The sequence below is a fragment of the Zalophus californianus genome, chromosome 3 (assembly GCF_009762305.2).
Source record: "Zalophus californianus isolate mZalCal1 chromosome 3, mZalCal1.pri.v2, whole genome shotgun sequence".
Classification (NCBI taxonomy): domain Eukaryota; kingdom Metazoa; phylum Chordata; class Mammalia; order Carnivora; family Otariidae; genus Zalophus; species Zalophus californianus.
This window is the reverse complement of record NC_045597.1, coordinates 165,482,673-165,587,409: the sequence shown is the minus strand read 5'-3', so window position 1 is coordinate 165,587,409 and position 104,737 is coordinate 165,482,673. Positions and strand designations below refer to the sequence as shown.

The 104,737-nt window shown below is 40.5% G+C and overlaps 2 protein-coding genes across 15 annotated transcripts; one reads left to right on the top strand and one right to left on the bottom strand.

Annotated features, from left to right (window-relative positions):
- Positions 1-2,153: 2,153 nt before the first annotated feature.
- Positions 2,154-28,134, bottom strand: LOC113919938. Of its 10 annotated transcripts, none has more exons than XM_027589956.2 (4): positions 27,124-27,225; positions 22,471-22,629; positions 14,548-14,682; positions 9,942-10,386 (listed from the first exon to the last, which is right to left on the bottom strand). In XM_027589956.2, exons 3-4 carry the CDS (start codon positions 14,622-14,624, stop codon positions 10,074-10,076), a joined length of 390 nt encoding a protein of 129 aa, XP_027445757.2. In that variant the 5' UTR covers positions 14,625-14,682; positions 22,471-22,629; positions 27,124-27,225; the 3' UTR covers positions 9,942-10,073. The 10 variants fall into 10 exon arrangements, 4 of the variants coding, with proteins under 4 accessions (XP_027445757.2, XP_027445756.2, XP_027445759.2 ...); XM_027589955.2 differs by lacking the exon at positions 27,124-27,225 and adding an exon at positions 26,669-26,804; XR_003519172.1 differs by lacking the exons at positions 9,942-10,386; positions 14,548-14,682 and adding an exon at positions 2,154-2,580 and having other exon boundaries at positions 26,669-27,275.
- Positions 27,240-92,988, top strand: INO80D (INO80 complex subunit D). 5 transcript variants are annotated; one of them, XM_027589946.2, is made up of 11 exons: positions 27,240-27,295; positions 44,272-44,364; positions 44,470-44,716; positions 49,631-50,388; positions 56,815-56,923; positions 65,765-65,989; positions 71,554-71,663; positions 73,234-73,367; positions 77,858-78,075; positions 78,772-78,929; positions 81,020-92,988. In XM_027589946.2, the coding sequence occupies exons 3-11, from the start codon at positions 44,499-44,501 to the stop codon at positions 82,183-82,185; spliced, it is 3,096 nt and encodes a 1,031-aa protein (XP_027445747.1). In that variant the 5' UTR covers positions 27,240-27,295; positions 44,272-44,364; positions 44,470-44,498; the 3' UTR covers positions 82,186-92,988. The 5 variants fall into 5 exon arrangements, with proteins under 5 accessions (XP_027445747.1, XP_027445745.1, XP_027445746.1 ...); XM_027589944.2 differs by lacking the exon at positions 27,240-27,295 and adding an exon at positions 27,312-27,445; XM_027589945.2 differs by lacking the exon at positions 27,240-27,295 and adding an exon at positions 27,781-27,907.
- The last annotated feature ends 11,749 nt before the right edge of the window (positions 92,989-104,737 follow it).

The following is a 104,737-nucleotide window of genomic DNA, read 5'->3' as shown; positions in this document are numbered from 1 at the left end:
GCCCTGAAAACTTCATTTCTTGAAGATTTTACTTTTAAATAATCTCTACACCCAACATGGGGCTCAAACTCAATCCTGAGATCAAGAGTCCCATGCTCCACTGACTGAGCCAGCCAGGTGCCCCCCCATCAAAATTTTAAATGCTCATTTTTTATTATTTATTTATTTATTTATTTTTAAATGCTCATTTTTTAGACCAAACAATTCCACTTCCAGGAATTTATCCTAAAGATGACCAGCATGAATTTGCAAAGACTTGAGTAGAATATACATTCACATTGGTCATCAAATAAAACAAAAAATTTTAATGTCTGCCAATAGAGGACATAAAATAGTTTTGGTATAAAATACACAAATGTTTAAAAGCATGAGCTAGATCTCCACTTGCTGTTATGGAAAGAGCTCCAAGATAAATTAAAAACATTAATTTATTTTATTTTATTATTTTTTAAAGATTTTATTTATTTATTTGACAGAGAGAGACACAGCGAGAGAGGGAACACAAGCGGGGGTGGGGAGCAGGAGAGGGAGAAGCAGGCTTCCCGCTGAGCAGGGAGCCCGATGCCGGGCTCGATCTCAGGACCCTGGGATCATGACCTGAGCCGAAGGCAGACGCTTAACGACTGAGCTACCCAGGCGCCATTTTTTTTAAAGATTTCATTTATTTATTAGAGAGTGAGAGAGCACAAGCAGGGGAGGCAGCAGGCAGAAGGAGAGGGAGAGGAAGAAGCAGGCTCCCCGATGAGTGGGGAGCCCAATGGGGGGCTCGATCCCAGGACTCTGGGATCATGACCTGAGCCAAAGGCAGATGCCCAACCAACTGAGCCACCCAGGTGCCCCCATTAAGAACATTAAGATGCAATAATATGTATTTGTATCTATATATATGTTTACCTATGTGTGAAAAGTATTTCAGCAGATAAAAAAAAATTTGTGGTTCCCTCTGGGTAGTTCAGCTAAATCGAGTATAAAAAAGAGGATTTTACAGGGGCGCCTGGATGGCTCAGTCGTTAAGCGACTGCCTTGGGCTCAGGTCCTGATCCCAGGGTCCTGGGATAGAGCCCCGCATCGGGCTCCCTGCTCCGCGGGAAGCCCGCTTCTCCCTCTCCCACTCCCCCTGCTTGTGTTCCCTCTCTCGCTGTGTCTCTCTCTGTCAAATAAATAAATAAAATCTTAAAAAAAGAGAAGGATTTTACAACTCTATCATTTGAACATTTGAGTTTCTACAGCAAGAATATTTTGCTTTTATAATTTTTAAACACATTGTTTAAATGAAGATTATGTAAGTTAATGAAAACTAAAAATAGGACACAAAATTCTGTGCATGTCATGTGTGGTGGGCAGCTTTTAAGATGGCCGGCATGATCCTTGCCTGCTGGGATTCATCCCCTGTCTTTGTGAGCTGAACTTCCTGATTCCTTTGTAAATCATTAGGGATGTCCCTGCTGGGTTTTAAGACTGACTTCCATCTTGGGCACTCTCTGATTCTCTCCCTCTCAGATCACCACCCGCCATGTTGTGAGGACACATAAGCAGCCTCTGAGAAGGCCCAGGTGGTGAGGAAGAGGCCTGCCTTACGGCAACCATGGGAGTGATCTGAATCCCTTGGCCCCCAGTTGCATGGGGGTGTCTCATACCGATACACTTCTAGATTCCCGACACACACAAACTGAGATACTAAATGTTTGTTGTTTCTAGCCACTAAGTTTTGGGTTATTATGCAACAATGGATAACTAATATGCTGTAATTATAACAGCAAAAGCATATGTCAGGATAACCCACATACAATGACAGATCCATGTAGGAATACAAAGGCCTGACCTTCTAGACCCACGGGGGGACAACTCTGAAGGGCTGTCTTAGCTCCTCAAGCTCTCCGTGAGGTTGGCTGAGATTGTCATTGGGCCTGCAATTGCAGCTTAGCTTTCCCTCTGCCCATTCCTGCGTTCTTTCCCTCCCTTACAGTGTTGACCTCCAGGGAACTCATTAATAAATGTTCTGTACACTAAACTCTTCTCAGAGTCCACTACCTGGGGAATCCACTCTGTGATTGCCATCCGGAATATCTCTGTATCCTAGATAGCTGCTCCAAATATCACTGTCCCAGCTAGCAAGACGTGCATAAGAGAGAGGAAGCAGAGGACAAGCTCTAAACATTTTATTGACATGACTTTGAAACTGCATCATTTCTCCTCAAATATCACAGGTAAGACTTACAGCCACATTCACCTGCAAGAGAAGAGGCTGGGAAATGTAACTTCTAGTCATATACCCAACTAAAACAGAGATTCTAAGAGAAGTGTTCTAGTTATTTTTTTTGCTATGTAACAAACTACCCCAAAACTTAATGGTGTAAAACAACAACCATCTTATTATGCTCATGAGATGATGCCATGAGTGCAAAATACAGAAAGGGCACAGCAGAGATGGGAGTGACTCATCTCTGTTCTGTAAGGCAGGAACCTCAGCTGGATGGCTGGAATACTGGAGGTTGACTCAAACAGCTGGGGCCTGGAGCAGCTCCGATGAGAAGACCCAGTTCCCAGATAGCATCTTCATTCATATGTTTGGCTCTTGGGCTGGAATGGTAGAAAGACAGGCTCAGAGGGGATTATCTTCCAGAGCATTTACTTGTGGCCTATTCCACAGGAAAGTCTCAGGACAATTGTACTTGTAGAGTGTTCAGGGCTCCAAGAGCAAGACCAAGGAGGAAGGTTTTTATGATTTAACCTTGGAAATTATATAGCATCACTTCCATTGTCCTTTACTGATCAAGCCAATCTGGTCAGAGGGAGGAAATTATACATCCCATGGGAGGAGGAATTCAGATTCAAAGGGAGGAAACATACATCCCATGGGAGGAGTGTCAAAGAATTAAAACCACCGCAAGGGTAGATATTGGGGGTCAATTAGTTCCTACCATAGGCCCTGTATCTGTACCACAGCAATGAAGAAGGAGACACAGAGAGAAAAAAAGACCATTAGCAGCTATAAAATGAAGTTTCTTTTTACTGATTTATTTTTTTAATTATTTTAAAAATTATTATATATGAATATATTATTATTACTGTTTTTTTATAGAGAAGGGGGGAGAGAAGAGAGCAAGAATGAGAGAGTGTGGAGGGGGAGAGTGAGAGAGAGAATATATATACATGTTTTTAAGAGAGAGAGAAAGGCAGCAGGAGAGGGAGAGAGAAAATCCCAAGCAGGCTTCACGCCCAGCATGGAGCCCAACCTTGGGGCTCGATCTCACAACCCTGAGATCATGACCTGAGCTGAAATCAAGAGTTGGATGCTTAACTGACTGAGCCACCCAGGCAGCCCAGATGAAATTTCTATAATATACCAATTAATCTGTAACTATTTTCTAATTACCACATACACAGCTCCACTGCTTTTGTATCCAGTATAGAGTTGCTCAGTCCCTTATCATATATAGGATAGAGTTGAGGTCCTTCCTTCGGGCTCAGATTCTTTAAGCTTTTAAATATAACTCAAGAACCTTGGCATATGGAACTGAAATGTTCTTTGTGGGATTAAGGCTTATTTATAGGAGGAATGAGTCTCTGTTAGGTTTCTTACAGATTGTCCAGCCTGGGTTGCTATAGATTGGGTAACTACTAGGTCCAAACAAAGTAGTGTTCTTCAAGTAACATATTTAGTATCATAGTTTGAGTACCATAGTGGGACCCAACCTAGTTCTCCAGGGTCTTCCATTCCATTTCCACTATATAGGATTTACTATATTATTCAGCAGGATAAGTAACCTCCCTGCCAAACAATGTACTGTACATTATTAACATAAATTTATTTTCTGAAAAAAAGAAAGGTTTGGGGGGCACCTGGGTGGTTCTGTCAGTCGAGCGTCTGCCTTCGGCTCAGGTCATGATCCCAGGGTCCTGGGTTTGAGCCCCCCATCGGGCTCCCTGCTCGGCGGGAAGCCTGCTTCTCCCTCTCCCACTCCCCCTGCTTGTGCTCTCTCTCTGACAAATAAATAAACAAAATCTTAAGAAAAGAAAGGTTTTTAATCACAAGGGAAAACTCGACAGGAACTGAGCCTACTGGGATCTTTAAACTCTTACAAGACTTTGGGATTTCCTCATGTTCCTAGGGGTAGGGTGACCATGCCCCATTACTCTAGTAGAACAGAAGTATCCACTTGGCTGCTGGGAAGTCCTGGAATAATGTTGGAAATCTAAAAGGAGCAGTGAAGCATGACTAAATTTCATTAATCTCAATTTCCCCTGTCAAGAAGAATAAAGGCCACAATTTTTTTTCTTTTTGCCTGTTTTTTTTTAAGATTTTATTTTTTTATTTGACAGGGAGAGAGAGGCAGCGAGAGAGGGAACACAAGCAGGGGGAGTGGGAGAGGGAGAAGCAGTCTCCCTGCTGAGCACCCTCTGTTTCTTTTTTAAGACTAGAAGCAATCTGGGGGCGCCTGGGTGGCTCAGTCAGTTGAGCATCTGCCTTCAGCTCAGGTCATGATCCCAGGGTCCTGGAATCGAGTCCTGCATCGGGCTCCCTGCTGAGCAGGGAGCCTGCTTCTCCCTCTCCCTCTGCCTGCCATGCCCCCTGCTTGTGCTCTCTCTGTCAAAAAAATAAATAATAATCTTTTTTTAAAGATTTTATTTATTTATTCATGAGAGACAGAGGGGGAGAGAGAGGGAGGGGGAGAGAGAGAGAGAAGCAGAGGGAGAAGCAGGCTTCCAAGGAGCAGGGAGCCTGATGCGGGACTCGATCCCCAGACCCTGGGCATGACCTGAGCCGAAGGCAGACGCTTAACCATCTGAGCCACCCAGGTGCCCCAATAAATAATCTTAAAAAAAAAAAAAAAGACTAGAAGCAACCTGGTCTTTATCTGAAGTGCAACATTATGTGGATAAAGTTAAATAATAGGATAACATATGCTTTCCTGTAGCTTCCCAAACCCCAAACTACAATTCCCATAAAGCATGAAGTGGAAATGTATTGTTTGCTTAGTAGCAGGAACTAAATAGGATGGGGCTTGTTTTGTACCCGCAAACCCGGAGGGAATGAGGAGGGAAGGGTAGTGTATCCCTGGGCAGCAGCATTCCCTTGGGAAATTGGGATTATTCCTCAGTAACTCCTATGTATTTCCTCACTCTGTGACCTATGCCCTCTCCTTGTTTATTCACTTTACTAGCCAAATGTGTGTGTCCATCTCTCTAAACCTTTTGTTCCATAGGAGATGTGTTCCTTACTCCTTTTACTCTCACTATCTGTAGTGTTCTACCTAGTATTTCCCTCTCACATATTCCCACTCATACGTGAGGTACATTTTCTACTAGTTCAAATTTATCATTGTCCTCCCATGGACTCTGTACCTCTCCTTCACTGTGACTCAGTACACAAAATGTGTTGCTCTTTGGTACAACTAGGACAATTTTCATCCAAAACCGGAATATTAGGACAAATATCTTGTAAGGGAATGGTTTTAGGAACGTGTGGTGCCCTGTATAAATCAACTGATGATCAGAAAAGAGATACCTAATCATTTTTAATAATATATTTGAGTCTTGAGAATCCATATCTTATCCCACTGTGAACGTTTTGATTGGAATTGGCTCTTCCATTCATGTTTTATGGTTTAATTCATTAAGTCCCTGTACAAGAAAAGCAGTTTTAAGAAGGAAAATGAAAAACACCCTAAGAAGGTAGGAAACCTTTCTGCTAGGTGAACCACCAAAGAGATTATTAGGAGCTTGTATGCTTTTAACAGCCACCTGCTAATATCCTTAATAGCTTTATGATTAAGGCTACTAGGCAAAGGCTGTGCCACTTCAGTTGTATTCCCGGGGCAGTACCCAACATGCTCTCTTGTATATATACTTTTTAAGATTTTATTTATTTATTTGAGAGAGAGAGCACGAGCAGGGGGAGTTGCAGAGGAGCAGGAGAAGCAGGCTCTCCACTGAGCAGGGAGCCCGACATGGGGCTCCATCCCAGGACCCTGGGATTGTGACCTGATTTGAAGACAGACACTTAAGCGACTGAGCCACCCAGGCTCCCCACGCTCTATATATTTGAACATTCTGATGTTAACTCAAGTTATGCCTGATCCTCAAGCTTGAGTAGAACAAGTCAACTGCTCATCCTTGGGAATAACAGATAATTTTTCCCAGGCACCAAGATATTATGATGAGGACACTGGGCAAGCTTTTCCTAAATCCCTTTCCTTTCCCTCTGTGAGTACCTCTCTCCCAGAGAGCTCCATTGACTCACTCTCTGACTCAGCGTGATTAACACAATAAACGGTTGAGAAATTATTGTCTCTGCTAAGAGTTTCTGATGCAGGAAAGCACATGGATGCAGTTAGTGACCAAAAAGATACCAGAGCTCAATTTCCTATAGGGCCCATAATTCTTTTCCTGACCGCACTCACAAAGCTAATGCATCACACTCCATGGGCTCCAAAGCCTTTCACCTTCCTTCCCCAAAACCCCCAAATGCTTTTTCTACCAGAGTTCAAAGAATTTGCTCTTTGTTCTTCAATATATATGCACCAAGTTTAGCCGAGTTAAGTTTAGCCAAATTTTTTCTTGGGCATTGGAGGGAGGGAGACAAACTGGGTTGGCAGAGATTGCTTTCTGGTTAAATACGGTAAGTACCTAGAGCGCTCTATTTAAAATAGTTGCCTAGTGTTCCACTTACCTCTACCAAAATTTATCCCAATTCCCTATCAATAATGGTAACTAGGGGCGCCTGGGTGGCTCAGTTGTTAAGCGTCTGCCTTCGGCTCAGGTCATGATCCCAGGGTCCTGGGATCGAGTCCCACATCGGGCTCCCTGCTCCGCGGGAAGCCTGCTTCTCCCTCTCCCACTCCCCCTGCTTGTGTTCCCTCTCTCACTGTGTCTCTGTCAAATAAATAAATAAAATCTTTAAAAAAAAATAATGATAACTAAACTGTACTGAGCATATACTATGGATTAGGCACAGTTCTAAATATCATAGCCCAATGAAATAAATTCTATTATTAACTCCACTTTACAGGTGGGTAAACCAAAAGCACAGGAAAGTAGTTTGTTCATGGTCACACAGCTAGTAAATTGTCGAGATGGGATTTGAATCCAGGCAATTCTTGTTTGTTTTTTTTTGTTAAAGATTTTATTTTTTTGAGAGAGAGCGAGCATGAGCAGGGACAGGGGCAGAGGCAGAGGGAGAAGCAGACTCCCTGAGGAGCAGGGAGCTGGCCGTGGGACTCCAACCCAGGACCCTGGGATCACAATCTGAGCCCAAGGCAGACGCTTAACCGACTGAGCCACCCAAGCACCCCGAATCCAGGCAATTCTTAACCACAATGCTGTACTGCTTCCCTATTGATGGGATATATAGGCCTTTCTCTAGATTCCTCTAGATTTTTTTTTATTACAGATAATGCAGTAATGAATACCCTTGTACATAAATATCTGCATACTTTTCTAAGTATATCAATAAGGACAAATTCTTTGATAAGACATTATGGGGTCAAAGAGCAGCACATTTTTATTCGAACAGAAAAAGTTTCTTCTCCAAATTTATCATTTGTTTTGGGGAGGCAGCATTTTATCAGAGGCAACAAGCCGTCCTCTTGCTATATTTAGAATTTTAGTAGCAAAAGTACTAGAAAGTCATCTTAGTCCTTTTTTTCCTGAGGGAGTAATTAACTCAGTGGGTCTTTCCTCACATCCTTTCTGATATTTGATTAAGAGTGCAGACAGGTAAACTGCAAGGCAAAGAGCCCTAGACTAGGGCCTGGATCATGGTAGTTCAATGATTGAATTAAATGACTAGGTCTTAGTTTTTTTTTTTAATCTGTAAAAGGAGGCTATTACTACCTACTTTATCTACCACCTGTAGGTTTAGAGACACAACTATGAATGTATACATTGTTCGTATGTATCATTAGGAACACTTGTAGGGGCACCTGGGTGGCTCAGTCAGTTAATCGTCTGCCTTTGACTCAGGTCATGATCCCAGGCTCCTCGCTCCTCACTGGGCTCCCTCCTCAGCGGGGAGCCTGCTTCTCCCTCTCCTCCCTTTCTCTCTCTCAAATAAATAAATAAAATCTAAAAAAAAAAACAAAACAACAAAAAAAACACAAACCACTTGTAATAGAGGGATACCCATTTAGGAACCAGGGAAAGAACTAGGGGGCCCAATAGGGAATTGAGATCTGGTATCTTTTGGTCACTAAATACGTACATGTGCTTTACTCATACATGTGCATCAGAAACTCTGGTTGAGACAATAATTTCTCAAGCACTTATTGTGTGGAGACCATCTGTATAAGTCTTAGTATACTTTCAACAGGTAGCCTCAATATAAATATTTTATGAATAAATTAATGAACAAAGTTTTCAAGGCTGCTCATCAGTTTTCCAAAGCTAAGATTAATATCCTCTCTCTCAAAAAAAAAGATAATTTTTAGCACTTTGTCTTTCCCCTAAATAATGAATATCTATGTCTTCTTTAGAATTACGTACATAATATGGCTTAAGGTCTTAAAATTTGATTTTGGGTAAACTAAAAGCAAATCACCCAGAGCAGAGTGTGAAGTTATCTAGTTTGTCAAATGCTGAGTAACTGCCTCTCTATTAATTTGGAAAATACAGAAATGTAGAAAAATAATCCATTTATTGATTAGTAACCCTTATGCTGTGTAATTTATTGGTCCTTCCAGATATTATCTTCTATTTCTTTAAAGTTATTGATAGACACTGTTATTTGTTTTTTTTTAAGATTTTATTTATTTATTCATGAGCGACAGGGGGGGGGAGAGAGAGAGAGAGAGAGAGAGAGAGAGAGAGAGAGAGAAGCAGGTTCCCAAGGAGCAGGGAGCCCAAAGCAGGACTTGATCCCAGGACCCTGGGATCATGACCTGAGCCGAAGGCAGACGCTTAACCATCTGAGCCACCCAGGCGCCCGACACTGTTATTTGTGAATCACTTCCAAGTGATTAGCAATTTAGTAGAAATTAGTCATATGTAGTCATATATATGCTGACAAAAACTTTCAAATTATATTTTAGATGATGTAGTATTTTATTGGACTATATGTCACATTTCATAAATTTTATCTATTTATTCCAAAACTTTCAATTATCTTGAATAATGCCCCTTCTTGTTGAATATACCCATATTTCTTTTTTTTTAAGATTTTATTTATTTATTCATGACAGACAGAGAGAGAGAGAGAGAGAGAGAGAGAAGCAGAGGGAGAAGCAGGCTCCCAAAGAGCAGGGAGCCCAATGCGGGACTCGAGCCCAGGACCCTGGGATCATGACCTGAGCCGAAGGCAGACGCTTAACCATCTGAGCCACCCAGGCACCCGAGTATACCCATATTTCAAAGACTTACACAAATGTGGCTATAAATTGAATCCATTTTCCCCCTTTCCAACACATATACATATTTATGTGTGTGTTAGAAAAAAATATATATAACATATATATGTTAGAAAAAATATATATATATATTTTAAGTAATCTCTATGCCCAAATGGGGCTCGAACTCATGACCCTGAGATCAAGAGCCACATGCTCTACTGACTGAGCCAGTCAGATGCCCCTAGATTCATATATTTTTTAAACTTGGTTGGGAAATATCTACAAACTTCAACATGAAAATATTTTAGTCTTGGGTATCCTGGAATAGAAAAACATTCTATGAATGACACATGTACATACTCAAATGTAGAAATAAACATGAAAAACATTCCTTCTGATTAGATGTGAAAAGAATATATATATATATTTTTAGATTTTATTTATTTATTTATTTATTTGAGAGAGAGAGAGAGAATGAGATAGAAAGCACGAGAGGGAAGAGGGTCAGAGGGAGAAGCAGACTTCCTGCTGAGCAGGGAGCCCCATGTGGGACTCGATCCTGGGACTCCAGGATCATGACCCGAGCCGAAGGCAGTCGCTTAACCAACTGAGCCACCCAGGCGCCCCGAATAGAATATATTTTTAAGAATCTATCACTAGGCAGCCAAAATTTATCTACTGACGAGTTTCCCTTCAGGATTTTTCCAAGAACTGGGAAAATCCTGCTGTTTTAGTCCGTTTGGGTTGCTATAACAAAACACCACAAACCAGGCAGCTTATATGCGCCTTTATTTTTGACAGCTCCAGAGCCTGGAACTCCACCATCAGGGTGCCGTCGTGGTCAAGGAACTCCACCACCAGGGTGCCGTCGTGGTCAAGGAACTCCACCACCAGGGTGCCGTCGTGGTCAAGGAACTCCACCACCAGGGTGCCGTCGTGGTCAAGGAACTCCACCATCAGGGTGCCGTCGTGGTCAAGGAACTCCACCATCAGGGTGCCGTCGTGGTCAGCTTCTGGCGGAGGCCCTTTCCAGGTTGTACGCTGCCATCTCTTACTGTGCCTCACAAGATAGAAGGGAGTAGGCAGCTCCTGCGGTCCCTTTCATAAAAGCGCTAATCCCATTCATGAAAGCCCCATCCTCATGACCTAAGCACCTCCCAAAGCTCCTACCTCCTAAAATCATCACACTGGGCATGAGGATGTCAACATATGAATTTTGAAGGGGACACAGACATTCAAATCATAACAAATACCTCAATCGACAGCAGTCCTCCTCAGTTATGGGAAAGTAATTGCCGATGGCAAAACAGATACTAGTGTATAGTTCTGCCTTATTCTGAGTCATGCTATCAAAGAGACAATGAACTCAATGATGAACCTAAGTTGGCCAGGTCCCAGGTTCTAGTTGATGAATGTGCACCTTTACTAAGTCTTTGCAGTACTGAGGCTGTTCCTAAAATTTCTGTTCATTGTGCACATCACAATCCATTGAGATTATAATTTTTTAAAAAGATTTTATTTATTTATTTGACAGAGAGAGACAGCGAGAGCAGGAACACAAGCAGGGGGAGTGGGAGAGGGAGAAGCAGGCTTCCCGCGGAGCAGGGAGCCCGATGTGGGACTCGATCCCAGGACCCGGGGATCATGACCTGAGCCGAAGGCAGACACTTGACGACTGAGCCACCCAGGCGCCCGAGATTATAATTTTTTAACTTTATTCCAAATTTGGGAAAAATGATCAAGTTATGAGAAGGATTTGGGGCAATCATTATATCCAACACTACTTACTGAGTGGCAACACCATGTGATAATGTACACACTGACTTGTGTGTTAAGGGAGAAAGTTCTGGAATCAATTCTCCAGATTTAAATCCTGGCTCTATCACTTACCAGCTATGTCATCTTATTACTATTACCAGTTGAAATGGGGATAATGATAATAACACCTGCCTCTTAGAGTTCACTAAATATGTGTAAAGCCCTAAGCATGAATAAGTGCTTAGTGTTAGTTGTTATTTTCTCCTTTAAAAAGAAAGATTGAAAATGTCCATATGTATTAGGCTAAATATATTCATGTGGTAGATTGAATAATAGCCCCCAAATATGTCCATGTCTTAATTCCCTGAACATGTGAATATGGTACCCTACATGGCAAAACAGATTTTGTAGATACGATTAAGTTAAGGGTCTTGAGTTGGGGAGAGTATTCTGGATTATCTGGGTGGGGACAATGTAATCAGAAGGACTGTAATAAGGGTGAGGCAGGAGGGCAAGGATCAGAGATTAGAAGACACTGTGCTGCTGGTCTTAAAGATGTAGGAGGGGATCATGAGTCAAGGAATACAGGTAGTAGCTTCTAGAAGCTGGAAAAGGCAAGGGAACAACCTATCCCCTGGAGCCTCCAGAGCAATGCAACCCTGCGGATTGCTTAATTTCAGCCCAGTAGAACCCATTTCAGACTTCTGACTTGTGGAACTCTAAGATAATAAACTGTGTTAAGTCACTAAATTTGTGGCACTTTGTTAGGACAGCAAGTTCCTATTAATACCTGCACCTAACCTATGGAGACACTAATTTGAAGTCAATACAAACAGAACTTTACTTCTAGTTCTCTTGGATTACAACTGGAGTTATCCTTGGAAAAGTGATTTATTCTAGGTTTGGAGTAGGAAAAAAGATAAGATGAATCCAGGGCATCTTTTGATATCAGAAAGTGAAGAGGTGCTCAAAATGGATTGGGGGTATATCAAGAGGGTATAGACGCTAACCTGAAAAGGCTACCAATGGCTAAAGTTGGAACAAGTTGAACAACAAAATAATGATGGATTATAACTCCCCAAATAAAATATGTATTCTCGAGTCCACAATGAAATAAATAAATACATAAATACATACATACTTGGAGAATGGACAATTCCACTGAAGAATGTTAAAATTAATATGGGAAAGGGGTGCCTGGGTGGCTCAGTTGGTAAAGCGTCTGCCTTTAGCTCAGGTCATGACCTCGGGGTCCTGGGATGGAGCCCCAGTCTGGGTCCCTGCTCAGCAGGGAGTCTGCTTCTCTTTCTCCCTCTGCCTCTCCCCACGATTCATGTTCTCTCTCTCTTTCTCAAATAAATAAAATCATTAAAAAAATTAATATGGGAAATTTTGAGGAGAAGCAGACTATTTGCATAGTTCAAAGTATGTCTCCCACGATACTTTGTAATTACAAGTGGAAATACAGTAACTCTGCAGTGGAGAAACCCAGAAGACACCAGCTTAACCAAGTAATCAAGATTAATAATCACTAGCGTGGCAAGCAGAATTCTAAGATGCCTGCTTACTCCCTTTGTCCTCTTTACCTTTGTTTTTTGTTTTTTTTCAAAAAATATTTTATTTATTTATGTGACAGAGAGAGAGAAGGAGAGCACAAGCAGGGGCAGTGGCAGAGGGAGAAGCAGGCTCCCCACTGAGCAAGGAGCCCGAGGCAGGGCTCGATCCCAGCACTCTGGGATCATGACCTGAGCCGAAGGCAGACACTTAACCGACTGAGCCACCCAGGCGTCCCATAAGAACCTTCTACACCTGGGCCTAGAAGTCACAGACTCGAGGTGTGAGAGGGATTGTCTGGGAGGTTTTCCTGCTGCCCTTATAGATGGATGTGCCATCAATTAGAACTGGAGAGGGGCCTCTTGGAAGTGAGAGTGATCCCTGGCTGCCAAACGGCCAGAAAACAGTTCAGTCCTATAACTGAGAAACTGAATTCTGCCAACAGGCTGAGTGAGCTGGCAAGAGGACTACAAGTTCCAAATGCAAATGCAGCCCAGCAACACCTTGATTTCACCCTTGTGAGACCCTGAGCAGAGAGCCAGCCATACTTTGCCTGGACTTCTCACCTCTAGAAACCAAGAGATAATAAATGGGTGGTGTTATGGTGCTGGCTCTGCGGTGATTTACTCCAGCAGCAGAAGAAAACTATACAACTAGCCCTAACACATCTCAACATCATGCCCCCTGATAGGATGCCCTGAAAAGGACACATCCCGTCTGAGATTTTCTTGCCAAAACTACATTACCTCATCTAATCATGAGAAAACATAAGAGAAACCCAAATTGGGAGACATTCTACAAAATGACTAACCAGTACTCTTCATAAAGGTTGAGGTCATGAAAGAGGAGAGACTTGAGTGTCGGCAGTGGGAAAAGGACATTAGCGGTAAGCAGATGAAATCTGAATAAAGTCTGAAGTTTAGTTAACGACAACGAAAAATACAACAAAACACTTGGAGCTATTTCCCTCTAGAATTGGGCTAGTCTATGGAACTGTAAGCAATTTACTTGCCTAGAACTTGGTTTTTCTAATTATTAGGTAACACGAAAAGCACATTCTATTTTCCTTTAAGATAGCTCAATTTTGGAAGAGTTGGTATGTTTTGGAAGACTTAGTATGCTTCGGTATTATAATGATTTTGATGCAGTGTTACAGATTAATGAAAGAATTTTTTTTTTTTAGGAGAGAGGGTGCATGCACAGGAGTGGTGGGGGAAGGGCAGAGGGAGAGGGAGAGAATCTTAGGCAGGTTCCATGCTCAGCACAGAACCCGACATGGGGCTGTTATCTCACACCTTGAGATCATGACCTGAGCCGAAATCAAGAGTTGGACGCTTAACCAACTGAGCCACCCAGGTGCCCCTAAACCAAATACTATTAATGGATATCATCCAAAAATGAAAATCTGGACAACTTGGTACATTGTGGAGGCTTTTTGTAGTTGCTGCTTTGCTGTTTGCTTTTTTCTTTTACTTCAAATTAAGGAGTTGGCCTAAACAACAAATACACAAAATCCCCTTTTGTAGTTTAAAAGAATGAACATTTCAGAAATTTTCTGGACTCAAGTCAGGATAAAGAGAGGGAAGCAAAAGAGAATTCAGTAACACACCGTTCAAACAGTTTGATTTAGAAAAGATAGAAACCCTCTTCCAATAGAAGAAAAAAAAACGGACAAAAGGCCCGCATGGAGTATTTACATGAGCTTTCTAAGAATGGTACCATGAGTTTCTTTCCCTATAATTTTTTTGTTAGCTTTATTTCAGAGAGATGGACATATATGGTAGGGAATGAATGATAATTTATCACATCATCAGTGATTACTGTATAACATTCTCTAACTTTGCTGCTCATACATTTTAGGTAAATAATTCTTTCCTCCTTCCTCCACAGACAGAAACATAATGCTTACCATTTCGAGCTCAAGACTGGCTTAACGGCCTCTGAGGTTAATGTTAACATCATTCTGGACAGAGTAACAGGAAGCATCTGGGTATCTTACCACAAACTGAGATGATCCATTCTTTCGCCATATGAAGTATAAATTCTGTTGGTATTAAATTACTTAATTGCTTCTGCTTTATACATTAATATCTTAAAACATTCAGATATGTAGAACATCATAAAACCTCTGGGAAAACGAAAATGATTTATGACTATGTAAATATTTACTTTGTTCTTCCCAGTTGGTCAATATTTATTCTTTTTTCCCCATTTACTTATTTTTATTTTTATTTTATTTATTTATTTATTTTTTTAAAGATTTTATTTATTTATTTGAGAGAGAGAGAATGAGAGATAGAGAGCACGAGAGGGAGGAGGGTCAGAGGGAGAGGCAGGCTCCCTGCCGAGCAGGAAGCCCGACGTGGGACTCGATCCCGGGACTCCAGGATCATGACCTGAGCTGAAGGCAGTCGCCCAACCGACTGAGCCACCCAGGCGCCCCTCCATTTATTTATTTTTAAAGTTTTTATTTTAATTCCAGTTAGTTAACATACAGTGTATTATTAGTCTCAGGTGTGCAATGTAGTGATCCGTCACTTCCGTACGACACCCAGTGCTCATCACAAGTGCCCTCCCTAATACCCATCACCTGTTTCACCCATTCCCCTCATCCCCCTCCCCATGAAAGCTATTCTTGCGAATCTTTTGTTTTTATGTTCTAGAACCATCTATGGCTACAGCAAAACTCAGGGAATAATGTCAATTAACAGCTGCCAAGTTACCTAGAGGAGCAGATGGTATAATTGATTATGTCCTACAAAATGGGGGAAAGGAATACTTAAAGGTATTTTCTCAAATATGCCACAGAGTTTCCACACAAAAAGCTGTAACAAAAACCATATTTTTCTCCTCTTGTATGTTTGTTTTTACTTCAGGTGATTCTCTTATATTGTATTTTTTACTTTTTAACCTGTAGAGTTTTCTTTTTTAAGAGAGAAAATATTTATTTGAGAGAGCGAGAGAGAGTGAGGGAGAGAGGGCAAGCATGAGTGGGGAGCGGGGTGCAGAGGGAGAGGGAGAAGAAGACTCCCTGCTGAGCAAGGAGCCCAACATGGGGCTCGATCCCAGGACTCTGGGATCACGACCTGAGCCTAAAGCAGATGCTTAACCAACTGTGCCATGCAGGTGCCCCCCGTAGTCATTTAAAAATAGAGTGTGCATACACTTTAAGTGATTTTAGCAATAAAGAATGTACAACAGAAATAAGCTAAGAGAAAAAAGTAGCATACTTAGCACCACTCCCAGATTTTTTAGCTAGACTATAATATGGACAATTGGAATATAATCCTCAAGAGACTGGCATAGTTAGAATTGTACAGATATTATTTTATTAATCACCTTGGACTCTTAGTGAGATTGACAGAAAGTCCACATTTGCTTCCTCAGAACCCTTCTCATTTAACCCATAGAATAGCCATATCTTTTTTTTTTAAAGATTTTATTTATTTATTTGAGAGAGAGTGAAAGAGAGAGATCACAGAGAGGGAGAAGCAGACTCGCCGCAGAGTGGAGAGCCCCATGTGGGGCTTGATCCCAGGACCCCGAGATCATGACCTGAGCTGGAGGCAGACGGTTAACCCACTGAGCCACCCAAGTGCCCCAAATAGCTGTATCTTAATTATACAATTGTCTCAAAGACATTGAACTGGTTAAGAATTCAAAATCTCAAATATTCATTAAAATAATAAATATGGTGCATTTATTATGGCAGGCACTGTTCTAGATGCTTAGTGAACAAAATAGGTTTTAAAAAAAGAAAAGGAGGGGCGCCTGGTTGGCTCAGTTGGTAAACCATCTGACTCTTGATATCAAGGTCATGAGTTTAAGCCCCATGTTGGGTGTGGAATCTAGTTCAAAAAAAAATTAAAATTAAAAATATTTTTTTGAAATTTTTTAAAAAGGAAAAAATCCTAGCTTTCACGGAATATATATATATATATATATATATATATATATATATATATGTATTATTTAAGTAGGCTCCATGCCCAGTGTGGAGCCCAGTATAGGGCTTGAGCCACCCAGGCGCTACAGAACTTACATTTTTTAAAGTGGGATCTGTATAAAATAAAACATCTCTAAAACAATAATTCTTGGGCGCCTGGGTGGCTCAGTTGGTTAAGCAACTGCCTTCAGCTCAGGTCATGATCCTGGAGTCCCGGAATCGAGTCCCGCATCGGGCTCCCTGCTCTGCGGGGAGTCTGCTTCTCCCTCTGACCCTCTTCCCTCTCGTGCTCTCTATCTCTCATTCTCTCTCTCTCTCAAATAAATAATAAAATAAAATCTTTAAAAAAAATAAAACAATAATTCTTTTCTCTCTTGCCAGATGGAAGCCACTTGAGGGCAGGGGTTACTGTTTCCCCAATATCCTAACTGCAATGCCTGGCACACTGTAAGCGATTCATAGGTATTCCTTGAATAATTAAATAGCGGAAGACCCTTTTTGCTTAAGTACAAATAATGGTTTTTTTATTGCCTGTTTTATCTGTTCGAACTTTTCAGCTTGGTTTTCAAAGTTCTCTTAATTGGGCCCTACCCTACTTCTTTATTTTCCACTATTTTTCAGCATACACCTTGTCATACTACAGAGAAGACATACTCCTGCTTTACCTCATGCCACTTCCTTTGCCCCAGATAAGTTAAAAACCTTCTCCATATAGAGTCAACAAACACTGATCTAGGATCTTCTATGTGCCAGGACTGTGCTAGAGGTTTCCATGTATCTTCTTGACTCTACACGAGCACTTCTCACAGGTTCTTGGAAGGAGCTAAAGAGGCTCTGAGTTCCGAGAGCAGCCCAGGGTCACTCAGCGATCCAGGTGGGCCTGGACAACAACCCAAAGCAGCTTAACTCCTTGCTCTGCCCCTTCAGTTCCCTACTATGAGCCCTTGCTTGTCCTCCAGGGTTTCCCTGACCTTACTTACAGCTAGACTGTAAGCTCCCTGTGCTCAACTGGGTACTATATTTTACTTCCCCACAGAGCCTGAGTGCCATGCCCAGCAAGCACTCAATAAATACTTCTTTATTTTTTTTTAAAGATTTTATTTATTTATTTGAAAGAGCGAGAATGAGTGAGTGAGTGAGAGAGAGAGAGAGAGAGAGAGAGAGAAAGCGCACATGACAGGGGGGGGAGGGTCAGAGGGAGAAGCAGACTCCCTGCTGAGCAGGGAGCCCGATGCGGGACTCGAGCCCGGGACTCCAGGATCATGACCTGAGCCGAAGGCAGTTGCTTAACCAACTGAGCCACCCAGGCGCCCTCAATAAATACTTCTAATTGAAGGAAGGCAACCAATTTGGGCTGAGGCTCCTATTTTCAACTGTTACGAGTTAATCTTTGCAATAAATTCCATCTTTTTTTCTTTTAAAGATTTTATTTCTAAGTAATCTGTACATCCAAGGTAGAACTTGAACTCCCAACCCTGAGATCATGAGTCACATGCTCTACTGAATGAGCCGGCCAGGTGCCCCACAAATTCCATCTTCTGAATTAAGTTTTATACTGTCAGAACTTGCTGTTGTGAAAAAATACTTTTAGTCTTAAAACACCTCACCTGAGATTTTAGTATCTTTGACTTACTGGTAAACAATTTAATGTTCAGCTGATCTACTTCCTTCATTGCCTTTAATCACAACCCTGTTCAGTCTATTTTCCAAGCACAGGAGTCCTAGCGTTTCCAGGTTTTCTTTCATTCTTTGACCACACAATGGCCTCTTCACATCTTTGAGGTATGACAAGGTAAACTTGCGTTTTCATGAGATAACCTATCCAGCATCATGTGTTCTCATGAGCCAACAGATTTGCCCTCAACACGTTTAGCTTGGCCAGCAGTTGAGAAAAAAGTAAGAAACTTAGTATTTTTAAGCCCAGCGGTCTCAAGTTCCTCTCGGGCTCCACCTCTCCCTACTGCCTTCAACCAGGCCAGTTCAGACCTTTATCCTATGCCTCAACTGTAAAGCCAAAGAGAGGACAGGGCCTGTCTGGTTTACTCCTTTACCACCGCAGGACCCTACAAATTTCAGCCTGATAATATGTAGTAGGAGCTCTTCAACTTCTTGTCCCGATCCACCATAAAGATACATACATGTGTTTGTAAACGAAGAGAACTGTTTCATGAAATAAACTTTGACCACAATGACTCTGGTTATTTTCTCTTTTATAGTGTTCTATTCTTTTTCGTAGGTCATTAGCTGCTGAGTTGATGTCTTTTTTTTTTTAAAGATTTTATTCATTTATTCATGAGAGACAGAGAGAGAGAGAGAGAGAGAGAGAGAGAGGCAGAGGCAGAAGGGAGAAGCAGGCTCCCCGCGGAGCTGGGAGCCCAATGTGGGACTCGATCCCAGGACCCTGGGATCATGACCTGAGCTGAAGGCAGACACTTAACCGACTGAACCACCCAGGTGTCCCTGCTGAGTTGATGTCTTAAGTTCCCTGTTTCAAACACAAAATGCCACAGAACTGAGGTCAGTTCTCTGGGCAGGGTATCACCTAGTACCCTGTACAAGAAGACCCCTGTGATCATTAGAGCCAAGTGCTAGGGAAATGCCTAGCTAGCAGTCTGGCACATAGCAGAGTGAATACATTGAATACACGCTCGTGGTTTTGTGTTGGCTGAGGCTGTTCTTACAGTGAAAATATATAGTTTGATGACATGTTTTAAAATTAATTTTCATTTAATCAGAAGTACTAATAACTTCAATCAGAGAAATCTCACACAAATCTTCCAAGGAAATTGTAAATAGGTAAATAGGGTTTTAATTAATATGGTATTTGTTCAATACTTTGGAAATCGATTCTAGAGCAAGGCCCCTCTTCAGTTTTCTAATTAAAGTCCGACTTTGATTCCAGTCACTTTCTATGAATTCAGAGAAAAGAAAAGAAATAGAAATGTTCAGTTATGGAGTGGCTGTTAAGTTTCAGATAGTATACCATGTATGGTCCTATAAATCATCTTATTCAAGCAGTGGTCTTAAGAATGAGGGCATTGAGGCTTGAAGAGTCTAGGGAACTTGCCCATTTGTATAGCTAGTAAATATTAGCTATAGGATTCACACATGGTTTTCTAAACCCCACTTGAACCTAACACTGTATTTGCATTTTAAAACAATTAACTAATACCTGTCTGATAAAACAGTTGGAAATGTTATACATGTCAAACATTTCTTTTGTGGGATGGCTCTTTTTGAAGATATTTCATAATCTGGGGCATCTGGGTGGTGCAGTTGGTTGGGCTTCCGACTCTTGGTTTCAGCTCAGGTTGTGATCTCATGGGTTGTGAGACTGAGCCCTGCATTGGACTCCAGGCTCAGCGTGGAGTCGGCCGAAGAGTCTCTCTCCCGCTCCCTGTCCCTGCCCGCCAAGGGCTCTCTCTCAAATAAAATAAATAAATCTTAAAAAAAAAATCATAATCATTCTTATGCTTCCTTGTCAGAAAAATCTTTCTTCAATACCTCATACTGAAACTTAAATGCATTTCTCATTCTTTAGAATGGCTAATGAAAGAGGGCTTAACTGGTCATAATATTCTCCTGCTGTGCATTCTGTGTGTACTCTTCCTGTACCCCATTTTATGTTTAACACCTTAATTGAGTCTGAAGGACACCAAAATCTCAGCTAAACTTAATATTCTTTATTGCAGACTGTCAACTATCTGGATATTCAAAACTACCTGAAGGGGCGCCCATCTGGCTCAGTCGGTAAAGCATGCAACTCTTGATCTTGGGGTTGTAAATTCAAGCTCCATGATGGGTGTAGAGATTCCTTAAAAATAAAATCTTAAAAAAAAAAACTATCTGGAAAAAATTAATGGACTGTTTCTGTTTTAATGTAGATATTTGGTATGCCATAATCTTAATCTCCTTTCATCTTTTTCTGTGTTGAGGTCAATTTGTGACTAGTGCTGCTAAGCCCACTGTCTTGGTAGTGTTTCAAAACAAAACAAAAACAAAACAGTCCTCCCTGACCTTGAGCCATACTGCCTGTAAGGTGTTTATTGGCAAGCAACCAAAAAGGGCAGCTTTACATAGCACTTACTATGTGCTGGAGACCCTGACTTGGGCCTTTCCTGCACTATGCCACTTAATCCTTACAACAATACAGTAAGCTAGGTACTATTATTACTCTCATTTTGACAAATGAAACAGAGGTTAAAGAGCTTGCCAGGATCACACTACCAAGGAAAGTAGTAAAGCCAAGTTCCTAAACCAGATGGCCTTGACTGGAGATCGAGCTCCTAATCACTTCACGTTCTTTTGCACAAGAGGAACACATGCGGAAACAAACAAACAAACAAAACCCCCCAAAAACCTAGAAAACAACTCAGGGCATTAAAGTAAGAATAAGGTCACCGTAGACTCAGGCTGGCACCGCAAAGCTTCAGGGACAAGATTTTGAGCAAGGCATCAAAGCAGAGTGGGAATGAGGGCATCAAGACAAAAAAATGGTGGGGCGCCTGGGTGGCTCAGTTGTTAAGCGTCTGCCTTCGGCTCAGGTCATGATCCCAGGGTCCTGGGATCGAGCCCTACATCGGGCTCCCTGCTCGGCGGGAAGCCTGCTTCTCCCTCTCCCACTCTCCCTGCTTGTGTTCCTTCTCTCGCTGTGTCCCTCTCTGTCAAATAAATAAATAAAATCTTAAAAAAAAAAAAGACAAAAATGGCCATGACTTGCTGTGTGGGGCGAAAAACAGCATCAGCCTAATAGAAGAATGAAGTTGGATCATTTTTAGTAGAATCTTATTGACTTCTATCCCCTCATTTCTTTCTCTTTCTGGTTTTCCTTAATAAAACAAAATGCAAATACCTACTTGTAAGCTCACATAAGCACCCAGACATGTGTAAAACAGAAACACCAATGCATAGAGTTAAGGTAAAAAGTATAATTTTTGGTTACTGAGGTCTTCCCTCCTGGTGTACAACTGGCCTTGCCCTTTTATAATTTGATAATCTTCCTCACCTGAATTTGAATCAAACTATTTGAATTTTTTTTAAGATTTTATTTATTTGACGGAGACAGTGACAAAGGGAACACAAGCAGGGGGAGTGGGAGAGGGAGAAGCAGGCTTCCCACTCTGAGCAGGGAGTCTGATGCGGGGCTCATGACTGAGCCACCCAGGCACCCCTATTTGATTTACGTTAATGGTAACTCCTTACTGGGGCGCCTTGGGTGGCGCAGTCGAAGTGACTGACTCTTGGTTTCTGCTCAGGTTGTGATCTCATGGGTGGTGAGATGGAGCCCTGCGTGGGGCCCTGCACTCAGCAGGGAGTCTGCTTCAGATTCTCTCCCCTGCTGTCCCCCCCCAACTTGCTCTCGCTCTAAAATAAATAAATGTTTTTAAGACAACAGTAACTCCTTACTTTAACTGAATGAATTTCCTCCTTTTTCCTACACTCACTACTGAATTCTGGCTGCCTATAACAAATATATGGCAAAGACGTTACAGTACAAGAAGTCCAAGCTTATTAATGAACATGTTCTGGAACATCACTGTTGATTAGCTGTTTGGAACCTGGAATTTATTTTCCCATGGAAATAGTGGTTAAGTTCCCAGTGGGTCTACAAAAAGCTCGTTGCACCAGGAATGTAGCAGAAATGAACACTGTGATCTTTGTGTTGGCCTTTGCCTGTTATTCTGAGGGCTCTATGGATTTCTCTTCCTACTACAATGTTTTAGCTAAACCACCACTTTTGGGACAGTTTTTCATTACAAATTATAGAAAAGGCTGACAATCACTTATAATTCTACTTAAATCCAATCATTAATACTGCTTTTGGGTGTTTCTTTTTATTAATCATTACTTAAACTACAACTTCGGTTAGACAGTTGTTTTCCTTACTGTAGGTTGGTAGTCCACAGAACATCCCCAGAAGGCCGACAGCCGAAGCTAGGTTACATTCTTCTGCCGAAAGCATAAGGCAGTTAAATGGCACTAGGGACACGTCTCATCCCTGCTGCTGCCAGTGACCAACGGGTTCCTGGAGGATATCTTTTGGCCCTTATGGGGATTTAAAAAAAAAGAAAAGACAAGAAGAAGACTTTCTTGGTTTCTGGCATGGCATCAGGTAGGAATTCCCAGGTCTCAGTGTCCCTGGGTTAGGTATTAGAATGCGTAGACGCCCTGATCATGTGTGTTTTGACTACAGCTGAATCTATATTACAGAAATTTCATACTCAAATAATCTAAAACCATGACCTGGATGTCTGCCAAATACGCTTGTCTCAGAAACATTTTCTTGCAGGGCATGGTAACCACGATAAAAACCGAATCCTTGTTTTAGATAGAAACATTACCAACAAATGTTTCCAAAATAGAAATGCATAAAGTGAAAAAAAATTGTGTCTATGGCCATCATAATAGTGTGGTTTTTAAAACTTTCAGGCTCTGTACACACAGCCTACTTCTACCTTTTCACCTCCTTGGGAGTTTTTACACTGGCTAGGGACTCCTAACATGACTTTAGAGTCTGTCTTTGGAAATGTATAATTAGGGAAGGTTTATACCCATACCCTTATCCCCCCTAGAAAACCCCATGTATAATCTGTATAACCATGTCTGCCGTCAGTGTCTTTTTTAAACACTCAATTCTGTCAGCAAACATTTGCCAACAAAGGCATGGGTTTATTGCTTAAAGACATCAAATATATTAAACACACATAAATCTTTCATTTTAAATCCACACAATCAATGAGTGAGACCTTTTAATGATATAGGTGGTATTTTCTTAATAACGTCACGTTAAGTGTTCATAATGAGATAGTTAATTTTTACAAAGTTAAAATAACACCAAAATAAGATCGATTAAAGATTCTAATATAGCAAAAATATTAAATCAAACACTTCCTATTTCAACTAAAGGCCAAACTGCTTGTGAAATTAAGGCACAGTAACAGAATAAGACACCACTGCTTCCCAAGTATCATTTTGGTAAAACTCTGGCATTCATGGCTGCAGGTCACTGTCATCCATTAACTAGATCTTTATAAAATAGCGTAACTTTTCAACCATAGGTAGCATTTCTAATTATGCTAGTACTTTACAACATACACTGTTCATTTTTTTCTCTCTCAATCACAGTGCTATTTCATTGACAACTTTCATTCCTCAAAATAACAGATAGACTTAGTTACTAGATCTCACAAAGGTGAAATAGGCCACTCACTGGTTGTCACCAATGAAGAGGGCTCCAATTGCTGGCCACTCAAAATTTGGTTTTGGCAGAGCATATGGCAGGGATTTAGCATTTCCAGATACAGAACATAGAGCTGTGGTGGGCACCTCAGAAATTCTAGAGCACAAGGAGAATTTGAAATCTTTTTAGAAAGTTTTAAGGCCAAGAAGGTCTACACCCCTTGAAAGCATAGACAGTTATCCTAACTGTATTTAAATAAAGAAGGAAGAGAGAAAGGAAGGAAAAAAAACCCTGTTTGGAGCTTTTGGGGGTATTACATGACAGCACATATATAGTGTCCAGCAAGGTTACCAAAATGCAGTAGAGGCTCAATATTAGCCAAATTTCAGTTTTGGGAATTTTGGGGGGCAAAAAGAGGGTTATTTAAGATTAATTATGTCAGTTTGTTGTTTTTTAAAAAAAAAGATTTTAGGGGCACCCGGGTGGCTCAGTCGTTAAGCGTCTGCCTTCGGCCCGGGTCATGATCCCAGGGTCCTGGGATTGAGCCCCGCATTGGGCTCCCGCTCAGCAGGAAACCTGCTTCTCCCTCTCCCACTCCCTCTGCTTGCGTTCCCTCTCTCACTGTGTCTCTTTCTGTCAAATAAATAAAATCTTTAAAAAAAAAAAAAAGGGAAGTCTGAAGCGGGCTGGATCCCAGGACCTTGAGATCATGACCTGAGCCAAAGGCAGACACTTAACTGACTGAGCCACCCAGGCGCCCCAATTATGTCAGTAGTTTTGTTACCACCTGCAGCTTCTAGGAATTATGGAGACACAGCACCTAATATGAGTTCAATTATCAACCTAAATAGTGACCAATCAAATTCACCAATATTGCAAACGTAGTGAGAGTTCTTTCTTGGTTAGGCTGTAATTCCCCGTCTGGGTTATTTAGCTCAGCTGGTGGTTAAACATCTTGGATTATAGCTACGTACAAGTAAGTCAAGCTTTATAAAGAGAAAGACATTGAAATACTAAGACTATGCATCATATCCCATATCCCTAGCATGCAAATAAGTTTGCAGGACACAAGAGGGATTGCATAAAAGGGTGCAGTCAGCTTAAAGTGAACACATCTTAATTTCTTGAAAAATGCAAAGCATACCTATAAGGTCATATCATATATAAGAACAAGTTCAAAACACGTTTTTCAAGTCCACTTGGGTTCCATGTTAAGGGAAGTAATTTCCTTGTTATGACCAATGTGTTTGATCTCCCAAAGTTTTTTAAAAACTTGTAAATAGAACACAATTTCACAGTTGAGGTTTCCAAGATGATCAGAATCAGTTAATTTTACTTTAATTACTTTATTTTTTTTTAAGATTTTATTTATTTGAGAGTTAGAGGGCAAGTGAGAGAATATAAGCAGGGGGGAGCAGCAGAGGGAGAGGGTACTGTATTCAAATTTAGATAATAAAGATGGGGGTCAACATGAAAATATTAAGTATCTGATATATGCATTATCGGAACTCACGTTAACAGTATGGGAATTTCTAAATTTGGAAGCTCAAAGAAAGAGACATTTTTAAGTGGAGTCCTCAGTTATTTCTAAGTGCTCTGCAATACATTTTAAATTAAAGAAATTAAATATTGGGACACCTGGGTGGCTCAGTTGGTTAAGCGACTGCCTTCAGCTCAGGTCATGATCCTGGAGTCCCAGGATCGAGTCCCGCATTGGGCTCTCTGCTCAGCAGGGAGTCTGCTTCTCCCTCTGCCCCTCCCCCCTCTCATCTCGCTCTCTCAAATAAATAAATAAAATCTTAAAAAAAAAGAAATTAAATATTCTGCTGATTCAAGGCACTAATATTACAAATCCATTCCCACTAGGTTAGCCAACATATGTCAGAAAAATAACTTTTTAGTTCAAGATTCAATTCATCATTCCCTGTAGAACATACAAAAAGATCCCCTGGTCATTTTCTGGTATTCTCCTCTTCGCAAAAATAGAAAAACATCTCTGTAATTTACTCTCCTCCAATAAGCGTTCTGTGGGAATTGCTGCAAGGGGGGTGGCACGCTTCTCTCACCTCTGTGCTTCCTCAGCTTTGTGTAACTTTGATCCCACTCATCTAGTAAGCTTTGCTCATTAAAAAAAGTAGACCCGTGACATCCACTGCAACATATTAAAAGTAATTTACAGAGGCGGGCAGCACATTGGAAGTTATGAACTAACAACACAGCAACTCTAACAAAAACACACATTTTTCCATTCTGTGACACAGAAAGTGGGCAGCAACACGTGAAAGGCACCAAAGAGTTAAAGCATCTAATTAGAAAAGCCAGTTATCTGGGTATAATAAGCAAAGTTTCTTAATAAGCAGTTTTAAAGAAAATCTAAAGCTGTCTTTCAAATCTCTTTCCAGTTTTACAGTAACCTTTCTTCCTGGGGAGACCCTAACAGAATTATTTCCAGGAATCTGGTCAGTTATACCTAAGTTGTATTTAACCTCCCAGGGATCTCTGCCTTTATTTGCACTGTGAAAAATAAACAGCTGTATCATGCCTTTCTGGACAGTCAATAGGTTTTATTTACATTGCTTTGAGAAAAAGAGACAAAAGACATCCCTTTACAATTGTCTTTCAGCAATCTCACTTTTGAGGGCAATATATAATCCCCATTTTTACATAGAAGGCACCCTGTAAACACACCTGTAAAAACATATAAATAGACAAATGGACATAAAGTGGCTATGAAGTCTCTTGAAGTACAAATTTATAAACTGACCACCAGACACAGAACTTGGACCTGCAATGGTGAAAAACCATGATTAAACTGAAGGAAAAAAAAAGAAAAAAGAAAAGAAAATACCACTGCCCCCGACATGGGAAAAAAAAATTAAATAGAAAATAGAAAACAATAATCACCGGAAAACCTGTGTCTTGTAAAGATTTCTTTCCATCAGAAGATGCAGAAACATTTTTCCCCGTGGAGCAACTGAAAACGTTTCTCAAGCGCCCCCAGTTTCTTCCCTGCTTTTTTCCCCCAGGCGCCGGTGTAGACGGCCGGTGTGGACTTTTTTCCAGAGATGAGAAGTAGAAGTGTGTACTTTATCGGGAGCGGGTGCACTTTTCCCCCCGGCCCCCCTTTCCTCTGCCTCCAAGATGGTAGGAAAGTTGTCGTTTCGGAGGGCAGAGGAGCGGCTCTCTGGTGTTATGTCCTCGCAGTGCCTGTAGTGGTGCTATAGGAGGCTGCTGCCTCTTCTTGTGCAGCCCCGGCAGCCCTGCCTTCTTGGCTGGAGAGTATATTCAGGGATTTCCCCTTAATAATCACCGACCCTGGGAGCACTTTTTAGTTTCCAAAATAAAAATATGATCCTCACCCCTCTTGCTTGACAGGGAAAGGCTCTCGCCGGAGCCCAGGGGGGAGCAGTAACAGCGGCAGCCGAGCTTCCGAGTCCATTGCCAGCGCCTCTCACTCTGATCTGTCAGCCCGGCCGAGGGAAAAGGGGGGAAGGAGGAAAAAAAAAAAAAAAAAAAAAAAGCAGCTGAAAGGTAAGCAGAGGCGGCCCCAGGCCCGGCCCACATCCCCGGGCTCCCGTAGGGCGGCGGGCAGGGCCGCGCAGGCAGGGCGGGCGGCGAGCGCGCTTACGTGAGGCCGGGGATTCGCCGGCCCGCGTCAGGCCCCGGGCAGAGAATGAAAGGGTGAGAGGGGCCGGCGCCGGGGTGGCGGGGGCTGGGGGCCGCGGGGCCTGGGGGCGCCCACGGGCGGCGGCGGCGTGCCGGCGGGCAGGCGGGCGGGCAGGCGGGGGTCCAGCCGGGGCTCGAGCCGGGCGAGCGGCGCGGCCTGCGCGGGCCGGGGTGGGGGTGTGGGCCGGGGCGGGGGGTGGGGGGGAGCCGGCTAGGCCTCGGGCCGGCGGGCCCCGCGGTGGCCGCGCCCTGCCCCGGCACCCCGGGCCTCCCCGCGCCCCTCCGCCTACCCCGGGGCCTCCGGGCGGGACGGCGGCGCTGCGGGGCCGAATCGTGCGCCGGCCGGGAGGCCCCCCCGCGGGGCGGCAGGCCCGGGTTGCCGGGACAGGGGCGTCAGGGCCTAGGAGTGGGGAATGGGCACCCGCCCACCCCTTCCCCCTGGTCTCTCGCAGACGCCCCCCACCTCCCTCGATTCCGGTAATCGTTGAATTTATTTATCCCCCTCTGCGCTCCGGGCGGCCAGGCCGGGGCGGGGCGGGCGGCCTGGCGGGCGTGGGGTGGGGTGGAGGGGCGGTGAGGAGTCAGGTGCAGCCGCGGCCCGGAAAGTTTCCTTTTAGGCCCGAATTGGGGGTTGCCCTCCTTTCGGGGAGCCCTGGTCCTAGCGCCCGCGACCCCCGAGGGCGTGGGGGAGAGCACTCGGCTATTTTGCAACTCTTTGCCAGTTCCTGTCCATTGAAGGTACTCCGCCCCTGTACCCCTCGCCCGCGCCCCACCCCACTCCCCGGCGAGCCCTTCCTGGGCTGCAAACTCCAGCCGGTTCCCCCCGGAGCCCCCACAGGCTGGGAGAGGGCCTTCTCTGCCCGTTTGGAAAAGTTTTCCAGGGATTTTTCTTAGCTTATTAGTTAGTGACTGGGCTCTTGCTGTGAGAAAGGAGGAGGTAAATTCAGGTGGTATTTCTACCGGGTAGACTTTCCTAATCGCCTTTTTAGCCCTTACTCCAGAAACCGGGGGTGTTCATTTCAGATTAAGCACTCCCCTCCTTTCCTCCCGGACTCCTTTGGGTCTCAAGCCCCCCTTTTCTGGACGGTCCCCGCAGAGGGAAAGACGTAGGGAGACTGTCATTAGAGGGGGCTGGATTTCTGGAGCAGCCCCCAGACGTAGGAGTTTCCTGCCCTATTTGGTCAGTGTCTGGTAAATCAGACACATGAACAGAACCCAAGGGGGAGACCCTACTTGTCAGAACGCTTGGAAGCATTAAAAATTAGTAGGAGGAGGGAGTGGAGGTAGGCAGGGCAGCTCCTGAAACAAGGTATGCAGTTTAAGGACGAGTAGTTTATTTATTTCCGACGGTAACTATTTGGATTTATGTGATATTCTTACGTTCGACCCTGGAGATAGAAAAATGGGGATTTTAAGGAAACTTGTTATTGCCACAACTCGGAAGGGTCGGTGGAAGAGCCCTCAGGGAACTGAACATAGCTGACACAGTGTGGTTTTGGTAATTTTTTTTTTCTATGTTTAAACGGATTTAATTTTAGCTTTATTTTGGTGCCATGAGCTTTGAAAGTTGCAAAAGAAAAAAAAAAGTCAGAAACTTAAATTTCCAAATCTAGATTTCCTGGTTTTCAGGGATGGGATGTTTCCTGTGGTTACACTTAACCTCCTTCTGGTTGTTCTTTGGTATGGAAGTGGAAATGTTAATGTCCCCTGCCCCCCACGACCAGCCCCTGGTGTGGGCAAGGTTGGAGGTTATTTTTCCTCTTTCGATTGTTCCTCCCCCTCCCCTTCTTTTTTTAGTGGACCTCGGGCATTATGTGCTGTGTATGTGCGCGTGTCCTGCCTGGTATCAGGCTGTAGTTCACTGGCAGAGGTGTTCCACATTCTGACCACACACCCCTCCCCAGAGCACTGTTACCTAGTGAAAGGCTACCACTTGCAGAGCAGTAGATAACCCATGACTTACTTGGTCTGACTTCTGTCAGGCGTGGAAGTGAGACTCCTTCTGTGATTCTTACTAAGTGTGGCTTCTTTTCCTTTTGTCTGCCTAAAATAAAACTCCTTCTGTTTCTCCACAATGATAGATACCCAGCCAGCTAGCATTTTACTTAAGGAAAGCTTGATATTTGAGGTTGTATGGATTTCATACAAAAATGCAAATTGCATTTAATGGTTGTTTAACTTTATTGATGAATTGAAATTGCGTATTGACTCAGATATTTTCATAGACTTGTGTAGCCAGAATTGTTACTTCTATTATAGCTTGCCCTTATTTTTAGAGCATGTTGGATGGAAGAAATCATTCAGTGAGTCTCTTTTCCTAGAACATATTAGGATTTAAAAAGATCTCTTTGCCCCGTAATTTGATATCTTTAAGGTATATTGTCGACTTTACATATTTCTAAGCTTTCAAAAGCCTTATATGTACAAATCCTTAAAGTTTTCTACTTTTCCCCTTCTTGTCCCAAACCTACATAAATTTCCTAATCTAATCACCTCGTGGGCTACTTTATTATTCCCGAGGGAATGGAGGCTTTGATATTTTTCAAAGTTACATTTTATTTGAAACTAATAAGACTTTCAGGGCAAATAATTGAATTAACTTTAAATTGCGAAGGTAATGTATTTTTCACTATTAAATATTTACTTTCAAAAGTAGATGTTTATTTTAATTTGTTAAGTCTGCAGTAATCACATTTCCTCTGAAACATTATATAAGGAAATTTGTATACTCCCACCCCAGCTATTTTCCTCAGCAAATCATTTTAGAGAAACAAAATACTATTTTAGAGAAATGAAATTTTAGTTTATATGGATTTTAAAATTTCAAAGTCAGAGCACTGAAAATTAAACATGACATTTCAAAAATGCTGATCCATTCATTCTTACCTGAGATATTCCCCAAGGGTTCACAGCTCTCACTATCCAGGTTTGGAACAGTAGTTATGAATAATGAGAGGTCATTTATATCTGAATACAGTTAGCAATATTGTCAGACACGTAACACCCCATTTCTCCCCCCACACACCTGGTGACTTGTAAACAATAGATGAATAGGTGATACTGGGTTGGAGGCAGCCAATTGTGCCCAAAGCAGATACTCTGCTGCTTATACAATGGAGTCACATTTAAGTCCTTGTATCTTATGCTAATGCCATCCTGCTTTGCAAAACAAACAGCAGTGGAGTCTCCTTCCCACTCCCTTCAGGTATGGGTCTGTCCCAGAGTCCTCACAGTCCTGGCTGATTTTAGAGATAATGCTTCTGGCTCTTTTGAGACACTTGCAGAGATAACTATTGACTAAAGCTTAAAGTTAAAAACCGTAGGCCTCTATCTTTTCCCACCTTCACTTACTATGCCAGGCTTCTTAGTTCTGATTCTTTCCCAGAATGTGGTTTGTTTTTGAACAGCTTCTCGGTTAAATTTTACTTGTCGCGTGGTATCCTGCAGTCAGACACATTTGGACTGGGCTTTGGGTTCCGATCCCAGCTCTTCCATGGGGTGGGTTCCTTAATCATTGGTTTCTTTATCTGTAAAATGGAAATACAACATTTTCTGATGTAAGGATTAGATGAGATAGCCCCTGTGCTTGGCTCTTAGTCGGTCCCCATCTATTCCCCTAACCCACCTTAACCTTTTTTTTATTAAAACCATTTAAATACCACCTCTCTTATTGGCTTGTTTGCTTTTTTTCTGACTAAAAGTTATACGTGCTCGTTTTCATCCCACTCAGACCTATTTTTCACACTCAGGAGGTAACTAACCGCTGTTAACATTTTTTGTTGTGTTTTCTCTCCTTGTGTGATTGCGTGTACATGGAACTTAATCTTAGGATCTTCCATTTAACAGCGTTGTGTAGTTTTGTGTTGGCTAAGCACTTGCGCTCTGACGTCAAACTGGCCTCGAATCTCATGTGACTGGGACGCATTGTGTAATTTCATTAAGTCTCAGTTTCTTCATCTGTGGAAAGGGTGATAATAATACCTTTTCCATAGGGTTGCCGTGGCCATTAAATGAGGAATCGCACATAGTTTCTAGAATGGTGCCTGGTGCATGACTTTTATATAATATTTTCCTCTAAAGATTTTTACTATTCTGGATGTGAGATTTTTTTCAATGTGAATAAGTTCTTGGCTCTGCAGATATTACTAATACTAGTAAGTATTTGAGTACAGATAGAATAGTATAATTACCTTCATGGGGCAAATAACTGTTTTTGTGCCAGTAAAAAATTGGCAGTGTGTTCTAGAAGTCTCAGCAGCTCGATGGTGGTCTAGCTGTTGAATTCTGTGAGTTGGCAGATGTAAAGGATTGGTAAGTGCACCAGCGGGCGAAGAAAGTGGGTTTACTTCTAGTTGCTCCTTTGAGGTTCTTGCAGTTCTCGGCCTGCTTGGGTGGGTGCTGCAGAGCTTTGAGGAAGGCCTAGTCTGATTTTGGTGGGCTTACCTTGGGAGGGTGGGATGTTTACCTGAGGCATGATGGGAGTTGCCAGAACCAGTGTCGTTTCATTCACTTTACCGGATTAGCTTCCTCTTGGTCACTGTGGCCTCGTTATACAAAGAAACATTCTCTGCCCTTGAGGAGTTTTTAGTCTAGTGGGGGGAAAAAAAAAAGGCTGACATTCACCACATTGAATGATAAGAGAGAGATTAGCCTGGAGGAAGAAAACCTATTTATTCTGGCCTTGGGGTAAGCCTTAAAGAGAAGAAGGACTTTCCAGGATTTCTAGACTTTAAGGGTTTCTGCCCTAAGCGAATGGGAGGAGTTAGAAAGGCATTCCAAGAGGTGGGACCTGCTTCTATGAATAAATGCCTGAGGACAAAAGAGTATTCTGTGTTGCAAATTGTAGGAGTAGTAGGAATAGGAATAAATAGTGGGAGGGGGAGCGGTCTTCCTGGCCCGGTCCTAAGGAGTTTACGTGGTGGGCTTGGGAGTTTGGATTCCTTTTCCGTTCCTACGCAGACCCTGAAGGCCTTTGGCCAAGTAAATTATTTACGTTTTAGAGGATCCGAGTTGTACAGAGTGGAGTGAAGGAGGGCAAGACTGGAACAGGCCAGTGAGGCAGCTGCAAAGAAGAGATGGAAGGTTGGAACTGAGGCCTTGGCATTGACAGTGGAGATGGAGAGAAGTCAGTGGAGAGACTGCTCACCGAGGTAAAGTGGTCCGCATAGGCGGGCCCGACGTAGATTGGGGGGTCATCCGCACGGGGATGACAGCTGAGGCTGTAGAAGCAGAAACATTTGGCTTAGTCTGGTTCTTAATCTTCTGGGGGAATCTGATGAACTCTGTGGATTCTTCTCCCAGAAGAATGCATTTATGCATGTTTACAGTTCGTGCATGTGGCTTGAAACTTGGGATCATAACCTGTAGTCTGGGAGGAGATGTAGAGAGGAAGGTCAAATGAAAGGCTGTAGAAATGTTTTGTTTGATTCATTTTTTGTGTGTTTGTGACTTTTTCACTGCCATTTCATAGATGAGGAAATAGATTTACTTGCTCAAGTTGAGTCAGGCATCTTTATTTTACATTTTAATGGGCTACTAACATTTTGTGGGAAAACCTGGATTTCTACCTTTTGAAAAGTCGCTAAGATTTAGAAACCTTGGGTCTGCATTTTTTTTCCCTTTTTTCATTTTTTTCATTTTTTTTTTTTTTTAATCACGACAACTTGCTGGAGCTGGTTTGAGTGAGCCCCTTTTAGATGAGCAAAGTTTGCCCGTTTGTCCCTGGCCCGCCCGTGTGGCACATTTAGGCATTTCATCTTGCATCCCTACAAACTAAGAAGAAAATCTTGGGGAATATTGACATTTAAGTGTGGGACCAAGAAAAAGGAAGCCACTGAGCTGCCAGAAAGGAGAGATTTTCAAGAAGAAGTGGTCAACAGTGTCAAATGCTGCAGAGAGGTTAGATAAGGATGGAAAAGTGTATGTGAAATTTAGCAACAAAGAGACCCTTCGTTTCAGATTCGTAGAACAAAAGAACTTTGAGGACTATAGCTGGAACTTTGAGGACTAGAGTTATAACTGAGTTTTTCTAATGGTCCTACAATATAGGGTTTCTGTAACTATCGAGAGTGAGCGTGGCATGGATAGGAACACAGCATTTGTTGTAAAGGATTGCTTCATGGAACTCATAAGTGCTGTAACCAGATCAAGCACTGCTCCTTAGTATTTTCCATCACAAGAATATCAGTATATAGATGCTGTATAGAAGGTAAAACATATTTTTAACATTGGATTCTTAATATAGATTATAGGAAACAATTCTTAGTGGATTCTGTTACCCTAGCCCCAAGAAGGTGGGAGGGCCTGACTTAATGAAGAATTACCCTGTACCATTCAGAAAAGCACTAGCAGCTGCAGAGTGCATTTTAGCCCTGCAGATTCTAGATTAAAATGATAATACCAATAAACTACTACTTACTGCTTCTAATAGTAGTTAAGATTAAGTGATTACTATGTGCTGGGTACCGTGCTAAGTACGGTTCATGAAATACCTAATTTAATTCTCCTAAACGACTCAGTGAGGTACATGGCTGTTATAGCCCTCTCTTTACATATGAGAAAACTGGAACCTAAATAATTTGCCCAAGGTCACACACCTAGTAATTAGCAGAACCAGATTGGAGCACCATCTCTGATACCTGCTAGAGCCAGAGTGCTCTCAACTGCTACATAAACTATCCTTAAATGAATCAGCTAAGGAACTCAACTAGTGTAAAGGCCATTTTTAATTTAAATTCATTATGCAGACTTATTTGTGCAGTGCTGTTTAAGCATAGATATTCAGTAACCACTTATTTGGTTTAAAATATTTTCTTTTGAACTTTAATTATGCTGAGTATTATTTATGTTTTGAGATGATAGACAATTTTTCCCCCTGATCTTTTTCTTCAGATCACATCAGTGGGCAGATTTTCATCACTTCCGAGTCTAATTTTACCACTTTTCACATTGATATGTGGGATGTTAGTTTTTTGTTTTTGTTTTTTAGTGAGTACACGCAACTGTTTAGTATCTCATTACCTTTTTTGGCTCCATGAAGTTGAATTAAAACTTCAACAAAAGCTTAAAATGGGGAGAAAAGTTTTTTAAAACCTGAAAGTATATGACTCTGGGATAAGGAAATGTTTTTTTCATTGTATTAAATATATTAGAAAGCTAACATTCTGGGAATTTAGGTGCTGATTTAAAAAAATTGTAAGGTATGTTGTTGGTCTAGCTCTTAAAAGGGGGTAGAATATAAAATTACAGATAGCAATTAGGGGAAAATGCTGTGGCAGTGAAATGAACATGCTTCTGAAACACGAGACTCGAAAGAACAGTAATGACATACAGAGTTTCCACATGGATGTGGTACATGGCAGTCCCAAAGAGAATAATGTTCATATTTTGGTCAGATTGGTTTATGTGTTGCTGTGGGGAGACTGAAAGGGCCATAGGTTGCTTTTGTCAAAAGCTTGTCTTTTCTCCCTGCTAATGTCTTATTCCTCTATATTTGTAAAGAAGAAACTATGGAAAGAAAACATTTTATTTTCTAATTAAGCTCAGCATAGAGTATGAAGGAAGGTTGTTTTTTTTTTTAAGATTTTATTCACTCATTTGAGAGAGAGAGCATAAGCAGGAGGAGAGGGAGAAGCAGGCTTCCCGCTGGGCAGGCGCCCCTAAGAAGGTGTTTTTAAGATTTTACACCTAACCATTATTTCCTGCTCTTGAATTCCAGTATATGGATATGTTTGCCATGAAAATATTCATTCTGTGAGACTGTTCTCAGTAATGATTACTTTTGCCTTTTGGTAATAAATAAGGGTGTATATTCTGCTGCTCTAAGAAGTGCTTAATTACTTGCATTCTCTTCTTTAAGGGAGCATAGATCCACTTGTATTCCAAACAAGTTATTTCCACAGCTGAAGGTAATATCTACAGTTGATGTTAATAAATTGAGTATGGTTGGGATTTTTTTCTTCTTTTTTGAAGCGATACTGATCATGTGTTAAAAAAGTAGAGCTTAGGGTATAGCTTTTCTTCATGGATTAGACCATGCAATAGTGTATTAATATTAGGGTCTGTAAGAATTTGATTAAGATCATGTGAACTTTATATATCTTTTTATTTTATTTATTAAAAGATTTTATTTATTTGAGAGGGGGAGAGAGCAAGCGAAAGCAAAGAGCAGGGGGAGGGAGAAGCGGAATCCCTGCTGAGCAGGGATCCAGATTTGGCGATTCGGGGCTCCATCCCAGGATGCTGGGATCATGACCTGAGCCTTTTTTTTTTTTTAAAGATTTTATTTATTTATTTGACAGAGAGAGAGACAGCGAGAGCAGGAACACAAGCAGGGGGAGTGGGAGAGGGAGAAGCAGGCTTCCCGCAGAGCAGGGAGCCCGATGCGGGGCTCGATCCCAGGACCCTGGGATCATGACCTGAGCCGAAGGCAGACGCTTAACGACTGAGCCACCCAGGCGCCCATGACCTGAGCCTAAAGGAGCCGCTTAACTGACTGAGCCACCCAGGCACCCCAATATATCTTTTTTTTTTTAAGATTTTATTTATCTGAGAAAAGAGCATGAGCAGGGGGAGGGGCAGAGGGAGAGGGAGAAGCAGACTCCCCACTGAGTGGGTAGCCCAACATGGGACTCGATCCCAGGACCCTGAGATCATGACCTGAGAGGAAAGCAGACACTTAACCAACTGAGCCACCCAGGTGCCCCTCCTCTTTATATCTTACAACAAATGTTAAGGAGTGAGGGCTATGTGAACTTCACCTTTGGAGTTGGGGTAAAGAACTTCAGTTGTAGGCGGCTGCATGTAAAAAATGAAAAAAAGTAGGCTTTTTTTCCTGAGATCTGCCGTATGCTTTTGTTAATGATTTCTTTAGTTAAAAAGAAAAACCTACAAATGTAGAGAAGACCAGATGAATAGTTGTTTCCAGTTCATAGACGAAGTGATTTTGATATTAAATAATACTCATTTAGTAGGAAGTTCAATTTTGAAGCATGAGGGCCGTTTTCCTTCAGCATTTGTTTTTTAATGGCATACAAAGTGAGTCTGAATACATTAGAGGATTGGAAATACTAAGTATGAAGATTAAATTGAGCCTTTTTTTTTTTTTTAGAGAGAGAGAGTTTTTTTTTTTTGAGAGAGAGAGAGAGAACACGAGGGGGGCAGAGGGAAAAGGAGAGAGAGAATCTTAAGCAGGCTCCACGCCTAGCACAGAGCCCTATGCGGGGCTTGATCTCAACAACTCTGAGATCATGACCGAGCTGAAATCAAGAGTCAGCCACTAAACTGACTGAGCCACCAGGCACCCCTAAATTGAGCATTTAAAAGAGGGATTTGAAAATGAAGTGTTGATTGTTCAAAAGGAAGATGGAAAGCATGATACACAGTTGGCTTTTAGTAGGATTTTAAAATACTAAAAATCAAAGAAATGGGAAGAAAAAATTAATCACAGGTAGATAGGAAAAAATTAAGGTTCAATAGAAGTTGTTTATAAGATGTTGAAATTAAACCTCTTTTTATAATGTCATAGAGGTGATTAGTGAGAATTTTGGCGCCTTGTGGCAAATACTGAAGGAGGGCAGTTGGGTAGATTAATGAATTCTTCGAGTTAGAAAGAAGTTGAATAGGCAGATTTTAATGCATTCTTTTATTTAAGATTTTATTTATTTATTTATTAGCGAAGAGAGAGAGGGAGAGAGCGCGGGAGCATGGTGGGGCGGGGCGGAGGGATAAGCGCACTTGCTGAGCAGGAAGCTGGCTGGATGCCCCAGGATCAGGACCTGAGCTAAAGGCAGTTGCTTAACCAACTGAGCCACCCAGGCGCCCCTGCATTCTTGAGTATTTTTTAAACATTATTTGCCGAATAGACATTGGGTGCAACATTATATGACATCTATTTGATGTTCATGAGATGTTCTGGAATATTCAAAAACCTTCATGTTTCTAAATCACACTTTCTCTTGCTGAATGACTGTGGCTATTAGAAATTATTGTATAGACTATCTGAAGTCCCGATTTAGTGATTTTTAAAAAAATTATTTAATGATCCCTGGGTGAATCTTTGTTTTAGGTAGACCACCAGGAATTAAGAGTTACTGTCACAGAAGCTGTTGATGTAAGTGGCTGTATTTGTTGAGCACCTGTTAACTTCTGGGCACTGTGCTAGGCCCTGGGATGTAGTGATGAACAGAAAATTGTTCGTCCCTTTGGGAACTTTATTTTTTAGGTGGGAAGACAACAGAAGAATAAGCAGTTATAGAATGTGATGATTGCCAAAACAGGGAAATGCATGGAGCACGTAACTAACTCAGCCTTTGGGAATCTGCATGTGGCCATGACTAAGCTGGGTCCTGAAGCATTGGCCTCCAGCTGGCCAGAGGTGGGGGGCACACAGAGAGGGAAGATGTCTACTGCTCTGGGCAGAGGGAGCAGCCTTTAGATCTGATGAGACTAGAGGAGCCTGGGTGCTCAGAGCTGTGGGTGAGGTCCTCCAGCTGTGCACTTCCTTTTGAACGCATCTCATCTTAGAGACTGTATCTTCTAAGGTGAAAATTGTCTTTTTTTTAATTTAAGTTTTTATTTTAATTCCAGTTAACACAAAGTGTTATATTAGTTAAAAATTGTGTCTTTTGCCGTTATATTTTCCACAGCTTCTGAGAAAATGATGGGCTTTTCACAAGTGTTTAATAAATACTTGCCATTAAAGCTAGAGTCATGTGGATTTCACATAGTGAAATGAATTGAGTCAAGTTTATTAGCTTTTTTAATAGCATATTGATTCTTTAAAAATAGATTACAAAAGTAATGTGTTTATTATGAAAAATCATATTTTGGTTTTATTTTGGTATATTTTATTATACAGAATTTTAAAATATATTTCGGGTTAATGACAGTGGAGTACTGACATCTTCTCTCTAAACCAACTAGAAATAATAAGGAGCATGAGAAACAGAAAAGCAGCTCATTCTTTGATAACTAACAAAATCTTGTAACCAGAATTTGTGAATTAGTGCCGGTAAGTGCAGTGAAAATTGAACCAAAGCAGAAGGATGACAGGAGAGCATGAACTCAGGCAAAGTGAGGGCGCAGCCTTCTGCCAAGTGGCTGACCACCATGGGAACAAAACCAATAAGCTGCATATGTGGAATGACAAAGTTGGTATGTACATTGGGCTCCCTGAGTGGCAAGAGGTGAGGCTGAATTACGGACTGTGCAGTCATACTATTTTTTTCAAGAAGTTTAGAGTGGAGGAGAAACCGGCGGCAAGCAGCCTTACAGCTGCCAATCTTGGTCAACTGAAGAGGAATAAAGCCTACATTATCATCCCCTGAAAATCTATGGCATGTGGGCCTCTGTGAGTTGGGGAGGCGAGTTCAGCATTGAGTTGAGCTTCAAGGGAAGAGTGTTATTGATAATCATTTTCAGAAACAGCACAGCAGGTGAAAATTATGAACAGAGTTCCCTATGGCGGGAGGTGGCATGTGAAGTTGAGGGTGAGATATAGCTCCTCTGAGGCAGGAGTCTAAAGATGAGACACAAAAGCTCAAGAAATCAATGAGATGACAACAGGAAGAGATAAGAGTGACCTGATGGAACCAGGTTACAAAATAAAAGATTCTAGTCGTTATGGAAATGAAGGTCACTTTCAAAGCAGCAGATACACACTCTAGCTGGGAATCCTGGAGGTAAGCTTGAGAGATATGAGCAATCCAAAATGGAAAAGAGTAAAAATTTAGAAAGACTAGAGAGTAGTAGATATGAAACAGTGAATTTAGCATACCAGTAATTGATATCCCTGCCATATAGAATCATTGAAGCAGAAAGAATTTGTCAAGACGTTAAGAGTTTCCCACAATAAAAGACCTGACATTTTAGAATGGTTTCTAGTCTTTAAATGTAAAGACTATTATTGGGTCAAAATGGAAAAAAAAAGAAAAATCAAGCCCCCTATAAAATAAGAGGCTGGCCTTACAGGCTTTTCCATTCTGTCACACATGGAAAAACACAGTCACTAGATAAAAAAATATGACCCACGAATTTTACGTCCAGGAAAGCTATAGTTTAATATCAATTGACACATGTTTCCAAACAGAAAAACTAGGGGGCTTAGTTCTCATTAAGTCAGCCGTGCAGGTCAGGGGAGGGTGGGGGACAGGGCTGGAGAAGGGAGGATATTATAAACTTTTGAATCAAGAGATGAGTTGAAACCTGAGTTAAAAGGATTAGTGATTAGCATTAAATAAATTTAAATGTAGAACTAATATTAATATTGTGGCAATGTAGAAATACAAGGGAAAAATTCAGAGTTGGGGATTGGGTAGATGGTTACAAAAATGAAAATTTTTCTCATCATTCATAACATGAGATCAATCATAATAATGCCAAGTGCAGCTGACCCTTGAACAACGTGGTTTGAACTGTGCAGGTCCAAGCTGGATTTTTTTTCTATAAATACAGTACTGTAAATGTATTTTCCTTATGATTTTCTTAAGCTTACTTTATTATAAGAATATAGTATGTAAGATGTATACATGAGAAATATGTATTAATCAACTCTTTATATTATCAGTAAAGCTTCTCGTCAACAGTAGGCTCTTAGTACGTAAGTAAGATCAAAAGTTATACTTGGTTTTTTGACCAAGTAGGGTGTTGGTGCACCGAATTCCTGCATTGTTCAAGGGTCAACTATATACTAATTTTCTTAATGTGGAGTAAAGAGATGTTATCTAAAGGACATAGACTATAAATCTTCCAAGAAAACAGACTATATAGTGAAATATGTAATAAAAAGTAAAAGGATTAAAAAGATAAAATTATGACAAACTATTTGTCATATAAACAAATACAAAATTATAAATTGGGTAAACTAATTTCTTAGAAGAAAGTGACAGATTGGAGCAAAAAAGTTAAATCCATTAAGAGAGGCATCTGAAAAGGGACCAGCAAGTAATATTTTAGTAAGTTTATTGTATATTTACTTACTTAGTGAATTTTTTAGGTGTGGTGACCATCCAGTCTCTTTTGCAAGTACTCCGCTCTACTGACAACGGTGTGAAAGCAGCCATAGATAACATGTAAATGAATGAACAGGACAGTCTTCCAATAAAACTATTTACAAAAACAGGTAGTGGACCACATTTGTCCTGAAAGCCAGTTTGCTGACCCATGATCAGAAGACTTTTAAAGTAAAAGGTTGGGGCGCCTGGGCGGTTCAGTCGTTCAGCGTCTGCCTTGGCTCAGGTCATGATCCCAGGGTCCTGGGATCGAGCCCCACATGGGACTCTCTGCTTGGCGGGAAGTCTTGCTTCTCCTTCTCCCACTCCCCCTGCTTGTGTTCCCTCTCTCGCTGTGTCTCTCTCTGTCAAATAAATAAAATCTTTAAAAAAAAAAATGAAAAAGTAAAAAAAGTAAAAGGTTAATAGCATGATACATGGAATAACAACATACCCTGGAAACATTGTTTTTCAAGCATACCTATTAGACCCCAAAGAAAGTATCAGTCAAATCCAAAAAGCAGAGATAGATGCAGATTATGCTCTATTCTTAACTAGAACTAAAGCGAAAGAAAGTATAAAACTTTGCCGTCTGAGAAAATTAACCCTTGGGCCAAAGGAAAAATTGAAAACTCAAGTCCAGATTAACTAGAAAGTACTGATAATCAAAATTCTGTGTTAGTACCTCTGGGATATGACTAAAGCAGTACTCCGAGGAAGATTTATAAATAAAAGTAGACTACTAAGCAAGAAAAGAATGAGATAGTAAAATAGTCCAGCCCAAGAAGTTACTAAAAAAAAAAAAAAACCCACAAAAAATGGAAAGAAAGTAGAAAGAAGATACTAGCAAATATAAAAGCAGAAATTGATGAATTTAGAAAACATACATGGAGGTACTAATAAATCCAAGAGATTTGGCTTTTTTACTTACTTGTATTTTTGAAGATGTTGGTAATAATATTAAGCAGACAAACTGTTGAGCCTAGTCATGAACAAAAGGAGAACTTAGAAATGTCACCTGTGTATGAACGCACACAGAATATGAGAATGAATCACAGGTACTTAGGAAATTAAATGTAAGTGGACATATTGCTAAATTGTGTGCAGGTAAATTTCAAAACCGGGTGTACAAAAAAGCACTGTGAGGCCCAGGCAACCTTCTAAGGAACATTATAACTGCAGTGCTTTTTAACTTGTTCCAGAATATAGAAAAAGGGAAAGGTTTTCTAAGTTATTTTTTGAAATATTATTTTGATACCAGATTCTGAAAAAATATTAAAAACCCTAAGCTCTAGACCATTTTCAAATTACAAAAATCCTAAAAAATTAGCAAATGTAATTTAGCAAAGAGAATAATACACAGTGACCAAGTTCTCATTATGAAGTATCAGGAAATACTAAATACATCAGTACTGGGAAATACTAAATGCCTTGTTTTTAACAGTACAAAAGAGAAACATGATTTTCTCTCAAGCCGAAAAAGAATTTGGTAAAATTAACCATCAACTCTGAGTTGTTCTTGTTTTTTAAAGAAACAACTCTTAATAAAACAGGAATTACTTGATATTTAACATAACAGGAAATAAATTTTATGGTAAAAGCTTGCGTTATTCCTACCATTGACTGTAAGCAATTCTCATTTAACAGGAATAACAGTGGTCCCCATTATTATTAACATTATTCCAGCAGTTCTGGCCAATTCAAATAGGGGGAAAAATGATGTATAAAAATTGGAAAGCAGTCATCAGTCTAGATACATCACATGTGATTGTAGATCCAGAATATGTCTTAAAAGTGAAGGTTGTCCTTCATGTCCCTCCCGTTCCTGCCCCCAGTCTTTCTATGACTTATAAAATATTCTCATACAGATAGATATATTGGCTACTTTTTTCACTTACATCCAGTGTATTTTTTTCATACAGAAGTTCATACAGGTTTACTTGAACTAGTTTACGAAATATTTAATATTGACCAGGTGGATGAGCAAGCCAAAGAGAGTATAAAAATGAAACAGCATGGGGCGTCAGGGTGGCTCAGTCGGTTAAGTGTCCGACTCTTGATTTTGGCTCAGGTTATGATCTCTCAGGGTTGTGAGATCCAAGTCCCATGTCAGGCTCTGTGCTGGGCATGGAGCTCCCCCCCCTTAAGATTCTCCCCCTTCCCCTCTCTCTCCGTCTCTAAAAAAAAGAACAAAGAAAAAAAAAGCGTGGGTTTGCTTTGAAATATTTCCTGTCCTTGAACATCTAGACCTTTAGGGCAGTTGAATTTTTAATACAACTTTTTCTCCTTGTATCCTAATAAAGTAAAAAGGGAAAGCTCTTATTTTTGTGTTTTGTAAGATTTTATTTATTTGTCAAAGAGAGAGAGCACAAGCAGGGGGAGCGGCAGGCAGATGGAGAAGCAGGCTCCCTGTTGAGCAAGGGGCCCAAATGCAGGACTCGATTCCAGGACCCTAGGATCATGACCTGAGCCGAAGGCAGACGCTTAACCGACTGAACCACTCAGCCGTCCCGAAAGCTCTTATTTTTGATTTACATTGATTATCTAATTAGGTTTACTCAGTAATGAATGTGATTTTTATTAACTAAGCTAATACTTCAGTTGTTTTTTCTGCTACAGTGAAGTACTCAAGGACAATAGAAATTCTGTATCACCAACAGGTAGAATGTAAGTAATAAGAAGCATTGACGTTTTTTAATAACCTCATTTGTTCGGTGCTTAACATGCACTAGGCAAGGTAGTTGTTGTGTTGCATGCTTTGTATCACTGGATCCTTAGAGCAACCTGATGATAACATAGCTACTGTCATTAGCCCCACTTTACAGATGATAAAACTGAGGCTGTATTATTTATTCAAGGTAACACTAAGTGACAGATGGCAAACGTGTCTTCTGACTCCTTTAAGCAGATACGTGTCTTGACGTTGATGGGTGTGAGGAATTTCATACCCAGTTTGGTAAAGAAGAGCGTATTCTGGAGTTTGTCTGTAGTTAGTATCCAAGCTATTCTGTCAGCCCATCTGGATGAGTTGTAGATTCTGGAGAAAGTGGGTTAAACCACAGGGTCCCACTACACCCTGACTTGACACATCTAGCTTTCACTGTAGACTGTCTGATGTTATACTATGGAAATGTTACTGCTGGCCATTCTGTGTGCAGAGAAGTAGTGGGTGTTACGTGGTTTCTTCCTTCCATTTGTTACTAAAACTCCAAACATTTCTTAAGTCCTGATTCTTACCCTCTTTAGGGTAATTGGCTGCAGCATGTGGTATATAGCCGTGCCCTGGATGCTGGAAGTGTAGTTAGGTGACTAGTCTTTGGGCTCAAGAAGTTTACATTTTGGGTGGGATAAATGTGGGGAAATAATTACAGGGAAAATGACTTCTAGAACAGGAATTTGCCCCCCCTTTTGTATTTCATAGAAACATTTGTTGCAAATGGCCAAATATTTTGTCAACATATCAAAATGTCAAATTTCTGAGGGACGTTTTAAGTCTGTAAGTTCATTCCATTGGTATTGTGAAGAGATTTGTGTTCTGAAAATAGATGTAGCATTCAACCACCAGTAATGACGTACAAAGACCTGCCGCCTTACATTTGTTTGAAAGAGCCCCGCTGCTTTGAGGCACTTAAAAGAACTTCCCCAGAGTAAAAGTTACTTCGTTCAATTTGGAGGGGGGAGGTAACTTGGTGTTTTATAATGTCTCTTACTATTTTAATTTCATATTGGGATGATGGATTACAAAGGAGAATCCATCCTGTTAGGAAGGGTGATATCCTAGTGTTTGACTTCCCAGGTAAGCAAGCTTTTCTCATTTCTATTTGTTAACTAGGCCTTTTGATATTTTTGTAGACAATCTGCTTCATCTTGATTCTGCAGCATTCCAAACTGTGGTATCCTTGGGGTTCTCTTAACATTGCAATGGTGCAGAAGATTTAAAATCAGGTATGGCTGTGGGGCCAGAAGTCCCTCAGTGAAATTCTCAACTTAAATCTGCCTTATACTCTCTGATTTATCATTTGGGTTTCTTTTTTTGTGGTGGTCTTTTAGCTGATGTTCACAAGGAATAGAGTCACGTGATGTATGAAGGGAAACATATACACTTCTCTGAGGTTGACAATAAGCCCTTGTGCTCATATAGCCCCAAACTGTGCAAGCAGCGGCGACTCAACGGGTACGCTTTCTGTATCAGACACGTTCTGGAGGACAAGACTGCCCCCTTCAAGCAATGTGAATATGTGGCCAAGTATAACAGCCAACGCTGCACCAACCCCATCCCCAAATCAGAGGATCGTAGGTAAGAGCTAATTATGGGAATCCATCTTTGATTTCATTCGTAGACCTGGAATTTTCTTTTTCTTCTTTTTTTTCTTTTTTTAAGTGCGGTGAGTTTAAGCATTGAGTTCTGGGATAATCTAAGTAAACCTTGGAATCTATTCTAAAGACAAGAGATGGCAGTTTTTAGAAAATGGAGAAGTGGGGAATTATTTGAAAAGTGTGTTTGGTTTTTTGTTTTTTTTTTAATTGGTTTAATAGACTTTAAAAGAAATTTTTCCTCAAAATCGTCGCTTGTGTTTGGTTTGCAGTGTTTTATAAAGTAGTTCCTGATTATGATAGAAATCTGCTTAAACAAGAGAAATTATAGGAACTATTTAGGTGTTGTAATTAATGGTAATGATTTTGGAAATTTTTAATCTGTGCTTGAAAGGTAGCAAAGGGTATGTATTTAATGAAAATGAAGTATTCAAAAGAATGATTACTTGAATTATTGAGAAGATGTACTTTGTCTCAGACTTCTAAGCAGTGTTTGGCATTGTTCTGTAATCTTGCCTTTTGGTTAAAAGAGTTCCATATAAAGTATGGTTAACATAATTGAGAAATGTTATGTTTACAGTAAGAGTAGGCTTTATCATTAGGATTATGAATTTTTACTTGGCTGAATTAAAAAACATGGAGGTGTTTTTAGAGAAAGAGTCTTATGATAGTTACTCATCTTTCATAGTCTCAGGAAAATTCAGACTATTTCATATATAATCTCTTTTTCATTTTTTTCTTCGGTTCTCCAGAAACCATGTGGGCATTGTTGGATATTACAGAGAGATGCATAATTATTATTTTTTTTTTTAAAGATTTTATTTATTTATTTGAGAGAGAGAGAATGAGAGACAGAGAGCGAAGAGGGTCAGAGGGAGAGGCAGACTCCCTGCTGAGCAGGGAGCCCGATGTGGGACTCGATCCCGGGACTCCAGGATCATGACCTGATCCGAAGGCAGTCGCTTAACCAACTGAGCCACCCAGGTGCCCCGAGATGCATAATTATTCCCCCAAAGTTTCAAATACTGTTATCTTTAGGTAGAAAATGTGAACTTTTTACTTTAATCTTTAAAATATGTATATACAGCCTTCATCCTTGTACCTGTGCATAAACAGATGTCACCTGCATAAATTGGTTGAAAAGATGTCATGTTTTGTGTATGTCATGGTGAGCAATTTTACACTTTTATGGTGAAATAAATAATTTGTGTTGATAGAGCTCCCACCAAAATGAGTATAGCATCATGTGGTGATTTGGGAATACTTCCTTGGAATTTCTAATGCGCACTTAAAGCTTCACATTACAATACCTGAAAGAAGCAGCTGCTCAGTGAGGCAAGGAATAAAATTTTAATCTCAGTTGAGAAAGGGACCACTCACTGTACCTGACTAAAAATATCTGTCCAGCTTCTAGCAGACTTACCATGCCCGTTTCTTAACCCCTGGCCTTCTTTAACTTGAAGAATTGATGAACTTGGGTTCATTTTTTTACTCCAAGCTCCACTATAAACACATCTATAATTTGTCCTTTTTTTTGAAGTTCATTTATTTTATTTTTAAAGATTTTATTTATTCATTCGAGACACAGAGATAGAGAGCATGAGCAGGGGGAGAGGCAGAGGGAGAGGGAGAAGCAGGCTCCCTGCTGAGCCAGGAGCCAGACGTGGGGCTCGATCCCAGGCTGGGATCACGACCTGAGCTAAAGGCAGACGGTTAACCATCTGAGCCACCCAGGCGCCCTAAAGTTTGTTTATTTAAGTAATCTCTACACCCAACATGGGGCTCAAATTCATGACCCTGAGATCAACAGTCGCATGCTCCTCCGTCTGAGCCAGCCAGGCACCCCTGTAATTTTGTCTTAAATTCAGTTTACCACATTTGCAATTGTCCACCTTGGATTTTTTTTTTTTCCATTTCAGCGGAAGCAAGTACTATGTTAATAGCTAGCAGCGAGAAGTAAAACAAGAGTTGCTCTGCATTTCTCCAGAATATTAATTCTCTGAATCATAGGTCTTCACCTTGATATTCAAAGTAGTTTCCTCTTTTTAGAACAAGAAAAGAAGGGGAAGGACTTGTGTGGCTGTATCAAAAGAAACTACGCTTAAGTACTAAGTTACATAAATCTTTCCAAATTGGTTCAAACCAATGCAAATGGTAATATTTTTATTATTTGTAGGGTTGCTTGGAGATAGATTAAGTAGACATCAGTAGGAGGTAATATTCTTATGTTGCCTCAGGAAATCCAGGTTGAATTGATATAAGGTCTAAGGGATATATAAATATTGATAGTTAATAACTACACTATATGACATAATGTAGAAAAGATTGATATTCTTTTGAAAATAAGCTTTCATTATTAATGCAGTTATTCTTTGGACACTTAGGAATTTGAGATGGTTTTATGTATTATAGAAAACAAACTCCCAATGACTTTTAATTGATAAAATTATCTGGTGGTCAGCTGAAGGAAGCTTCTTAGTATCTGGTGTCTAACTTCTGGTATGTATTAAAAATGCTAACTTAAGGGATTCTTACCTCTTTGAAATAGAATAGTGTTATGTTCAGTAGGAATACTGGTATAATTAAAAAGTAAAGTTCATTTTCTAATGTACTTGTACAGTGGGAGGCTAAGGCTTATTACTGTAGCCTTGGTTTCTCAGAGATAAGTGGTTTTATTAAATTGGTTATTTTATATAATTTAAATTTGTTCTAATTTTATATATTTTTTAGTAGTGATTTGTCAAGAAGTTTTTTGTTTCCTGTATGTTTACCATTTTCCTAGACAGCTTAATTAAGATATAATTCACATCTGATACAGTTCTCTCATTTGAAGTGTATAATTCTGTATTTTTTAGTACAACTTTCATCACAGTTTAATTTACAACATTTTCGTCCCTTCAAAAGAACCCATTAGCGGTCACTCCCCTATATAGTTATTCAATTCATATTTGCATACTTCTTTTAAACACTGATCATAATGAAGTAAGCTGTTGTAATTCTAGCTATGAAAATTCTTCCCTTCTAGAAGAGGAAGTGTTTTACAAGTTCAGACTCTGTGTGGTAATGCTGACAGAGTAGCTGGAGCAGGAGTTGAGGGTGAGGTTGCAGGAGGGCTGGACGTGCAGATTAGCCTCTGCCCTGTTACGTGAGGTGGCACGGGGCAGGCTCAGTTACCTGTTCAGGCTGCTCATGTGTAATGAGCAGAAAAATTTCATTTCCAAATTTAAAAACTATCCCACCTCATTTCTACCCTGCTAATCCTTTTGTTAATTTAAAAATGACTTGAAAACAACAACAAAAATCATGCAGTTATCCCTGAAACTTTTTCCATTTTGGCCACAGCTTTATAAATCTATTCTGTTTAAGGTCTGTGTGAGACCTAACCTAAACCTGTTAGGTGTGTATGTGCAAGTGTGTGTGTGCGCGCGCGCTCACACACACACACACACACACACACACAGTGTAGATTCTCTTTACTGTCCAGAAAGCTTTTTCTTAATAGTCCTATTAAAATGGAGGCGTGTCTTTGAGAGATTTATTTCTCAGACAAACCAACAAAACCATGTCTCTTGATGATTTGGTGAATCTGTATTTTTAACAGTTACTTAAAAATTTGTCTGATACGGCCCAGTGAGTTTCAAGATTGACATTAATTACTTTATTGCCATTTTTACCTAAACTGTGTTCTCCACAAGTTCGCTACAATAAAAATAGATGCCCTTTTCAAGTAAGTTTGGGAAACCCTGCCAGATGGGTACATTGCCACCTTGAAGTGCAATGTACGTTATCATACAAAATGCTTTGAGAAGTTGTTCAGCAGAAACAAACAACAAAATCATTGTCTAATTCTGTTGAAGCCAGCATTTTTCAAATTTATTTAAGCATGGAGTACTCTTTTTTTTTTTTATGGCATACTTGCTAACCTTCTGAACTGCATGAGGAATCCCAGTCTGGGAAACACTACTTTACTACTGGTTAAAAGCCTCTGTAAGTTTTCAGTGTGGTTTCTGGGAACAACATGTATTCTTCTTTCTTACTGAGTAGAAGGATGCTGTCCTTTTTAGTATTTTTTAAAATACCATTTACATTACAAAAGTAACCTCATTGCTGAAGACTATGGAGAGTCTCCTGAGCTTAGATTCTTCGTTGGAGTCTCAGCTCTATCGGTTTCCAGAGTGGAGGGGGGGGTTGGGGCAAGTTATTTAATTTTTATCAAGTTTAGCTTCCTCATCTGTATAAAGGGCATTATTTTAGTACCTACTGCAGGTATAAATGTACTTCTCTGGCTGTTGAGGAACTCATTTCATCTGTAATCCCTCTAACTGTTAGTTTTATTATTTTACTTTCTCCTTCCCTTCTGTATTCTTTATTTCTCTCTCTCTCGATCTGTGTGTGTATGTGTGTGTAGAATACACTGTAGACACTTGGTATTTTTAGGGATTATGTCATAAGATCTTTGTGAATCTACGAATACTTGAATGACATTGGAATATATATAGATAAATAGATACGATTTTTTTTCCTCTCCATAACAGAGTTTTTAGAGATCCTTTAGACTTGATGAGTTCTTTTTGTGCTGTGAATACAAAATAACAAAGCAGAGTGAGAAGCCATAGCTGGATGGTCATCCAGGGCCACTCAGTGTTGGAATGACTCACTTCTCTCTGGCAGCCTCTGCACACACACAACTCACCTATTTGCTTCAGGAAAATTGCAGACTTTGAGGCGTGCTTGAGAGTAGTAGAGGTTGTTTATGTTAAATCCATGAATGCCAAGAGTTCCTATAGTCATGCATTTTTAATATATTAGGTAGGATTCACATTTTATACTATGTAGTTTTATATTCAACTTCTCTTAGTGTATATCATAATCATTTCCCCGTGTGTGTTTTTTAAAGGTACTGCAACAGCCACTTGCAGGTACTTGGCTTTATCCCGAAAAAAGAGAGGAAGAAAAAGAATGATCCTATAGATGAGGTGAAGGTCAGGCACCAGATGGATACCATGGCCTTTAGCCTGACGGTGCCCCCGTTGGCCTTGAAGATGCCCAACGGGCTGGATGGAATGTCCCTCTCTCCACCTGGGGCTAGGGTCCCTCTCCACTACCTGGAAACCGAGTTGGAAGACCCATTCGCTTTCAACGAGGAAGATGATGACCTAAAGAAAGGGGCAACTGTGAGAAAGAAGTTGCAGAGCAAGTTGGCCCAGAATCGGCAGCGCCAGAGAGAGACGGAGATTTTAAAAGTCCGACAAGAGCACTTTAGTCCCCCTCCTGCGCCTTCACAGCAGCAGGCCCCGCCGCAGCTCTCCCACCTGTCACCTTTAGCCTCGTCCTTGAAACCTCCAGCTCCACCGCCACCGTCACCGCAGGGTGTAGTCTGCAAGTCCCCTCCACCTCCGAGCACCAGCCTACCAATGCAGGGAGTGGCCCCCACCACACACACTATAGCACAAGCGAGGCAGTTGCCCCACAAGAGGCCGCTGCCCCTCCTGCCATCCAGTAGGGCTCCAGCCACGGACCCGCCCAGGACTGACCGGGTCCTGATGAAAGCCACAGCCTTCTCTCCACACTTCTCCTGTATAAGTCGCCTGCACAGACTGGTGAAACTGTGCACCCAGAAACATCAGTTGGACACTGATCTGTTTCCCCATTTAGGTGAGTTCTCTCATTTCCCGGACTGTAACACAGCGTGCCCTTGCAGGGGAGGCTCAGTGTTCAGACCTGCTGCATCTGTGATGCTGGTGGCAGGGCCCTGGGATGCGGGGGGTTCAGTGCAAGACTGTGTGTTTAGGGGGGCCTTCGTCAAGGAAATAGGCTAGTGGAGGGGATGATCCTTGGTAGACAGGATATGGAAGTAGGAGTCGGCAAATTTGGAATGGCAGTCACAGTTTCTCGTTTGTGGTAGCAACAGCGGTATCGAAAGGCAGTTGTGTTGGGTTCTCTGCCTCTGTGAGCTCAGCACCTGTGTCTGATGAAGTTTTCGACATGTCTTATCGTAGGACTTTGGAATAATGATAGCATTGTTAATATCTGCTGACAGTTAAAAAAAAAAAGCAAAAAACCTTGTAAAAAAAAATTCCCATAGTGATGCCTGTTCATGATTTAAAAGTGAAAAACTACAGGTGAAACTTGAATGTAGTGAAATGTCTTTCCTTCATTGCTTCTGAATTTTCTTGCTCAAGAAAATCTCTCTGATCCCAAGTTCATACAGGTGTTTTATATATTCTTATTGATAATTCGATTGTTCTGTGTTTGATTATTTAAAACCTTTAATTCATTTGGAATATATTCTTAAATATGGTGTGAGCTGTGATTCTAACTTGAGGAAAAATCATTTGCATGATGTGATAGTAATAGAAGGATAGGAAAAGGATGGGACCCAGAGGAAGAAGAAATACAAGTGGTTAGTAAACCAGTGAAAACCTCAGTCCCCATAGCAGGTGTGGAAATGCAAATCAAAGTAACAGTTTCTGTCAGATTGGCAAAAACTATATCCACTGTTGATGAGGCTTCTACATTGCTGGTGAATAATGTGACCGTGTTTACAAATTAAAAGAGTGTATATATAGCCAGCAAACTCACTTTTGGGACTCTATTCCTATGGGTGAAAAAAATATCAGAATGTTAGGATATGTGTTCAAGGATGTTTATTGCAGTGTTGCTTGCAGTATTAAAAATCCTCAAACAGGGGCGCCTGGGTGGCGCAGTCGGTTAAGGGACTGCCTTCGGCTCAGGTCATGACCCTGGAGTCCCGGGATCGAGTCCCGCATCGGGCTCCCTGCTCAGCGGGGAGTCTGCTTCTCCCTCTGACCCTCTCCCCTCTCATGTGCTCTCTCTCTCTCTCTCTCTCTCTCTCTCATTCTCACTCTCTCAGATAAATAAATCTTTAAAAAAAAAAAATCCTCAAACAACCTTTATAACTAGATGTGCCTATTTTATATTAGCAAGTAGAAAAAAATCTGGGGGTATTGTATTACCCCATTTGTAAAAATAAAGTAAATTAACAAGGGGCATCAGTGTATCTGTTGATTAAGCATATGGACAGATAGATGTTTGCCTATTGAGGTATAAGCATGGGTCTTTAATGTGTGAATGGTTATATACTACCAGGCTGTTAACACTGTCAAGGGGAGGACAGAATTGGATAGGATGTGTTTTTACGGAGATGGGAATGGCATCTCTTCTTATATTAGAGTTTTATATTGTTTCACCTGTTACTAAGCCATGTATGACTTTTGGTAATTAAAACAACTAATAATACTTAAAGAAAAGATATATAAAAAAAATAAAACACCCAAACCTTATTAATACCCATTTGTTAATGCCTTGGTATATTTCAGATCTGTAAAATTGGGTTCCTGCTGTACATACAGTTTTATAACCTGTTTTAAAATTTTTCACAAGGTACTATGAAGGTAGTAATTTTTCATATACCGTATAATTTGTCACAGCTGAATTCTTTCTCTAATTTAGGTTGTTTCCAGTTTATATTATTATAAAGTGTAGCTGTATATCCTCATAGTAAAATAATTACTGTCACATCTCTAATTTTTCCTTCAGATTCCTAGAAGCAGAATTGCTGATTCCAAGCTTTTGCATTTTTTTTAAAAAGCTTTTTGATACATGTCAAATTTTCCTTCAGAACTATTTTGTTACATTGCCCTTCTTTCAGCAGGGTATGAGATGACAGTTTCTCTCCATCTTTACAGTACTGGATATTGGTTATTATTGTGCCTTTGCAAATTTGATAGAAAATTTGCTTTAATTTGCGTAACTTAGATCAGTGTTTCTCAAATTTTAGGCCTTAAGAATCCCTTTACACCTAAAAATGATTGAGGACACTGTAGAGCCTTTATGTATGTGAGTCACATTTGTTGATATTTACTGAATTAGAAGTTAAAACTGAGAAATTTTTAAAATGTTAATGCATTTTTAAAGATAACACCACATGTTAACATGTTCTTTTTATGAAATAGCTATGTTTTCCCAAAAGAAAAGAAATATAATGAGAAGAGCAGCATTATTTTACATTGTTTTGTAAATCTTAATGTGTAGTTTGCTGGAAGACAGATTCTCCTGTCTGCTTCTGCATTCAGTCATGATATGTGGTTTTGATTAATATGTGAAAATATGGCTTACACGTTTGGAGTTGGAAAAGGGAAGAATATTTTACTAGCTTTTTAAAAATAATTGCGGATATTCTTATTTGATCCTATACCAAAAATTGACAAATGGTAGTTTCTTAAAGATTAGTTGCAGTGTGAAACCTGAAACCATATCAAGGAATTTTGCAAACCATTACATTAAAATCCATTGATCTGCTTTGCACTTTGAAGGGATCTTTTTACCCATGCGTGATTTTGTAACATCTATATTGGTCGTTTGGAAAATATTGGTTTACCTAGTTAAACATATATCCCAAATGTGGACATATTTCATTATACCAAATTTAAAAATAATACTCTCGTGGGATGCCAGAGTGGCTCAATCAGTTAAACATCCAACTCTTGATCTCATCTTAAGTCTTGATCCCAGGGTCGTGAGCTCAAGCCCCGTGTTGGGCTCCACACTAGGTGTTCAGCCTACTTCAAAACAAAACAAAATCACATTCTTTAATATTACCACCAATCTCATCAGAAAAGTCTGTTAGAAAGTTGTCATAGACTCAGTGATGACTTCAAGTTTAAAAAAAAAAAATCAAGCTTTCAAGGGAAAACCTGAATTTCATTGTTGGCAACAAGCCCTGTCCATTGTTTTCCTTGAGGTGACAGTTTTCACTGTGTTGATTTTAGAAAAAAATGACTGTCAGATATCCAAGTCTTAGTAACCACAGTTTGTTGGTCACTCCTTCAAATAAAAATGGTGTCGAGTGAAAAAAAAAAGCAACTCGTTGAGGTCACAGTTAACACCAGGTGCTGCAAGGGCTTTTCCTCAAGACAGCCACCATACGTTTACGGTGTGCAGCGCAGGGGCTTTCTGACTCTACGTGGAGTCGCAGACACTGGTGTAAAGACGCATAGTCAAGAACTAAGATTTAATAAACAGTCTTTACCTATACCGGGCTTTGTCACAGATATTTTTTTTTTTTTAAGATTTTATTTTGATAAAATCTTCATTTGTCGGAGAGAGGGAAGGAATGTGCACGCGCAAGCGGGGGGAAGCGGCAGGCATAGGGAGAAGCAGGCTCCCCACTGAAGCACGGGACTTGATCCCAGCATACTGGGATCGGGCCTCGAGCCGAAGGCAGACGCTTAACTATTAAGCCACCCAGGCGCCCCAGGGATATTCTCAAAACTGTTATTTATTTATTTATTTAACTGCACATTGTGGTGTGAAACACAGGATGACTGCTCGTATAGTTTGGTCCCACCACTCTGATTGATGCTGAGGCGCCAGCAGATTGACCCACCATGGTTTGTTTTTTGTTTTTTATCATCAGTGCAAATGCCAACACGGTGAAAAAAGCAAATAATGTCTTCTTATTTTGAAGATAGTGTTGACCTAAGGAACTCCCTAAGGAGGGTTTCAGGGACCCCTGGGGATCTGTGGACCATTCTCTAAGTGAGAACTGCTGTTTTGAGATAGTAATTGTAGCTTTGAGTATTTGTTCATATGCTTTTTGGATGTTTGTATTTCTTATTTACGTTTTGAATTTTTTCACTCATTTTTGTTGAAGGGCTTCTTTTTTTTATTGATTTGGTATGATCTTTTTATACATATTTCATGTTTGTTGCAAAGCCTCTCCCATTTGTTATTTGCTTTTAAATATCTATGATATAATTATTTTGGAATTTAGGAGTTAAAATTGTTGATGTGTTCAATTTTTTTAGAATTTTTTTCCTTTTGAATCAGGCTTTTTGTTTTGCTTTATTTTGTTTCTTACTTGTTTGGGCTCTAAGAGTATGTAATATATTCACCCATATTTTCTTTTGGTCCTTTTATTGTTTGATTTATTTACATTGTAGTCCTCTGTTTGGAATTCATTAGGTATTAGTTTCAAGGCAAAATCTAACTTTATTTCTTCCCAAATGTTTGCCTCTTATTCCACAATGTACCTGTGTCATCTACTAAATATTTATTTATACTTTTTTGTATTTATGGATGCTGGTAATTTTTTTAGCTTTTGAAACAAACTATGTTGTGTTAGAGGCTGGTTTTTTGTCATTTTGCACAGAATGAGACTTTACAGAAAAAGTATTGTCCTTTTTTTTTAACGATTTTTATTTATTCATTTGAGAGAGAGGGAGAGAGCGAGTAAGAGCACAAGCAGGGCAGAAGGTTAGAGGGAGAGGAAGAAGCAGGCTCCCCGCTGAGCAGGGTGCCCCACGCAGGGCTCCATCCCAGGACCCCATCCCAGGGCCCTGGGATCATGACCTGAGTCGAAGGCAGACACTTAACCAACTAAATGACCCACGCACCCCCTCCCTTTTATTTTTTTTATTTTTTTTAAATCAAGCATATTAGGGTCCTAGGTTTTCAAAACAAAGGTTACTTTGGAGAAGCCAGAAATTGTAATGCACTGTTATGACCAAGTATAGTCTGCATTCATATCAGCAAAGAATAAGAAAAATGCAATCTTGTAATCAGCTTTTACAGTCTCGTCTGGCCTGGTTATCTCAGTTAGTTATATTAAAACTAGTGATAATGAAGCCAAGATCAAAGGTTTGCTTTATTGGACAGTTAATTTCACAAGAGAAACACCTCCATCTTAGTTTTTACAACTTAGATCTTGACTTTTTCAGAGAAGATATAGGTGACTTAGTAGAAATTATTATGAATTATACAAAAACAATAAAAGATAATTCATGTCCTCACTTTGAAGATACCTTAAGTGTCACTTTGTGTTTGAAAGACTTCGCCTTTCAGTATCCTATCCTGAAGCTAATGCTATTGTGATTACTTGTTTTTTACTTTTTTTAATCACTAATTATTTTAACTTTTTTTTTTTTTAAGTAACTTACTTTTTAAGGTGACCTAACATTTGGATAGTCATCTTGGAACTAAATTTGAGGTTTCTTTATGCCAGTGGTGATGTGTTACTTAATTTTAAGCATTTATAATTTGCATTTCGATTAACCTTTTCTTAATTTCCCTATTTGGCACATGTAAACTTACTTAAATTATAGAAGCAACCTCTGAGGTCCTTTCTAACATAACTGTCTAATGAAGATGGTCTTCTGAGTTTTGAGGGTCTCAAGAAGGAAGACCTAATACTAGTTATCAAGGTACCCAATTCAAGTCTCATAGCGGTATGAGTATATTTAAAGTTATGCATGTTAGACTCTGCAACGTCAGTATTTATCGAGACCTTTCCAAGATACAAAACTTCTAAAAAGGTAAAACCTTTATGTTGGAAGCTAATAATTATCCAGTCATTAAAATTAGTAGTGTTTAACAAAATAAGTAAGCATTGTTCATCCTGTATTTCTCTATTGTCCCCTCTAAACTTGTTTTTCAGAATGCCACAGAATGTGGCAGCTATTGTTTAAAAGAATTAAAAGAAAGCCCAAGCTGCATTAGAAATAGAATATTGCCCTCTTACCCTTTCCTCTTCCTGCAGAGGGTTAAGAGCCAGGGCCAGGGCTCTGCCTGGTGGATGGAGTCCTTTTCCTCCGGAGGGGTTGGGAAAGGGGATGAAGTGTCTGCCTTTGACAGTTTGTCCTAGGGCCCTTCTTTGTGGAAGTGTAGAGTGAATCCACCAGTGCATTTTGACTTCTTTCTTACCTGAACATACATTAGCCTTGTTTTATGTTTTTCTGACGTGATGTATGATGTTTAATGTATGACGTTTTGGTGGGGGGAAGGACTGGAACTCTCTGCTTATGTTTCTGGTCCATTTGTGAAGTGTGACGAAGAAGTTCATCCTTGGAATATAGTTTTTTTTTGTTACAGTGTCATTATTTTAAACCTGAGTGTATGTCATACGTCATTATTAATACTTTTGTCGGAATAGAGAGGCATTTATTCATACAGTGATAGTATGTGCTATAGGTTTTGGGTTATGCATTTTTGGTAGCTTTTTTTCTAAATTTTAAATAAAACATTTTTTTTTAACATGCTGTATCTTCTCACATGTCCCAGGTTTGGACTGGTCCGAAGAGAGCGGGGAGGAGCTAGAGGACTCAGAGCAGGCCTCGCCATACCAGGTGGCATGGTCCATCCGAGAAACGCTCAGATATGAAAGACACACGTAAGTCTTCCTTTTTGTTTTGATTCTTCAGTTACCCCTGTAATGGCCTGATGTTTCACTCTGTATGCTAATGTTCTTTTATCTCATTGGATCTAGTTTTATTGTAATGGAGGTAAAAGAGATTCCACTTGGGAGGAAATGTACTATATAAAGCTTTTCAGTTTTCTTGGTAAATTTGTTTCTGTACCCTTCCCATTTATCACTGAAGGAACCACTTGGAATAGAATTCAGAATGAAAACGAACCTTCGAGATTACCTAGTCCCATCCCCTCTTTTTACAGAAGAGGAGACCAAGGCCCAGGCAGGCTAAGGAACTGGCCTGAGGTCCCAGGGCTTCTCAGAGTCCTGCTGCCTGACTTCTGGATCCTCTTTGGCCTGATCCCTACAGAAGCTGGGAACAGCTTATTTCAGCTCTGTCTTCTACAAGATTGATCCATTTTTAATCTTCCTTAAGCACTGAGTATTTCTAATGTGCTAAAATGGTTTTCAAGATAATCTCATTAGGGGTTCTTGGTATCTGCCTTATCAGAAAGCTGTAGATTGATGAATGCACAGGACAGTGAGAAAGCTCTTTCTGTTTCAGGGGACTGCTTTAGGGATTCACTTAGTACAGTGGGGCCATTCCGAGATAGATCCCTGTCTGTGGAGCCAAAAGATGGCTCTCAGACTCAGCTAATTTTTTTCTTTTTTTTTAAGTATTGTGGTTTGAATAGATATTTGACAAAATAGAGGGGAGACCAGCTATCTGCCCCAGGCCAACTCCTAGACTCTCACAGTAGCATTGTATGGACATATATTCTCTAGAACCTGGTTTTTTGGTTTATAGGCTTAAAATATGATTTGTTAGTGTACCCAGAGGTGATTAGGCTCAGGGAACTGATTCTCTAGAGAGTAATGTATAAACCAAAATGCCAGTTTATTTTTTATTTTTTTTTAAAGATTTTATTTATTTGAGTGAGAGAGAATGAGAGAGAGAGCACGAGAGGGAAGAGGGTCAGAGGGAGAAGCAGACTCCCTGCCATGCAGGGAGCCCGATGCGGGACTCGATCCCAGGACCCTGGGATCATGACCTGAGCCAAAGGCAGTCGCTTAACCAACTGAGCCACCCAGGCGCCCACCAAAATGCCAGTTTAAAGTGAGAAATAATCATTGGGCGCCTGGGTGGCTCAGTTGGTTAAGCGACTGCCTTCAGCTCAGGTCATGATCCTGGAGTCCCGGGATCGAGTCCCGCATCGGGCTCCCTGCATGGCAGGGAGTCTGCTTCTCCCTCTGACCCTACCCCGCCTTGGGCTCTCTTTCTCTCACTCTCTCTCTTCTCTCAAATAAATAAAATAAAATCTTTAAAAAAAAAATAAAGTGAGAAATAATCATTAAATAGTACAAATGTTCACTAAGCAAAACTACATGGGGAGCTTATTTGGGCCTGGAAGGAGAGTTAGTTGGATTTATTAATGGCCAGTTGTCCTGGCCTCCCCAATCTCCTAGATAGGATTGGAGAATGCTATAGTTTTCTTCTCTCTCCAAGGTTCCATTTTATGTATCATTCAAGACTGCTTCCTTACCATTAGCATATTCTTTTCTTCAGATAAAGTACAGTTGAACTTAACACTCTGACAGGAATGGATAGTATCAGTCATGCTTTCTCAGGTGGATGTTCATGTCAGCTTAACTTGATTTGGGATATTTTGAGGTAATTTTACAAATTGCTGTAAATGAGGTAGCATAAGTAAATGCTTAAGCACAATACCTGGTACCTGGGCAATGAATGATAAATGATAGTGAAGATTCCTGTTAGAATTCTCAGATTCTTTTGGAAGAAAAACTGGTAGTAGTCTGATCATCATTCTGTGCTGCCCGTCCACCTGCTTTCCCACAAACCTGCTTTTCATGAGTTTTCTTGCTAAACCAGGATTATGCTTGAAGAAATTTTAGGGACAAAGTTTGGCCTTTTTTTTTTTTTTTTTTTTTTTAAGTAAGCTTTATGCCCTGCAAGGGACTTGAATTCACGACTCAGAGATCAAGAGTCACATATTCTACTGACTGAGCCACCCAGGTACCCCTGGCCTTGTTTTGGGAAAGATTTCTTGATTACTTAGTTTAGCTGTACGTGCATGTGCTGAAGGAGATCTCGCAGGCTCTTACTTATATCTCAAGAGCAGAAATAAGTTGGTATCTTAAATGTATTTTTTTCTTAAGATTTTATTTATTCATGAGAGACAGAGAGGCAGAGGGAAAAGCATGCTCCCCGTGGAGCAGGGAGCCAGATGCAGGGCTTGATCCCAGGACCCCAGGACCACGACCCAAGCCAAAGGCAGATGCCCAACCTACTGAGTCACCCAGGCGCCCCTTAAATGTATTATTAACAGTAATTACTCCTAGTAACTCCTTTTCATATTTTCTTTTTTTTTTTTAAGATTTTATTTATTTATTTGACAGAGAGAGACAGAGAGAGACACAAGCAGGGGGAGCGGGAGAGGGAGAAGCAGGCTTCCCAAGGAGCAGGGAGCCCCATGTGGGGCCCGATCCCAGGACCCTGGGATCATGACCTGAGCTGAAGGCAGACACTTAACTGACTGAGCCACCCAGGCGCCCCCCAGTTCTTAATTTTAATAAGTACAATTTATTGCTCTTTTTCTTTATGGGTAATGTATTTGTGACCCATTTAAGAAATCATTACCCCACAGCTTCACAGTCATGAAGTTATCCTCTAATACTATTTTCTAGGAGCTTTATTGTTTTCCTGACAATCTTTGTGGAAATTTATTTTTGTATAATTTGTATATAATGTGAGGTGCAGTGTTAAGGATCATTTTTTTGTGTGGATCTTCTGTTTAACCAACACTATTGAAAACACTGTTGATCTTGCATTGGAACCCTTGGCATGTATGTGTATGTCTCTTTGTTCATTTTCAGTTCTTTTTCATTGGTCTTTTTCAAGAACAAGCTTTTAGTTTCATTGATTCTCTTTTAGCTTTATTTCATTGCTTTCTGTTCTTATCTCTATTATTTCCTTCTATTATGTTCTTCTATTCTTTCCCTCTTTGTTTTGGATACCATTTGTTTGTCTTTTTCAGGTTTTTAAGGTGATAGCTTAAACCTTGTTTTCTGACAGACACTTGATGCTATACATTTCCCTCTATGTATGTTATAATCCCTGTAATACATTGCTATTGTTTAAGCAGTTATCTTTTAAGGCGATTTAAAAGAAAAATAATCTTTTGTATTTACCCACATGATTTCTAGGGTTTTTTTCTTTGAATAGTTCCATATTTCCATCTGATGTTATTTTCTTTCTGTATGAATGGTTCACTTTAACATTTCTTATAGTGCCGCTCTTCTGATGATGAATTCTTTTAGCTTTTATGTCTGAAGAATTTTATCGAGGTATAACTGACTATGCCTTTTTGGCTTGCGAGGGGGAGGAGTGCAGAGGAAGAGGGAGCCTGGTGTGGAGACTCGATCTCACAACCCTGAGATTATGACCTGAGCTGAAATCAACGGTTGGATGCTTAACTGACTGAGCCACCCAGGCACCCCATGCCTTTTTTTTTTTTTTAATTGAAGTATAATCAACACACAATGTTGCATTAGTTTCAGGTATATAACACAGTGATTTGGCAAGTCTGTATGTTATGCTCTGTTCACCAGAAGTGTAGCTCCCATCTGTCACCATACAACCCTAATACCATTGACTATATTCGCTATGCTGTACCTTTTATTCCCATGACTTACTGCTTAACTGGAAGTCTGTACCCTCTGTCTCTACCCCATTTTGCCCATCTCTCTACCCCCAACCCCTCTGGCAACCGCCAGTTTGTCCTCTGTGTTTATGGGTCTGTTTCTGCTTTGTTTTGTTTTTTTTTAGATTCCACATATAAGTGAAATCATATGGTATTTATCTTCTCTGACTTACTTCCCTTAGTATAATACCCTCTAGGTCCATCCGTGTTTTAAGGATGTATGCCTTCATTTTTGAAAGATATTTTTGCTGGCATAAAATCCTAGGTTGGCAGTTTTTCTTTGCGTACTTAAGGATGTTGCTCACATGTCTTGCATTATTTCCAATGAGAAGTCAGCCGTCCTTCACATAATTGGTCCAAGGAACATGATGTATCTTTTTTTTTCTCTGTTAAGATTTTCCTCTTTATCAGTAGTTTTAAACCGTTTGTGTAGTTCATTTTCTTTATGTTTCTTGTGCTTGGGGTTCGTTGACTTTTTGGATCTGTAAGTTTATAATTTTCCTGAAATTTAGAAAAAATTTGCCCTAGTTTTCTTCAATTATTTTTCTTCCCCCTTCTATTTGAGAGACTTAGTTTACACATATTTTAGGCTGCTTGAAATTATCCCACAGCTTATTGATGTTCCATTCACTTTTTTTCCTCTCTGTGTTTCAGTTTGGAAAGTTCCTATTGCTGTCTTCAGGTTACTTAATCTTTTGTGGCATGTAACCAGCCATCAATCCCATTCAGTCTGTTTTTCATGTTAGATATTGTATTTTTCATCTCTCGAAGTTTGTTTTGGGTCTTCTAAATTATTGTCCATGTCTCTCCTTGACGTGATCATGATTACCTTCTCAAAAATGTGAAATATGGTTGTAATAACTGTTCTTTGATTCTTGGTTTACTAATTATGTCATCTGTATCATTTCTAGATCTGTTTCTATTGATTTTTTTCTCCTTATGGGTCCTAGTTTCCTGTTTCTTTGAATGTCTGATAATTTTTTATTAGATGCCAGGCTTGGTTAATTTTACTTACCTTGATTCTGGTATTTTGTCTTCCTTTAAGAGCTTTGTCTGGGGACAGTGTTACTTAGAAACAGCTTTTGAGGCTTGCTTTTTAAACTTCGTGAAATGGAGCCATGGCAGCCTTTAATTGAGGGCTCACTTTACCCCCATTAGTGAGGCAGTCTGCTCCTGAGTGGTCGGTCTACCCAGTGCCCCGCAGATTGCACGTTTTTCCCCTTGGGTGGTAGGAACACAAACTACGCCTGCCCTGTGTGAGCTGCTGGAACTTGTTTGGCCTTCTCTTTTCAGATTCTTTTTGGGTATTCTTGCACACCCTTGCACTGATCAGTACTCAAGTGAAAAACTGAGAGGAACCCTCTGTAGATCTTCAGAGTGCTTCTGTCTGTGCACCTCTCTGCTCCCCAGTACTCTGTCCTAATTCCAGCATTTCTGGGTTAGTTATATGTGGATGAGCACGCCAAATAAATATCTTGTCTCTGCAATATAATTGTGAGGTATGGGCTAGAGAACAGACTTGTATCTTCATTATTTAAGTGATGTTGAAGTTATGAAAATGAAGGAGAATTTTCATACATGATGTGAGGATTGGGAAGAGAAAGAAGAAAGAAGAAAATGAGGAAAATAACAGGAGGAAGCAAGGGAATAGAAAGTTTGAAGATGAAAGGAAAAGAAGAATAAAGTGGTTTTTTGCAGAAGAGAGGTCTAGTAAGATCAGATTGAAAAATAATTGTTGCATTCCTACATTAATTAACCCAGATTGGATATTTCTTTTTTATATGCTGCTAGATTCAACTTACCAATATTTTTTGCCTCTGAGATCATTAATAAGATTTTCCTATAATTTTCCTTTTGTCATATTGTCCTTGTTAATAAGTTTTTGGTATCAAATTTAGGTTAGCTTTATTAAAAGAATATTCCCTTAGGGCACCTGGGTGGCTCAGTCGGTTAATTGTCAGACTTTTGATTACGGCTCAAGTCATGATGTTGGGGTCATGGGATTGAGCCCTGCCTTGGGCTCCATGCTCAGTGTGGAGTCAGCTGGAGATTCTCCCTTTGCCCCTCCCCCTGCTTGTGTGCTTGATCTCTCTCTAAAATAAATAAATAAAATCTTAAAAAAAAAAAGAGAATATTCTCCTCTTTCCTGATATCTGGAATATTTTGTGTGTGATTGGAATTATTATTATTATTATTATTATTTATTATTGCTAGAGCTCATGGTAAAACTGTTTAGGCCAGGAGTTTTTTGCATGTGTGTATTTAATAAGTGATTTAATTTTAGTTAATGGATATAGGTTACTAGATGGATATAGGTTATTATCTAATAATAATACCTGTACTTATATTGTGATTTCAGATAGGTCATTTCTTTTCATTCCCTTCACAACTTTGGTTGCTGGGTGAGCCAGCTCTTTGATTTCACAGGTGAGGAAAGCCACATACTGAGAATGCAGAAGGTGGCTGGCCTGTCTCTGCTGGTAAATGATGGCCGCTGGCCTTTCTGTTCCCGGAATGACACTCTTCCTCCCTCCACAGCCAGGTGTGAAACAAGGGTTAGAACATCTTGGAAGTGGGAGGCATGTTGGAGATTTTCTGGTTAAGGACCATGCTGGGGATGGCCTGTGGACCTGTGCAGGTCTTGCAAACTACTTGTTAACTGGCCCACAACAAGATTAGCATGAAACTTCTGATAAGCTTTGAAAATTTTTATCGTAATGATGGAGCATGCCTCAACATCCAGGTGCATCTGTCCATTCATTGTCAACTTGAGAACTGCTGAGCTGCTCTGTCCTCCCCGCCATAATAGTCTTTTCAGATAACAGCTTTGGCAAGTGATTATCTACCTGAGCTTCACTCTCCCTTTAAGACTTGCAGTTTCTCCTCTCTTTCTTTTTTCTATTAATAGCCCTTGCATACTCCTCGTTATGCAAGTTCAAAGTCATTGAGTCATTATTGACTTTCTTATCCTTCATATCCAGTCACCAAATTGAGTTAATTCTTTTGTGATAATGGCCCTTACAGGTCTCGTTCTATTATCTCCGTGGCCTTTTACTTACAGGCCCTCCCCTGTCCTTCAGTTGCTAGTTGTTGGCTATGAAATCTGTATTCCTTCCCTCGCTGTGCTCCTGCTTATCGTTTCCAACAGTTTTTCCCACTGCTGCCTTTGATACCTCATCTGTACTTTACATTCTTTACGTCTGAAATGGAATTTATTTCCTGCCCCAGATCTGCTTGTGTTCCTCTTCCCTGGTCTTCGCTGTTGGAAGGGGGCCGCGTGACTGTTGTCGCTCGCATCCTCCCATCCCAGTTGACAGAGGTCTGCCTTTTATGCGTGCAGGATGCCTTTCCTTTCCTGCAGTCCCGCTGCCGCCGTCCTGGTGTGGGTTCTTGTTACCTGTTACCTGGAGTGTTTTAATAATTTCCTCCCTGCCCTCTGCCCTGCCTCTTCCCATTTCTGCCTACCGACGGTGTAACCTTTCTCATGCACAGCTCTATTATTGTTGCCTATTTTCTTCAAACTCTACAAGGTTCTTCACTGCCAGTAGAATCTAGTCTTTAGGTTTAGAAAGTTGGCCTTACCCACCGTACTCCCCCGTGTATGCCACGTCTTCGCCAAAGTGAGCTACTTAGTACTTGCTGTTCTCTTTCCTGTTCCTCTCTGAAGCCTGACTTGTATTCCTTTATCCTTGTGAGGAACCCTTTTTTTTTTTCTCCTCAAATTCTACCCTTTCTTCACGGTTCAGTTCTGTTGGCATCTCTTCTGTGAAGCCTCTCATCCAGCAATCTTGCTAGTGAACTTTAATAGCACTTTAGCCATATCTAGACCTCTCTATGTTCTCTGCCTCACATTGAAGATATTTATAGTACCTACCGGCTCGACTAGAACTCCCGAATGAAAACCTGCTATGGGACTTCAGAGAACAAATCAAAATAAAGATTCCTGGGCCCCATTCCATGGAAATTCTGGTTCAGTAGAGCTAGGGTAGGTCTTGGGATCTCAAATTGTGAAAAACTCCTAGATTTTTCTAATTGAAGGCCAGATACTTGAATCATTGATCAGCCTGCCCCAAGGTTTTAGTTACTGATTTGATTGTCTTTTGAGTTGTTTAACTTTGGGGATGTGTTTATCTTGTCTAAACTGCATTGCAAACTGCTTAAATTATTTTCTCCTTTGTAGGACTCAACGTAATAGACATAGCAAATGTTGAATGTTAAATAAATGAAGAAATTGAAGTAAGATCCTTCAATTGGTGATAATGGCCTACTATAGTAGCTAGTATTTGTAGTAGCTACTATACTGAAGAGAACATGTTTCTTAGGAATTATTTCTTAGACCAGAAATTTGCAAAGTAGAGATTCCTGGCTGGCTAAGTCTGTTAAAGTGTCTGCCTTTGGCTCAGGTCATGATCCTGGAGTCCTGGGATCAAGCTCAGTGGGGAGTATGCTTCTCCCTCTCCCTCTGCCCTTCCCCCCCTACTCGTGTTCTCTCTCGCTTGCTCTGCTTTCTCTCTCGAATTTTTTTAAAAACCTTTTTAAAAAAAGGATATCTCCTGTGTTAAAAGAAAATAGTAAAAAATACTGTAGAATGATTGTGACCCCTACAATTAACATTCTGTAAGTGCTTAGCGAGGGGAGTGAAAACCAGTACATCTAAAAGGGCAGGTCTTTGATAAGGCACTGTTGGAATTCACTGCTCTATTTCTGGTATGACCTATCTTTTATGAAATTATGCTTAGTGTTTCCTCATAACTGCCATGTCATTTACTCAGTCGTTTTAGTTAAGCAAAGGTAAAGAAACCGTTTTCTTCCCGAGAACCTCTAGTCACTTAAAATTTAGAAGACCCAGATGCATTGTGTCTAACTCTGACATGCTGAGAAGGTGAAGCATCTGAAAGCACTGGGTGGCGTCTGCTGCCTTATTTATTGTCGAAATATTGTACTTACTTTCAGCTCTACTGGAATTCTCTAATTTTGTGAAGTACATGCTCACCTGCCCCAAATGTGGACCCTTGTGCATCCGAGTAGCTCCTTGACCCACTTTGCCCACTCTAAACCGAGCCTAACGTTTAATCAGCTTCTCCCTTTGTGCACTTTCCAGGTCAGACGACGATGATACGGAGAGTAGGAGCTCCAGGGTGACCCAACTTTGCACTTACTTTCAGCAGAAATATAAGCACCTCTGCCGCCTGGAGCGGGCAGAATCTCGTCAAAAGAAATGCCGGCACACGTTTAGGAAAGCTTTGCTGCAGGCGGCCAGTCGAGAACCGGAGTGTGCTGGTCAGTTGATGCAGGAACTGCAGAGAGCTGCCTGCAGCCGAAGCAGGTGAGAGCCCCGGGCAGCCACCTGGTCCTCAGCCACCTGTCTCTCTTTTGTCTGTGTTTTGACAGGATAGTTGTGGCACAGTGGGCAGTGGGCATTTAAGCCTGAAATATTTAAGCGTTGCATTGTGCTTTTGTTGCTCAGATAAAGTTTTGCATCATCGCCACGAGCTGTCTAAAAGCATTGCTGTTGGTTTGCCAGAGCTTGACTAGAATTTACACCGTGAAGTATTTGAGAATGCTACCTGCCTTAAAAAAAAAAAAAAAAACAAAAACCAGTGCTTAGAAATTTCATGTATTTAAAAGTGATATTTACCGTTTTTTTTTACTACAGAAATAGTATTTTACATTTTTTACTTAATATTTTTGTAAAAATTTTCTTTCCAAAGTATTTTCTGTTGATATTTCCATTATCCCGCATATTAGGTCTTCAGAATACTTTATTACATTACATTTCTTTGGGGGGAAAAAATCTTTTCTTTTTATATTATAGTCCAGGTATTTGCTTATTGTAAATTTGAAAAACATAGGAAAGGGCGGGGGGGATTTCCATAATATCACCATGCACAGAACAGAGAATGAGCACTATGAACATTCTCATTGTCCTTGTAGTCTATTTGCTTTGTGTGGTGTGCGTGTGCACACGTGTGTGCGTATGAAATCTCCCCTGAGCCATGTATTTGTATTAAAGCAAAATTGAGATCATCCCATATGTATATTTTATTTCCTACTTTTTTTCTGTGGAACATTGGATTATGACCATTTTCTCATGACACTAATTCTTTAAAACATGGCTTTTAATGACTTTGTAAATGGATGTCAGTCCTTGGACTTTTTCTGGTTTTTGTATGTATTTAAGTAAAACTGGGTCTATATTTAAGAGCTATGTGTCCAATTTTTTTCCCTTAAAAATACATCGTTGCCATTCCCCTATGTTCTTAAAAATTGTTTTGAAATTATGGTTTATAATGTGTACGTACTGTTTTATTGACGGAAAGTCCATAAATTGGACATGTAGAAGTTACCTGATATTTCAGTGAAGAAATTGTGGTGTTAATTATCATTTCCGAAATTAGTTTAGATGGTGAAAACTTACCATAATTACTTATTTAGGTTATATACCTTTTAAAAATACTAGTTTAAGTGACGCCTGGGTGGCTCAGTTGGTTAAGCGTCTGCCTTTGGCTCAGATCATAATCCCAGGATCCTGGGATCGAGCCCCACATTGGGCTCTCTGCTCAGCAGGGCATCTGCTTCTCCCTCTGCCCCTCCTCTGCTTGTGCACTCTCTCTCTCTCTCTCAAATAAATAAGATCTTTTCTAGCTTAATTGAATTAAAATTTTCCAAAATAATCTTCATATTTAATAAAGGAAATAAGTTTCAAATTTAGAAGGCATAGTTTTTTTTTGCTTGTTTTTAAGATTTTATTTATTTGAGAGAGAGAGAGAGGGAGAGTGAGAGGACAAACGGAGACGAGGGGCAGAGGGAGAGGGAGAAGCAGGCTCTCTGCTGAGCAGGGAGTCCAATGCAGGGCTGGATCCCAGGACCCCGAGATCATGACCTGAGCCAAAGGCCGGTGCTTAACTGGCAGAAACACCCAGGTGCCCCGGAAGGCATAGTTTTTTATGGAGTTTATTATTTCACAATTTTTAGTTACTATTTTTTTCAGATAACAACATTGAAATACACACACATTTTTATAAGTTTATATAACAAAATATTAGCAGTGGCTATCTCTAGAGGATGGGATTATTGATAAATTAAGGTTTAAAAAAATTCGTATTATGTATATTCTATTTTTTCTATAGTGATCATGAGTCACTGAGGAAAAGAGTTTAAAATAAAACTAAAAAAAAAAAAAAAAAAAAAAAACAAACTTTTTGGGCGCCTGGGTGGCTCAGTTGGTTAAGCGACTGCCTTCGGCTCAGGTCATGATCCTGGAGTCCCGGGTTCGAGTCCCACATGGGGCTCCCTGCTCAGCAGGGAGTCTGCTTCTCCCTCTGACCCTCTTCCCTCTCGTGCTCTCTCATTCTCTCTCTCTCAAATAAATAAATAAAATCTTTAAAAAAAAATAACCTTTTGCTTTATAGCTTGATCATATTTTTTTGCATACCCATGTATTTTTTGAAATTTCATTTTACTTAATATATTTTGGTTTTTGTTATATTTGTTATTAAAAAAATAACCAATTTTTCAATTGCATATAACAGAAAGATAGTGTGCCCATGAGAATTTTCTGCTGCTTGGGATATTTAGAGTTGTTTGAAACTTTGTATGTGTGTCTAATACACCCACATTAATGACTGCTGCCTGCAGCATATTACCTCACTCTTAGAGCCCCGACTCCTGTGTAGGGGGGGAAGGTAGGGTCTGTTCTAGAACATCCTTTAAGTCTTACTTACTCAGAGACTTAACTTTTCTCAGAGAAACATTCCCAGGTTCCACTGTTAGGTCCCCCGATTATGTATGTGTATTGTGCTCCATACTCTGCTTCATTGTGGAATTGTATACTAATATTTCTGTCAGGCTAGAAAGTCTCTCTCTCTTTTTTTTTAAGATTTTATTTATTTATTTATTTATTTATAAAGATTTTATTTATTTATTCATGAGAGACAGACAGAGAGAGAGAGAGAGGGGCAGAGGGAGAAGCAGGCTCCCAAGGAGCAGGGAGCCCGATGCGGGACTCGATCCCAGGACCCTGGGATCATGACCTGAGCCGAAGGCAGACGCTTAACCATCTGAGCCACCCAGGCGCCCTAAGATTTTATTTATTTTGAGGGGCACCTGGGTGACTCAGATGGTTAAGCGTCTGCCTTCGGCTCAGGTCATGATCCTGGAGTCTTGGGATCGAGTCCCGCATCGGGCTCCCTGCTCAGCGGGGAGTCTGCTTCTCCCTCTGACCCTCCTCCCTCTCATGTGCTCTCTATCTCTCATTCTCCCTCTCTCTCTCAAATAAATAAATAAAAATCTTTAAAAAAAAAGATTTTATTTATTTTGAGATCCAGAGCACAAGCAGGTGGGGTTGGGCAGAGGGAGGAGAAGCAGACTTCCTGCTGAGCAGGGAGCCTGACACAGGGTTGGATCCCAGGACCCTGAGATCATGACCTGAGGCAAAGGCAGACACTTAACCGATAGATCCACCCAGGCGCCCCAAGCTAGACAGTCATTTTTATGAGGGCAGGAACAATGTACATTTTGTTCATAAATCTCCGGTATTGATGAACGAATGGATAGAATTAAACAAGTGAAGAGACGTCTGTTCTCTATTTGTTGAAAGAATTCACTTGGTTTGACATAGGTTTTAAAATAATGATATCTAACATTTACATTAGATAATGCTTTCAAGTGTACAATTTCAATGGAGACTTTAGTTTTGTCCAGCAATGAAGCAATCTATATGTGTAGAGTGTTATATACATTGAATCTAGTATATTATTATGACCTTGTCAAAGATGTAAGGATTGTACTCTGACAATTCGGTATTTGTGTAGAAAACTGTATTTATCTATGATTTTTAACTGGCAGAATCAACCCCCACCTTTTTTTTTCAAAACATTTCCCAAACCACCATTAGTGATTTTTTTTAAATTTCGTGATAATTAAATACTACTAAACAAATACCAAGATGAACTTTAATATACAGTCCTCATTTATTTGATGTCATTTGTTTATGTCACTCATGATGAGTAAAAAGTTTATTGCTCAGTGCCTCACTGATAATCATTTAACAATGAGCCATAATCAGTTGTTGGTGATTGGTAGTTTACTACTTTACATTATATTTTAGGCTCACAAAAATCAGCTGTCATTTGGATAATACCCACTATTTGATGTTTTTGCTTTCAAAGACTAGTTCCACAAGAAACATTTAAAAAGTTGCTTTTAAATGTTTCAGAGGTTAAAACTTCAATGGCTGCCTTTTAATATAGGTATCCTTTAACATATAGTTTGGATCTAAACTGAGTAACATTATTCTTTCTCATCTAATAGCTTTGTCATATATATTGGTGAATATATGGAATAAACCACTGAAATAGCTTAACTATGTAGACTCAAGTATCTTGTAGCCGACAATCCTACAGAGACTAGTGTTTGTATAGAAACTTTATTGTAAAAGGGGGATCTAATAATACAAAACGGAAGCTTGTAGTAGGTGTTTTCACATTAAAAACATCAAAATGTTTTGGTAATTCTCCGTTTGTTTTGTTGGGATTATTCGGATAATACAAATCTAACATCAGGCATTTTTACCTTAATTATCTAGGGACGTATTGAAATTTTGACTTTGAATTTATTTTACTGTTTAAGAGATAGATGGATGAGTTGGAACGTATCAGCAATTTTACAAAATGAAACCGGGCCCTTCGAAGTCTAGGATAAAGGAAAACGAGGGAATGTGTGGGACTCGAGGCTTGGTAAATGGCTGAGCAGATTCTCGGAGTGTTCCACAAAAATAATCCATTCAGTAGAGAGAATTGCTTTCTATTTAAATTTAGACCAACAGAATTACGGTAAGCTGCCGAAATAGTACAGCTTCATTGATTTGAAATTGTCTATCCTTTTTACAGACCTAAGTTAATGGCCCGCTTCTCCACTCTTGTGATTCTGACACATCTTGCAGCACCTTAATTAAAGCAGCTTCGATGGCAACACCTGGTTCTCTATTTGCATGGACTGTTTATAGGAAAGTTAGAGTAGAAATTTTACTGAGATTTTCTGTAAATTCATATGTAATTTGGGTTCTGTATGATCTTCTAATTAGTATAAATCATTCTATTGAAGTCCTTAGACTTAGAAACAATTTAAAAGAGATTTTATTTTTAATCCGTGATGTGTGATTCAGTATATTATGTAGATTCTTTTTCTACTCTCAGATAGGTGTAAAGTCCTACCAGTTTGTGATGCTTCAGAGAAGCAAATTACACAGGACAGTTTTTGTACTTCTAAGAACTTGAATATTATTTATTTTTACTTTTTAATGTTTGTTTAAAACTATGGAAACATCCACAAAATAATAAAATGAATACTTACAGAGAGAGTGGGAAGTGGCAAATTGGGATAAGGGTAGGTAGAAAGGAGACTCTTTTAAATTTTACTTATTTAAAATCTCTTTCTTTGTTTTGGGTTTTTTTTTTTTTAAAGATTTTATTTATTTATTTGTGTGTGTGTGTGAGAGAGAGAGAGCACAAGCAGAGGGAGAAGCAGACTCCCCGCCAATCCAGGAGTCCAGTGCAGGAGGGACTTGATCCCAGGACTCTGGGATCATGACCTGAGCTGAAGGCAGACGCTTAACCCACTGAGCCACCCAGGTGTCCCAAAAGGAACCAAAATATCACTTAAAAAGAAAAAACAGGCATAGTTGAAATCAATTATAATACAATTACTTGTTTTGGCAGTAGATTGCGGAAATACTGGAACTGGTCATTGTACCTGATCGTTACCTTTTATTTAAAGAATGTAGAAAGGTGAAATGTTGGTGTTACAACCTGCCAGCCTAGTGTTGAAAAGTTGCCCTGGATCTTTAAAACATTTTTTATAGAAATTAATGTTGTCTCTTTGCTTTCTTAGCATAAGCCGGACCAAGTTGAGGGAGGCGGAGCCAGCAGTGTGCAGTGGAACCGTGAAGGGTGAACGGTGCCCTAACAAAGCCCTTCCATTCACCAGACATTGTTTCCAGCGTATCCTCTTAACTGAATTGAGTGTGCATCGAAAAGTATTAACTCATTCGGGGCTAGTATTTCATTCTTAAGTCAAGTGGATGACTTTTGAAATCCTAACTATTTCATGTTTATAATTTTTATATAACTTCATTTTCATGATGTCTTCTAAATAATTTTTTTTCTGCTTCTATCATCGTGATTGTCTATTCAAGAATTATATCAGAATCTGCAAAATTGATAGCAAGTAGCAGATTCTTCTGGTGGCCGTGACTTAATTAAAAGAAATCTGGTTCTTGCGTGGTTCTGCGTAGCTTCTAGGAAGCAACTGTAACACTCATTGATGGAGAAGTCAGATCATATTATTCAAAAACTGATTTTGGTTAAGAGTTTTACAGTGTGCCTTTTGCTCTGGGAATAATTTGCTATTTGTATTGAGCATAGTGCTGATTTGAAATGAAAGAAAGATAAACATCACTGACTAGGAAAGAAGATACATTAAGACAGAATATACTTGAGGAAAACCTGGGTAAAGGGCTTCAGGCTGGTTATGAAATCTTATTACTCTCACTTTTATTAAACATTTAAAATTGAGTAGCATTTAAAAAATTAATACAGTAGCAATTACTTGCTCTTCTTTATTATCTTTGACTTTTTGCCCTCCTTTCTGTTCCTGGCATTAAATTTCCACAACTTTTTCAGCAGCACTTTCTATGCAGTAAAGGTTTTATAAATAGCTTTAACTATTAAGAGTATAAAGGAAAAACAGAAAGGTACTTCCTTGATAGGTATGAAGTACGAGTTCAGGAAATGTCGCTAGGGGCTAAAAGTTTGGACATTTAAAAATGTTGCTGAAATAAAGCTGATGTTCCACGTTTAATGGTACAGTTTTGATCAAAAAGTAATTCTTCATAAGTTCTAAGTGAGAGTTTTGTGTTGGAAATGGGAAATGAAAAATCAAATTTGGATAGATGAGTTTTTATAATTATATCTTAAAATTTTTATTCTTCTTGATGTGGATTATATGTGAAAATTTTCCTTAAAAGAAAGTGCTTTTTTCTAACCATTGTAGTGGGACTTCTAGGAGTTTTAGTGTGTTAAGAAGGAAACGACCCTGCTTTTTCTAAATAACAAAAATCAGAATGTCCATAAAGGAGACTTCTATTGGGAGACCTTTAGCAAAATAGACTCCTTTAGAAGTATCTTCTGATAAATTCAGCAATTATCATTTCCCATTATCAGTATTTGGCTTGGTTTTTCAGCTTTTATAGATAAGAAAATTTATTAGTAAATAAGGGAAGAAGCAGATTTTTTTTCTTAAAGACTAATGTATTTAGAGAGAATGCATGCGTGCATGTGGTGAGGGAGGGGGCGAAGGAGAGAGAATCTCAAGCAGACTCCCCACTGAGCATAGATCCCCATACGGGGCTTGATCCCATGACCCTGAGACCACAACCTGAGCCGAAACCAAGAGTTGGGCCCTTAACCAACTGTGCCCCCAAGGCGGTCTAGAAGCAGACTTCATATAAAAATTGAAAACTTAAATAATTTGAGTTTCAGTGCATTATATTCCTAACTTTGAAAACTACAGATATCCTCTTGAATCGCTCTCAGCAGCTTTTCTCAAGTTGCACGGCCAAGTTTGCAGACGGACAGCAGTGCTCTGTGCCCGTGTTCGACATTACACACCAGACCCCTCTGTGTGAAGAACATGCCAAAAAAATGGTGAGTTCACATTTTATTTTCTGCAGCAGAGACTTTCAAACGGACACCAATCCACAGTAGAAAGTATCTGTTGACTTAGTACAAACTATATGTGTGTGTAAATATATAAATATGCATATAAATATTAATATAATATTAATATATATAGATATATGTGCTGGTCATGATCCACAATTAATTTCATAGCTAATTTAAAAAAAACTATTCTAGAAGGTATTTAGTAGTTACTTACATATGGTTATTTTGTTTATTATCTACCCCTATTCTATACCTCCCTTCTCCTTAAGGTACATTTTCTTGTACTTAACAGATTTTTCAAGCTTTCTTTGCCCCATTTCTTTAGATTTTTGCTTTTTTATATACAATTCTGTGAATGTCTTAGATATTTGATGAAATTTTAGCCACGAGCCAATTTTTTCTGTAATTAAGTGCATTTTTATTGTTTTTACCCAGATACTTGGCTGAGTTCAGCTCTTTGCTAGGTAGTATGCAAGGTATATGTATTAAAAAGCTGAATAAGACCAATCTTTCCCTCTGTAAGCATTTTGTAGTTCTAAGGGTGCACCAGGGTAACGGCACGGCCATTGGACCAGGACTTAATAGTATAAGGCTGTGATCCTGGTGTTACCACCAGCAAAATGTGTAACAAGGACTGTTTTAAGTAAAAAATCCCAGCTGAGTACAGCAAACATTTGTAGCCATCAGTCCACAGTGAGAGGCTCACACTGGATGAGAAAAACCATACAAATCTCTTGGCTCTATGTTCAAACGTTCTTGAATCCAAGCGTGTAGTACCAGCTTGGCTGCTACCATTCTAGCCTCCGTTGTTCTCACCTTTGCCTGGATGACTCTAATAGTCTCCTAATTGGTCCCCCTTCCTCTAGCCGTTCCCCCTACCCCCAGACGTATTGTTCACATAGCAGCTAGAGTAGGCTGTGTGGGCTCCACTCCCTTTGAGTTCATGTGCTGTAAAATTCACTCCTTTTGCTCCTGACAATACACCCAGTCCTGTAACCACCGACGTAATCAAGATACGCCATTAACCCCCCACATTCTCTTGTGTTATCCCCGCCCCCCCGCAGTCTACCCCTCCCTCTGTCTCCACTGAAGTCTTCCTGCCCCTACAATTTTACATTTTCCAGAATGTCTTATAATTGGAATCCTACAGTATGTGGCCATGAGAGCAGGCCTTTGAGAATATACATGTGATCGTTTTAGTTTCCTGGTCAGAACCTTCCAGTGGCTTTCCATCACATCCTGAATCAAATCCAAGATTCTCACCCTGGCCTATGAGACTTGCTGATCTGGTCTTTGCAGTCTCTCTAGCTGCACATAACATAGTACCCCCTTCACTTTCGGAGTTCTAGCAACATCAGCCTTCTTGCTGCTGCTTCAGCACTTGGAAACTTGCTCCCACCTCATGGGCTTTGTGATTGTCCCTTTTCCTCCATTTCTGCATGCCTCACTCCTTCATTCAGGTTTCCGATCAGATGTCACTTCATCAAAGAAATCTTCCACCTCCTCTCCACCCCTGTCATTTTTTATCCTCATACTCTACCTGGTTTTTCTTCCTAACAGTGATATCAGCCTAATGCTATATTATCTATTAATTAGTTTGTTTATTGCCAGTATCCCTCTACTAGAATGTCAATTTGACAAAGGCAGGAACATTTTTTTGTTCATTGCTATATCCCCAGTGCTTAGAACAAAAATGCTCAGTAAGTCATTGTTGAATAACAGTTGGGCACATGGCTGGGAAAGTTGAAATTTGGAATTAGGTTCAACCACTGGACAGAACAGCCATTGGTAGAAGCAACTCAAGCTACAGGAAGTCCAGGCTGATGCACAGAACTTGGTATTCGATGAGTATCAACCCATACGACAGATGGTAAGTTAGTAAATGCAGTGTCCTGGCACGTAAGTAGAAGGAGACAGCGAGCAAGTTGGGAGTGAATAGTGTAGGCAATGGACAGATGGCATGAGGAAAGCCTCTAGGGCCTGGAGGCACCAGTGCTCTGGAGGAGCGCTGTGGGGGACTATCAAGAGCCTGCAGGGCCTCAGGCGGGGGGCAGTTCTGTGTGGAGTACCTGGCACATGACCAACAACATTGTTGGGCTACAAGGCATAAGCTTAGGAGGACAAGACACACACCTAGAACCAGAAGTAGGTGGTACCAGAGTGTCTTACAAGTAGGACATGTAGATCTTGGGCTAGATAAACTTTCTCCTGCCTAACATCCACACTAGTCCTAGGGGGAGAGTCTGGGATGGCTGCCCAGCACCCTGGTAGGTACTGGTGGTTGCTCACTGTTTGTTGAATTAAATAGCTGATAATAATAAAAGTACACCTCAAGTATTGAGCCAAAGAACTACAGACGCTGGGAAGCAGCCTTTCTTTTTTTGCTTGTTTGTTTCATGAATTTGTACATTTGTGACTTGAGTCTGTAATATAGATCCAAGTATTCGGCTAGTATTAAACTTCTTTTGAATCTCCTGAATTGATAATTTAATTTTATTCTTTCTTGTCTTGAATTTGTTTGCTAGTATTAATAACTAGTTTTAGTTATTAGTTTTCAAATATTTTGTACTCATTTTATGTACTTAGTTATGAGTTATTAATGAATTCACTAAAAGGTGACATCAGTTGTAAAAACCACGATTGTTTTATATACCACCAAGAAATTTAAAAAATGGGGCACAGTGCATTTCTTACCACTTACAGTTTCTGTTTTATATTTATCAAAATAGCTTCTTTAGACTTAATCAGGCATAGATTTTTATCTTTTCTGATGCTCCTGGTTTCCGCTGAATTACTTGATGCAGGAAAGGCAGTGTTTTCTATGTACATCAACTGTAACACAGTTTCGTCTACTTTGTGGTTGTGTTCCTTTCTCATTTGGTGGTTGCTTTACAAAAAAGAAAGGAATTGTGGTCAGATCTTTAATAATGAGTATTTGCTTCACTAATGACAGTTGGATACGCTGCTTCTCTTTGTGCTTCCGCACACTCAGCTTTTCCTCTTCATGTAAAACCAATAATGCACATCCCTCGACTCAAAACAGCAACAGTACCAAGAACATATGCACATATATAGGCAGCGCCAACTATCGTGACCATCACCGGGCCAACAGCAATTGTAAGATGCCATTATTGTAAAATGGACCTCAGTTACAGAGACACTACAATGTGTGTCTTGGAACTAATGAAACGCAGTATTCAGATTGAAGGGTGGCCGCTGAAGAAGGCTGGTTATTACTTGGTCAATTTCTTGTTCTTCCTGGCTGGTTCTTCCTCTCTCTGCTCACGTGATTAGAACAGTTTTACAACACTGAAGTCCCATGGTCTCTCTTTACCTGTCTCCCTGGCCTGTGTCAATGACTGGACAGACTTTTACTGTATCATGATTTCTGAGGCTACATCTCCACCCCATTCTTTATCCCTTATACCGTTTTCTCCTATCTCCTGGGACATCTTCGTACCTCAAATTGTGAGCCAAACTGAATTCCTTAACTTTTCTTCTGAATCCTTACTCTGCTCTGTACCAACTAATGATATCATCTAACAGCCAACCCTAGAAACCCTAGAAGCGTCTTCGACTGCTCTCTTACCTTCATTCTCACCACATCCAAGGAGCTGTCAAATCTTGAGAATTCTGTCCCTACAGGGCCTTGCTTTTCCATTCCCACTCACATCGCCTTAGTCGTTTGCCTTGTATTGACTGTTGGAGTGGCCCTCTGATTGGAAATAATGCCTCCCTCCACTTACCTTTTGTCTGTCCCTTTACCTTGCTACCAGCCTAGTTACTCCTTTCAAAACATGTCAAATTGTGTTAATCCTTTCATCAAAAATCATTTCACGTTGCCTATAAGATGAAGTTGAAAATCCTTAACAGGGTATTCGAAGTCATATATGATCTGGTCCTAAACTTTACAGCTTACTTTCACATTCCATCCTCCATACGCCACACCCCAAGCACCAGTCATACCTGGTTTTTTGCTGTTCTTTTTGTCTTGTTTGTGCCATTTCCTTTTAATCATGCAAAACTACAAATAATTGGTTTTCCTTTCGTACACCCATAGAAGGTCACTATTACCCCCTTTTTTCTGTACTGTATTTATGTACACTTGTATTCATGGTTTTCCTATGGAAGAGTAAGTTTGAGAGTGCGATTACATTTCATTCATTATATTTTTACACTACAGCACCTATCCCAATGTCTTTTTTTTCCCCTCCCCGTCCCTTCTACCCACCTGCACCTCCCCCTTGGCCTGCCATGGTCTCACAGTGTGGGATGAACTGTGTGTATATATTGAATTGATTTGAATTAAATTAAAAAATGAATTGTTTATTCGTTTATTGCTATGCATAGTTGGAGGTATGCAGTATGCTTTAGGCATTCCATAGAATGTTACGAGATACATTTTTTTCAGGTAGCTGTTAGGTTTTTCCTAAACAGTCTAGTTTAAAAGTACCCATTTATTCATTCCGAAGGATAATTTCTTGAGAGGAGATAGCTCCCGTAAAGTTCAGCACCAGCAGCAGAGGAAACCCAGGAAAAAAACCAAGCCTCCTGCACTTACCAAAAAACACAAGAAGAAGAGAAGGCGTGGACCTCGTCGACCCCAAAAACCCATTCCCCCTGCAGTACCCCAAGGGAACCTCAGCATGCCCACCAGCGTCTCACTGCCAGTGGAGGCTGCTCAGATCCGGTCAGTGACGGTGCCAAAGCTTACATTTCCTTTCTGTGTTCGATGGTTCTCACAACATCTAGCTTACGTTCTTCTCTAGCATTGTGGCTGGCCTCCAGAAGCCATTTTGATAAATTAGCCTAGGCTTTGTAGATTTCAGTGTAATTTTTACTAAATATTTGACTGAGTGAGATCTGAAATAAAGCTTTTGGTAATAACACAGAAAGCAGATGCCGAAATTGAGAATTTGTCTACTCAGATTTTTCTGTTTCAACAGAAATATTCCGTCAGAATTCTAATGCATTACTAATTTTGGCAGGGGTTAGCATTTTCACCAGATGAATGAGGCTTCTGTTTCAGCTAAGCATCTCTATTTTATCTGTTTATGTCATTTTAAAAAATTATTATTTCGACTAGATTTGAAATTTACTAAAAAGTATGAAGACATAGTGCACAAAACTAATTCATTCTACTAATTTGAAGTTAGAAGTACCATCTCAAAATGGTTGCCTTCATTAATACCTGGTTAAAAGCTGCAGAAATGTGTGACTGGATGGCGAGGTCTTCCTTTTGCTTTCACATTTCCTTCTCTGAAAGCAGGAAAAGGAGACAGTTTGAGTTAGGATTTCCCATCTTCCTGTTTGATGAACTTGTCTTGGGGACACTGGTGTGAAGGGAAAAGGGGAGTGGTGGGGCCAACCATGTCTTCTTCCCTAGGAGCCCGTCCACGCCGGAGCTGAGTGCTGATGAGTTGCCGGATGACATTGCCAATGAGATCACTGACATTCCACATGACTTGGAATTGAACCAGGAGGACTTTTCAGACGTCCTGCCACGGCTACCTGATGACTTACAAGATTTTGATTTTTTTGAAGGTGTGGTCAACATTTTGATTCAAGACTTTTTTTTTTAATGAGTTTTTAAAAAGGGAAATTGTGTTTTTGAGATGTGTTTGAAGTACCCCTCCTCACAGATAGAAAATGCAGCACCGCTATAGCTATTTTCCCGTTCCAGAAGGCAAGGGCTGTGTGGTTTTTCTCACCATACTGTAGGCTTAGTAGATTGATCATTCAGTTGTTAGGTTTTTAACTTTGTTGCTTCAAAAATGAGTCATTTTACTTCATTTTTCAACAAAAACTTTTTTTTTTAAGATTTTATTTATTTGTCAGAGAAATAGGGGAGCCCAGGGGGAGCAGGAGGCAGAGGGAGAAGCAGGCCTCCCGCTGAGCAGGGAGCCCGATGCGGGGCTCGATCCCAGAACCTTGGGATCATGACCTGAGCCAAAGGCAGACGCTTAACGACTGGGCCAACCAGGTGTCCCAACAGAAACATTTTAAACTTGAGTTAATTGGAGCCTTTTAGAACTTGTCCTAATCTTAATACCTGTACGTCAGTTGAAGTGCATTTTTCCAAAACTAAGTTTGCTTAATCCCACCAGTTCTCTGGTGCTTTCAGGGGAAAGCTTTTATATTCTTAGAATGTTTCTTTCCCCATTAAAAACTGGGTATTTTTGTGGTGATTAGTCAAGTTCCCCACTATAGAGTTTTTTTTTTTTTTTTTTTTTAAGATTTTATTTATTTGACAGCGCAAGCAGGCAGAGCAGCGGGCAGAAGGAGAAGCAGCCTCTCTGCAGAGCAAGGAGCCCGATGCAGGACTTGAACCCAGGACCCTGGGATCATGACCTGAACCACCCAGGCATCCCTAGATTTTTTATATTGGAAATGAAATCAGCAGCGACCCATGGGCTTCCATCTTACGAAAATTAGTTAGAACGAGAGGAGCAGGATTAGCAGGTCACACAAAAGCATTTTAAAAGATAACGTCTGAGTGGAGGGGAGTGCGGGGTGCTCACATGCAAGCACGAGTCGCTCTATTCCAGTCTTGTGCAGCCGCCCTCCAGCTGGAGGAAGGAGTTCAAGAGCAGAAGAACCAAGGGGGGACTCCTACACAGCTTTTTGTCTGCAGTCTGCACCAATATGATATGTTTCCTATTTTAATGATTTTAACATAAGTTTACGTAAAACCATACGTGTAGTTAGACTGGTCACCATGCTTTTTAAGTTGGTATTGCTTAGAATCCTTAAGAATTTAATGCTCTGATGAGTTGGGTTTAGGGAGTGCTGTGAATAAACTGAAGATGTGATGCAGGTTCCAGGACAGCTCGACCTCTCTATGGATTCATATTCACTCTTTCGTTCCAATCCAGTCCTTGGAAGATTCTCTATTTCACAGGGATTCTCTTTAAATAGAATATTCGTTTGGTTTGGTTTTAAAGATTTACTTATTTATTAGCGAGCACTCACGTGTGGGGGAGGGGCAGAGGGAGAGAATCTCAGACTCCCCGCTGAGCGTGAAGCCCCACCTGGGGCTTGATCCCACGACCCTGAGATGATAACCGGAACTGAAATCAAGAGTCTGACGCTTAACCAACTGAGCCACACAGGCGCCCGTGGTTTGTTGTTGTTGTTGTTGTTGTTTTGTTGTTTTTTTTTTAAGGTTTTATTTATTTGAGAGGGAGAGAGTGCATGCCCATGGGTGAGGGAGAGGGAGAAGCAGATTATTTGCCGAGCAGGGAGACTGACGTGGGACTCGATCCCAGACCCTGGGATCATGAGCAGAGCTGAAGGCAGATGCTTAACTGACTGAGCCACCCAGGCGCCCATTTTTTTTTTTTAAAGATTTATTTATTTATTTGAGAGAGAGAGCGTGTGTGTGGGGGGGAGGGGCAGAGGGAGAGAGAAACTTTTAAGAAGACTTGGACACTCAGCATGGAGCCCGACTTGGGGCTCTATCTCACAAACCTGAGATCATGACCTGAGCTAAATCAAGAGTCAGAGCTCAACTGACTGAGCCACCCAGGTGCCCCTTTAATAGAATATTGTTAAAAAGTAATTCAGATGTATGGTTCTGTGGTATGGCACCAGTAAAAGCTCTGCTGATTCTTGATGGCTTTTGTTTTCCTCAGGAAAGAATGGAGACCTCCTTCCAACTACCGAAGAGGCCGAGGAACTTGAACGGGCCTTGCAGGCTGTAACTTCTCTTGAGTGCCTGAGTACCATTGGGGTACTTACCCAGTCAGATGGTGTGCCAGTCCAGGAGTTGTCAGATAGAGGAATAGGGGTGTTCTCCACAGGTACTGGAGCTTCAGGAATTCAGTCCTTGAGCCGAGAAGTTAACACGGACCTAGGGGAGCTATTGAATGGGCGCATAGTACATGATAATTTTTCTAGTCTAGAGCTGGATGAGAACCTGCTCCGTTCTGCTACCTTGTCTAACCCACCTACACCCCTGGCAGGGCAGATCCAGGGGCAGTTCTCTGCCCCAGCCAACGTTGGCCTTACTTCTGCCACTCTGATCAGCCAGAGTGCACTTGGGGAGAGAGCCTTCCCAGGACAGTTTCATGGACTACATGATGGCAGCCATGCCTCCCAGAGGCCACATCCTGCCCAGCTGCTGAGCAAGGCAGATGACCTAATCACCTCACGACAGCAATACAGCAGTGATCATTCACACTCCTCGCCCCATGGAAGCCATTATGATAGTGAGCACGTGCCGTCTCCCTATAGTGACCATATCACCTCTCCCCACACAACATCTTATTCTGGTGATAATATGGCAGCTACCTTTTCAGCAGAGATGCCCATCATGGCGCAGCACTTGCTCCCAACCCAACTCGAGGTGCCACTTGGAGGAGTCGTAAACCCCAGAACTCACTGGGGCAATCTCCCTGTCAACCTTGGAGATCCCTCTCCATTTAGCAACCTTCTCGGCGCAGATGGACATCTTCTTTCCACTTCCCTATCCACACCACCCACCACGTCGAACTCAGAGACCACACAGCCTGCCTTCGCCACCGTGACCCCCAGCAGCTCCAGTGTGCTTCCGGGGTTACCGCAGACCAGCTTCAGTGGCATGGGGCCTTCTGCTGAACTCATGGCCTCCACCTCTCCCAAGCAGCAACTCCCTCAGTTCAGCGCAGCCTTCGGCCACCAGCTGAGTTCTCACAGTGGCATTCCTAAGGACCTGCAGCCCAGCCACAGCTCGATAGCCCCTCCTACAGGCTTCACAGTAACAGGTGCCACAGCTACAAGTACCAATAATGCATCTTCTCCCTTTACCTCCCCTAACTGAGCGTGTCTGTGTGTTTGCAGGCAGGTGGGGAACCTGGTGTTTTCTATCTTTGTTTCCTGTTTAGCATCCCTTTCCCCCTTTTCCTAAAGATTTTAAAAATAACAGATGGGGACTAAAGGGGAACTCCCTTTCCCAGTTCAGCAAGCAAGCCTGCGGCGGACCTTGCTTCAGTGTTCACGCGTGCTCCTTCGCACTGGTGCTCATTCCCTCCTGGCGGGTTCTCTCTACCCCGATGGTTTCCTTAGTGGCTCAGCACAGTGACTGGCTAGAGTTGATTTTTAGCAGCAAGTCCTAGAAGTGGAAGATACCTCAGATTACCAGTGCCCTTTACTATTTCCTAGTGTTCAGATCAATGCTTTCCATTCTATGACCAGGTCTTTATGGAGGTGGTTCTAGATAGAATGGTCCTATTCATTGAGTTCCTGTGTAAGTGGTAGCAGGTGGTGCATAGCGGGCAGATCGAGGCTCTGCCTTAGCACCAACTGCTAGACACCACATGAGGCCAGGATTCCATCCCTAATTGTGATCATGTTCAATTAAAAAGAAAAAAATTAGTCTTTTGACCGCCTTTGTGTATGTGTACGCCCATGTGTGTGTGTGTGTGCAGGGCAGGAAGCAGCTGTCCCGTTGCTGTTGTTGTTGTTGTTGTTGTTGTTTTACTATTTTTTTTCTCCTAACTAGTTTAAGGCTCTGACTTCTCCTTTCCCACATCTCAGAACCCTCATCAGGTTGGTCATTCTTTCCCCCTGAATTAGCGAAGTCTCCGCGCACAGAGGGTGGTGGGCTGATGATGCGAATTGCACAAGCCCGTTTTGCTCGGTGATCCAAGAACGCAGAAAGCCGAATTCACGTCAGGGCCATGGGGACGCCACAGAAAGCTTGCGTGGAGTGACTGCAGGGTTCCTGAGATTCTGAGGTCCAGTGGTTACTTTGCCTTTTTAGACGTGCATTTTGTTTCTGCATCCCTCTCATGGAATACGTTCACGAGATGTAATTATAAAAAGACCATATTTTGATGTGAAAAGCAGGATAGGTCAGCTAGATTTGGAAAGATGGGATCTCTGAACTCCTTGATCCGTCTTTTACTTTTGACTTTTTCATGTTTACAGTAGTGATTCTTCGGTAAGATTTGTAAAATGTTGAGGACACTTGTAGAATCAATGTACCAGTTGTGAAGTGATATGTAATATCTGAAGGATACACATTTTAAAGTTTCTTTCAAAGCAGAATATGGAAATTAGACATAAATTGTACCCACCCTTTGGTACTTTTAAAATAATTGAAGTACTTAGGTTTAAGTTTGGGGAAATTTTTTTTTTTTTAAAGTACCAGGATTTTAGGGTTAAAAATCATATTGGGTAGTTTAGTGAGTTGGTGACTATGAAATAAATCTATGAGGTTTCTTTTTACCTGCCTTCTCCCCGGCCCCCTCCCCAAGGGTGGAACTAGATTCTAAAGGCATCTGTGCTCTGCTTTTGCTGAGAAGTTTCACTGTCCCCTGAGATACCATTGGCTATTTATACCTGAGTCTAGTCTAATTTACATATATATATTTTAAAAGATGAGTAGAAAGAACATATCTATTAATGATGTGATATAATTCATTTGTCAGGGAATATTTGATCTTAATTCCTTTTCAATAGGTAAAGATTTGGATGTATTTTCCTACTTCCTATATGTATTCTCTTTATGCCATGCTAATTCTAACCAGTCCCTTCTTTTGAAAGCTTTTCTTTCTCTGCTTTTTAAAGGAATGATGGTGATCAGCAGGCATTATGCAGATACACGTGCCTGAGATTATGGAGGGGAAATGTCACATGACTGTATGAAATCATTATATGCCCTATTTTGTATTTATTGAAGTTTTCTTTTTGTGGGCCAAAAATACATTTGTAATATATTTAGGTTTTTTTTTAATCATGATAATTGATTGGAAGATTTATTTTTTAATAGCTTTGCCTTTTTTGCAGATTGAAAAATTTCTAAATTATAAATTGTGTCACAAAGCAAAATTATATTTGGTATCACCATAAATTTCTATTCTGAATGGTGAGGACAGATCATTTGAGCATCTCTCACCTGTGAACCTATGTTAGGAAGCTTTTTTATTTTAATGTACTGTAATGAAATGATGATGAGTAGTTACCTCTGCTCAAAAGTATCACTTCATTTGTTCTGCTCTTTCACTTCCCCTTCTAATTACCCCTAGATAACTGTCTGTTCCCAGCAGTCGCTCTAGTCTCCATCGTGTGCTCATCCCAGGTTGTAGCAGCACACCAGCTGTCTTATCTACCAGCCCCCTCTGACAGCAAAGGGAAAGTCCTGGGCAGTCGGTTTGAACTTCTCTGGCTCTTCATCCCTCGTGGTAGCTGCTTAAAATTCTTCAGTTATCAAAACTGAGTTTGCAGTAAGTTGCACATTTTCTTGTTTGCAATTTTCTGTTTTACGTGCATTGAAAAGCCCTTTCCTGCTTTCTAGTAAGGAGGCATAAAATGATCAGGAATGTTGCCAGTTTCAGCTTCACACCAAAAACTTTGAGTCAGTTCATTTTTGTTTAGATGCCCACAGGGATAGCTGAAAAAGGGGCGCCCGTAGGAAGTACCAGTGTAGGTTTGAGGAATTAGCAAACAAAAACAAAACAAAACAAAAAACCAACAAATTTGTCCTCTCATTTCGTCTCCTTCAAAACCAACATCCAAGCTTGCAGTTTGCTTTGCTCTTGCGGCTTCTTGTGAGTCCCTTTTCGGAAGAGAGAAGAACATCTGTGAACCCAGAGATAACCCGGTAGGTTTTTCTTTTAGCTAATGCAGAGCAATTCTAGTCTGTTAGTAGTAGGTTTGCTGTTCATGTGTAGAGAAAGGAACGAAGTGTCTTTTACTCCAGAAATACGAAAATTTGTGTCATTCAAATAGCACTTACGCTATCAGAAGGCAATACTGGAATCAAAAGCAAATTTTATGTAAGGTCCTAATTAGGTGGAAACCAGCTTTTTTTTTTTTTTTTTGGAAACTCATGAGAAATGGTGGCAGAGAAGTTCACTCTATTTCTGCAGTTCTTTGGGACCATTTATAAAGGCCAGTTAGATTGTGTTAATGTGATTTATTTACAAAGTTGCTGCAGTTCATGGATACATTCTGTACTGGGAGAATCTGAATTCCATTCTAAGGAATGATACTCACTGGCTGTGATCTTATAGCATCGAAGAAAAGATGTGTTTTCTCTCCTTTACTCTCTCTACGTAAGTGTTAATATTATTTTAATTAAAGTACTTAAGACATTGTTTTTTCCTCTGTAAAAATGGCTTAGTAATTTGCACATCTGCGTAGGTTATGTAGTTAGTAAACAATTCACAATAGTAAATAGCAATTACACTTAACCCACCAAATGACAGACTATGCAATGGAAAAATTTTGTAATTATCGTCACATAGCTTATAAGGTGAAGGATTTTTTTTTCCCCTCTCTAGTAGCCTACCATGTGAGATAGAACTGCTTTATAAATGACTTCCTGAGCAATTTCATGCTGGCAGGCACTGCGGTGTGTCTGAGGACCCTCCACGAAAAGATTATAATTTAATGAGAAGCAAATAGTAGGTATGGAGATAAAGTTGGAAAATGTGGGGTGTTTTTTCCCCCCTTTTCCTTAAAATTGTAGTTACCGTCTTGAGTGGCGTCAGGCTAAAGAAAGCTAATACTTTATCTTTGCCAAATAATTATTTATAAGATTTATTTCTTCAACAAGCCCAGTCTCTCAACTGCAAGCTAAGAATCCTCACTTTCTGTGACTAACACTAAAGCTTTTCCTTATCAGAGCTCATTTGTAGTCCTTCATCACAACCCAGAGGCAAAGACAGTGCTTTGATTTGGAAGGAAACAGTGTCTGTGATCCATGCCCAATCTGTAAGCTTTCTTCTTATGTGAAAGAATTTATATTTCTGTTGACCTGTACCATTCAGTTTTGTTTTGTTTTGTTTTAAGTAGGCTCCACACCCAGTGTGGGGCTTGAACTCACAACCCTGAGATCAAGAGTCACATGCTCTACCGACTGAGCCAGTCACATACCCCTGTACCATTCGGGGTTTTTATCAGTTGGCCCTAGACTTTTGAGTCTATGTAGGTAACTCCCGCGCCATCAGCTCATGTTACTTGCCTGCAGTCCTTCCTGCGCCCTTGCATCATGGGGGTGGTGATGGCGGTCGTAGGCTGCATCAGCAATGTTTGTGTGAGGCGATCGCCTTCTCTCCAAGTCAATTCCGTAGGTGGTTGTGGATTGGTATTGCAAAAAGATGAGGATATTCATAACACTAAACTCATGATTTAATAGATTTGGAATTCATTTAAAAAATTTTTTTAGGTATCTAGTTTTCAGATTCTTCAGCCTCTTTCATTTTAGCCTTTTAACATTCTACTAAATTCTGTTTTTAATCTGGTATATATAGATTAATATAATACAGTGGTCTTCTGCATGGTCAACAGAACTCTGCAGGTGAATGAGGCAATTTCAAGGATTCCTTAGAAGAAAATGTAGTCGTACTGAATAGTCTTCATCTGTATCTCTTTCATCACCAACACCTACGTCGTTCCAAGGATTTTTTTTCTGATGAGAAATACATTTCTTGGGGGTGAGGTAGGAGGTGGAAATATAGAACATAGATTTTTTTTTTTTTCCTCTCACAATACATTGGAAATACGGAATCTTCACTGGCATTCTGTAGAAGGGTTAAACAATGACTTCCTAATATCTGGAGCCTTATGAGCTCTCCAATATCCTGTTCTGGAGGGAACTAGAATCCATGCTTAGTAGATTAAAGTAACACTTTAAATGCTATCTTTCAAAAGATTTGAAATAAAATACCAGTGAAGAACATATTTGGGTATCTTATCTGTTAAGCATTTCCCCCTGACCAGTGAGTTGGGAAAGAAAACCTAAAATACAAGTGAATAATTATGTCTCCTAATAGTCAGTGTCATTAATGCAAAAACTGTGGGGCCGACTTGGAGAGCCTCATTTCTGAATAGCAAAAACACTCTTTCCCTTCAGCTCTAATTTCTGTTAGCTTCCCTTTCTCTGCACTGTGATACAGAGCCAATAAAGGACGGGTGGCATTTCGGAGAGAGCAAATTTGGTATGACTTTCTTTACCGGAAACTAGGTTTCCACATCTTGGGAATGTTTGACTACTTTGAGTGGCAGAGTTTTGGGGGATCTAAAGTTGAGTCTGAAAAACAGTGTTGTAAGAGAAAAGCTGTCTGTTAGTAAGCCCTGTTTGGGCAGCCCAGCTCTCCTTCCCTTTTCCCTCCTGCCTGCTGGCCTCCACAACCCCCCCACCCCAGGTCCTCAAGTCTACCCACGCACCCCTGATCTGCCCTGATCCTGACCTAAGAGTAATAAAAGCCGCCTCTTCCATTTGGTTTTGTTTTGTTTTGTTTTTGTTTGTTTTCTTTTTTTGAGCTGGGGACCACTGAAGTAAGCTCTGTATGCACCCAAAGTTCCCCTTGGAAAAATGTTCAACATGCAGTGCTGCGAAATGCCACACCATTGCTTTTGCTTGGGGAATAGACTGATTTGCCCTGAACTGACTCCACCCTGCATCGTTAAGGCCCCGTTGGCTCCAGCAGATGAGTGTGCAAGTGATGGGAAGTTGGATGCTTGTGACATTGTCTTCATCTGCTCGGAAGGGTTGAAATCAGTCCCTCTTCACAGTGATTATTCTTTTCACTGTATAGTGTTGAGTATGTCTCAGGGATTCCTTGTGGAAATTAGGGCAGTTTTTAAAGTAAGAAAATAGTTTTAAAAGAAACTAAAGGTGACTCATCATTAAAGAGAGCGCAAGAAAGAGAAAACGTTCGGTTTCGTAGCCCACCATGTCTTGAGTAGGACTTTTTTCCTTTCTCCTTCAGGCTCTCATCTCTGCTTCAGCAAACAGAATCCTTTCCCATCACGCACAGCTTTAAAAGTTTTATTTAAAAATTTCCTTCCCCAATGAGCTTTCAGAATACTTATTGTAGATTTTAAGAGAAAACGTATATTAATTTATACTATTAACATCACCTCATAAATTATAAGTTTTATACTAAAGCTGTATTGAGTGTAATGAATTATGTTGCCTATGTGTTTTAATAGCTTAAAAAATTATATATGAGCTTTTTTTTTTTTTTTTTTGACAAAAACTAGTGAAGCACCTTTTTACACTGGATCTCTGCCGTGTCAAGGTGTATAGCTATCCTTTGCTACCTTGCAGATATATAAAATAAAAGGCTATCCTGGGGCCTCAAAATGTAGAACACCTTTAGACCATTTATTACTGCTCATTAGAACTGTTGGGAATTGTGTTTCTTTAGTAAATGATCTGTGGTTTACACTTAAGATGGCTAGAAGCTTAGTTACAGGGTAAATAGAAATACATAGATCAAGCAAAACTCCCAACTACTGTAGCTGGAATTTGTAAACTAAGTTTTTAAGACCTCTTTTATTTCCTATGGATTTATTCTTTAATTTACAGTTTATTCTGTAAGTTGGGAAGTAAAATAGAGAAAATAATAAATCTAGATGTTCTCAGTGTCTTATTCAGGAACTTTTTATCCCTCCTCACTAAGGAATTCCCACTGTGACTTAAAAATATAATTAAATTACTTGTGTGCATGTCTCTGTGGTTTTACACACATGCAAAAATATACATTGGGGGCACGTGTGTGAGAGATGAATGTGTGCTTAGGTGAAAATAGAGGAAGGTAACAGAATGTATTGTAGAAATATGATTTATTTAGATGAGGCTAGCAGAGTTTTCTCATTGTCTCTAGTATAAATACACCAAATTCTTCATTATGCTATCTTCTGTTAAAAGGCTAGCTCTGATATCATGTGCATTTTATCTTAACCTTTGATTGACTTATATTATGCTATGTTTTTAAAATGACATGAGAAACAGGTTCTAAGACCAGCCTCTCAACTTTTGAGCATAAAAATATGAGAGAGAGAGAGAGACAAACCAGACATGAGCTGTGTTTATCTACTGGGGTGATGGGACCAGATCAGTTGAAACAACTTTTTTTATGTTAATAATACATTTCTTCTTATTCTGAGTTAGAAAATCTTATTGGTCATCTTTTCTTGGTGAAGTTAAGAAAATTACAGGCTTTTTATAAAGAATGCTGTTTTTTGAAGGGACTGCTTTGTTGAAAGAGTTGGGGGATCATTTCACCATGAATATTTCAAAGCTGGGATGATTTCAGTTACTTCTAAAAATTAAAAAAAAATTACTCAGTTGTGCTATTATTTATGAAGTTAGCGTGCCCCCGACCTCTGTATTTTGGTTATAAGAACAATTGTGCTACTCTTGACTTTTACCTGATTCATATGGAATTAAAAAAAGATACATTCCTATATTTTGAGTTTTGTCATTTTGCTATACATTCATTACTGGAGTATCTGGTGGTCTAACATAGCCAAAACTAGAGTTGTCATTAAATGCTCCGATCACATTTATTTTTAATATCAAAATATCATGTACTTTGATATACATCAAAACAACTTCTGAGAATACACCAGAATTTGTAGTTCTCTTTGAAGCCTCATTCATCTTAGGTATAGCCAAGACCTAGGAAAGCTCTACAGGTCGTTCCTTTTATAGTTGTATTTCTGCATCTCCCAGTTTCATTCACTCTTGCTTTACGGATTTTTTAAAAATCTGCATATTTCTTGTACATATGCATGCAAATGAAAGAAGGGAGTTTGTATTGGTGCCATTCCTCCCTTCAGTTACTGGTTAATGGGATTTGCTAGAATAAATTCCCCCTGATCGAAGGGTGAAAATAGACCCTTTTGTGTATATCTGTACAGAGATGTGTATATGGGATGTGGTGGCACTTTGCTGAATGTGAACTTGCCTTGTCAATGGAAAGATGGAAGAGTACTATGTTTATTTATACCTTTGTATAAATCTATATATACACGTATGTATATGTGTGTGTATAGATAAAGCTTATATACATATATTTCCCTAAAAAATGTGTGTGTACAATAGATAAAACAGCCTTTGTTAAGCAAGATTATACGTCTATGGAAACTCAGTTATTCTGTAAGCAAGAGGAGGTGACGGTCTGGAGTCCGTCATCAGTGCGTACCAAGATGGAAGTCCTTTGGATTATAGTCTTGTTTATGGCTATGGTTATAAGTGAATTCCTGCTAGAACTCTTCTTACTTGCCAGTTCCACGATTCTTCATCTGCACTGCCTTCTCAGTCTCCCATCACACTTCATTGTATTTTTTCCCCTTTATGATGTAGCCAGAAGCATTTGGCTCAAGCATAGTTCATTAACTTCTCAGTCGTTTCTTTTAAAGATCTTTTAAAGATTGGGTAATATTTTGTATAGTAATTTTAAGGATTGGGCATTCACCTTTGTCTCAAAACCAAACAGAAACCAACATTCAAACAAGACTAATTGGAAAGTTTTACCTAGATGATTTGGGGACATTTTCCTCACATTGGAAAACATGATGATTTTAGTATTGATAACAGTGTCAATTATTGTCACCAATCTGTCATTTAAAAATGTGGTTTACTTTGTGTCTTAATCATAAATTTACCACTCATTTTAATGGAAAGCATACTAAGTCACACATAGGCCTCTTGAATTCTAGAACTAACTCATTTTACTCATGATGACACTGCTTCAACGAATACTTACGTAATGAATTTTGCTATATTTCCTTTTTTTTCACATTTGTGACATTGTGTTTTACCTTTGCTGCAGCTCTCTAGAAAACTTGCATCCCTATATATTGTGCCTTTAAAGCTCTTATGCACACACAGACAAAAGTGTATATATACATGTTGGAGCATGTGTACATACACTTTCGTATAGGCTCACACAGTATGTCTCGTATATATTGTGCGAGTGAATATATAGATATTCAAAGGCAATGGAATGTTGCTTTCTAGATATATATGTATATAAATAGTGTTGATGTACTGTATATACACATGTATATGTGTGGGTTTTAAATGGCAATCTTCTACATTGAGCAAAATGCTGCCCCTACTGGAATATTGTCACTGCAATGGCAGTTGTATGTAATGATTTAAAAATACATTATCGAAAATTATTTAAAGAACATTTAAAATTCTCATCTAAAGACATCCACACATTATTTATTTATCTTCCTTTTCCTTTTTATTGTTACATTTTGTTTTAACTGAAAGGGAGACTGTCACTTTTAAAAAAAAAAATGCCATCTGTCCCATGGGAGAAAGAGAGAGAGCTGGGGATTCACTTGAGGAACCCTGTGCATTTTTCCTCTCTCCGAAATGGAGATGTACCACAAACCAGCCAGTTTATTTCAGTTATAAAGCAATCCTAACATTTCCACTAGTGTGTGTCAACCACCATCTTACTAGATCAACTTAATTCACCAATCTGCCTCTTCCTTTCATTAATAAATTATGATCATTGAGATCATTTTGCCTGGGGGAAGTTAACTACTCTCTAGCTGCAGGGAAATATATCACCTAATTGTTATTCTGCCTTGTTCAAAATTCAACTTTGAGAGAAGGCAGCTCTCATGAAGCTGTCTTAAGCATGTTTTGCATTTATTTAGTTAAAGGTCTTCCCAGACTTTTTTTTCTTTTTAAAAGAACTCTAAGTCTGCATGCGCTTGCCATAGATTTAATTCTTAGTCCCCACAGCTTCAGGTGTTTTCATTAGTACATCAATTTGACACACTGAAGGAAAGACTCTGAAGGAAAAAAATGAGATATTTTATTTTGTGATGAGTTGGCAGCAGATTACATTTCAAGACCTTACAGAGAAAGGAACATAGATGGACAATCCTAAATTTTAAGATGTTACCAAAAAAAACAGTGAAGGAAGAATATCCCCCCTGAAGACCAGAAGGGAGAGGTTGGGGTCTGAGTGATTTCACAGAGTAGTTGAGCTGGAACTTGATATCAGAAGCAGCCTTTAACAAAGCCTCTTGGCAGTTGTATGGTACTAACCTGGAGTACTGAGGTGTAAATCGAAACCAAGTTGCAGTGGGAAATCAAAGGTGAGGTGGTAGCTTCTTTGGATCCGGTAAGGGACAGACGCATTGCACAGTTTTAAAATCTCTTCTTACAAAGTAACTGCACGGTAGCAAGGACTAGCAGTTCTCAAAGCCCTTCTTTTTCAGTGTTCTCATTCACCTTGGCACACAAGTATGTTTAACAGGCCATACGTTAAAAATATTTACAAAAAAAAAAAAGCTGCTTAAAGGGAACTTACAAACCGAGAATCTTGTCTATTTTTACGTGAATAGTGGCTAGAAGTGGCTAGAAGCTTAGTTGTATGCACAAAAGCTAAGGGGCCACCCGTTTCTGCACAGACTATAGCAGTAAGGTGAGGAGGTTGGCAGATTTGGTTAAGAACCCCCCAGTTGTGACGTGACGGAAAGGCGTGTCTGACATTGAGTGTGGTGTTGCTTGGGGGGGGGGGACCACATTTTGGGAGGCGATGGGCTGTTGGTTTGTAATTTCCCTTTAAACATGAAGAGATGGCTCATATTTTCCATATATATCTCAATGAATGTACTGTATTACTGTTTTAAAAAATTTGATGAAATAATAATGGATTGGTCTCCTTTTATTATCTGGTCCTTGTTTAATTTGTTTAAGGGTTTTTGTATACAAAAGTTTACATTTTTATGTATATTTTTCTTGTGTAAAAACTGATGTAATATGTGTATAAAACACTGTATGTATTATCTGTATATAGTGTGACAAAATGATTTTTCTTTCTTTCTTTTGGATGTATTAATAAATCTTGCTGTGAAGTAGCCTTGTTTTGGGTATAATTTCCTCTGCCTGGATATAGATCAAAGCTGCAAATCCATTTCCCCCCTTTGTTATTTAAATAGAGTAATTTTTAAAAATCTTACATTTTATTAAGAACTCTAGGGAGATATATTCATGGTTCTTTACGGTGAGACCAACAACAATTAATATTTGTAGTAGCTGTGGATCGATTAAATGCTAGATGAGCTTAATGTGGTGTCTAGAACTTTGAAATCCAACCAGAAGTTGCATTTGAAATTGTTACATGTCATAATGGAGGTCTTACAAGCCATTTTCTATTTGATTTAATCAGAAGCTGCTTCTCTTTTCGTTTTCATAGCTTCCCAAGTATAAGAAGAACTTCATGCTGTATAGCCGAAAGTTAAAAAAAAAAAAAACACCTCAAAGAAACGTTCTTTTCCTTTAAAGCATTGCCAGGTGTCTTCCTTGTATCTCCTTGGAATTGAGTTGTTACTTTATTTTTTAATATGCAGATTGGAAGTTTTCATTTCCTGTGCTGTCTTGTTGCCAAAGGATTTTGTGGTACGCATGGAGGCTAGGATAAAATTCATAAAGAAGAGTCAGTAATCTAATCACACATTCCTTTTGTTAGGAGATTTACTATTCATTTTTTGTGGAGCATTTAGACTGGTTTTGCCTCTTGAAAAGAAGTTAACATTTTGAGACTAGAAGCAGATGTCCACCCACAGTACTAGTAAAACGGCCTGCGGTGACAACTGCCTCCATCCCCTGGCTCTGAAATTGATAATGTATGAAATTGATAATGTATGAAGAATAATGCTGGAAATTGATCAGTCCATTTCTTCAGCTATATGATAGTTGATTTAAACTCTTGTTCATGTTTATTAAGGATGCTCCTTTTCTAAATATCTGCACAAATCACAAACTTTTGAGATTGTGCTGGCTCAGTTCTTGATTTTTTTGGAGGGGCGGAGGTGGGGAGCAAGAGAGAATCTCAAGCAGGCTCCACCCTCAGCATGGAGCCCCATGTGGGGCTCCATCTCCCCACCCTGAGATCATGACCTGAGCTGAAAATAAGAGGCGCTTAACCAACTGAGCCCCCCCCCCCCCAGGCGCCAATGATTGTTTTTTAAAAACAGCATTTGGGAGGCAAGCGTATGAGTGAAATGTTTGGGTTGAGGCCACATCTTTAAGAGCTTGGTGTTGAGAGCCTATGGTCACCAAGTGAAAGCAAAAAATACAGTTTAGAAGGGAATCTCTTTTCTTTACTCCTTGTTGGCATGTCTTCACCTCCTTGTTCTTTCCTGTTTCATTTTACATATATATATATATTTTTTTTTTTTTAGTAAGCTCCATGCCCAACATAGGGATTGAACTCATGATCAAGAGTTGCATGCTTTACTGACTGAGCCAGCCGGTGCCCCATCAACAATAATTCTTGGCAGGGGGAGCTTATATTATTTAAAAATCTGCTTACCTGCATTAATTTGTACCTTTCCGCAATGTGTGGATCTATCTGAATGTTAAGGTGGTATATTTTGTTCCTTTCCCTTAACTGGCTTCCTGGAAAATTCTTTAACTGACATGTTGTGACTGTAGTCAGTTATTTTTCCTCCTTGAAATCCCTGTGATGGAGAGATGTCTACTGCTTAGCGCTCAGCTTTCAGTCAAGCCCATGGTAGCGTGTGAGTGCTGTTCCTGTTCTAGCATCTTTTCAATCTTCGTTCAGGTCTTCTGTTTGTTTTCTTTCTTTCTTTCTTTTTTTTTTTTAAGATTTATTTATTTGACAGAGACACAGCAAGAGAGGGAGAAGCAGGCTTCCTGCTGAGCGGGGAGCCCGATGCGGGGCTCGATCCCAGGACTCTGGGATCATGACCTGAGCTGAAGGCAGACGCTTAACCGACTGAGCCACCAAAGCGCCCCTTCCGTTCGTTTTCTTATTCACTTATTTATATTTTTGAGCACTTGGTGTTAGAGACAGTGGGACACCTAAAAATGAATCACACCTGGATTCTACACCTGAAGGCTTTGCCATGTAGTGGAAGAGAGAAGATGCGTCACTATACAAACAAGATAGAAATTGCCAAGTGCTTAGAGGAGTGATAAAATGCTTTCTAAGTTCATGTCAGAAAGAGATGATTTACAACCAAAGGAAAGAAAAATGTGTAGAGCACAGTGCCTGTGCGCATTCAAGGACAGGCAGTGTTGGGATATTGAGAAATGGAGAGAGTGTTCCAGATGGAGAAGCAGTGTAAGCAGTGTGTGGGAGAGCAGGTTGCAGCTGAACTTGACAGGTGTGAAACGCATGAAGGAGAGTGGTGAGGAATGGAGGAGAGAAGCCAATGGCTATTGCCTAGGGAGCACGGAAGGCAGAACAGGTGGGAGCGCAAGACTGGTGGCCAGCTGTGATTGGGAAGACTCATGGCGGAGAGGTGAGGAATGGTTAGGCTACTTGATGAGGCAGGAGCTAGTCATGGCAGTAAAAATATAAAGGAGGGAGGAATTCGAAGACTCGGAAAGAGACTGATGAGATGGCGGGGCAACGGAGCAGGGACAATCAAAAGAGGCTTCACCCAGGCTTCTGGAAGAGCGCTGCTGGTAGTGGCAGAAGTGCGCGGCACCGCTCAAGACCAAGGGTTTTGAAAGAGCCAATGAGGTTATACGTATATATATTTTGGGGGGGGGGAGGGGAAGAGAGAGAATCTCAAGCAGGCCTCGCGCCCAGCGCGGAGCCCGACCTCACAGCCCTGAGATCATGACCTGTGCCGAAGTCAAGAGTTGGACCCTGGACCGACTGAGCCCCTCAGGCGCCCTGAGCCAGTGAGTTTTAAATTTATGAGGTCAGAGTTGGAAGCAGGGGCACCCAGTGGGCATGGGCAACCAGCAGTGCAGTTAGGGCTCAGAAGAGAGGCTCAAGCTGGAGATAGAGATTCTGCTATGGGCATAGAGTTCCTTGTGGAAGCCAGATGTAAACGATCAAGGAAGAAAGTGAAGGACAGGTTTTGGAGAGCAGCTCCATGCCATCTATTACTTACTGTATTTTATTTACGGCCCAGAAAGAGCTCAAACACTTTCCCTAGAGTTTCCCACCCAGGGAACATAGAGCTGGTATTCACAGGCTTCCCATTCCCCTAGGAGCCATGGTATTGAGGAACATCATCCCCACCCCCCGATCCCAGCCTGCGGGTGTGCACTCACCCCCACACTCCATTTGTACCATTGAGTTCTTGTTTGCCTCCCTGTCTAGACAGTATGCTCCAGTGTCCACCTTGTTAGCTCTTGAAACGCCAGCCCCAAGCACAGCGTGCTTACCCACCATCTCGTAGTACATGTTACTGAATGAAGTCAGTGATCTCAGGACGTTTGTGAATAGAAGGAATGCAGATTTCAGGAGACTTAGAGCATCTGGTGAGAGGCAGTGCCGCGACTGGTTACGGCTGTGGACTTTGGACAAGACTTCTTTGGTTCTAACGTTGCTCCATTATTTAAGAACTGTGTGATCTCAGGTAAGTCACTTACCCCCTCCCTGCTTCAGTTTCCTTCTCCGTAAAATGCACCCAGAGGATGACTGGACACAGCCTGGGGAGAGCACTGAGAATAGTCCCTGGCACTTACTAAGCACTTGGTAAGTTTTAGTTACGCTCATTTTATAACTAGAGAGAATGATTGAAGATACAAACAACATAGGCCCCTTCCTAAAATAAGTGTCTAGGGGAAAATGAATAAATGAAAAAAGATTAGGGGGAGGTTGGGGATAGATAAGTAGCTAAGGCAAAAAGTTTCTGATGAGGGAGTGCTGATTTTTGTAATACAGGAGGACATAACCAACAGAGGGGTTTACTTTCACTCAATCACATTCCAAAATATTCTAGGGTGTAATCAGTTACTAAAATCCAGTTAGCTGAAATACAACTTTGCCTTCTGCTTTGTAACTTTAAAACAATTCTGTTTCTGGGGCGCCTGGATGGCTCAGATGGTTAAGCGTCTGCCTTCGGCTCAGGTGGTGATCTTCTGGGCCTGGGATTGAGGCTCAGGTCGAGCCCCACGTTGGCTCCCAGCACAGCAGGGAGTCTGCTTCTCCCTCTGCCTCTCCCCCCTGCTTGTGCTCTCTCTCTCTCTCTCTCTCTGTCTCTTTCTCTCTCTCAAATGAATAAATAAAAGCTTAAAAAAAAAAAAAAAAACTTGGGAAAAAAAACTCCTATGTTTCATCTTTACATAGTGAAGCATTTAATGGGACAAAATGTATCATTGTATCCTGACTTGGAGAATATGTGTTGGGTTAAAAAGTATCTAAGAAAAGAAAAGTATAAAGAATTAGTAGGGGATGCCTGGGTGGCTCAGTCGTTAAGCGTCTGCCTTCAGCTCAGGTCATGATCCCAGGGTCCTGGGATCGAGTCCCACATCAGGCTCCTTGCTCAGCAGGAAGCCTGCTTCTCCCTCTGTCTCCCTCTACTTGTGCTCTCTGTCAAATAAATAAAATCTTAAAAAAAAAAAAATCAGAAGGGGCACCTGGGTGGCTCAGATGGTTAAGCGTCTGCCTTCGGCTCAGGTCATGATCCCAGGGTCCTAGGATCAAGTCCCATGTGGGGCTCCCTGCTCAGCGAGGGGTCTGCTTCTCCCTTTCTCTCTGCCTCTGCTTGTGCTCTTTCTCAGACAAATAAATAAAATCTTAAAAAAAAGAATTAGTAGAAGATCATTTTTCAAAAACTGGGCATGTCCCCTGCTTAACTAAAAAATTGAAATCAAATTTAAAGAGCTAGACCATATACCACCTTCACGGTCTGTAGAGGCCGGACATGGTGCCCACAGTACTTAGCCTCTTACCATGGATATTTCTTGAAGACTAAAATCTTACCTCTACTTTCTTTTCCCTTCAACTGCTGTCATTTCTTTTTACTGCTAAACATTATACTTGCTCTTTCCACAAGTACTCCTTGTTCCACTGCAATTTAGCTTTCACCTGGTCATTTTCCTGAAGCCATTCTTGCCGAGGCCACCAGTGACCTTTGCTGTCCTTCTCTGTAACTCTCTGAACCAGTCAGCACTGACAACCTGCCGTTGTCCCGTTCTCCACTTAATTCTCACATCTCTTTTCTGGGTTCTTTGTTAGTTCCAGCTCTCTTTCTTCTCCCTCAGTTTGAACATGCCTCAAACCCATTCTTCAGCCTTTCCTGTTCTTCTTGCTCTGCACACAAGCTCCCATGGCCAGATCCTTCCACTCCCGGGGTTTAAATGCTGACTCCCTGGAGATGAACTCCACACCTGTGTCTGTAGCTCTGATGCTCTCAAACTTCAGCCTCACATCTCCCGCTGCTTCCTGAGGACCTCCACCTTCATCGTTGACCATCATGATGAATTTAATTTGTCTAAATCCAAACTTATCTTTCCTTTTTTCTAAAGTTTTTATTTAAATTTCAGTTGGTTAACATATAGGGTAATATTAGTTTCAGGTGTAAATATAGTGATTCAACATTTCCATACATTACCCGTGCTCATCACAAGTGCCCTCCTTCATCCCCATTACCTATTTCACCCATCACCCCACCACCACCTTCTTTCTGGTAACCATCAGTTTGTTCTCTGTAGTTAAGAGTCTGTTTCTTGGTTTGCCTCTCTCTCTCTCTTTTTTTCACCTTTGCTTGCTTGTTTTGTTTCTTAAATTCCACGTATGAGTGAAATTATATGATGTTTGTCTTTCTCTGACTGACTTATTTCACTTAGCATAATAACTCTCTAGCTCCATCCATGTTCTTGCAAATGGAAAGATTTCATTCTTTTTTATGGCTGAGTGATATTCCATATATATATATATATATATATATATATATATACACCACATCTTCTTTATCCACTCATCAGTCGATGGACACTTGGGCTGTTCCTATAATTTGACTATTGTAGATAATGCTGTGGGACTCAGGACTCTGAGATCATGATCTGAGCCAAAGGCAGATGCTCAACTGACTGAGCCACCCAGGCGCCCCTCATCTTTCCCTATTAAGCCAGTTCTCACCTTGAATTTTTGCCCTTGTTCATTCGTTCACTTAGTCGTTCAGCAAACATAAAGACTCCAAGTTACCCACACTAGAATCTCCAGTCATCTTGATTTCTGCCAGTGTCTCCCAGCTTTCCATCACTTGGTGACTAAACTAGCATAGTGGTTTTCTAGCTGGTATCTTCTCCTCCCTTCCATCAGCCTTTTACATACACCCTGCCAGACTGATCTTCCCAGGACACTCCACAATTGGCCAGGACTAATTTATGATTTCAGATCTGAACCTCCTTCAATCTCCTTCCATCCCCTATCGGAAGGCCCCAACATGGGTTGATTTTCAAGGCTCCTCATAATGTTTTTTATAACGTGCTTGAACCACATTTTGTTGTGTGATCATCAATAGCAAATGTATTTCCCTTCACATCCCCTCTTCCAGCCAAACTTCTCTGCACACACTTCTGTGCACACCTACACCCCTGTGTAGACAGTCTCTTTGCTCAATAAGTTGTTGCTCATTACGATGCCCATGGAAGCTAAATAATACGTCTGATTTCTTTGGGTAGGGGGAAACAAGGAACCTTCAAATGTATCTTTACATTTAAAATTGGTGATCTTGTCTCTAACAGTAATTTGTAGCAGTGTATGCTAGATTGTCAGCATTTCACTTATCCATGTCCTATCTCCCTCAAAACATGTGCAGAGTCCGGTGCCTGGGTGACTCAGTTGGTTAAGCATCTGCCTTCTTTGGCTCAGGTCATCCCAGGGTCCTGGGATCAAACCCAGTGTTAGGCTCCCTGCTCAGAGGGGAGTCGGCTTCTCCCTCTTCTTCTGCCCCTCCCCCCCATGCTTTCTCCCTCTCTCTCACTTACACATACTCTCTCTCAAATGAATAAATAAAATCTTTTAAAAAATATGTGCAGAGTAGTAATCATTTAAAAACCATATCATATCTTTTTTGTTTGATTTTTATATACTGATGTAGTAGTGCCAAACTGTATTTGAATTTTGATATTTAAAGTATAACATCTTTGGGGCGCCTGGCTGGTTCAGTCAGCGGAGCATGCAGCTTTTGGTCTCAGGGTCGTGAGTTCAAGCTCCACGTTAGGCATGGAGCCTGCTTTAAATAAATAAATAAATAAATAAATAAATAAATAAATAAAGTATAACATCTTTTTCCATTCCTGGCTCTTACCTACAACATTTCTTTCTGAAAATGGTAAGAAACTTGGGGCTGTCATTTGTTTGTATTATTATCATTTGTTTCTCTTATCGTACTTCTGTTTAATTAATAGACTACTTGACAAAATAAATTTATTCCTGAAAAGTTGGCAGTAAATCTGATCTATATTAATTAATCATATTTTCTTGTTGACATAAATTACCAAATTGGAGATGCTCTCCTTTGGGAAGTATTTTGGGTCTAAGACTAAATAAAAACCTTGCTAGAAGACGCAATGAAACATTAAAATCACATACAGGCGTACCATGGAGATAGTCCCAGTTCAGTTCCAGACCACTGCAATAAAGTGAATATTGCAATTAAATGAGTCAAATGTAATTTTTGGCTTCCCAGTGCATATAAAGGTTATGTTTATACTGTAGTGAAATCTATTAAGTGTGCGATAGCCTTATGTCTAAGAAGATGATGTACAGACCTTAATTAAAATATGCTTTATTCCAAAAAAAAAAAAGTGCTAACCATCTTCAGAGCTTTCAGTGAGTCGTAATCTTTTTGCTGGCGGAGGGTCTTGCCTTGATGTTGATGGCTGCTGACTGATCGGGGTGGTGGTTGCTGAAGGTGGGGGTGGCTGTGGCAATTTCTTAAAATAAGACAACAGTGAAGTTTGCCACATCGACTGAGTCTTCCACACATGATTTCTCTGTAGCGTGTGATGCTGCTCCGTAGCATTTTACTCACAGTAGAACTGTAGAACTTCTTTCAAAATTGGAGTCCATCCTCTCAAACCCTGCTGCTGCTTTATCAAGTGAGTTTCTGTACTATTCTAAATCCTCTGTGGCCATTGCAGCGATCTTCACAGCCTCTTCACCAGGAGTAGATTCTGTCTCCAGAAACCACTTTCTTTGCTGAGCAAACAGCACTGTCCTGGGAGGGAGTCCTCAGGGGTCCGAGCTTCTCTTAACTAGAAGTTTAACCTTGAGAAAATAAACTCAGCCTCAGTGTCCCCGTCCATAGACAGGGAACTCGGCTAGATGAATGGTTGCTAAACTTTGCTCTGTGAGGTCCTCGAGGCCCCTCAGAGTGGTGGGTGCGACAGCAAACTGGAGTGGGACGGACGGTCGAGGCTCCGTGCTCCCTCTCCTTTTTTCATGGGCTTTTGTGTGACCAGTGAGTTCTGGAGCTAGAAATTTTAAATGTTTGAAAAATCTTCAGATTATACAATCTCCGAGATTCCTTCCAAATCTGAAATTCTAAGAACTTTTATTTTTTGTTTTTGAAAATAATGTCTTTCCTGTGAAGTACAGATATGCTAAGCTAACTGTTTTGGATTCTTTTTTAAAAAATCATACTTTCCCCTCTTTATGCCACCAGATTCTAGCTTTGTAGGGTCTTGAAGATTAGGAAGCTCCAAATTCTAACCAAGTCTGTTGAGTCCGGTAATCAGGGATCATCATGCCCTGATGGAAACTCTTCAAATGCATGTTCATGTACCATAACATGATAGTATTCTCAAAATATTTTGTTATTTTGTTGGTTAGCCTTGAAAAATTCCTTGTTCTGAAAAACTTAAACCCTTCTGCTTTTGGTTTTATTGATCTAAAATCGTGTTTCCGGATCCCCCTGCTGGGGATGCTATCGCCTCCCCTGTTACATTGTGTCCAGTGGGTTTTCCCTTAACTCGTTAGGCAGACCCCACCTTATCGAACCAATCCAGCCACTGCGAGCCCTTTCCCTTGCTGCCTAATCAGTGCCCCGGCTTCCTCATCAGAGCCCTTTTGGCTCTTTTTACTGATGTCTGCATCCCTCTCTTTCCTAATCTTTCCCAAGAGACTGTTTAAACCCACCATGGTGCAGGGGAATGGCTCCACCTGATACCCCAGCGACCCAGGTACATTTCCACGTAGGTCCCACGATTGTCCCAGAACACGAGAGCCGAGTGCAGAGATGCTATAGGGTCATTCCCCACTTGCCTCCCGGTCTTCCCAGGAAGTCATCATGCGAGTTTCTTGCTTCCTGGCTTCGCATGTCGTGTGAGGTCTTGTCCCCACCTTTTGAGCTGCAGGCTATGTTACTGGCTCCTCAGCAAAAAAAAGTCCAGCCATCCATGCTGTAGGTTCTCTGGCCCCTTCTGTCTTAGTATTGCCCTGAGGGACAAAGGACGTAGGGGTGCTGGCACCTGTGCTCATTTTTCTTTTGCTGTCTGTATAAACCAACAAACTGAATCTAACAGGACTGCTGCTTTCTCTACTGGCCGCCTCTGTTGGCCTTGCTTGACACATGGCAGCTACATCTGTGGACACCTTGTATCTGTCCTTGCTTAGTCACTCAATTCTTTCCCAAATATGCTGTAGAAGAATTTAAAAAGCACAAACGTGCTGTGGCACAAACTAGATTGGAGAATGTTTTTTTCCAGATAGGATTTTAAAGGCAACTTCTCTGCTGTGGCAATTCCCATTTGTTGGAATAGCAATGTATGCATCATTTCTAAACAGTGTTTCCTTTGGAGCAAACTTATAATCCATTCACTGGTTGACATTGGGAAGATGTTTGGATTAGTTTTAGTGCCATTAAGAATGTTTGTTGGAGTAATAGCCTTAAAGCCTAAGTTCATCAGTTATTCAAGGACTAATTATCTGCTCTGTTTATTATCCAAGCTCCTGAGGTCTCCCTACTCTTCCTCCGGCTACTTGTCTTATAAACATTTTGTGCTGTAAAAGCACGTGTGCCACAGTGTGGGTCGGGGAAGAAGGAACTTCAGTTAGTTCTGATACTTCAAGAGCTGTAATTGAAGAATTTAGGGGAGGAGACTTTTTTTTTAAAGATTTTATTTATGTATTTATTTAGAGAGCGTGCAAGTGGGGGGAGGGGCAGGGGGAGAAGGAGGGAGAGAATCTCCAACAGGCTCCTCACTAAGCGTGGAGCAGGATGCGGGGCTCTATCTGATGACCCTGAGATCATGACCTGATCGGAAACCAAGTTGGATGCTCGACTGACTGAGCCGCCCAGGCACCTCGGGAAGAGGCTTTTTAAGTGGGCTGTGGGCCTTAGTTATTAGTAGTCCCAACGCTGCCCCTGATATTCTTTTTTTCATAGCCTGTGCACAATATTCTTTTTTTTTTTTTTAAGATTTTATTTATTTGAGAGAGAGAGCAGAGAGAGAGAGAGAAAGAGCACGAGTTGTGGTGGTGGGGGGGAATGGCAGAGGGAGAGGGAGAAGTAGACTCCCCGCTGAGTGGGGAGCCTGACGGAGGGCTCCATCCCAGGACCCTGGGATCATGACCTGAGCCGAAGGCAGACACATAACGGACTGAGCCACCCAGGTGCCCCTTTGCTCAATATTCTTGAAGACTCCTTTTGAAGTGTAGAGTATCAGAAGTGGAAGGGTAATTTAGACTAACTCCTTAATATAGAAACCAGTCTTCACTACACTTAAAAGATGTCTTCCCCCTCTACTCCTTCTCGGGCAACCCATCCTATTATTGTGCATCTCTTGTAAGACAGTTTCATACTTAGTTGAACCCTATACATTCCAGCCATTGGTGTGTCTTCTGTACTTGGGGGACATGCCTATCAAGTTTTCATTTTCTCCCCCACAATAAATATATGGGTTCTGCCACTAACCTCTTTAGGGACCTTGTTTAGCAAAAGTCCTAACTTCCTTGGTCTTCTATTTCCTTCTCTATGAAAGAAAGAAGTTGAATGATAGTATTTTTTTTTAAGATTTTATTTATTTATTTGAGAGAGAGAGAATGAGAGAGAGCACATGAGAGGGGTTAGGGTCAGAGGGAGAAGCAGACTCCCTGCTGAGCAGGGAGCCCGATGCAGGACTTGATCAAGGGACTCCAGGATCATGACCTGAGCTGAAGGCAGTCGCCCAACCAACTGAGCCACCCAGGCGCCCTCGAATGATAGTATTTTAAAGTAGCTTCCAATTCAGAAAGTCTAGGATATTCTGATTTTAGTAGTGAAAGTCAATATTTTCATTTATTGATTCCTAGTCATTCTTAAAAATGCAATCATAAATAGTAGGTCTCAAACATGATTTATGATCACTAAATTCAAACGTACCCTTAATGTTGCCTAGCACACAAGTATTCCCTTTACTCTTCTCCTTTTCCTAAGAGTCCAAGTTCATACTTTCTCCTCTGTCCTTGAACCCCACCTCATACTTCACTGTCACCTTGAGCAGATATCCTTGCTTCCTGTTTCACTAAGAAAAGTAAAGCAATCAAAGACAAGTCCTACCTGCTCCTGGGACACTTCTCCTCACTGGTAGATGTCTCTGTTCCCATTTACTTCCCCTTCTTTCTTGGTACTGTAGATGATGTGTCTGTGCTCTCAGCAAGGACCTCCCCCTCCATTTGGGCTTGGATCCATCCCCTTTCATTTACCCAGAGACATTGCTCCAGTAACTTACCCTTCTCTTCCCTATTGTTTCCTCATCTACTGGACCATTTCCACTTATACACACACATGCTGTATGTTTCACATCTTAAAAGAAAAAAAAAAACAAAAAACAAAGAGCCTCTCTTGCTTCCTCATCTCTAGTTATTATTCCATTTTTCTTCTATCCCTTGGAGCAGATCTTG

Bases quoted from the DNA above. Each gene is read 5' to 3' on its own strand.
- LOC113919938 (XM_027589956.2), bottom strand. From the start codon at position 14,624: ATGCTTCCTGTTACTCTGTCCAGAATGATGTTAACATTAACCTCAGAG. The intron at 10,387-14,547 runs GTAAGCATTATG...CTATCTTGTGAG, and splicing joins CCAGTCTTGAGCTCGAAATG to GCACAGTAAGAGATGGCAGC.
- INO80D (XM_027589946.2), top strand. From the start codon at position 44,499: ATGTATGAAGGGAAACATATACACTTCTCTGAGGTTGACAATAAGCCC. The intron at 65,990-71,553 runs GTGAGAGCCCCG...TTGCTTTCTTAG, and splicing joins GCTGCCTGCAGCCGAAGCAG to CATAAGCCGGACCAAGTTGA. The intron at 78,076-78,771 runs GTCAGTGACGGT...CTTCTTCCCTAG, and splicing joins GTGGAGGCTGCTCAGATCCG to GAGCCCGTCCACGCCGGAGC.